Source organism: Miniopterus schreibersii (assembly GCF_964146895.1).
Source record: "Miniopterus schreibersii genome assembly, chromosome: 2".
NCBI lineage: Eukaryota > Metazoa > Chordata > Mammalia > Chiroptera > Miniopteridae > Miniopterus > Miniopterus schreibersii.
The window spans coordinates 74022823-74167001 of NC_138102.1; the positions used below are offsets into that span (position 1 = coordinate 74022823).

The 144179-nt window shown below is 39.4% G+C and overlaps 1 protein-coding gene and 2 pseudogenes across 3 annotated transcripts; 1 reads left to right on the plus strand and 2 right to left on the minus strand.

Annotated features, from left to right (window-relative positions):
- Window positions 1-18611: 18611 nt before the first annotated feature.
- On the plus strand, window positions 18612-96876 carry COG3 (component of oligomeric golgi complex 3). Its single transcript, XM_081127162.1, has 23 exons — window positions 18612-18893; window positions 34625-34771; window positions 36780-36841; window positions 37894-38059; window positions 38945-39019; window positions 40273-40365; window positions 40945-41070; window positions 42361-42441; window positions 44343-44386; window positions 45928-46054; window positions 46652-46743; window positions 48046-48185; window positions 49854-50014; window positions 56645-56750; window positions 58602-58726; window positions 61771-61860; window positions 69346-69466; window positions 71867-71955; window positions 72062-72196; window positions 79308-79383; window positions 89302-89429; window positions 90204-90302; window positions 94779-96876. The coding sequence occupies exons 1-23, from the start codon at window positions 18720-18722 to the stop codon at window positions 94806-94808; spliced, it is 2487 nt and encodes an 828-aa protein (XP_080983288.1). The 5' UTR covers window positions 18612-18719; the 3' UTR covers window positions 94809-96876.
- On the minus strand, window positions 20166-22292 carry LOC308553529 (60 kDa heat shock protein, mitochondrial pseudogene; annotated as a pseudogene). The gene is made up of 2 exons: window positions 22164-22292; window positions 20166-21739 (listed from the first exon to the last, which is right to left on the minus strand). The product of its transcript is annotated as a 60 kDa heat shock protein, mitochondrial pseudogene (transcript).
- A 5650-nt stretch (window positions 96877-102526) lies between the features above and the next one.
- LOC308553221 (small nuclear ribonucleoprotein G pseudogene) lies at window positions 102527-102855 on the minus strand (annotated as a pseudogene). The gene has a single exon. The product of its transcript is annotated as a small nuclear ribonucleoprotein G pseudogene (transcript).
- Window positions 102856-144179: the final 41324 nt, after the last annotated feature.

Sequence of the window (144179 nt, forward strand, 5' to 3'; positions counted from 1 at the left end):
TTCCTGATCTTAGAGGAAAGGCTTTCAATCTTTCACCATTGAGTATGATGTTCATTGCGGGGTTTTTTCCTTCCTTCTGCTGACATGGTGTATTACATCGATTAATTTTCATATGTTGAACCATCCTTGGATTCCAAGAATAAATCATACTTGGTCATAATGTATAATCGTTTTTTTAAAATCCTCACCCAAGAGGTGAGGATATTTTCTTCCATTGAATTTTAGAGAGAGTGGAAGGAAGGAGGGAGGGGAAAAGAGAGAAGGAGAGAGAAACATCAATGTGAGAGAGACACATTGATTGGTTGCCTCCCACATGTGCCCTCCCCACCCCCCCAGGGACAGGGATTGAACCTGCAACCCAGGTATGTACCCTTGACCGGGAATCAAACCCATGACCCTCTGGTGCACAGGCTGATGCTCTAACCACTGAGCAACACCAGCCAGGTCTGTATGATCTTTAATAAGCTGCTGAATTATATTTGCTAGTATTTTATTGAGGAATTTTGCATCAATGTTTATTAGGAATATTGGCCTTCAGTTTTCTTTTTTGAAAAAAATTTATCTTTATTGATTTCAGGGAGAGGAAGGGAGAAGGAGAAAGAGAGTTGAAACATCAGTGATGAGAGAGTCGTCACTGATTGGCTGCCTCCTGCCGGCCCTTGACTGGGAATTGAGCCCACAACCCGGGCATGTGCCCCGACTGGGAATCCAACTGAGATCTCCTGGGTCCTAGGTCGATGCTCAGTGGCTGAGCCATGCCTGGCTGGCCCAGTTTTCTTTTTTATAGTGTCTGTCTCTGGCTTTGGTATCAGGGTAGTGCTGGCTTCATAAAATGAATTAGTAAGTGTTCCCTCTTTTTCAATTTTTTTGAAAAGTTTGAGAAGGATTGGTATTAGTATTTCCATGCATGTTTAGTACAGTTTACCAAAGAAACCATCAGGCCCAGGGCTTTTGTTTGTTAGGAGGTTGTTGATTACTGATTCAGTCTTCTTACTAGTATAATCTATTCAGATTTTCTATTTCTTTGTGATGTAGTCTTTGTAGGTTTTGTGTTTCTAGGAATTTGTCCATTTCATTTAAGTTATCCAATTTGTTGGTGTACAATTGTTCATAGTACTCTTTTATAATCTTTTTTATTTTGTAGAATTTATAGTAATGCCTCTACTTTCATTTATTTATTTTATTGATTTTTGGGAGAAAGAGGAAGAGGGGAGGGAGAGAAAGAGAATCCTTGATTTGTTGTTCCACTTGTTTATGCATTCACGGTTGGTTCTTATGTGTGCCCTGACTGCGACTGAACCCACAACCTTGGCGTCTTGGGATGATGCTCTAACCAAATGAGCTACCCGGCTAGAACCTTTCATTTCTGATCTTAGTAATTTTTTTTTCTTAATTTATTTAAAGGTTTGTGAATTTTGTCGATCTTTTCAAAGAACTTTTTGTTTCATTGATTTTTCTTTATTATTTTTCTATTCTCTATTTCATTTATCTCTGCTCTACTCTTAGTACTGTTTCCTTTATTCAGCTAGCTTTGGGTTTAGTTTGTTCTTATTTTTCTAGTTCCTTAAGTTGTAAAGTTAGGTTGTTGACTTGAGAATTTTCTTATTTTTAAATGTAAGCATTTACGGCTATAAATTTCACCTTTAGTACTGCTTTTACTATCTCATATGTTTTGGTAAGCTGTGTTTTTACTTTCATTTGTCTCTCTGTATTTTTAATTTCCCTGTGAGTTCTCCTTTGATTCATTGGTGGTTTAAAAGTGTGTTGTCTGTCCCTAGCTCGTGTGGCTCGGTTGCGTGTCATCCTGTGCACCAAATGGTCGCTGGTTCCATTCCTAGTCAGGGCACATGCCCAGGTTGCAGGTTCAATCCCCAGTTGGGGTGCATGCGGGAGGCAACCAATTGATGTTTCTCTCTATATTCCTTTCTCTCTAAAATCAATGACAACATATTTTTTAAAAGTGTGTTGTTTAATTTTCACATTTTAACGAATTTTTTAGTTTTCTTTTTGTTACTGCTTAAAAAAAATTTTTTTAAATCCTCTCCTGAGGATATTTTTTCCATTGCTTTTCCGAGAGAGTGGAAGGGGGAGAGAGAGAGAGACACTGATGTGAGAGGGACACATCCATTGGTTACCTCCAGCACGCACCCCCAACCAGGACCAGGGATTAGCCTGCAACTGAGGTATGTGCCCCTTGGCTGGAATCGAACCCAGGACCCTTCAATCTGTGGGCCAATGCTCTAACCACTGAGCAAAACTGGCTAGGGCTTGTTACTGCTTTTTAACTTCATCCCATTGTGGCCCAAGAAGGTACTTTATATGATATCTATCTTTTAAAATCTATTGAGACCTAATTTGTGGCCTAACATATGGTCTCTCCTGGAAAATGTCCCATGTGTGCTTGAGAAGAATGTGTATTTCATTGTTGTTGGGTAGAGTGTTGTGTGTGTGTATATATATATATTTTCTCATTTCCTTTTGTGTATATTCTACAGCAATTTTTTGTAGTTACCATGGATATTACACTTAACATTCTAAAATTCTAACACTCTAATTTGAGCTTATAGCAGTTTAGCTTTACTGATGTACAAAAATTCTGTTGTTTTTCAATTCTGTCTCCAGCCCTTTTGGTCACTGATATCACAAAATTATATCTTTATATATGTGTACCCCAAAACATAAACTAACGATTCCTTTAAATGCATTAGCCTCTCAAATTATGTAGAAAACAAGATTTGGCATTACAAACCAAGGTTATAGTAACACTAGCTTTTACACTAACAATTACTTTTTATTTTCCTTAAATGTATTAGTTTCTTAAATCATGTAGAAAACAAAAATTGCAGTTATAAACCATAGTTACAATATTAGCTTTTTAAACAAAAGGATAACTTATTGATTTTTAGGGAGAGGAAGAGAGAGGGAGAGAGAAACATTGATGTGACAGTATTAACAACAATTGGCTGCTTACTGCAAGCCCCCTACTGGGGACTGAGCCCGAAACCCTGGCATGTGCCCTGATCGGGAATTGAATCAGCAACTTTTCAGTGCACAGGACAATGCACACACTGGCCAGGGCAGTAATATTAGCATTTTATTGCCTGTGTATTTACCTTTATTGAGATCCTTATTTCTCCATATGGCTTTAAGTTACTATTTAGCATCTTCTCATTTCACCTTGCAGGATTCTCTTAAGGATTTCTAGCAGGGCAAATCTAGTGGTCATGAACTCCCTCAGCTTTTGTTTATCTGGGAATGTCTGAATGTCTTCCTTACTTTTGAAGTACAGTTTTGCTGGATATAGGATTCTTGGTTGACAGGGCGTGTTTTTGTTTGGCTATTTTAGCACTTTGAATATACCAGCCACTTGAATTCTGGAATCCAAAGTTTCTGTTGAGAAATCTGCTGATAATCTTATTGAGGATCCTGTGTTTGTGATGATGTGTTTCTTGCTGCTTTCAAGATTTTGTCTTTGTCTTTTAAAAGTTTGATTATGTCTTGGTATGGGTCCCTGAGTTCCTTTTTTTATTTTTAAGTGTGGTTTGTTTTTTTTTAATTGATTTCAGAGAGAGGAAGGGAGAGGGAGAGAGAGAGAGAATCAGCAATGATGAGAGAGAGTCATTGATTGGCTGCCTCCAGCATGCCCCCTGCTGAGGACTGAGATCACAACCTGGGTGTGTGCTCTAGCTGGGAATCAAACCTGGTATCCTGGATTGTAGGTTGATGCTCAACCACTGAGCCATACTGGCTGGGCCCTGAGTTCATTTACTTGAAGTTCATTGAGCTTCTTGGGTGTTTATATTCATGTCTTTCATCAAATTTGGATGTCTATATTTAAGTCTTTCATAAAATTTTTAGGCATTATTTCTTTAAATAACCTTCCCACCCCTTTCCCTTTTCTCCTTCTAGGACTCCCATGATGCATGTGTTGGTCTGCTTGTTGGTATCCCACAGTTCCCTTAGTTTCTGTTCACTTTTCTTCAATCTTCTTTCTTTCTGTTCTTCTACTTGATGTTAGTCATTGTCCTTTCATTAAGTTCTCTGACTTTTTTCTTCTGCCTGCTCAAATATGCCTTTGAATCCCTCTAGTGAAATTTTCATTTAAGTTATTGTACTTTTCAGCTCTAAAATTTTTTTTTGGTTTCTATTTAGGTTTTTTATCTCCATATTGATGATTCTATATTGTTCTCACATCATTTTCTTATCTTTCTCCACGTTCCTTTAGTTCTTTGAACATCTTTAAGATAGTTATTTTAAAGTCTTTGTCTGGTAGGTGTGTCATCAAGTCTTTTTCAGAGATAGCTTCTGTTGATTTAATTTTTTTTTCTTTAAATGGGACATACTTTCCTATTTCTTTGTATGCTTTGTGATTTTTTTTTTTTTTAAATTGACCACTGGGTATTTGAATCTAATAATGTGACAACTTTGTAATCAGATTTTTCCCCTTTCCCAGGGCTTTTATTTTATTTTATTTTGATTGTTACAGGCTGTCTCTGTGCCAAGGATCAGCCTAAGGTGTAAACTTAAGGTCTTCTAAAATTTTTTCTGAGCTTTTTCCTGGGCATGTGTGGTCACTTTTAATTTTCTCCATTATGTGCAGTTGTTTTTGAGTGTTCTAGTCTTTGACACGTGGCTCATGAAAGGGGTAAAAAAGAAAAATAAAGTGTGAGGTAGGAGGTTTTGGTCCTTTAAATTCCCTGGAAGTCACTTTAGCCCTACAGGAAGGGGCCTGCAACAGTGGGGGAGAGTACAGCAACATGGCTGTTAACCTTTTTGTCTATGCCTCTGTAATCAGGCGTAGCAATTAGTGATCATAGTACAGATCCTTGATATTAGGAGGACAGGATTCTTTTCTCCCTCCATCCTGTGCTCCTGTGGCACTTTGTACTTCCTCTTGTTAAGGGATAATTTTCAGAAAAAGATAAAAGCATGACAGTTATGTAGATATAAATTAATAAAACAAAAGGAGTAAACCAAACTGGGAAAGACTATAGAAAATAACCAGGCAGCCCAGACCCATGTTGTTCTGTGGTTAGAGCATCAGCCTGCACACTGAAGGGTCACACTTTTAATTCCTAGTCAAGGGCGCATACCTGGGTTGTAGGTCGATCCCTGGCCTCTGTTGGGATGCGTTGGGAGGCAACCAACTGATGTGTTTCTCTCAATTGATGTTTCTCTCTCTCTTTCTCCCCCTCCTTTCCTTCCTTCCACACTCTCTAAAAATCAATGGAAAAAGTATCCTCGGGTAAGGATTAAGCAAAAAACCAAAAACCACAACAACAAAAACAAATACATACACTGGGTAGATTATAAAAATGACCAGATTTTAAAAAATGATAATATTTTAAATATGCAATCTTTAAAAATAAAAAATGTTGTTGAAATTAAAATACATAATCAAGTAGTTGAAGAGAGACTTAATAAAACTGCATATTAGATCTAAGTAAAAATTTCCAAATACAGCATGAGACAAGAAGATGGAAAATATGAGAGGTTGAGAAACATGGAGGATAGAATGAAAAGATTGTACCTGGGCAGGGTCCCATCAAGGAGCAGAATGTATCTGGGTTGTTGGTTCAAATGAAGAGATTTTAACTGAAGGGAATAATTATAGAGGTGTGGGCAGAGTTAAGGAAACCAATGATGATTTTTGGTACACCTAGAGATGAGCAACAGTGGGAAACCATTACCACCTCTAAGGTTGAAGAAGCAAGGTTAGGAAATCTTGTTACCAGAGCCCAGTGACAGTTGTAGCTCTGGAGAGGGGGCCATTGGGTGGGGGCTGTGATCATAGAGGGACACAGTTATTGCCAGGGACACGGAAGTGAAACAGGGAGAGCATGAGAAAAATATCCTGTTCCCTCTTCCTATCCAATTTATTGCTGGGGTTTTATTGGTTATAACCAACTGGAAACCAGAGGGTAAAGGAACTCGAGTAATGCAGTCTACATGCAAGGAGTCATCATACAAAAGCAGTGAGCAGGGCACAGATGTATTAGATCTGGGCGGCAATTGGGGATTAACGGCCTTGTCCATTATTGTGGATTCAAGGCTTCCAGTCCTGGTAGTACAAATGTACTGTTGAAGTCTGAGCACTTGCAGGATTTTCTTTCTCAGTTTTTTTCCAGTGACACTACTAATTGGGGCTGTCACACTGTATCGGTCCATTTTTAGTTTATGCCTGTATATTGTTCAGAACCATCTATAAATCAGGCCTAAGTTTTTTCTTCCTCCTTCAGCTGGCCATAGAGAAATCCCAATGATGCCATAGTTGTGGTCTGAGGGAAGGAGTGATACAGCAGAGCTACATGCCATGGAAGTCTGAGCTACCTACTCATGCCTTCAAGACTGTTTGTGCAAGATACTGTATATGCTATACCATTTCTACTTGCTGCCAGATGCCCTGACTCCTCTCTGTTCATATTTAATTAAACCATAAGCCCTGTGGGCTTTATCTTCTTAATATCTCTTCCATTCATCCTCCGTTTTCCATCTCCACTGACACTCCTGAGTCCAGGCTTTCTAGATGACTGAAACAGTCTCTACTCTGGGCTGGCCCCCTGTCAATGCATTTGTTTTCCTGTTCATGACCTTTCTACAAGTTCAATGTAGTAATGTCCTTACTGCCCATTCTCGTCAGCATAGTGGCCAGATTCCTTAGCATGACATTCAGGGGTTTTATAGAGTTGTCCCTACTCATCTTTTTGGCCCCCGGTCATGTCATTTTTTCTGTCTTCAACTCCAAATTCCAGCCATATTGAACAATTTTTTACTTCCTAAAAATGTTTTATATTCTCACTTCTAGGTGTTAGCAATTGTTCCCTCTGGCTTGAAAGGGTTTCTCCTTCTCTCTTTGTCTTATTGCCCTTCAGATGCCATTCATTCCAAATATATTTATGGAGCATCTACTGCATGCCAAGCACCATTCTTAAAGGTCCCTTCCTCCAAAAATGGATTAGATACTTTTATTCTGTGCCGCCTGTATTACCTTATGCTTATTTCAGTGATGCTACCTTTTATGTTGTATGACACGTTCCAGCTGTTTTACCAGATCGTTAAGGTCCTTGAAAGCAAGAAATGCTCTTATTTAGTATTGAATACTCAGATCAACACATAACCTGGCAAATAGTAGGTACACACTAAGTATTTAATAAGTGATAAGTTAATAAATGAATGGATAATTGGTTATGTTTCGAGATCCCTAACACTATACAACACACACACACCACATAACAAAAATATATGGGAATAATTAATATATGCACATTATTATAAATAGTATATGTTCATTAAAAATTTATAAAGATACAGAAAATACAAGTAAAATCTGAAGATAATAAATTTATCATAATTCTATACTTAAAATTTTCCAAATGTTTGTTAGTATCCTATGATGAACATAAAGCTTACATAAAGCTTTTTTAAATATTTAAGATTATAAGTTTTTGAAAGAACCCACAGGAGATGAAGTAAAAAAAAAAAAAAAGCAGAACATTTTAAAGCTACTGATAAATCTTTCCAAAGATCTTCTACCCATGTTGCTAGAGTTTATTCTCAACACCAGCATGTGGTAATTTTTTATTGCATTCGTTTTAATTTTATTACTAGCAAAGATACGCAGTTCATAGCTTTTTGAGGTTGGAATACTGGAAGATAATTATGCCTTTCTTCAAAATATGCCTTGATTCTAAATATTGATTCTAAATTCTAATCTGGGGAACCATTTGTCTGATCCAGGGCAGCAATTCTGTTAACATGAAATAAAGCCTTAGTTACTGTTTAAATAAATTGTCAAGATTTAAGGTGATTTATACAGCTTACTGATATGGTAATGAGAAACCAATACAGTGAGTAAGCAAGGAAATACTTTGAAAAGGGAAACAGATCTTCCAACACTTGATGAGACTATAAAGAACCAACATCAAGAACAGTGGTTCTGATGATAGACTAGAGGATCACACTTGAAGAAATGCAGCAATTGCAAATTAACATGCTCTGAAAATTCAAGAGGGAGTTGCAGACATGCTGGTGTGCTAAGAGTATCTTCTCTTACATTATTTCATTTTGTGGCCTCACTGTGTTTTGAGCAACCAAGTAAAATGCAGTATGATCTGTGAGCCCTGGTGTTGTACCCTTCCTCCTCTTCGATGCCATGTTTTAGTGTTTTGGCACTAGAACTATTCCTGCCTAGTAGTGGAAAGGAATGTACCAAACCCTTTTTCCCCCAGAGGTGTTTCTTTGAGCCTGTAATGCTCACCCTTAGGAATCATGTTTGCTGAAATGCCCAATTACAAAAAACTACTATCGGGTTGAAATGTACATCTTCATGTCGCTTACTTGCATAATATTTTAGTGTAGAGAGCAAGTAGTAGTGTCAGGCATCCTGATTCCAACAGGTATGCCCTTTACTAAGGGTTATCCTGGGCAAGTCACAAACCTCACTGGGGTTCAGTTTCTTCATTCATTAAATGGAGATAATAATAATATCCACCATCTTCCTCCTTGGGTTAGAATGAGAAGATGAGAGGAGCTTTGTGGGTATTACATTAGCTATTCTTGCAATTAGCAGGGGTCCTTTGCAGTGTTCAGATTTTAGTCGTTGACTAGGGCTGATCAAGGTGAGTCTGTGAAGTACCCTCTGTAAGGAGGTCTTTGGATCCCTATCTCTGGCTCCTCTGCTTTTGCCCTCCATCCCTGACCTGGGACATGTCTGCCTCTTGTCCCTTTGGTGTTTTTCCATTTCCAGGTGATCTATTTTCAGACAATGGATGAAAAGCCTTAAGAAGCAAAGGCATGGCTCTGGAGTGTGGAGTTTCATATACTTGTAGCAGATACTAGGGAACTCACCACTGTGTATGCCTTTAGGGCAGCAGACAGTAGGATATGGTACAGCATTTTTCAAACTTGAGCCTATGAAAAGAAATTTAAATGTGTGTTTTGTTTTTTAATCCTCACCAGAGGGTATGTTTTTTAAACTGATTTTAGAGAGAGAGGGGCACTGATCGTGTGCCTCCTGGATGTGCCCCTACCAGGGATTGAACCTGAAACCTAGGTATGTGCCCTGACCAGGAATCAAACCCACCACCTTTTGGTGCATGGGACGAAGCTCCAACCAACCAAGCCACCTGGCCAGGGCTAAATGTGTGTGTGATATATATATATCCTGGATCACCAATGTGGCTACTTTATAGCTTAGGCGTGCCATGTGACTTCAGCTTCCACCCTTCTTGTTTGTGTATATAGACTATTGTAATTAAGCTACTAAAAAAGAACAGGGATTGATTTAATATGCAAATGATAAGTACAAACCAATTAAAAGCAAGGTGATATTAAGAATCTCGCCTGAGAGAAGGTTCCCTGGCAATTCAGATGGCAGGGGAATGGAGCATGTTGCTGGTATAACATAAGCAAGTGAACCAAAGTGGCTGTGTGGCCGCAGTCAGGACCATCTTCATTTTACTAGCAGCAATTTAACTTTCCAGCAAGACAATGCCATCCATCTCATTAATGTTAATTTTAATGTTATTGGTTTTACACTTTTATTGGTATGTAACCTGTAAGTCTATTTTGATATAGATATACAAAGTTTATGTCAGGTTTTCTGCTTGTTCATCCTTAAGCAACATAATACAATTATTTACATCAATATTGGGAATCTGCAATTTTTTTAAAGGGCTTTGTACATCACTCAACTTGGAGAAATTCTGGGATGGTGCAGAGAGCATCAACCACAGAAGTCAGGTTACCTAAGTAAGTTCTAGTCATGGCTTTGACATGAGCTGCCTACAGGACTTGGGGTTGGCCATCTCATCTCTGTACACTTCAACTTGTTCATCTGTAGAATGAAAGGGTTTGACGATATGATCTTTAGGTTCTCTTCCAGCTCTAAATTCTATACTTAAAAGGTCAGAGTCCTCATTTGGGAGCATGGCCAGGCACCGGTGCTATTTGTACTATGAAAATAAAGTCTCAGTGTGACTTTAGCAAGAGACTGTCAAGATCACCGCATAGCTGCTTCTAGCTGCCGACTCCCGCCGCAGCTGTTGTTGGCACAGACGCAAAGCACACAAGTGGATGTCTTTGGTGTATGGCAATGATTCTTTATGGGGCATGGGGAAGAGGATGGGGGTGTTCATCAGAATCAGGGCTTCTCAATCCAGTGAACTTCTCTGTCTGGAGCCCCCCCCACCCCACTTGTGAAACAGGGTGAGAGACCCCTGTGGCTGTTGAGACTGGATCAGATCCCTCTAGGGTGTGGCACAAAAACTGTTTGGAAAGCAGTTGAGGAGGCTGTCCTTGAAATGTGCTCAGTGCATTTTTGGAAGATGCCCACAGACAGAGATATAAGCTGCGACCAAGTCCTAGAGGTTTTGGAAGATCAGCCTGGAGAATTCCAAAGGGATTAAAATCTAAACAACTTGAAAGGTTTTCCTCCTCCCTCCCTCCCTCCCTCCCTCCCTCCCTCCCTCCCTCCCTCCCTCCCTCCCTCCCTCCCTCCCTCCCTCCCTCCCTCCCGTCTTCCTCCTTTCCCCACCCCCTTCTCCAATACCTAAACCTTACCGAGCACCTCCCACAGTGATTCTAAGTCACCTCATTTTGTGCCCCCCACATAGCCTACGCACAAGTGCTTTGTTTTATTTAGTACACATTTTCACATCAGGACACTGAGGCACAGAGGTTCAAGTTGCCCATGTTCATGTGTAGAAGAGATCCATGGTACACCCTGCGGCTGTCTGACTCTGGAGCCTCCCTCTGACCATTGTATCCGCACAGCCACAAGGGCAGGCAAAGGCTGGTGAGCACCCTGGATGAATTTTGGGCTCCCTCACAGATATGAATGATTGGGCTCAACCAACAATTGTGAAATATGTAAACCAAAGAGCCCTTAAGCCTGTGCTCTCCAGGGAGAAGCTGGGCGGTGGTTGCCTGGAATGCGCCTTCTGTGGCAGAGACAAGAGTGTCCTGTTATTTATTTAATTTTTTAAAGATTTTTTTATTGATTTTTAGAGAGAGAGTAAGGAGAGGGAGAGAGAGCGAGAGAGAAACGTCAATCTGGTGCCTCCTGCATGCTGCCCACAACCCTGGGCATGTGCCCTGACCAGGAAGCAAACCAGCAACCTTTCGGTGCATAGGACAATGCTCAACCAACTGAGCCACACCAGCCAGGGCAGAGTAGCCGTTATTTATTTCAAAATTTATTTTTATTTTTTGCTAATCCTCACCTGAGGATATTTTTTCCATTGCTTAAAGAAGGGAGGGACGGAGGGAGAGAGAGAGATCGGGAGTGGGAGAAAGGAAAAAAAACCCCACATGGACTGATTGCCTCCCACACGTGCCCGAACTGGGGTGGGGAATGAACCCACAACCCAGGTAGGTATCCAGGTACTTGCCCTTGACTGGAAATCGAAACTGCGACCCTTCGGTGCACCCACCAGCGCTCCAGCCGTGGAGCCACACTGGCCAGGACCAGAGCAGCCCCTTAGACCTGGCCTGGCCCCAGCGCTCCTTACACAGAGTTAGCTGGGGTTGCCCTGGGCCTGAGTCGCAGCTCTGGCCCAGGTAGAGCCTGGGGCTCTGCCTGGCAAAAGGTGCACAACCGCCAAGCATCCAGCGTCTGAGGGTCAGCAACTGCTACCCTGGCGTGGCCGTGAACGCAGTGGCCACCATCTCAGCCCCTGCAGCTACTAACCACAAATGCCCAGAGGTGATGCTTGGGAGAGGGAGAGGAAAGGGGAAAAAGACAAAGGAGGGGAGGAAATAGTTAACAAATATTTTTTCTCCTCCTGCCCCTATTTAGGGTTGCCAGTTGGATCAACAAAATGCTAGCTTCACGTGATAAAATTTGCAGATGAAATTTAAAAAAATATAGGTATCCCCCTAGCTGGTTTTCTCAGCGGTTAGAGCATTGGCCTTCGTACTGAAGGGTCCCGGGTTCGATTAGGGCTAAGGGCACATACTTTGGTTGCAGGCTCCATCCTGCGTGGAAGGCAACCAATCTGTATATCTCTCTCACATCAATGTTTCTCTTTGTCTCTCCCATTCTCTCTGAAAAAAGCAATGGCAAAAATATCCTCGAGTGAGGATTAAAAATAAATAAGTAAATAAATAAATAAAATTGATTTATACGTATAGGTTATTCTGGGTACCCGCATGTTATGTCACGACACAGTAATGAGAGTTATTTAATTTGAAAAAAAGAGATGTGCTTTTGTTTTCTTGTTTTGTTTTTATTCACACAAAATGTTCCCATACCAGGCTGTTAGTTTTAAAACAGAAAGCTGGAAGCCCTGATCCAACCCAGAAGAGTCCTTCAAAGATCACCGATACTTCCCCTTCTTCATCCTGCTGAGGGCAGCAAGGAGAGAACCAGCTTTTGGTGAGTGTTTTGTTGAGGGTGGGTCCCCATTTCAAACCTCATTTATCTTAGACTTACCGCTAGTACATGTTGACGACTTTTACGTGTTTTACATGCATAACCCTCTGGTCCCTTGGCGGTGGGAATGCAAGTTGAATGAGCATGTATGGGGGATTAATATTAGCAGAGGAAGTTGGTGGGATGGGTTTCCTGCACTTGGTCAACCCCCTGAATTCCTAACATGCTTCCAGCCCTCTTCTCTTCTTTTTTCTTCTACAGTTTCCACAGCTGTTGTGATGTCTATGCTGCTGTTTGGTTCTTTTTAAATCCTCACCTGAGGATATTTTTTCCATTGCTTTTGCAGAGGGAGTGGAAGAGAGAGAGAGAAAAACATCAATGTGAGAGAGACACATCAATTGGTTGCCTCCTGCACCCGCTTCAACCGGGGCTGGGGATCAAGCCTGCAACTGAGGTACGTGCCCTTGGCTGGAATTGAACCTGGGACCCTTCAGTCCTCAGGCCGATGCTCTAACCACTGAGCAAGCTGGCTAGGGCTATGCTGATGCTCTTAATGTCAGAACACAATGACAAATCCCAGTCAGGAAACCTTTCCTCCACCCTTTTCTGAAAGGCTCCTCAAATCATTGGAAAACTTATTTTTTTATTTACAGCAAGTAAACTTTTCTGTTACTTTATGACAGATCCACAATAATAGTTGGACACATTTTAAAGAACATTATGGGTTAGAACAATCCCTGAAACACAAATTAGGTGGCGTGAAGAGAGGCCCAGTAGAATGGAAAACATAATCAACTCAGAAAGGAGCAGGAGAAAGCTCACCTGCTGCAGGTGATTGCTTGTGCCTACTGGCCCAGAGCTGCCCTAGGCCTCACCAGGCTGGGGATTGGGGACACAGAAGGGTATTTGTGTGCTTCAGGTAGGTGTTAATAGGGTGCTCAATGGAGTGTTGCTATAAGCAAGTACATTTTCTTTTAGGAAATTAAGATGTCAACTCAGAGCTAGTTAGCAGCAGAGGTAGAACGAGAACTCACTTTGATCCCCAATATTCATTCTTTGCCCTGGCCAGCTTGGCTCAGTGGATAGAGTGTCGCCCTGAGGACTGAAGGGTCCCGGGTTTGATTCTGGCCAAGGGCACGTACCTCGATTGCAGGCTCCAAGCCTGTTGGGATGCTTATAAGAGGCAACTGATCAATGTGTCTCTCTCACATCGTTTCTCTCTCTCTCCCTTCCACTCTCTTTGAAGAGCAATGCAAAAAATATCCTTGGGTGAGGATTTAAAAAAAACACACAAAAACAATATTCATTCTTTAATAATTCTTTTTCAATAAACAATCTTAAAATAATGAAGACCTTGTCCTACTCTGCCAATCCTACTCCTAGGGGATAATTATGAATAACAATTTGCTACTTAAAAAAAAAAAAGTCTTTATTGATTTCAGAGAAAGGAAGGGAGAGGGAGAGAGAGAGAAACATCAATGATGAGAGTCATTGATTGGCTGCCTCCAGCACGCCCCCTGCTGGGGATTGAGCCCGCAACCTGGGCATATGCCCTGATTGGGAATCAAACTGATCTCCTGGATCCTAGGCTGATGCTCAGCTGCTGAGCCACACCTGGCCGGGCTCTATGTGTAATTTTTAAACTAAATATGGGATTATATTCATATCGTTCAGCAACTTGCTTTCTTAATTCAACAATATATGATGAACTTTCTTCCATGCCATTACTTACAGACCTGCCTTATTCTCCCTTTCCCCTGTCAGTGAAAGAAATTCCAAACCTAAAGAAAGGTTTAAAGAGTTTTTCTGAGCCAAGTCTGAGGGCCAGACCCAAAAGCAGAATCAAAGGATTGAGAAAATGTTCTAGGCAATAGCAGTTTTACAGTTCATTTTATACATGAGAATGAAAGGAGAAGACATAAGGAAGGTTACATGAAATCCATTGGTGGTAGGTTGAGGCAGGAGAAAGCAAAGTAAGGAAGTTCATAGGATTGTATAAAAAGTAAAATGGAAAACTATGCACTTTTACATTGGTGGTCACAAAGTAGTTAACATTTAACATGTACAATTTATAGAGGTAAGCCAGTAAGAGATAACAATGAGGAATGTTGGGGTCGGCTGGCCTCGGTACTGCGGTGTTTATTATCTTTGGAGGTATGGAGATCATTCTGACATTTTAAGTATGTTATCCTAGATGCAGAAAAACAGTGGATAGGGCTTGCTTAAGGTAAAGAAGAAATCTATCATATAGGCCTAGGACATGACTTTCCATCATGGCCTGCTAAGTTAGGACTTTTTATGATCTGAACATCCCATGTGGTTTGTTCTAGTTATTGGGCTTGCCAAGTAGCCTCCTTTTCATTCACACTCCCAATTTTATTGAGGTATAGCTGAGTATGTGCATATCATACTACACATATTTAAAATGTACAGTTTGATCAGTTTTGACATATGTGTACACTTGTGAGACCATTACCAAAATCACGATAACATTGTCATCACTTTCAAAAGTTCTTCATACCCCTAGGTATTCCATAAGTAGAAGCAGAATTGATACTTTGTTCATTTTAGTGGTTGCAAAACATTGGACCTGTGGTAAATTAAAAATGCTGCCAATTCTTTGCTACTCCTCCCACTGAGAATTGGAGTAGATGTCCCTCCCCCGGTATCTGGACTGCACATAGTGACTAACTTGGCAGAGAGTGCAGCAGAAGTGACCTTCTGTGACTTCTGAGGCTTAGTTCTAAAGCCTCTGGGAGCAATCTCTTCAAGCCCTGAGCCCCTGAGAGACCATGTGAAGTGACTGCCAGAGAGGCACTGAGACTGCATGAGGATGCAGAGATGTGTAGCCAGTACCCAGCTGTCCAGCCTGTAGGCATTCGTGTCACCCCAGCTATGGTTTCAGACATGATGAACAGAGGCAATTCCTTTCTTCTGTGCCCTGAGGAAATTCCTGACCCACAGAATTATGATATATAACAATAAAATGGTGGATATTTAGGGCACAATTTTGGGGTTAGTTTGTTAGGTAGCAATAGATAACAGGAAAAAACTATTCCCCTATTGAAAAATATTTAGATTGTGTCCATTACAAACTATATTGCACCTGTACTTTTTGCACATTCAAGACTTTCTCTAGGGTAAGTTCTCAGTGATAGAATTGCTGGATAATAGGGCCATCTTTTCTTTTTATTTCTCCATCCTCTGTTGTTGTTTTTTTCCATTCTCTGTTTTGATAAGTGTTGGTATGTTTCCCTCTAGAAAGAGCATATAAAGGTGACCTTTTTCCTTCATTCTCCCAAATATCTTTGATGACTCACTTCATCTTCCTGTGTTTTACTTATGTCTAAATGATAGAGAACAACTCCTACCCTACCATACAGGGCTGCAATTTAGTGATTAAAAGTGAAATCTGAATAACACCTTACAAACAAAATGCCATCTATTGTGATATAGGGTCCTTGATTAGGGATGAGATAACTTTGACCTCATCTTTTTCCTTTTCACAAGATAGTCTATGTCTACTCATTCTCCCTTTCTCTCTCTCTCTCTTTCTCTCTCTCACACGATATGAATATGTATGTGTATCTTATATGTACATATGCACAGACACATACAATATGAGTGTTTACTATTTCAATTTGAATTTATGGGAACAATTACCAAAACTTGAATTAAATAAATATACTGTAAGAATTATAGTAGAAAATTAAAACTGCAATTACATTTGTCATGTTGTCTAGTGCTTCTGAGAATAAGCTGTTCACTAGCTAGAAACAGGAAGAAATTTGACTTGTGATACAGAGTATAAATGTGGGTCTATTATAGGAAATTTGTACTTCTTTGGCCAAGTGGGGGGCAGGGGCACTAGGTGATATTTGCTCATACAGAAAAGAACACTAGAGTCTGAAGCAGAAAATTCAGTATATTGTATACCTTATACTTTCTAGTATATTGTGAGCAACCATTACATTTTTAAATGTATATACTTCTATGCTAGTATTCCGCAAAATTAAAACACCCCATAAAAACTGATGTTAATCTGTTTCACTGCTCTTGTTTCTTCCCCACCCCTACAGAACCAGCTGGTAACTAGGCACAGCTGTCCTTCCTTAGCTCCCTCAATTCTTCAGCTCAAGAATAATCCCGGTATTATTGTGTTGCATATCTACCTTCCTCTTCCCTCATTTGATATCACAGTAGATTATTAAACATTCAGCCTTGGCCAAAATGTTTTCCAGGGGTACTGTGACCTGCACTGAAACCCTTTAGCATCATGAATCACCAGTTGGTAAAAATATTTTAAAGAATTAGACATAATTTTAGAAGGAAGTAGAGTGATCATGGGCTTGGGAAAATCTGCAATAGAAATGTATTTGGGAGAGACAGTGTTTATATTTGGTCCTTGAAGGATGATGTTTGGTGAAGAATTGTCATCACAAAACTCAAGAGGATTATCTTAATTTCCGAGATTTTTGGAACTAGAGATCAGTCTGGTCTGAAGAAGAGAAAGTGTGTTTTAGGTACTTAGACAGATAGATCTACATATCTGTACATATCTACAAGATGATTTTCTTTAGGAAATAGTGGTGGATTGATGTGATGTGTGGTGGGGAACAATACTCTGAAGCTGGGTTGAATAATTAAAATAGCCACCTTACTCTTTAATGCAGAATTCATTGCAATATAAGGAGGAGGAAGAGGAAGAGGAAGAGAAGGAGATTACCTATTAGTAATCACAACCATCTGTAAGTGTTTTGGGAGTGTTTCTTTTGGGCAATAGGATCACATGCTATTATCATTCTTCTTAATTGTATCAGTCATTTTTCCAAAGAGATAAATATTTTCTACAACACTAGAGTTTTAACTTGACTTTGAGATAATTTTCAACCTCAGAAAATTTGCAAAAGTAGTACAGAGTTTCAGGTATGCCCTTCATTTAGCTTACATAACTATGTACAATAATAAAAACTGGGAAATTAACATTGACAAAATACTATTACCTAAATTACAGACCTTACTGGAATATTTTTATTTTATTCTATAGTTTTTTTCTCTATTCCAGGATCCAATCCGGGTTCTGACACTGCATCTAGTTGTCATTTCTCCCTCATCTCTTCCTATATGTAACAGTTTCTCAATCTTTCCTAATCTTTTATGACCTTGACACTTTTGAAGAATACAGGTGAGTTGTTTTGTAGGACATCCCTCAGTTTGAGTTTGCCTGATGTTTTCTCATGTTTAGAATGTGGTTTTGCATTTTTGGCAAGAATACCACAGGATATTGTGTCCTCGATCTATCACATTAGGAGTTTTATGATGATGCTGCTGACTTTGATCTCTTGGTTAAAGTCATGTCTGCCAGGTGTTTCCACCTTAAAGTTAATAGGCCCCTTGCTATTAATACATATCTTGGGGAGATCATTTGTACAATGTAAATTTGTTTCTCCTCAAACTTTCACCTAGTAATTTTAGCATCAGTCATTATATCTTGTCTGCTACAATTATTACTATTTCCCTCATTCTTTCCACATTTATATTTTTTGGAATTCTTCTGTAAGGAGAGTTGTTCCTTCTCCCCAACTTACTAATTCAATCATTTATTTATATTACTATGGACTCAAGAGTATTTATGTTATAAATTATGATCCAATACTATAATATTTTTGTTGCTCAAGTTCACAAGATGACTGTGCCATGAATTATTGGTCAAAATCTTAAATGTTGTACATTTAGGTTTTTCCCGATTATTTGATACTACTATTAATGACGTCTGATGCACACAAATCTTTGAATTTTGTGTTTTCATAAATTAGTTTTCTAACAGTGGAGTTACCGGATGTCGGTAAAGTTTGTATTCGTGGTTGTGATCCAGGTAGCCGAAACTGTCAACAGGTCAGCAAGGCGATCGCGCAGTACACTCTCCACTCAGACTACTCAGCAGTGAGCAGAGGCTGCAGATCCGGGAGCTCACAACAGCCCCTGCCCGCAGTCACTTAACACGATTGTCGTGAACAACACGTAACAATAAAGTTATGGATGTTGAGGAAAAGACTTCCGGTAGGGGCACTTCTATTTCCGTCAGGGTCTATAGCCTCCTCCATCCACGCCTACAACGCAACCGGAAATATTTGTGTCGGTTTAAAGCCACGTCTGTCCGGACCTCAGTCCCGCCCACACTCTGTGGAAGTGTTTCCGGGTTCAGGCTATTCCGGCTCAGTCTGCCCCGCCCCGCCCCGCAGCCGGTGCTTAGCTGGAAGCCCTGTCTCTGCCGGAAGTGGCCCGGGCCAGTCTGTCGGGGTCCCCACCACCCCGCTGCTGCTGAGGGCCGCGGGGGGCGGCGGCGATGGCGGAGGCGGCGCTGCTGCTGCCGCCCGAGGCGGCGGCGGAGCGGGACTCGTGGGAGAGGCTGGCTTTCTGGGATCGGAGACCTGACACTACGGCGCCACTGACCGACAGGCAGACGGACTCCGTGCTGGAACTGAAGGCGGCGGCGGAGAACCTGCCCGTGCCGACCGAGGTGAGGTGACGGGCGGGAACTGGGCTGGGGTGTGCCTCCGGCACGCGGGTGGACCTTGGTCTTGCAGACCTCTGTCCAGGGTTTGTCCGCAGTCCTCCCTGACCACAGTGCGGCTCGGGTAGGAGCGGCCCCTCACAACCCCGGGCTGTCAGGCCTCGCTGTGCCCCGACCGCCCACTCTCCCCGCGCGGGGATGGCTGCTGGGGCGTCCAGTGGCTGGTGTCCACCGGCACCCAGCCCTCCCCTTGCGGCAGGGGTCGGTTGGCCAGGAGCCTTGACCCGGGCATATTGCCCCCGTGTCCCCGATGTCAGCGCGGCATAATCCTGCTGCCCATCGTCTCCCAGAGGAGAGGGCACCAAACCGATCCGAACCGCTTTGCTTCAGGACAACCTCCTATTGGTATTCGTTTACCACCTTAATGAATAGCCCAGCGTCCTTCTTCCACGGGGGCAGACCAAAACTTGATCCTGAGTGACAGTTTTAGTGATCGCACATTGAACGGTGAGCTAGCTCTCCATCAAGTGCAGGTTATGGGAGATCTATTTATTTGACCTGTTGCAAAGCAATGGCAATGAATTTTCTCGGAAAGTTGGGTCAGTATATTATTAGATAAGGCTGGGTTTTGGTTTAGTGTCCTAATTACCATTGGGATATTATGCATATTATGCTTGTGTGATTCAATTCAATTAGTTAGAATAGCAAGAAGTATGTTTTATGAATTGTCAAATGTTTGACAACCTTCTTATAGTAAGGCCAGGTTTAGTAGGATTATTTTATTAGGGATGATAGTTACTTTTGATTTTGGAGGCATTCTTTTTTTTAACTTTAAACAAATTGTTATTACAGTTGTCACATAATTTCTCTACTTTGTACACAATTATTCTTACTCTCCACAGAAAGGCTGCTTAACTTTTCATTGGATGACGGCAAGCACTAAAATCCTGATTTTAACAGAATAGTAGTAAAAATGCCTCTGATTTAAATTGAAAGTTGTACGTTGGTACCTGGCTCTTGCACTTAATTATCAGGAATGTACAGGTACCTTTTTATTCAAAAAGGCAAAATAAATTATGTGTAGGCATGGATAATGACAGCAGCAAATCATTGTATGTTGTCAACTAAAACCAGTAACTGATGATTATAGTGATTTTCTTAAACATTAGCCATCTTTTTCTTCAGTCATTTCCTTCAGGTGACTTCTTAAGTTCTAGGTGAGGAGCAATACCTTGAGCTTCCTCTCACAGTTCTCAATAATAATGGTAAAGCACAGTTCTAGGAATTAGAACGTGCCACCTCCATACCACCTCTCATTCCACCCATCCCACCCATTCCAGGGTCGTCGTCTTCTTTAGGAATTTCTGTGACTACAATTTCTGCTAGGCCGCTCTAGCAGCACCCAGTAGAGCAGTTTTTACAACCTTAGTTTGAACAATGATTCCTTTTTACACCATATTCACAAAATCTTCGGCACAGTGTCATAACCAACTTCTGAGGAACTTTGCATAATTTTTTTCAACTATCAATGATCCCTCAACACCTATATTCTTAGCAGTGATTCATTGCAGGAATTTTGAGTTCTTTCAAAAAAATAATTTCTATGCCAATTTTTAAATCTTTATTACTTGGATTTAATGAGTCCAAGGTTGGAATGAACCTAGGCACGGCACAACCCCCTCCCAGAACAATGTCTTCTTAGCATTGAGGGAATGCATCTGTTACTTTCTTTTTACTCATTTCCACATCACTTCCCAGCAACCTTCAGCACAGCTACTCCATCTGAGAGTTTTGCCAGGCATTCATTTAGTTTTTCCTTTTCATATTCATTAATTGAGATATCTAACTGTTCGATGATTTCTTGAATGTGTTTTTAAATTTGAGCCTTGTCACCTTTTCCTTTCAAGAGCATGGCATCATCTTTGGTCACAGTGACCTCCCCAACTTTTCCTAACGTGGGGCTGAACATTTTCAAGGTTTAGAATTCTTCTTCTTCAAACACTGCACCACCAGTAGCAATAGCCATGTCTTTAAGCTGATTCTTTCTATTGTCATCAAAACCTGGAGCTTTGGCTGCTACAACCAACTTTTTAGCCTATTCAAAATGAGTGTACTTACAGCTTTTCCATCAACATCTTGAGCAATTATGACCAAGGGCTTAGGGTGAGCATTGGCAGTTTCAAGAGAAGGTACAATGGACTGAACACTAGAAATTTTCTTTTCACTCATTAGAACATAGGCACCTTGGAATTCACATTTCTGATCTTTTGATGTATTAATAAAGTATGGAGAAATATAACCTCAATCAGATTTCATGCCTTCAGTAATTTCTAATTCACCATTCAGTGTTTTCCCATCCTTTACTGTGATGGGAAAACACTGAATGATGAATTAGAAATTCCAACCTTTTGCATTGCATCAGAAATGATTTTGCCAATTTCTTTGTCTCCATTTGCAGAAATCATAGCAACCTGAGCAATTTCTCCAGAGACTGTCACAGGTTTAGGCTGCTGCTTAAGTTCAGCAATTATAGCATCAACAGCTAACATCACACCCCTCCTGATTTCCACTGGATTAGTATCTTTGCTAATCTTTTCAGAGCCTTCCTTGGCAGTAGAGTGTGCCAGTATAATAGCAGCAGTGGTCCCATCCCCAGCCTCTTCATTTGTATTATTGGCAACATCTTGAACAAATTTAGTGCCAATATTTTTATATTTATCTTTTAAGTCAATGAACTTTGCAATGGTCACGCTATCTTTTTTTATTTTGGGACTTCCCTAACTCTGTTCAGTAATCACTGTTCTTCCCTTTGGCCCCATAGTAATGGCTACAGCATTGGCTAAAACAGGGGATGTATATGGCCCAAGAAATAGTTTGGTCCGGCCCTGCCAAGGCAACTGCAGGTGGGACTTGAAATTCAATAAACCTAGGAGCTTTTTTCATAGCTAATTAAAAAGAATTATTGTTGAAAGTATTACAGATGTCCCCCTTTTTCCCCATTGATCCCCTCCACCCGCATCCACCCCACCCCCAGGCCTTCCCCATACCATTGTCTGTGTCCATAGGTTATGCATATATGCACATAAGTTCTTTGATTAATCTTTTCCCACCCACTCCCCCACCCCTGCCTTGTCTCTGAGATCCCTCAGTTTGTTCCATGCTTCTGAGTATAGCTAATTTTTAAGTTGATAATTTTGTATGGCCTGTGAATGATGTTATAAATATCCAAATGGCCCTTGGCAGAAAAAAGGTTCCTCACCCCTGGAAAAGGTCTACACCTTGAAGCATTAAGGCTGGAGCATCTGCACCACATTTTATATCTTTGGCATAAGCCTGAATGCTTTGAGGAGCCAGTGCCCTGGACACTGGCCTAATCTGGCAAAGGACTTCATGTAATCGAAGCATTTCTGTGAAGCAGTGGCAGGGCATCTGTAGCAAGTGAGGGTGGAAGCATTCTTTTTATACGATTTGAAATTGTGTCCAAAGGCAGATTAAATCTAGAGACTTAAACTATTATTTCTGCCCTCAAACTTTAGAGGTTAAGAACTCTGATTTGAAAGTTCCTTCACTTTTACTGTTTCATGCTTTGCCATAAAGTAGAGGTGTTGTTTCTTGGATTTCTATGTCCACCTCTGGGATGCTATGCTGGAAGTGGGTTTGAAATGAGGAAGTAGGTGGAAATTTCTTCGGCTTGACAATCAAAGTATTTTATGCTCAGGATAATAGAAATTATTTGCTCTGTAAATTTTCCAGTCTCTATTTGATTTGGCCTGATACTGAAGCAGGATGCTTGGACATCACAGGGGGTGGGGGGTGGGGGGTGGGGGGTGGGGGGTGGGGGGTGGGGGGTGGGGGGTGAGGTGGGGATATTTCACAAGAAATATAAGCCAATTTGTTTTTATTGTCCTGGCCCATAAACTATTATTTCTTATTCTCATTGAGCTCATAGGAAAGGGTTTGGAGTGAAGTAAATGGAATCTTCATTTTTCGCCCCATTCTTTCACATTTATGTAATATAATATCATTATTAGCCTCATGCAATCATTGAACATACAGTGCATCCCAAATGTGTACACACCTTGAATGATTATAAAGTCAGTGTTTATTAACATATAGTTCATTTTCAGAATTAAATGAGTTATCAGCTTTTAAAGTGTTTATACATTTTTTGGGGACACCTTATATATACTCTGGGCTAGGAATTGAGGATAGATAAGTAAGTCAAGATCCCTAGCCTCATGGAGCTGACATAATTGTGATGATCATGAGCATGTAAAAAAGAACAAGGAAGGTAAGTTCAGATGGTGATCCATGATATAAGGTATAAAACAGGATGGTATGACACAAAGGGATGAGGTGTGCCCTTAGGCAAGGAGGGAAGGCCTTTCTAGGAAAGTAAGTCTAAGATGAGAACTTGTGATGGACAGACAACAAGAACTAGCCTTGCAAAGACTAGAGATATAACATTTAAGCGGGAGGAAAAGCAATGCAGTCATGGTTTAGGGGATGAGCTTGACAGGTTCAGGCATTCAGTGAGAGTCTTCTGGTACATGCAGACTTGGTATTAGATTTCTGTGAGAATGAAATAACCTGTTTGTTACCCAACCTGGAATCTTTAACGGGGAAGTTCTCATTGCTGTTCAGCTCTCCATAGCCCTCATTTCCCTTTACTAAAGTGTTTATAAAGTGGTGGGAAGACTTTGGAATTTAATTTTTTTCTCTTTTTTCCCGTTACCACTCTTAACAGTGCTGCTGAAAAAGAATGCCTCAATTTTTATTTTGTCCAAGCAGTGTATCTCTGAAGGATTTTCTGTAGTGTTTCACAATTTTCACGAGATAAATTACATTCGGAACAGCTGGAACTGGGCAAGTTAGTTGAATAGCAAGAGTCCAGCTAACTCTTAGCAAATATCATAAAGCCATTAACTTCTTTAGAAAGTGGATTTCTCTTTTATGAAGGAGAACTAGCCTTATCTTAGAAAGGAGTTATACCTTTTTATTTGGTGTTAGATAAGGGAATTTGTGGTGGAATATTTTCAGTAGAATATTAGATAGACTGGTTTCTTGTAGCCAGGACATTTTTTTAGTAGTGAGGGGCATTTTCTTTCTGCTGGACTTAATAATTCTTGGTAAAATGCTAAAATAATTTGCCCTGAAATTTACTTGTAATTTAGTTACAGTTGTTTTCCTAAAGCCTTTGTAATCTTAGACATGATGTTTAACTTTTTGGAGCCTGTTTTATTCTTTATAATAGTTCTTATCTCATGGGGAGTTGTGAGAATGAAATGAAATGAAATCATGTACGTAAAGTGCACATGGCTGGCTACTGCTAGTATTTTTCATGTGCTTTTCCCCCTCCAAATGTTTAACACCTTGAATAGATTAGAATCTTATGATCCTGAGCTGGTATAAGAGTTACTCAGACCAAAGGTAAGAAAAGAAGAGATTAGTGCCTCTAGGAAGGTTCTAAGACTCAATCTATATCTCTTCAATGATTTCTTGCAAACAGAGAAAGTAACTTTAGGTTTCATTTAGGGAATAAATTGATTAGATTGATTATAAAAGTGGTTTTCTCCAACCCAGAACTGTGCAAGAAGTAAAGTTTAGGAGAGAACGGTGTATTTGCTTGTTTTTTCCTGGACCTGTTCAGCTGGTCAGGCAAGGCTTGATAGTTTATTGTAATTAGTATTTAATATTTTAGTGTCCCATAAACTATACAGTAGCATTTTAGGACTGCCAATAAGGAAGCTAGATCTCTGCTCTTCTCTCTGTGGTTGTAAATGTCTGCTCCATCTGGAAATCAGGACAGTGCAAGTGAGTCAGAGGCATTCAGTCATCTCCACTTCAGGAGTGAATGAGAGGTCAGATAGGAAAGTTTGTGACACCACCACGCACTTCCTGATTTGCCATTCTATGCCAGGTGCTTTGAAAAAAGAAGACAGCTTGGTAAATGTGCCTTGGGAGATTTTCTCATATGTTCTCCCCCGCCTTTTTATTGAATTTCTTGGGGTGACACAGGTTAACAAAATATTCAAGTTTCAGGTGCACAATTCCACAACACATCATCTGTACATTGTATTGTTTGTTCACCACCCCACGACAAGTCTCCTTCCATCACCATTTATCTCATTTATACCCTTCCCGGCACTCCTCTCTCCCCTCAGCAATCAGGATACTGTTGTTTGTGTCCATGAGTTTTCTCTTTTTTTCTTCTTTAAGCCCCCCCCTTCTAGGCACCTCTCTCACAGCTGTCAGCCTGCTCTCTATCTATGAGTCTGTCTGTATTTTGCTTGTCAGTTCATTTTGTTCATTAGATTCCACATATGAGTGAAATCATATGGTACTTGTCTTTGTCTAACTGGCTTATTTCACTTAGCATAATGCTTTCCAGGTAAATCCATGCTGTTACAAAGGGTAAGATTTTCTTTTTTATAGCTGAGTAGTATTTCATTGTGTAAATGTACCACAGCTTTTTTAACCACTCATCTACTGATGGGCACTTGGGCTGCTTCCACATGTTGGCTACTATAAATAACGCTGCAGTGAACATAGGGGTACGTATATTCTTTTGAATTAGTGTTTTGGGGTTTTTCACGTAAATTTGCAGAGGTGGAATTGCTGGGTCATAAAGTTCCATTTTAAGTGTTTTGAGGTAACTCCATACTGCTTTCCACAGTGGCTGCACCAATCTGCATTCCCACCAACAGTGCGTGGGTGTTCCCTTTTCTCCACATCCTCACTAACACTTGTTTGTTGATTTATTGATGATAGCTATTCTGACAGGTGTGAGGTGATATCTCATTGTGGTTTTAATTTGTATTTCCCTGATGACTAGTGACATTGAGCATCTTTTCATATGCCATCTGTATGTCCTCTTTGGAGAAGTGTCTATTCAGGTTCTTTGCCCATTTTTTAAATTGGGTTATTTGTTTTTTTGATGTTGAGTTTTATAAGTTCTTTACAAATTTTGGATATTAACCCCTTATTTGATGTATCATTGGCAAATATGTTCTCCCACTGAGTGGGTTGTCTTTTTATTTTGTTGATGGTTTCCTTTGCTGTGCAAAACCTTTTTAGTTTGATGTAGTCCCATTTGTTTATTTTTTTCTTTTGTTTCCCTTGATATATCAGGAAAAATATTGCTATGAGAAATGTCTGATATTTTACTGTCTATGTTTTTTTCTAGGGTATTTATGGTTTTGAGTCTAACATTTAAGTCTTTATTCCATTTTGAGTTTATTCTTGTATATGGTGTAAGAAGGTGGTCTAGTTTCATTTTTTTGCATGTATCTGTCCAATTTTTCCAATACCATTTATAGAATAGACTATTTTTAGCCCATTGTATGTTTTTGCCTCCTTTGTCAAATATTTGACTATAAAGGTGTGGCTTTATTTCTAGGTTCTCTATTCTGTTCCATTGATCCGTATGTCTGTTTTTATGTCAGTACTATGCTGTTTTGATTACTGTTGCCTTGTAATATAGTGTGATATCAGGTAGCATGATTCTTCCAACTTTGTTCTTTCTCAAGATTGCTGTGGCTAATCAGAGTCTTTTGTAGTTACATATAAAGTTTTGGAATATAGATTACTTTGGGTAGTATGGACATTTTAATGATGTTATTTTTTTCTGTCCATGAACACAATATATACTTCCAGTTATTCTTATCTTCTTCAATTTCTTTCTTCAGTGTCTTATCATTTTCAAGTACAGGTCTTTTACATCCTTGGGTTATATTTATTTCTAGGTATTTTCTTCTTTTTGAAGCAATTGTGAATGAGGTGGTTTTCTTAGTTTCCCTTTCCAGTAGTTCATTATTGGAGTGTAAAAATGCAACTGGTTTCTGGATATTTATTTTGTATCCTGCTACTTTACTGAATTCATTTGTCAGTTCTAGTAGTTTTCTGGTGGATTTTTTAGGGTTCTCTATATACACTGTCATGTCATGTGCAAATAATGACAGTTTTACTTCTTACTTTCCAATGTGGATGCCTTTTATTTCTTCTTCTTGTCTAATTGCTGTGACTAGGACTTCTAGTACTATGTTGACTAAGAGTGGTAAAAGTGAACATCCCTGTCTTGTTCCCGATCTTAAGGGAAACACTTGTAGTTTTTGTCCATTGAGTATGATGTTGGTGGTAGGTTTGTCATATATGGCCTTTATTATGTTGATGTATGTTCCCTCTGTTCCCACTTTGCTGAGAGTTTTTATCATAAATAAGTGCTGATTTTTCACATGCTCTTAAAAAGCAACTTGTTTTATTACTTTAAAAAATTATTCCTTAGAAGTGGTTGCAGTGTGGCTTCTCTCTTGCTTAGTCTGACAGAAAATGTTTTGTGTTAGAACAAGGGAACAGGACAGGAAGCCTTCTTCTGCTTCCAGTATTTAAAAGTCCTTATGATTGAATGGTATTTAGTATTTGTGCATGAAGTAATCAAATACATTGCTCTTTCATACAATTTATTATATTTACTCAGAACATCTAGGTTACATATTATATCTGGACTCTGTATAGTACCTTCCCACGTATCCAAAGTTTTCATGTCATCTTATTTTTAAAGTAAATTAGGGGATAAATATTTCTTGGTTCAGATGACAGACTGAGCACATGTATATGACCCCCCTGGATCCTTTTGACATGACAGTAATAAATGTGTGGCATGCCAAAAACAGATGGTATTAGTGACCCTGCAACTTGGTAAATTTATGGAAGTCAGGAACCATGTGCTATTATTCTAAAAAGTCAATCTAAAGACTTAATTACAGAACAAGCTATAAATATAAATCTTGGCACTCTAAAAAGTTGATAGGTGATAGAATTTAAGAGTAAATATAGAAGAAAATAGAAGTACTCATTTCTTCATTTTACATAGTGGTGAGTGAATAGATAGGTCCTCAAATTTATGAATTCAAACACAATACAGTAAATGCGTTTTAGAGTTATGGTGTAGCCATAAAAAATATTGAATACACTTAAATTGGTTAAAAGCGGGGGGTGGGGAAGGATTTTACTTTTCATTTGAGCTTTTCTAATGATTTGGAATAAAAAATACTGTCTTCATGTGTTTTGAAAAATTTCTATAAAAGAAGATTGATAAAAATTTTAAGTTATCTCTAGTTCATTCTGCTTTTAAAGTTCTTCATTCTACCCTCAAATTCCTTAGAAATATTTCTTTTTTTTAATATATTTTTATTGATTTCAGAAGAGGAAAAGAGAGGGAGAGAGAGATAGAAACATCAATGATGAGAGAGTCATTGATCTGCTCCCTCCTGCATGCCCCCACTGGGGATCGAGCCCGCAACCCCGGGCATGTGCCCTGACCGGGAATCCAATGGCAATCTCCTGGGCCATAGGTCGATGCTCAACCGCTGAGCCACGCTGGCTGGGTGAGGAATATTTCTTAAATTGTAAACATTGGTATTGTCCAAGAGAAGAAGAATTGGAAGGACAGAGAAGAGGAGGAAGAAGGGAGACTTGCTTTTTTCACTTAATTATTTTGTACTCTTGGGCTTTTAAAATAATGGGCCTGTTATAGTTTAATGACAATTAGAGAGTTATGAGTTTAAAGTAAGTAAATTCCACTTTTTCCCTTATACTCTGTTGAAAGACCATGGAAAATGCTACATTATTAAAATTTTTTTTTTAATCCTCACCCGAGGATATTTTTTCCATTGCTTTTCAGAGAGTGGAATGGAGAGAGATACACTAGTGTGAGAAAGACACATCGATTGGTTGCTTCCCACACATGCCCCAACTGGGGCTGGGGATCGAGCCTGCAACCTAGGTATGTGCCCTTGGCCAAAATCAAACCTGGGACCCTTCAGCCCATGGACCGACACTCTAACCACTGAGCAAAACTGACTAGGGCAGACATTGCTACATATTAAATGAAAAAGGCAAGATGTGTATAGTGTTCTGTTATTTGGTTTACAAAAAGGTATACTTCCTTTGTATATGCCTAGGTTATCTTAGGAATGATTAATGAGAAACTAGTAGCATTGATAGCCTCTGAGGAGGGAACTGGATGGTTGGGGAATGGGGTCCATCTGAAAGAGACTTTTCACTGAGTATTCTTTGAATTTTGTGCCATGTGAATTTATTACCTATTTAAATTAATAAGTTTAAAAGGACTGCTCTGTACATTACAAATAATTCTGAAACAAGAGAAACTTTACTTTTTTTTTTTTTTAAACATATCTTTATTGATTTCAAAGAGAGGAAAGGAGGGAGAGAGAGATAGAAACATCAATGATGAGAGAATCATTGATTGGCTGCAGCCCACAACCCGGGCATGTGCCCTGACTGGGAATCGAACCCCGATCTCCTGGATCCTAGGTCGATGGACACTCAACTGCTGAGCCACACCTGGCCGGGCGAGAAACTTTACTTTTTATCTGTAATTTGTTATATGTTATGAGGTAATACGAGAATTAAGTGGTATAAGGCCTCATGAACTGTGATAGGAGAATATGATTATTACATTACTTTTTCATTTTGTAAAACTATGTGGTATCACAGCCAGAGTTTTGAAATTGATTTGCATTACTTTTAAGATACATTTATAATATTTTTTTCTCAAAATAAATTGAATTAAAGATAGGTATGGGTCTAGGTGGTATTGCAGGACTGAATTTTGCAAGGTCCTTTGTATATTTTCAATATTTTAAGTGATTGATCTAGGTTTATAACATATTTCTTTAATCATAGTCTACCTTTAAATATTATACTACTTTATGTATAAGAACCTTACAACAGTATGCTCCCAGTTCTTCCTCTTTTTTGTGCCATTGTTGACATATGTATGCTATAACGCATCGATACATTGCTATTATTTTTGCTCTTAACATTTATCTTTCTGAATGATTAAAAATAAAGAAAAATAGTTATATTTACCTTTATTTTAACCATTTCTGGAGCTCTTCAGTTTTTTTCCTTTTTTCTTTTTTTTGTAGACCCAGGTTTCCATCTGGTATTATATTCCATCTCTGTAAAACTTCCTTTAACATTTCTTCTACTACAGGTCTGCAGAAAATGCATTCTCTCAGATTCGTTTAAACAGGTTTTATTTCTCTTTCCTTTAAAAAAGACATTTCACTAGGTAAAGAATTATGAATTGACAGGTTTTTTTTTTTTATTACTTAAAAGATGTTGCTTTGTTGTCTTCTGATAAGTCTGCTATGATTCTTATTTTTATTCCTCTGAATATAATGTGTCTTTATCCTCTGACTGCCTTCAGGATTTTCTCTTTAATTTTGGTTTTCAGGAGTTTAAATATGATGTGTGTAGATGTATGTGTGTGTGTATATGCATTCTGCTTGGGATTCTCTGAGCTCCTCAGAACTGTAATTTGTTGTCTTTCATTATTTTTGGAAAATTCTCTACTGTTATCTCCTTTAATATTTTTTCTACCCTTTTCTCTTTCTCTTTGTTTTGGGATTCAAATTACACATACATTAGATCACTCGACATCATCCACAGTTCTTAGATGTTGTGTTCAGTTTTTATTATTCTTCTCTGTTTCCTCTTTATGGGTTATTTTTATTGACCTATCTTCTAGTTTACCGATTCCTTAGCTGTGTTGAGTGTTGTACTGTAGGTGCTCCAGCCCAGGGAGTACCACACTGTTCTTTGCTAGTCCGAAAAAACCAAGTGGGGCGCCAGAGGGAAAAGACATAGCCTTTATTACATCTGGGAAGACCTGATGGCAGCCCATTGGGTGAATTTCCACACATGGCCAGGGTCGAGCAAGGGATTATCTAACAGCTAGCAGAGGGGAGGGAGGTAGGAGCTATGCTGGGAACGGCTTGCTTGCCAAGGCCAAACAGAGGGTATTTTAAATATATTTTATACCAGAGCCTTTATAACTAACATATTAGTTACCTATTAGTAACATTAGGTAGGGCTATTTTTAATTTATTATCTGATAGTGCCAGTATCCCGATCATCTCTGATTCTCGCTCTGTTGAGTGCTTTGTCTCTTGACAATGATTTCTTCTCCTTGCCCTTGCTTTTTAATGTAATTTTGAGTAAATACTGGACATTTTGTTCAGGACCGTAGAGAATGAGGAAAATAGTATTAACGCCTGGAAATAAGAACACCTCTTCTCTTAGGTTGTTAGTGTGGGAAGTTGAATCAATCTAGTCAGGAGTTCAGCTAGGTTGAGGTTTTGTTGTTGTTCTGGTTATCTTTAATTTACATTTGGCTTCAAATTTCTCTAGTGTTAACTTTTGCTTAACATTGGGGCTGGGTTTCTGCAGGGTTTTCTTTTTTTCTTTATCTTTATTGTTGAAAGTATTACAGATGTCCCCTTTTTTCCTCATTGACCCTTTCCACCCCACACCCACTACCTGCCCCAGGCCTTCACCACTCGGTGGGGGTTATGCATATATGCATATAAATTCTTGGTTAATGTCTCCCCACCGTCCCACCCCCTCCACCTTCCCTCTGAGATTCGTCAGCCATGCTTCTATGTCACTGAATCTATTTTGTTCATCAGTTTATTATGTTCTTTTTTCTTTTTTTTAAAAAAATATCTTTATTGATTTCAGAGAGAGGAAGGGAGAGAGAGAGATAGAAACATCAATGATGAGAGCCGTCATTGATCGGCTGCTTCCAGCATGCCCCTGACTGGGCATGTGCCCAGTTGAATTGAGTCTCCTGGATCCTAGCTCCGACGCTCAACCGCCGAGCCATGCACAGCTGGGCTATTATGTTCTTTAGAGTCCACCTATAAGTGAGATCAATAAGCCAGGCAGAGAAAGACAAAATATCCCATGATCTGCAGGATTTTCTTAACATTCCTCCTGTAACCGTCAGCTTTTGGTATGCTGTGTGCCTGTGTCTCAGAGGGGGTCTGTGCTTTGCTCTCTCATAGCGGTATGCTGGTACTTTTAGTCTCCATAGTGAGTGTTAAGTGAGAGTTTTCTAGCATCCACATCTAGCCTCAGTGTGATGCATGTGCTTTGCTCCTGAGTCTTGGAGGTGGAGCTTTCTTACTGATTCTGCTCTCCGCTGGTTATAGGAGACTTCTATTGTAATAGGTCTTGGGTTGTTTCTTGCTTTTCCTCCAGGGTTAATGGTGTTTTCTTTTTCCCCAGTGGAAGTGTATCTTCCTCTGTGCCCTAGGGATGATAGGACTTGCTGCTCTTTTTTTCAGTTTCTTAAGACTTTTGTTCCACCGAGGAGAAGGGTCTAAGTGGGGCTTTGTTCCTCATTTTCCCACAGTCATCTCCTTTTCAAGGCCTGGGCCACCTGTTCTCAGTCTTTCTCATGAGCACCTGATGGAGGCCTGTGAAGAAAACCATGTGTGTGGGTGCTAAGTCCCCTTGTGTTTGTGGCTTTCAGGGATTCAATACTTACACCCTAGCCTTTTATAATTTGTTAGAAATTTTAGCTGAATTCTTACTTACTTGTATGGTGCTTGTTATTTCTTTTTCCATGATCTGCCACAGGTGAGCCAGTGCTCACATTCTGTCTCTCTCTGGAGGTACCCATCTCACACAGATTTTAAGCTACTTGGATACTCTGTAATCTCAGCTCGCTGATGGATTAGTTATGATTTTGTAGGTTATTTGTCTTTTTAAAAATTTATTATGGTGCAAGCAACACTCTGTCCAGTTTTCTTGATCTTAGCCTAGCCTCCATCTGTTTTCTGGTATATTTTTCAAATCTGGGCCTAATCAATGTCTCACATTCCCTGTTGCCCCTTAGGTATTTGTGTAAACGGTGCTGACAGAATTTTGTCATGATCTGTTTAGAGATAAATTTTACCAGTAATAAAATGTAATTTTGTAAAGATAGGCTACGGACTTTTCTATGCCCAAGAAGCAGTATAGATTCAGATTTATAAATTTACTTTGTTGCTGCTAATAAATAGGAATAATAATATGATAAATAGCAATAGGTCACATTTATTGTGTTTACTATGTGGCAGCCATTATGCTAAGTACATGTAGCATTGTCTCTGATGTGTTTACCTCCTTCTCTCCAAGGAGACAGCTTGTTGTTGGTAATTGGGATGGTTGCACAGAGTGTGAGCAGATGCGACTTATCTCGGCACAGCTTCCTCTGTCCTCCACAACCCTTGCTGGTGACAGTTTAAACTCAAGATAGAGTCTCACTGGATTTGAGAAATTTAATTCTTACTGCACCACAGTCCTTTTATACTCAAGGATTATATCACCATTCAGGAAGAGTTTACATGAACAAATTATGCCCTTAATCCAGCATACATCTAGCCCCTCTTGGCTCTTGAGTCAGACTCATTTATGGGGAGAAAGCAGATCGAGGAGCTTACCTGACACTTTTTTTTTGTCTGCAGCTTCCCAGCAGCCTTAGAAGCCTGTTTTCCCACACCTGTGTTTACTTTTTTTCACAATGCTCTTATGACATAGATGATGTAGATCCTATTTTATAGTGAAGAAATTGAGGATTAGAAGCAGAAAGTGACTTGCCCGTTGTCACATAGCTTATAAATGAGCAGGAGCAAGGTTCAAATCAGGCTGTACTATAATGTTATTTACTGTACAAGAAGATGTAACCTTACTTGAACCCAGGTACAAAAACCCCTATATTTAAAGAGTTGTATTTTTAAAAAATTCTCAGTCAAGGACATGCTTTTATTGATTTTTTTAGAGAGAGAGGAGTAGAGAGGGAGAGAGAGAGAGAAAAATAGCAATGTGAGAGTGAAACATTGATCAGTTGCCTCCCTCACATGCCCTGACTGGGGATCGAACCCGAAATCTGGGTATGTGTCCACCTTTCTGTGTATGGGACAACGCTCCAACCAACTGAGCTATACCGGCCAGGGCTAAAGGGCTATTTTTAAATTAGTGATGGTGTATTTTGCATCTAGTTTATTTTACCTTTAAAGAGAAAATACTGTCTTCAGATGAAATTTCTATATCTAGAAGTATAGGAAGGCAATTTCCTAAGACCTTGGATCAAGATTTTATATTGCTGGACCTTAAATGTCATGCCCTAAGAGCTGAAAACTGGAATTGAAAGAAAACAATTAGGCCCTTTAACAACTTCCCCAGCATCCACACTCCCTTTCTGTTAGGTCTAAAAATAGCTGTTGGTATGACTACAGGTCAGTTAACACTGGACTGTCTTTAGTAGCAGTGGAGAACTACAGAGTATTATAGATCTGATGGCATCAAAATGAGGCCTTGTAGGTGGGGCTCTTCTGAAACTGTTGGGACACTCTGAAATTCTGTTTAATTATAATTTCAAAATTTGTCAGCAGGCAGGTGAGGGTGAAGTGTGCTAGTGGTGGAAATATTAGAAGGAGTTAATATTTATTGGTACTTAATTCTTGGGTGTGATTTGTTTTCTGTTGGTTGGTGTTAATGAGGTTAGGCTTTTGGGTTAGATAATGGGGAGGACAAGCTACTTTCAAAGGCACACAGGTTTTGCCTTGGGTGCTAGTTGACAGGAGGTTCAAGTAAGAAAATATGTGTGGATTAGCACAGATTCACCACCAGTATTAGAAAGGTGATTCAAAAACCATACTTTACTAATGGAGGGATATCAGTGTCATGTTTACGTTTTGAGACTAGCATTACTATAGAGAGAGCCTAGTTATAAATGTTAGCATTACATGGCATTTATTAACCTCAAATGATTTGATAGGAAACATTCATTTCTCTTTCAAAACAACTGAGGTGTAATACCAGTCTTGAGTTAAGAGAATTTTCAAGTTATTTAAATATCTTTGTGGCTCTTCTTTTTCAAGCTCCCAATTGAAGACTTGTGCAGTTTAACATCCCACTCGCTGCCCATTGCACAGACTTCAATAGTGCCTGAATCTACAGAAGACATTCTCTTGAATGGTTTCATTTCATTAGAAATGGAAGAAGAAAAAATAGAAACTGCACAGCAGGTGAGTCGCAATATTGTTTCTAAGATGTTTGATTATTTATTTTAAATGTCTCGATAAGGGCTAATAAAAAAGGTCCTAATGAAAAGTTTTGAACATTTGAAACTATACAGGGTGGGACAGAAGTAGGTTTAGAGTTGTTCCTATGGAAAATAATACAATAATTAATAAATAATAATACAAGAATTGTTTCTCATACTCACAACTGTAAACCTACTTTTGCCCCACCCTATAGTTAACAAAATCTTAGAACATTTTTGATTTTGTGTTAGTTGTGGCTATTAGGTATTTTCATTGAACCTTTTGCCCAATTATATTTGCAATACAGATAAAAATATGATATTTCAAGTTCAGATGTTGATAGATTATTATACTTACTAAGGTTTTAATATTTTATGCACTTCTGACTTTCCCCAGTGTATGTCTATCTATGTTATGTCCCCCCCCCCCCCAGCATGCTGTTTGTGTGCACATGCATACACAGATACATACACATACCCTACCCTTCTCTGCCCATTGCTAGGTAATTTTTTTTAAAACCTAAATATTCTCTTATAGCTACTTTTAGTAATGTAGCCTCTGTAATCTTCTCTTGGTTTTTGCTTATTCCTGATTATAAACCTAAATGTACAATAGTTTCTTCTGCCACTTCCTTTGCTCCTCTTTCTGTCCTGTGAAGAATCAAAACTGAGGCATTTATGGAGTAAAATATAAAGCAAATGTTCTGAGTTGCATGTATAGTAAGTCAAGGGAAGCAGTGCTGCGAAGTGAGTCAGGCCCTGGATCTGAAAGTCACCTATGTCACTTACCATCCTATGAGCTTAGGAAAATTACTGTATCTTCTTAGGTCTTTCGTTTCCTTATGAGTAAACAATTATATACCTATGTCATAGGATTTTTGTGAGAATTAAATAAAATAATGCATGTAAATACAGTATATGGCAGGCACATAATCAGTGGTCAGTAAACGATAGCCAAGGTACTTGTCAAGCTTAGCATCATGAGAGATAAAGCATACTTTGACTTCAAATCCCACTTGTGGATTATAAAAGATAATCTTGCACCAGGTCTGTGAACTTATTTGGACTATTAAAAATTTTTTTCTGGATTAAGTTTGCACTCGTATATCTTTCTTTAAATTTAGAAAACTCTAACATATTGAGTTATAATTTATATACAGTAAAATGTAATCATTTTAATTGTACAGCTTGATGAGTTTTGAAAAGTGTCTATACCTGTGTAACTACCATTATGATCAAGATATAAAACATTTCCATTGGCCCAACAGTTCCTTCATGCTTGTTTAAGGTCAGCCTCCCCCATCTCTTTTTAATAATAGATATTTTCATAATACAGGTTCATAATTCAAACCTAGGTTTAGCCGATATGAGTCTATGTTCTTAAACCAGTCTGCTGTATTATTTATGAGTTTATATTCTCATAATTCCCACTATATACATTGATCAAAGCCCAATGTTACCTACTCAAATTTGGCAAACTAGCAAATAGGCTTTAGGTTCTCAGGAAGAAATATTTCTTATGTATTATATCTTTAATACTCTTTTTAAGTTAACTCTGAAAATGGCCCATTTCCCCCCCCCCCTTTTTATTGAATTTATTGGGGTAATACTTATTAACAAAATTATACAGGTTTCAGGTGCACAGTTCCATAACACATCAGCTGTACACTGTGTTTACCACCCCAAGTCGTCTGTCCATCACCATTTATCTCCCATATACCCTCCTCCATCTCCCCCCACTCCTCCCTCTCCCTGGCAATCACCACACTGTTGTCCGTGGGCCCATTGTTTTTAATATCCTTTGCTTTTACTAGCATGTAGATATTGACTATGCTGTTAGATTATCTCCTGGTTTAAAACCAGTTATTAATGTCTGAGCCCCAAACAATAAGAATTAGTGTTAGCCTTTTGACTTGGTGTTTAGCGTGTAGCCACTTTTCATTTTGTCTATTTTAGTTTTGTTGACAGTATAATATTCTTTATTTTTCCAGTTTTTCTCATGGTTTGCAAAGCTACAAACTCAGATGGATCAGGATGAAGAAACTAAATATAGGTATGTGACTCTTGCATTTGTTGGCTATCCTAATTTTTAGTCACAGTCATCTGAAGCATCTTCTAATCTGTGTCTCTACACAAAATTAAGGTACAAGGAAAACTCCAACAGCAATATTTCCTTTAAAAATAGCCAGGGAGAGGATTTGGGTCAACCGGTATTAGAAGTTGTGTAATTAAAAAAAAGTTACATTGTAATTAATAAGTTAGGGGGTGCAGATACTGGTTTTTAGATAACTCTAGAAAGGTTTGTGTTCAAGTGGAAATTTTACAGGAACTCTAAGAGGTGTTTGTTGCCTTTCTTCAGAAGGAGAGATCCAAGAGACTTTATGGATGGCCACCTAGCTTCTAGGGTGTAACTATGTTGTTCTCTTTGTGTATAATTGATAGCATGGGAGAAATGGTGGTGTATAGTTTCTGGCTGATTTGGGGACCATGGCTTGAGCATTTGCATTTAATAAGTAACTGTAATTGCTAAGCATTATGTTAGGCTCCTTGATGTATGATTCCATTTAATCTTTATAGTAGCTCTGTGAGGAAAGGTAATATTATTATCATTTTACAAATAAGCAGACTGAGGCCTGAAAATATTAAGTAACTTGCCTAATGTCATGGAGACTTGGGCAGAGCTGGGATTTGGACTTAGGTCTTCTAATTCTGAGTCCAGAATTATTCCCATCACATCACACTATCTTTGAAAGGTGGAAGTGACCTGAAGGATTGACCTACTTGGCACCTTGGGATGGCCCTTGTGTCCCAGACTTTGAAAGTTAAGCTGGTGATTATTGCCTTACATGTGAAAAGCCAGTTTATGGCTTCATGGCTGATTCCCTTTGTTGTTACTTTTAGTTTCAGTAGTTTTCCTTCTTAAGTATTAAAACAGTTTGTAACATAGCTTTTGGTACATTTCTGAAAATAATGAACTGTAGTGAATAGGCCTGACTTTACTCCTGAAATTCAAGCGTTTGGGGAAAAGTAAGACTTTGTTGTTTATTTTCTATGCTTATTGGGGGAAAATATTATTTCCAATCCCCTTTTGGTTCTGTTTTCTAGACAGATGAGGGATTACTTGTCTGGGTTTCAGGAGCAGTGTGATGCTATATTGAATGATGTAAACAATGCTCTTCAGCATCTGGAATCATTGCAGAAACAGTATCTTTTTGTGTCCAATAAGACAGGAACCCTACATGAAGCCTGTGAACAACTCCTAAAAGAACAGGTAATTTGGAGTAGGAGAGAGGGTCAGTGATTATATTTACTATTTAATTTTAAAATAGATGACTACTGTTTAATTCTAGTTTCCTTAGTTTCTCCAGCTGTATATTTTTTTTAATCTTCACCCGAGGATACTTTTCCCATTGATTTCTAGAGAGAGTGGAAGAGAGGGAAGGGTGGGGGGGAAGAGAAATATCAACTTGAGAGAGACAATTGATTGCCTCCCACATGTGCCCCCATCAGGGACGGGGAACCGGCAACTGAGGTATGTGCCCTTGACCAGGAATTGAACCTGCGATCCTTTGGTCTGAGGGCAGACGCTCTAACCACTGAGCACACCGGCCAAGTCTCTCATATTGAACACTACTCTGTATGAGGCCCTGTGCTGAGCATGCAAAATATTACATTGACAGCCTTCTTTCATTTTAAATAAGCTTATGTGAATGGGGCAAGGACAAGCTTTCCTGTATTTTGAGCTGTTAGGGCTCAGTATAATCTCAGAGTGAAGAGGATATAGTAGTTTGCTCCTTTTGCTCTTTATCATGGATGCTTTTGAAACAAGCATAGTGATTGTGGTAATGGTGAGGTTTAAGAAAGGATGAACTGATGTAGGTTGTGCTTAAACTGTGACTTAAAGATAGACTATTTTCATTACTATGATTATATCAGAGTTTTCTCTATGTGTGTTGTTTTTAAAAAGGCAATTATTTATTATTTTGTAAGATGATAGATAATTTACTGTGATAATCATCACTTATTTCAGTCCATGATTATAAAAATCTCTGAGCATTATTCTGAAATTTTATATCAATTCAGTGTAATTTTGAGACTGGAATGTTGATTTTTATGTTGTCACAATAACTGATTTTTCTCTTTTATAAAATGCAAGTCGGAACTTGTTGATCTGGCTGAAAACATTCAACAAAAGCTTTCCTATTTTAATGAATTGGAAACTATTAACACAGTAAGCATTTTTTTTACTTTTTGTAAAGTTAGTGACTTTATATTTCCCTTTCTGAGTATGATATTAAACCTATAAATTGGCTGGAGTGATATTTTAACTTAATAGTTTGCTTGCTGAAAGTATTCCTATTTGTGGCCAATGGACATACCATTACCAGTTCAAATTTTTTCAAATATGATTTAAGTAATAGTTTTGTTTAAATTGTATTATTGTTAATAAATCTCTTTGTTGGTTACCTCTTATAGTATCTTATTTGTAAGCTGTGAAGAAGATTATAAGAAGAAATATTAAATTTTAAATCTTGCTGTGCTTGAACTACAATAATAAAAATTAAAAAAAAAACTAATTTCATATTTAGTGTGAGGAAAAGTATAGTCATCCTAATGCATACTTGTATCCCAAAGTAATAGTCTCAATAAAGACTGCGGTGTAAATGATATTTCTGGTTCATAAATTAATCATAACTATATGCACATCATGTTATTAAAATATTAAATTAATCATAATTATAATTTACTAAAGAAATAGAAGTAAACCTAGTAGCCAGTTAACAATGGAATGCAATGGGAAATAGATCATTGCCAAGCTATTTGTATATTGAGATAAGAAATAATTGGCTGGTTTTACTTATATTTTATACATATTATATTTATATTATATTTTTATGTTAAATATTGTATATTATATTACTTTATATTTTAGTATATAATCTTATATATTAAGTGTTAAATTTCATGCTCATATATTACCTATATTTATGCTTATATTAGTATTATTACTTATATGCTTACTTATATTTTACTTCTATGTGTTATATTTTACTTTCATAGTATGACTGCTAAACAGAGTATGACTGATTACTAGTTAATCCTTTAACCTTGGGAAAATAGCCAGTGTTTGAAAATAGAAAATTTATGTATGTTGTAAAGTACTAGGAAATGGGAAGTTTAGGTACTTGATGAGTTATTTTAATATAACGTTGTACAATGAAATAATAAAATATTTGCCAATTCATCAAGAGCTCCATTAAAGCTCATTAGGAATGAACTGAATTCAATCACTATTCTTTTTTAGTTGTCCTTTATTGTTACACATGGGCTAATTTGAGGATATTTTTGTCACTCAAGATGTAAAGATATTAGTATAACTGTGTTATATATCCTAAAGGGAGATATGCTAATTCTTATACATAATTATCATTTTTTACCAGTATACTTTTTATAAATTAATATTTTTTTTCTTTTCCCTTAAAGAAATTGAATTCTCCTACATTGTCTGTGAATAGTGAAGGATTTATACCTATGCTGGCCAAGTTAGATGATTGTATAACATATATCTCATCCCATGTAAGTCATGTATTTCTGTATATTTTTAAAGAAACCTTAACATCCCTGTTAATTTGCTTCTTAGACTGTAAAATAATTATTTCTTATGAAGGGAAAAATATATCTCTAATGTACTTGAAGAAAAACTGTGGTAAAATCTTAGTCATTGCTGATAGTGAAATAAAAAGTACTTTCAGCTGCTGAGGCAGCCCCTGGAGTAGAATGAGGTCCTGACTGAAACAACTTTGTCCCACCTAAAAGGATGAGTGAATTTTAGGCTATTGAATTCCTGTTGTGCTAGGTATTATTCCTCAAGGATTTTTAGCTGCATTTATTTCCCCCAACTCATATTCTTTTCCATGTGAGCCTGACATATTAGCCTTGAAGTCAAGTATTTATTGAGCCCCTACTTTGTTCCAGGCACAGGGAACTTGGCTGTGACCAAGATAATCACAGTATTTGTCTTCATGGAACTTTCAGTCTGCATAAGACCTTTTGAATTTTATATTTAGCTTTACTAAAGGACATTTTGGTTTTCATTGAAAGTTTGCTTTGTCAATGTTTGTTTCCTCTTTGTTAATCTTTCCTTTTTCTTTACAGCCAAATTTTAAAGATTATCCTGTATATTTACTGAAGTTTAAGCAATGTCTTTCTAAAGCTTTGCACCTCATGAAGACATACACTGTGAACATACTACAGAACCTCACAAATCAGTTATTAAAAAGGGTGAGTTAACTGGTGAGGTTTTTGGTTTGCTTGCTTTGTTTTTTTATTCATTTATCTTCTGTAATGTTAGCCTGAGAGTAGTACTTAGTAAATCCCAAATTTTTTTTACCTTTTGTTAAATAAGAATATGCATTGCAGTTTTATTTATAATAGGAAAAGTGGTTGTATTGTATCTGTCCATCAAAGTCTTATTTTTCAAAGAATGTGTAACTGTGGGAACTATTCGATTCTAATGAAATAATATCAGATTCAAACTGTTCGTCACTTAAAACATTTTCTTATATTTTTATGAAAATACTGGAAGGAGATACACTGAAATAATAAAAGTGGTTCTGTCTGAGTGGTGAGATTACATATGATGGGTAATTTGAAATTTTTTCTTTACATGTGGTGAATAATTAAGTTTTCTATGCAGAGCAAATATATTTTCATTGAGCACCTCCTAAATGCTTTGCATTGCACTAGGAATTATACAGTAGTGAAAAGGAGCTAGCAAGGTCCCTGCCCTCATGGAGCTTATTATATTCAGGATAAATAATCAGTAAAGAAGGAAACAAATCAGTCATTTGCATATTGTAGTAGATGCTAGGTGGGAAATTAGAGTGTTAGGTTAGAAAATAAGAGTGGAACTTGCTAGGATGGTCATTGAGCACATTTCTTTGCTAAGAAAATAAAACCATAAAGATTATACATTTTATTTTTTAAGTTTTTCTAAACAACATTGAATATCTTCTGAGCTTCAGTTCAAAGCCACTGATTTTTGGGTTGCATTTTTACTGTTCACATTGCTCTTGGCTGACATAACAGTCAGACTATATAATTTTTCTATTTTGTAAAACTTTTAATAAGTTTAGGAAACTAATACCTAATAAGTACTACTACCTACTATGTATAGTGCTTTACTATTGAGCCACGTAATAACTTTATGAGTATAGGTTATCACCTTTAAATGGACGCTTGGAATCTCAGAGAGGTTAAGTAATTTGGTCAATGTCTTACTCTCAGTAAATGACTGAGCATGAAGCTGAATTCAGGCCTGTTTACCTCCAAAATTCATGTAACATGGGATAAGTTTTAATGATAAGAGGTGAGAGATGACAGTTCTTCATAATTATTTCTCATTTGTAGCAATATAATAATATTAATCTCTCTTTGAGATTTTTCTCTCTAAGCTTTTGGTTGGTGTGTAGGCCAAGCAGTAGTTATTTGAAATGGTGTGCATCACATTTTCTGAATACTTATTTGTTTGCTAATTATCTTCCTTCCCTATCCTCCCCCATGTTTCTTTAGGATCCTTCATCTGTACCTAATGCAGACAACGCCTTCACACTATTTTATGTGAAATTTCGAACTGCTGCCCCCAAAGTCAGAGTAAGTCTGTTGACATAAATAGAATATTGCTATGAAATTTATTTAGCCAGCCCCTTTGAAGTACTATTATATGTTAGGCCCTTTGCTTATACCAGGAATATGAACATGAGTGAAAGAAAGTTAAGCATTGTCCTTCCACATTACATTACATTATCTCAGAGGCACCTTAAGACCACCGAGCAGGAAACGCCCTCTAAGATTCTTAGGGAATGTTTCTAGATGAAGGAGATAATTGAGCTTAAATGACTCAGATTTATAGTGGACTTGAGGGGATTGATTACTTATAGAAAATACAAATGGTTAATAAATATGAACTCATGTTTAGCTTCAGTGGAGAATACATTCAATTTAAGGTTAGGTGGCATTTTTTTGTCTGTTAGAAACTGGGAGATCAACGTGTAATAGTGCTTTTTTTTTTTTTTAAATATATCTTTATTGATTTCAGAGAGAGGAAAGGAGAGGGAGAGATAGAAACATCAACGATGAGAGAGTCATTGATCGAGCCCACAACTTGGGCATGTGCCCTGACTGGGATTCTAACCCCGATCGCCTGGATCCTAGGTCGACGCTCAACCGCTGAGCCATGCCTGGCTGGGCTGTAATAGTGCTTTTGAGGATTTAGTGAGACAGGCAATACTGCTGATAGGGATGTGAAGCAATTTCTTTCTCAAAAACATTTTAGGAGTATGAATCAGAAGCCTATAAAAATATTTATCTCTTATGACCCAGTGTTGGAGGTTCCCAACTGGGAAGTAGGTAACTGTTATTATACCAGCTTTATATGATAGAAAGTGGAATCTCAGAGAAGTGAACCAGCTCTCCTGGGGTCAAAACAGCTATTGGGAAGCTGGCAATCACACCCTCCAGTTTTTCTCTAGGCCCAGAGGTCTTAACCACTGGGCTATTATTCTTAAGAAACAGCCAAGATGCCCGGCTGGGTGTGGCTCAGTGGTTGATCATTGACCTAGGATCCAGGAGATGGCAGTTCAATTCCCAGTCAGGGCACATGCCCGGGTTGCAGGCTCAATCACCAGTAGGGGCCGTGCAGGAGGCAGCAGATCAATGACTCTCATCATTGATGTTTCTCTCTCTCTCTCTCTCCCTCTCCCTTCCTTTCTCTGAAATCAATAAAGATATATTAAAAAAAAAAAAAAAAAAAGAAACAGCCAAGATGCCCAAGAGTAGAAGAATGGTTGATTTATGGTACATCTACGCAAGGGGATATTATGTAGTTATTTAAACAAATGTTTTAAATAATATTTATAATGATGATTCATTGAGTGTTTCCTAGGTACCCAGGCATTATGCTAAGGCTTTATATTTTCATCTGACATCGAGCATTATTTAATAATAGGAAAATCTTTTGAAATAATGTTAATTTTTCAAAAACAGATTATAAAGATGAATATGTAATATAATTTCCAGTTTTGTGTAAAAATTAAAATATAGCCCTGATTGATGTGGCTCAGTGATTGTAGCATTGGCCTGCATACTGAAGCGTCAAGGGTACATATCTGGGTTGCAAGTTCGATCCTGGGCCCCAGTTGGGGTGAGGGGGGGAGGCAATCAATTGATGTGTCTCTCCCACATCGATGTTTCTCTCTCTCTCTCTCTCTCCCCTCCCTCCCTTCCATGCTCTCTAAAAAACAATGGGAAAAAATATCCTCAGGTGAGGATTAACAACAACAACAGAAAAAAATATATAGTAACTATATAGTGTGTACAAAAAAACTGAAAGAATATTCTAAAATATTAACTGATTATTTTGTGGTATTAAATATTTTTATATTTCAACCTCTTTGTATTTACAGATTTTTCTAATAGCATATGTTATAATCAGAAAGTAGTTAAGAGTCCATAACTAAAATAGATGGATTTTTAATTTTTTTTTTATTCTGCAGACTCTTATTGAACAAATAGAACAGCGATCTGAAAAAACACCTGAGTGAGTACCTAGAATTTCTTTAGTTTCCATATTACCTTCTTGAAGTACATTTCCCCCACCTATTATGTCCGAGATATTTTCTGAGCAATTACCTTGCATGCTATGCAAGCTTCTTCTTATAGTATATGACTTATTTTGGGGAGCAAGGTTATAGACCTGATGTAGTGAGTGTGCAAGTCATCTCTCTCTGTTTGTTTGCTTATTTACTTATTTTTACTGAGGAGTAATGACATGCAACTTACTAGTTTCAGGCATACAACGTAGTGATTCAATATGATCACCACTGTAAGTCTAGTTAATATCCGTTACCATGCTTAGTTACAAAATTATATTTTTCTTGTGATGAGAACTTTTAAGATTTACTCTCAGCAACTTTCAAATATGCAATGTAGGTAATATCATTAACTATAACTGCCATGCTGTACATTTCAGCAAGGCATTTCTTTTTTCCTATAGCAGGATTTTCTTTTCGTTTGGGTAGATGTAAGATGTCTACTCTTGGAAGATAAATCTTTCATTAAAAAATAAAGGTTTAGCCCTGGCTGGTTTGGCTCAGTGCTTAGGGCGTCAGCCTTTGACTGAAGGGTCCCAGGTTCGATTCCCCGTCAAGGGCACGTACCTGGGTTGCAGGCTCCATTCCTGATCCAGGTTGGGGCGCATGCGGGAGGCAACCAGTCGATGTCTCTCTCACGTTGATGTTCCTGTCTCTCTCTTTCTCCCTCCCACTCTGAAAAGCAAGGGAAAAAATATACTTGGGAGAGAATTAAAAAAAAAAAAAAAATAGCCTGGCTGGCATGGCTCATTGGTTGAGTATCAACCTATGATCCAGGAGATTGAGGTTCGATACCTTGTTAGGGCACATGCCTGGGCTGTGAGCTCTGTCCCCAGTGGGGGGCCTGCAGGAGGCAGCCAATCAATGACTCTTTCATCACTGATTTTTTTTATCTCTTCCCTTCCTCTCTCTGAAATCAGTAAAGACATATTTAAAATAAATAAATAAATAAGTAAATAAATAAATAAATAAATAAATAAAGGTTTAAACTCCAAAGTTAGAGAATTTGGCACCGTGGTTTATTATGTGTGTTTTTTTGTGGTGGCTGTTTTTTAATCCTCACCTGAGGGTATTTTTTTCCATTGATTTTCAGAGAGAGTGCAAGGGAGGGAGGGAGGGGAAGAGAACAGGAGAGAGAGAGAAAGGGAAACATCGATGTGAGAGAGACATACCCACTGGCTGCCTCCCGCACGTGTCTGGACTGGGGCTGGTGATCGAGCCTACAACCCAGGCACGTGCCCTTGGCTGGGAATGGAATCTGGGACTCTGCAGTCCGTGGGCTGACACTCTAGCCACTGAGCCAAGCTGGCTAGGGCTAGTGTGTCTTTTTATATGCATACATAAACATTTTTAATATTTAATGTGGGCAAATGAGAGGTGATCATATAGCTTTAGAGATTTGGCAACCTATGCTGGGACTTAAGATCAGATATAATTTACATATCTGAAATCATAAGTTTATACTCTCATCTCATTTGCTTTTCATCAGATACCAACAACTGCTAAACGACATCCACCAGTGTTACCTTGATCAGCGGGAGCTCCTTTTGGGCCCTAGTATTACTCGTACTGTAACAGAGTTAACCAGCCAGAATAACAGAGATCATTGTGCCTTGGTAAGTTTCTGCTTGTTTTGGTTTAATGTTAAACCTTCCTCTGAAATATTTTGATAACCTAGAAGCTGTATTTGGCTAAATAAGTTTTAGTTTCCATATCAACAAACTTAAATAATTTTTCTTTCAGTTATGACAAATCTAGTTTAGTAATTAGCATTTTGGCAAAAGAATCTCCTTTTGATCTATTTTTTGAGGTATGATGATTCACAAACATGTATTGTTCCTTGAAAGATGAAGTTTCAAGGTTTGTGGATTTATCTTAGCTTTTGTTGCAGAAGTACTTCCTTATTTAGTGTGATTTTAATTTATGCTATAGAAAAATAAAGATTCTTTTTTTAACTACCCCCATTCAGCTAGAAAAGGGATTTATTTTCCTTGTCAAAAGTTTAGAAAATAATGCAGACAAAGAAAATAAAAATCACCATGTTCACATTATGCAGTAAACCATTGAAAACCAACCATTTTTTGTGCTTCAGTATGTTGTTTTATGAATGTATATGCATAATCTCTTTCCAAATAAAATATTTGCTTGATTTCATGAATGCTAGAATTGTTGTGTGTCTTTAACTGTAGGTGGTGTATATTTGTTTCTTGCAGATTCGCAGTGGCTGTGCCTTTATGGTCCATGTGTGTCAGGATGAACACCAACTTTACAATGAATTTTTCACAAAACCAACATCAAAATTAGAGTAGGTAGTTTAACTTATTTTTAAGATTTAATTTGCTAATGATTATAATGACTTATTATAGGAGTATTCTTTTTTGTTGTTTTTGTTAAAAATATTACAGATGTCCCTTTTTCTCCCCAATGACCCATTCCATCCCGTCTCCCCCCCCCCCCCCGCCCCCAGCCCCTCTTCCCACCATTGTTTGTGTCCTTGAGTTGTGCATATATGCATATAAATTCTTTGATTACTCTCTCCCCCTCTACCCACCTGCTCTCCTCCATCCTTCTGACATTCATCAGTCTGATCTATGCTTCCATGTCATTGAATCTGTTCTGTTCATAGGAGTATTTTTAAGTTATATGCAGTGTTTTAACTTTTGTGGGTGTGTGAGTATTGTTGAGTGGGTCAATGTTTGTTTATTGTAAATACATGTGTAATTTAAAGGGCAACATGCTTTCGTATTGTTCATAATATAATTATGGAGACAGTATGGTATAATAAGTGAGAATCCTATATAGAGAACTAAGTCTTGGGATCTAGATCCCTTTATCTCCACCAAGTATAATAAGTCCTTCCAGTTGAAAAATTCTGTGATTCTAACTAACAAAAAACAGTTAAGAATACATACTATTTAATATCCTTTAAAATTTTTTTCTCAAAGTGTCTTTCAGATCCACTGTTAACTTTCGTTTTCTTTTTATTGGCAATTTGGGCATTTATAAAGATTCCAAGACTATTACCCTTATAATGGGGAAGAGACAAATGTATCTTACCGTTTTGGTTGGGTTGATCACTTTTGATGAAATAAGGGATATAGAAGAATACTTTTGACAATATGAAGAATATAGACAACATAACTTTTTCTTTTCAAGTATTTTTGTCAAAATGCTTATATGTCAAGAGTACTTTGAGATTTGTTTATCTAAATCTGTAAGTGATCAAGAACTTAGCTTTCCTGGGGAAAATGTTGCCATTTGATTCACAGAAATGTAGAATATAGAAGGATAATTAAGTATACTGAAATACTTTTTATTGTTTTTGAAGGTACATATACAGAGTTATTACTGAAATAAATAAAAGTTGTAATAAATTGACATTTGGCTGGGGGCAGCTAATTTGAATTGATTACTGATTATTTATTGATTCTTGGCTTTTAAAACAACACTTTACAGAATTACTTTCAGCCTTTCACTCTTCATTATAAAGTGTCCCCTATACTGTTTTCTAGTAGATTTTTACTATGTTTATTGGCTGGGAGAAATCAAAGATGCCTTTTAAACTGGAAAGATTGCTACTAAACCATGTTTTATTTTTTTATTTTAGTGAACTTTTGGAGAAACTGTGTGTGTCATTGTATGATGTCTTCAGGCCGTTGATCATTCATGTTATTCACCTAGAGACACTTTCGGAACTTTGTGGGATTCTTAAAAATGAGGTGCTTGAAGATCATGTACAGAACAATGGTAAATGATAAGTAGAAGTGATAATTTCAGAGGTCTTTTAAATTATATCTGTGGCTCAGTGAATTTGAAAAAGATCAGCTTTTATTCCCCCCTATCCCACCACAGATTTAATATTTTTGAAACCTGGGTTGATGCCTCGTCTCTTTTTGAATCAAGATGCACCTTAATCTGTGACTACATGTGTAAATAAAATGGGGAAAGCATTTTATTTTATTTAATTTAAATTTTTAATAATATGTCTTTATTGATTTCGGAGAGAGGAAGGGAGAGGAAGAGAGAGAGAGACAGAAACATCAATGATGAGAGAGTCATTGATCAGCTGCCTCCTACATGCTCCCCACTGAGGATTGAGCCTGCAATCCCTGGCATGTGCCCTGACCGGGAATTGAACGGCAATCTCCTGGATAATAGGTGGATGCTCAACTGCTGAGCCGTGCCCGGCTGGGTCGGGAAAGCATTTTAAAATCTGGGCAAAATTAGTAATAAAATAATTATACTTACTTTTCTTTTTGGCATCTTGAAATTCAGAGAGAACAGATGATTAGTTATTTCTAGTACACTTACCAGAATACATAAAGAATTGACTATATTGTATACTCCTGATTAAAAAACAGGAATTATTTCAGCATACATACATAGTAATAATGTTTTTTGAAATGACAAAGAAAAGCAATTCCCTAAAACAGATTTGCTTTATCCATGTGATACACTCCTCAATATTTGATTTGATTGTCATAGAAAACAATTTTCCTGATGGTACTTAGGTACCTTTAAAAAATACCTTTCAAGTAATTATTTTACTGGCAGAAATGATTTGACTTTCCTTAGGAGATACTATAGGTTTGTTACTCTTCCAAAGTATCTTATTCTACTGCATTTAGTTTATTCAAAAACATACAGTTTCTCATTATTTTTGAACTTTTGTGTTTATTTGAGCCAAGCTGATGACATAAGCTGGGGAGCAAGATCAAATGCTCCAGAGAATAACAGTTTTGCAGTTTCTTTTTTGCATTTGAAATTAAGGAGGGCATTTTCTCACATTTTAATGCTTCTGAATTAAAAATGATTTAAAAGAAATTAATGTGAATTTTTATGTGATTGTATAGTGTCTTCAACTCCCCAGTCATTAGAAAGCTGTTACTGAATTACTGATGTGTCTTAACATTGACGACATCTTAGAAATGAATAAATTCTATATAAAATCATATCTCTTTTTATTTTTTAATCAATTTTCTTTGTGAAAATATTAACAAGTCATTTAATATCTGTGGGACTCAATTTATTTGTAAAATGGGGATGCTAACCCAGTTAATAAGCTGCCTTAGTTATCTCTCAGGATTTGTCTGAAGCTGTCTGAGATAACTTAAAAAGCACAAAGTACTTTAGAAGTCAGATTTTATTATTCATACATATTAATAATAGAAATAATTTCACAGAGCCCCAGGAAGAAGATGTTATTTCCCAATTGTAAATTTGAGGAAATCGAAAGACATTTATTAAATTTTTCTAAGATCACTGAGTCTTACTGAAATAGAATACATATGCACTACAGTCCATGAAGCAAAAATGGTTCATACTGTTACTAGACAATTTAGTAATATATTTTCTTGTTAAAAGAAAGTATTTTTGTAAATCTAAAGGAATGGATGATTTTTTTTTTTTAATCAGCTGAACAACTAGGGGCATTTGCAGCTGGAGTAAAGCAGATGTTGGAGGATGTACAAGAGCGGCTCGTCTATCGAACCCACATCTACATTCAGACTGATATCACTGGCTACAAGCCAGCTCCTGGAGATCTGGCATATCCTGATAAGTTAGTAATGATGGAGGTAGGTTCTCCTTACTGATCTTGTCCCCACCTCCTCATAACTTTTAAGTGATTTATACTAGTTAAAGTAGAATTTTTGTTTTTAATTCTTACTCAAAATGTAAAATCAAGATAAACTTGCCACAAAATCATAGGAAATAAAATGTAAAAAAATTGAATAGGAATAATTTGTTAGGTTGTCTCTCTTTCAAGTTGTATTTAATAAACATTCTATTCGTTTCTCTCCCCCTTCCAGGAAATATGTATTCCCTGGTTGTAAGTCTCATGGGGACCCTTAGAGTTTAGGAGCTGCACGCCTGTTAGGCAAGAAGAAGGAGGGAAGGGAAAGGCATGGGAGTGCTCCCAGGAGGGAGAGTGCATCAGAAATATATTTGATTTTTATATGTTGATCTTGTATTTTGCAACCTTGCCAGACTAGCTTATTAGTTCTAATAGTTTTTTAGTGGATTCCTTAGGAATATATATGTCTCTCTGTTTGTGTGTATATATGGTCATGTTGCCTATAAATACAGTTTTATTTTTTCCTTTCCAATCGTGATCCCTTTCATTTCTTTCTCTTTTCTAATTGCCCTGACTAGAACCTCCAGTACAATGTTGAATAGAAGTGGTGAGAACAGACATTCTTTTAAAAAATATATATATTTATTGATTTCAGAGAGAAGAAGGGAGAGTGAGAGAGATAGATAGAAACATCAGTGATGACAGAGAGCCATTGATTGATTGGCTGCCTCCTGCATGCCCCCAGCTGGGGATCCAGCCCTCAGCCTGGGCATGTGTCCTGACCAGGAATTGAACTGTGACCTAATGGTTCATAGGTTGATGCTCAACCACTGAGCCATGCCGGCTGGGTGAGAACAGACATTCTTATCCTATTCCTGATCTTAGGGGTAAAGCATTAGTTTTTCTCTGTTAATTATAATGTTAGCTGTGGGTTTTTCATATAGGCCCTTTATCAGGTTGAGGAGGTTTCCATCTTTTCCTAGTTTGCTGAGTGTTTTTAATACAAAATGGTGTGGTTTTTGTCAAGTGCTTTTTCTGTGTCTGTTCGGCTGATCTGGTGATTTTTTTTCGGTTGATATGATACATTAATTGATTTTTGGAAGTCAAACCAAGCTTGCATTTCTGGGATACATTTCACTTGTGATATATAATTCTTTTTATTTTATTTGTTTCTGGATTTGGTTTGCTAGAATTTGTTGAAGATTTTTACATTCTTAGTTATGAGATACAGGTCAGTAGTTCTGTTTTCTCTTTATGTTCTTGTCTGCTTTTGATACCAGGGTAATATTGACCTCATAAAATAAGTTCTTTTATTTTTTTGGATGAGTTTGTATAGACTAGTGGTAGTAATTCTTTAAATGTTTAGTGGAATTCAGTGATGAAGCAATCTGGACCTAGACTTTTCTTTGTGGGAAATTTTTAAAAGTATTAGTTCAAACTTTTCACTTGTTATAGGTCTATTCAGATTATCTGTTTCTTGAGTCAGTTTCAGTAGTTTATGTCTTTCTAGGAATTTTTCCATTTCATCTAAGTTATTTAATTTGTTGGCATATAGTTCATCATTGTTGTATTTACATTTTTTTATTTCTGTAAGGTCAGTGTTAATGTTTTGTCTTTTATATCTGATTTCAGTAATTTGAGTCTTCTTTCTTTTCATCTTGGTCATTCTAGACTTCTTTGCTTTCTTTTACAAGATGATCCAGGTACTCGCCTTTTACATTCCTTGCTCTAGTCTAGACCTAGACTAGCCTAGACTTGGAGCTGTTCCTCCAAGAAGCTTTGGTTCCCTTAAGAGGGAGGAGAGTGGTATTTAAGAAACAAAGATCGGAGTGTTGGGTGTTTTCATTGCTAGCAGTGAATGTCATTACTTCCAACTTCTTTTACAGGCCAGAGGTAGAAAAAAATATTTTTAAATATTATGAATTCATATGGAAACCTCCAATTCAAATCTAGTTCCATAAGGTTCTTCCTCATTTTCACCATTCTGTAACAGTATCTCCCTTCTCTCAGAAAAAAACCCTGATTTCCAGTACTTTGCATGTTTATTCATATGCTCAAAGTTATAACATGCACAAAAAAACAGTTTCAGAATTTCACCACTGACATCATAACTAACAACAAACTTACTAAATTCAAGATTTTGGGGAGGGGGGCGGATGCTGGGTGGAGAGGGCCAGTGGGGAATAAAGAGGATATCGGTAATACTTTCAACAATAAAAATACATTAAAAAAAAAAAAAAGATGAATCTACAACATCTTGTTATACCAGAAAACAAAAAGCTACCAGTAGACTATTAGGGTCATCCCAAAAGACTCAGGAGGCACTTCATGGCCAATTATGAACTATTTAAGCATTGATAATGATAATAAGGCAATAAATTGAAGCAATCAAAAATAAAATCAAGATTTTTGTACTTCTCTTTGTCCTTAGAATATATCCTACTAAGATATACAGGATGGGGCAAAAGTAGGTTTACTGTTGTGAATACACAAAACAGTTTATTCTTGTATTAGTATTTATTATTGTGTTATTTTCCATATGAACAACTGCAAACCTACTTGTGCCCCACCCTGTACAATCAGATTACTGTCACTGTTGATCTGAAGATTTTAAATTACAAGCTAATCTCTTTAGACTAGAGATTTTGCCCATGTAAGGTTGCCATTTGCGTGGCATGGGAGGGGAAACTGTAGAGTCAGATAGATCTAGGTTCAAATTCTAGCTCTGTCAGTATCTGTTACTTAGCTGCTATGAGTATGTTTCATTTTTTGTAAAATAGGTATAACCATACTGACCATGGAGGGTTGTGAAAGTAGAGACAATGGCTAGAAAGCACTTAGCTTTGTAGTCGTACAGTAGATAGTGACTGTTATTGTTTAACCTTTGAAATATTTAAAAGCATAACATTTGACTGAAAGTCAATGAGTAAAATATCCAACCCATCAGTTAAAGTTTTTAATTTTTAATGTTTTCCAGCTTTATTGAGATATAATTGACATATAACATTGCATAAGTTTAAGGTGTACAACCTACTTATTTGCTATATGTATGCATTGTGAAATGTTTACCACAATAAGGTTAGTTAACACATCCATCACCTCACACAGTAACAAATATATATATATATTTTAAACATATCTTTATTGATTTTAGAGAGAGGAAGGGAGACGGAGAGAGAGACAGAAACATCAATGATGAGAGAGTCATTGATCGAGCCCGCAACCCGGGCATGTGCCCTGACTGGGAATTGAACCCCGATTGCCTGGATCCTAGGTCTACACTCAACCGCTGAGCCACGCCCGGCCAGGCAACAAATATTTTTTTTGTGTGTGGTGAGAACTCTTAAAATTTATCTTAACAACTTCAAAATATAAAATACAGTATTGCCCTAGCGGGTTTGGTTCAGTGGTGAGAGTGTTGGCCCAAGGACTGAAGGATCCCAAGTTTGATTCTGGCCAAGGGCACATGCCTTGGTTGCAGGCTCAATCCCTTGCCCCAGTTGGGGTGGGTGCAGGAGGCAACAATCGATGTGTCTTTCTCACATCGATGTTTCTCTCTCTCCCTCTCTCTCCCTTCCACTCTCTCTGAAAAGCAATGGAAAAAATATCCTCGGGTGAGGATTAAAAAAAAAAAATACAGCATTGTTAATTATAGTCACATGCTGTACATTAGATCCCCAGAACTTATTTATCTTATTACTGGAAGATTGTACCCTTTAACTACGTTCCCTCATTTTCTCCATCTTCCACCCCCCACCCCGGCAACCACCTATCTATTTTCTCTTTCTATGAGTTTGAGCTATTTATTATTTTAAAAAAATAAGACATTTAGCTTGTTAGTAAAGGTGAGTTTTGATGGTCTGCTTTTCTGTATTAAAATTTAATATGAAGGGGGTTGTCCTTTCAGGTTCCCTTAACCTATAAGAATGTAACTATTTCCTCACTGATTAAAACAAACTACTTGATCTAGTTTGTTTGAAAAATATTTAAAGTAAAATACATTTTAAAAAGCAGTAGAATAAAGGTTATCAGTGGCTTGGTATTTTATTTGAAAGCTTCCAAAGGAAATTTTGGTGCTAGTGAATTTGAAAATATCCCCTGAAATAATTTTGCTGAGTCATCACGTTTTTAACATATTTTAAAAAATAATCTAAGTTTTGCCACGTTTATAAACTATTCTTCTTAATTATCATTGCTTTATAGCAGGATTGGTGATAGACTGAAATCTGTCTGTGAGAAATACATTACAGTTTATGTCTTTCTAAGTGTATCTCATGTTTATCAGTATACCTTTTATCAAGTGGTAGTAGTCTGTGTTAGTAAATTGTTAAATGTTACCCTATTTTTGTTTAGACTGCTTCTCCTGGATATCACATATCCTGATTTTCTTCACTTTTTTAAAAATAAATTTTATTTTTTAGAAGTTTTAGATTTATAGAAAAATTGAGAAGATATTACACAGAGTTCTAGTGTACCCACACCTATTTTCCTCTATTAATTAACATCTTATATTAGTATGGTACATTTGACACAGTTAATGAACCAGTAATAATATATTGGTATTAACTAAAGTACATAGTTTATTCAGATTTTCTTAGTTTTTATCTAATGTCCTTTTCTGCTTCAGTATCCCATTTATAATACCATATTACATTTATTTTTCATATCTTAGGCTCCTCTTGGCTGTGACAGTTTCTCAGATTCCTTGTTTTTGATGATTTTAACAGTTTTGAGGAGAATTTGTGCAGTATTTTATAGGTGCCTCTCTACTGGGATTTGTCTGATGTTTTCCTATGATTAGATTGGTGTTACAGGTTTTTTAGAGGAAAATCATAGAGTTAAAGTACCCTTTTAAACACATCATATCAAGGGTAAATACTGTCAACTTGATTTATTACTATTGATATTGACCTTGATCACCTAGCTGAGGTAGTGTTGTCAGGTTGCATTACCCTTTTCCCTCCTTTTCCATACTGTCCTCTTTGGAAGGAAGCTCTGTGTGCAGGCCTACTTAAGGAGTGGTGAGTTATGCTCTACTTCCTTGAGGGCCAAATATCTATAAAAATTATTTGGAATTTTTCTGCAAGGGAGATTTGTATTCGTTCATTCATTCATTCATTCAATCACTTGATATCAGTATGGACTCATGTATATTCATTTTATATTTTGGATTATACTCCATGCTACTTTATTTTGTTGCTCAAATAGTTCCACTGTTGGTCATTGGGCGCTCTTTTAGTTGGTTCCTATGTTGCTTTGACATGTCCTTTCAGTGAGTGCAGTCCCCCTCCCTCCCTCCCTCCCTCCCTCCCTCCCTCCCTCCCTCCCTCCCTCCCTCCCTCCCTCCTTCCCCTCCCTCACTTCCCTCTCTTTCTTCTTCCCCTTCCTTCCCTCTCTTCTCTTCCTTCCTTCCTTCCTTCCTTCCTTCCTTCCTTCCTTCCTTCCTCCCTCCCTCCCTCCCTCCCTCCCTCCCTCCCTCCCTCCCTCCCTCCCTCCCTCCCTCCCTTCCTTCCTTCCTTCCTTCCTTCCTTCCTTCTAGTACTTTCTTATTTCCTGGTACTACAAGATACCCCAGGCTCATCATTTTTTTTTTTTTTTTTTTTACTGTTTCCTGCTTCAGCCCTAGAATCAGCTATTTCTTCAAGGAGTTCTGTCTCCTTTTATTGGAGAATGATATTAGAAGCCATGAGCTGGGTACTAGGTGCACTTGTTGCTATGGGGTGTTAGTGCTTCTGGGACTTCTCAGATGACAGCAAAGAAATATATGTGTGTATATCAACCCATCCCTGTTGCTCCAAATCTTCACCAGCATTTTAACTTAACCTGTTTCAGTGCCTAGACTGATAGCTGTGGTGATAGGTATGTTTCTCTTAAAGCTAACAGTTTTAAATATGCCAGCCTATTTAGTTTAATGCCCTTATTGTTTTAAGAATGTTTTCCTAAACCTATATTTTTTCCTCCTGACTTCTATTTAAATTTATTATGTCTTGGGTAGTTATATTAATTATTTGTATACTACTTTTTTTTTTTTTTTTGTAATATGTAAAAATCAACCCTATAGGGATCCAGGTGTATGGTAGGTTAGGGTATATAATATTGGGACTATTTGGTTTTTATCCAGCTTTTATTATTCTGCAGGCTCATAGTAGGAATCATCTTTTGGTGTCTGGGGATTGCTAATAATAACTCCAGGGAGCAGATGGATAGTCCATTTGCAGGAGTTGCCTTGATTCTATATGATGAGGACTAGGTCTGTTTCTCAGCCTGATCTAGAGAATTGTGCTCTCTCTCATTCCTTCCTCCCTTCCTTGTTTTCTTTATGAAATTTGAAATTTGAATACTTTTTTTCTAAACTTAAGTGAAAATTATGCCTCTTATATGAATCTTGTATATTTGAGCTCTCAATAGTGGTTCTGCAATTAGTGGTTCAGAAAAGGTTATGTATGTGCTTATAAGAATAGAGACACTCTAATTTAACTTTTTCATTTCCATGTGTTGTTTTGGTGTAGTTCTCTTAATTAGTCCATTGATTAATTAATTAATATTTTTTTTACTTTATAGAAAGAACATATTCATATTGCCAAACAGCTGAAAACTACTCTTTAATGTTCCTTCTGATTTCTCTATATAGCAAATTGCACAGAGTTTAAAAGATGAACAGAAGAAGGTACCTTCAGAAGCTTCGTTTTCAGATGTTCGGTTAGAAGAAGTAGAGTCTAATAATCTAACAAAATCTGGTATGTTATAATGTTTTAACTTCCAACTTCTATTTCCTGAGGACTTGTCATATCCCAGGCATGAAAAACAGCTTGTGTTTTTGTGGAGCCCACTCTTTAGTGTGGGGGGAGATTGACCAGCCACAGACATAATTCAGTGGTGACATATAAAAGGTATGCACAAGGCACTCTTGCACCATGGAAGAGGGGCATCAAAATTATGAAGGGGAAAAGTTTATGAGGGAGATGAAATTTGAGTGCAGGAAGGTGGGTTCAGTGAGAGGTGTCGTCTGAAAGCTGTAGTGTTTATGAGGATGAGGATGAGGATGAGGAAGTCAGGTGAAGTAAGGTTGTTTAAGGTAGAATAGCGTGGAGGATGGCATGCAGGATTGGAAGACTGTGGCTGCTCTGGGAAGTCAAGTTGTTTGATGTAAATGTATTGAGTGCCTGGGACTGGAGTAAAAAATAATGGAAATGTATGGGAAAACTTGGACTGTGGTATGCAAGGAGCAAACTTGTCCAAGAATAACCCTGAGTACTCTTGAGTTACCTAGACAATAATCTAGATGGGAAATGGGGTGTCCTTTCTCCCTGCCCCCCAGCCATAAATGTCACACTAAAACTGCTCTTCACAGGCTGGGAGTGGGGGACACTGAAACTCCATCGACTTTAAAGAGCCCCAGCTGCCCCCAAGTCCCCAGGTTTAGGGCATCATCAAGTATTCTGAGTCAATTCTATAAACAGTTGGTACCCCAAATCCAGATTGCCAAGCAGCCTGGGTATTCCCCATCTGACAGAGCCATTTTATTTTGCTTGCTAGGAAGAGAGATGCACAGCAGGTTGGAACTTTGTCCTCTGAAATAGAATCCATGCCATGTCCTACTGTTTCTCTTGGTGCTAGTATATATCTTGGTTCTAATATGTATCTTAGTCCTAGTATATACCTAGTAAATCTCTTCAAGAGTTATTGGAGAGACTAGAATACATTTCTATTTTATCAACCCTGGCCTTGTATGTTTTCCCTTCTCCCCCCTCCCCCCAAATCTATTCTTTAACTGATACCTGGTTTTACAATAAGGTATTGTTGGTAGAACTGTAGAGACTGGTTAGGAGATTGTTTCTTTTGAAAGAACAGTGGTTTGAACCATGGTGTGACAGGGATGGAGAGAAGTGTATAGATGAAGGATATGGTTGAAGTTTGAATCAACAGAATTTGATGACACACTAGGTGTGGGGCCAAGGAAGATTGAGTAAGGTCCATATGGAATAACAGAGAGCATATCTGTGTTATATGGATCTAGAACCATGTTGTCCAATATGGCAGCCACTTTCCATTGCATATGTGAAATGTGGCTAGTTTGAATGTGCCACAAGTGTGTAAAATATACACCAAATTTAAAAAACTTAGTAGGAAATAAAGAATGGAAAATATCTTATTAGTAATTTCTATATTGATTACATATTACAGTGATGATATTTTGGATATATCAGATGAAATAAAATATATTAAAATTAATTGCAATTGTTTCTTTTTACCTTTTTTATGTAGAATTTTAATGTCACATTTATGGCTCACGTTATATTTCTGTTGGACAGTGCTACTCTAGAACTATAAAGAGGGTGACTGGTTTAGAGGTAAAGATTGAGGAATGGTTGATGCTTTGGGTTATATAAGATCACCCCACATACATATATGTTAAATCTCACCTGTCACTGATTTAGGTTTCTTTGGCATTCTTGACCAAGGTGAGGCTAGAGAAAGCAGATGCCTCCAGCTAATGGTAGCTAATGAGAACAGTTTATAGTTGCTATGTAAATAAGACAAATCTACATGTGTGTGAAATGTGATTTCTTTTCCATTTGGGTTTTTAGGTTCAACAGAATCTCTCAATCCTAGACCACAGACCACAATTTCTCCAGCAGATCTTCATGGAATGTGGTATCCTACAGTTCGACGCACTCTTGTCTGTCTCTCCAAATTGTACAGATGCATAGATGTACGTGTGTAAATTCTTAACCTTTACTGTAAATTGCTTGCTCTTTCATTAGAAATGTTTTTAAATTTAAATTTTAAGATTTTGATAAAATATTTTGTTTGGTATTAGATTATAATCATGGTTTTTAGATATAGAGATAATTTTAAGGTCAATCTAATTTGTGGATTCTTAGCCTGAGCATTCTGTAGATCCTTAGAATCCACTAATGGGCTCTGGGTAGTCTGTGAACACCTTGATGATGTGGGCAAAATTGTATATGTATGCTTGTATTTGTGTCTTTCTGAGGAGAAGGGCTATAGCTTGTGTGTGTTTTTTTTATAGGGGTCTTTGACTGCAAATAAATTTAAAACTATGGATTAATTAATTTGTCTTAGTTTATAGGTGAATAAAAAGAGTTGCAGAAAGGTTAAGTGATATATCCAATGTCACATAGGTATAATATTCATTTAGTATTTAGATTTAGTATTAAATGCAACTACTTTAATTTAGTGTAAGTCAGTGTAAGTCAGCTTCCTTAACAAGCAGTATTAAGATTATATGTTTTTCTAACCATGGACTGATTTTAGTTATTTGCTGAAATTAGCAGTACCCTCTCCTTTCCACTTTTTTTTTTTTTTTTTTTTCAGCACCAACTTATACTTTGCATTGATTTCAGGTAATAGTTATTTTAAGAATTTCAGCTTAAGATTATCAGTCCCTGAAAGATCATATTTGTCTACATTTATTTTCAATTAGTGGTTTGTTGCTGAACCAAAGTAATTTATAAAATTCAGTGTATTTTTATTTTTTTATTTTTATTGATTTTAGAGAGAGGAAGGGGGAAGAGAAAGAGAGGGAGGGAGAGGGAGAGATAAACATTGATGTGAGAGAGAAACAGTGATTGGTTACCTCCCATATGCACCCCAACTGGGGATTGAACCTGCAACCTGGGTATGTGCCCTGCATGGGAATTGAATCCACTACCCCTTGATGGACAGGACAATGCTCCAGCCAACTGAGCCATACTGGCCAGGGCAAAATTCAGTGGTTTGAATTCATTTTTTAAAAATTAATTTGATTGTTATAACCCAAATAGCATATAAAGAGAGAAGCGATTAAATACAAGTCATGTAATTAATTGTCCTGATGCCACTATTTCTTATGAATATGGGTCAGCCCTAGCCAGTTTGGCTCTGGTTAGAGCATCAGCCCAAGGACTGAAGGGTCCTGGGTTTGATTTTGGCCAAGGGCATGTACCTCTGTTGCAGGCTCGGTCTTTGGCCCTGATCAGCGCATGTGCGGGAGGCAACCAATTGATACGTCTCTCTTACATCTCTCTCTCCCCCTCCTCCCCACTGTCTCTGAAAATCAGTGGAAAAAAATATCCTTGGGTGAGGATTAAGAAAAAAAAAAGAAGAGTGTATGGATCAAAGGTGTATGTGTATCCCCTCTCAATATGGAGATGCTCTGACTGAGTCCTAGGGCCTGACAAGGTCGCACAGTTCTTTCATTGGCTCAGTATAGTGCACACTACTTGGTATCTATTTTAAACTGCCCAGTTGTTGGATTTTGTGCTTGGAGATTTTGCAATTCAACCACAAAGTAAGTGGTGCCCAGTTTTGGGGCTTTTAGAGGTGAGGCCAGATCACCTCTATAGAGTACAGAGTTAGATGTCTCAGCCTTTTTGCCCAGCTGATGAGATCTCTTCCAGAGGGAGGTTTGGACACTGGCATTACTTTTCCCCAGGTTCCCTAGTAGGTGTATTGAATGATGGTATTATGCTGAGATTCAGAAACTTCCTATAGTGGAGCCAGGATCCCAAGGGAAATATGCAGGGGGCATATTCCACATAGAACCCATTGTGATCACAGGCCCTAGTGAAGCCTCTTAGGTTCTTAACAGGGATTTAGCCAAACAGTAGGTAGGCACAAGGACATCACTGTGCCTGTATTTATTTTATGCCCTAGGCCTGCCTATTATTTTTTCACCTAGCTTACATTCAAATCTTATCCCTCTCTATCTTACCCATCAAGAGGCTTGGAAAGACAAATCCAGTGAAAACCCCATTAAGGCTAAGCAGGAAAAAGAGAGGGTCTTAGTCTAAGCTGGATTTTCAGTCTTCCTAAAGGAGGGTCAGTCACCTAGGAAAGGGCAGCCCTAATCTCTTCTTACTACAGTAACCTCATGGCAAACAAGAGAGGGAACAAAAAGAAAAACAGCATAAAGTATGAGACCAGGGCTCAGGGCTGTGGTCTAATAATAAATATTTTGCTCATGTTCATCCATATCAGTTCTGTCTTGGGTGGAATGAATGCAGAGAAGGAAGCAAGGGGACTGACAAGAGTCCCTGCCCAGACCAGCACACCACACACACAATTGGGAAGATACAGAAATGACAGAATTATTTAAGAATCATACTTAATATACTATTTGTAACCTAATTTTTTTTACTTATATTTTATAGGATTTCATGACCTCCTTTAGCACTTTTTGATTTCATGCACAGTGTTGTATAATTTAGATTTACTAGTATTTTATTGTCAGCCCCTTCATCAAACTGGAAGTTATTTCCAGTTTTTTTGCTGTTTTAAATAATACTGTGATGAAGAGCCACATGCGTGAATCTTGCAATACACTACCGGTTAATTACTTGGGATAAATTTCTAGAAGTGGATTTACTGAGGGTTGGTTTTATATATTTTAAAAATAGCCTACAACATGAGGTCAGATTGGAGTGAGAGCTCTCTGATGTCAGAACCACATCAACCTTGTCTGCCCACCACTGACTGTACTTCCAGCACCTAGCACAGAGAGTTGGCATCAAATAGGTGTTCAGGAAATACCTTTAAAGGGTCATATGAATGTTTCGAGAGATGCAAATTACAAAACTATGTGTTAGTAGAAAGGTTGCACGGGAATAGGAAATACCAGGAGGAATGTTGCCAGTAATATAAATTAATCCAATGGATGAGGTCAAGCAGCCTGTCCCTGTGTTCAGCGTAGGATTTTTCTTTTTTTGTGTTTGTGAAGTGCTACAGGGTGATGTTTCTCTTTTATTTCACCAGAGGGCAGTGTTCCAAGGATTATCACAGGAAGCCTTGTCTGCCTGCATTCAGTCGTTACTTGGAGCATCAGAGTCTATCAGCAAAAACAAGGTTTGATGAAGTGTTAGGTGAAATCTTTTTACCTATAATAATGTGGAATATAGCGTTTATGTATAGGCACATCGATTTAAAGGCATTTTGGTAGTAGGATTTCTTTGATTAATGACTTAATTTTGAGGCCCTTTGAGAGAAGCTAGTATTTCATTGTAGTGCTAAATAAAGACTATACTGTGTAAGAGAACTCCAAGTTTGCTAAAGTACCAAAAATAATAATTAGGTTATAAATTCTATAGGATAAAAGTTTCTTGTTATATTCTTAGCAACTGAGGAGGTTCTGGACTGCTGTTTCCTTGGAATATCAACAGGGTTTTCAAGGAAACATAGCAAATTATAATCATTTCTACAGTGATGTTTTGTTTTATTTTATTTTACAATGGTGTTTTAAGTAATTGAATGGCCTCACTTGGAGGAAATCAGCCAGTTTGGAAGACAGGCAATTGTGGCCCATGGATTGTATGACTAGAAGTACTGGCCATGACTTTGTGACTTACAGTTTTAATCAGGAAGGGATCTGGGGCTGAAAACTGCTTCCATGTGCTTCTTCCACGGCCCCTGAGATTTTTTTCTGGAAGTACAGCATGGTTGAAAGTGTTGTTCTGCTAACTCTTCACTTAAAATACCTGTTGCCTACAGGGAGGGACCTGTGGGGCTGTTTCCAGCCAAGATTTGTTTGCTGCTTGGAATGTTCAAACCTTATTAACCTTTCTGGACTTCCAGATTTACAAACTTGATTTCTAACTTCAAGGCTTTAGACAAATTAAAAAAACACACAAATCTCACAAAATAATTTGGGATCTGGTTGCTTGAAAAGTTTTACCTTTGTTTGTGACCACTGTGTTCTCCCATTTGTCTAATGGAGAATTGAAATGACATTTTGATATGGGCACTACAAGAGGATAGAAAGTTAAGTTATAGACTGGCAGATTTAAGTTCTAAAAAGTATTTCCTGCTGTGGCCCATGTGGCTCAGTGGTTAGAGCATCAGCCTGCACACCAAAGGGTCACAGGTTCCATTTCTGGTTAAGGGCATGTACCTGGGTTTCAGGTTTGATCCCTTGTCCCAGTCAGGGCGCTTGTGGGAGGCAACCAATTGATATGTCTGTCTCACATTGATGTTTCTCTCTCTCCCTCTCTCTTTCCCCCTCCCTCCCTTCCACTCTTTCTAAAAATCAATGGGAAAAAAATATCCTTGGGTGAGGATTAACAAAAAGAGAAAAAGTATTTCCAAGTCTGAGCTTTTATTTATTTATTTATTTATTTAGTTAGTTAGTTAGTTAGTTAGTTAGTTAATCCTCACCCGAGGATATTTTCCCATTGATTTTAGATAAGAGTGGAAGGAATGGCAGGGGCGGGGGGAGAGGGGGAGTTGAGAAACATTGATGAGAGAGACACATATCGATTGGTTGCTTCCCACATGCACCTCGACTGGGCCAGGGATCAAATCTGCAACCCAGGTACTTGCCCTTGACCCTTTGGTATGCTGGTCGAGGCTCTAACCACTGAACTACACTGGCCAGGGCAATATTTTTTATAATTGGTGAAATACACATAACTCTGTAATGAAAACATACATTTAAAAAATGTAACATGAAAGTTTTTGGGTGACCGTGGATGATTTTTCCTCCCTTTCCCTACACTTATTTAATTTTGCAGATTTTCTATAATGAGCATGTATTTATTAGATCATCAGGAGGGGAAAAAATGCCCTAATTTAAAAAAAAAGTTCATATGCTTATGTCCTCTTATACCACTGTCCTCTTTTTCTAAGGGAGGAGTGAAGAGTCCTATGATTATTTAGTCTTTACCCTCATTGCCTCTTTTATCTAATTCAGTTTCCTGCGTATTATAAGGGGTTTAAGTATGTATGAGGAAACACTCAGTTTGGTAAGCATGAGCAAATTTGTTTTCATGGTGGCTGAGTTTGTATACTTCGGCCTTTGAGCTTTATTTTTTAATAAGAGTTTATTTGAACCAAACTGATGACATATGTCAGGGAGTAAGTTCCCAAATGCTCTGCAGAATAACAGTTTTGCAGTTTCTTTTCGCATTTGCAATTAAGGAAGATATGTAAGGGAAGATTACGTGAAGGTGGGAGAAAGCAAGGTGAGGAGTGGATTACAGGACAGTTAAGATTATTTGCTTTCTTAAGGGTGTTACATCTTAGAAAGAAGGGTCTGAAAAGAGGTATTTTAAAGTATGTTAACCTAGATTCACAGAAACAGTGGGTAGGACTTTCTTAAGGCAAAGATATTCCTTTTAGTAAAGAAGTTGTATTCCTGGGTTGTGACTACCCACCATGACCTGCCTAGTTAGGAATTTATGATCAGATGATCCTGAGGTTACTTTCCATAGACCCCCTAGTTTTGTCCACAGTTCCCCCTTTTGGTTATAAATCAATCCAAAGGATGCATTGATGGTTGGATAGTGTAGTCTCACAGCTCTAGGAACGCTCATTCCTAGAGAGGCTCAGTATTGATGTTTTCTCGTTGACCATTGGGGATGAGGCAATACCATAATCATGGGATCTAAGTTGAGGCTGAATTTTTCCCAGAAAGGGAAGGGTAGTTAAATGGAAGGCAGTCAGGTCTTACGGACTTCGTTGTGAATAAGACACTGTGGATCATTTCTGTTCTGTGAACTTTCATGTTTGAGTTTTGCCTAATTGCCAAGTTCTATTTTTTTGTATTTGTCATCTAGTATAACATTTACATAAGCCATGAAAAGGGTAATAACAATTATCTTATACATGTTCGGTAATCATAAAGTTGAACTATATACAAAAACCCAAAGAACAGGTATAACTCTTATTATGACTAATATCATTAGCAGAGAAGTAAAGACAGTCAAGCAAAATGGATCTTGAGTTCAATATCAATCAGTAGGTATACAGACCTTGTTCATGTCTTGGGATAGGTGTCTACCTCTGATGTCAGCGGCTTCTAATCCTCGAGGAGTCTTTAATGCCCATTGGTGGAGGCGGGTGTCAGAGATGGGTAGATGTCCATTTGTGGTTATGTTCCTGATAAATTCTCTTCCAGCAGGATTGCAGAGTGTCTCATTTGATGTTCTTTCTAAAAAATAATATCTAAAATCTTTGTCTCCTGTGAGCTCATTGTGAAAGGAATTGGTTATCAACTGGACATTTTCTTTAAGTGACTCTCTCAAACCTTGGCAGTAGTTTACTATGTCTCCCTTTCAATAATGTCAGCTCCTAACTTCCTTCATCTCAGTTCAGCTTAAATGCGCTATGATGCATAAAGGAATGTAAAAACCAAAAAATGGGTTTGCCAGGGAGCCAGGCAAAGAACCAAGTAGCCATTGTAGGTTTCCTGTAGCCCCAACTATTTATTTACAATCATCTTTTACCCATATAATATACCCTAGAAGTTTTTCCTCAGTTATTTTACAATGTTTCTCGTGCAATTCAACATAAAAAAAATCCTTCGAGGTGTTCCAGGGGCCCTTCTGGAACACTCCAAAGTTATTTCTACACATATTGAGATTTTTAACCCTTAAAATCTCAATTTCTAATGAATATTAAGAAGTAAGCAATTTGTATTCTTTAGCTTGGCTAATTTATGAGGACATTTTATAACTTCTGGAAACATATTTTATAGAGATCAATGTCAATTATTAACATGGACTTATTTTTGTAAAACCCAGGTAAAATAAAGATATGTCTATTTTACTTAAACCAATAAGCTTAAATTAGCTTTTATTTACTAAGGGTTAATTTTAGATCATGTGAACTTGAAAAGCATTTGAGTTAGTTTCTATATTTCTGAGAATTTTAGAATACCCAGTCCTTACAAGCACTTGCCTTTAAATTAATTTTAACAATAACCATCTGGAGATAGAAAATTACCTCACATTTACAACATACATATACATACATAGATAGACACAAATAGAGAACAGTTGGATCCAAATTTTGTTTTAGAGAAACTTCCAATTTGTATCTGTCCTTGACAAATCAAGATCTAAATGACCTTCCCCCTTTTAAAATAGGACAGCCATTTTTTAAAAATTTAAAAAAAAAAAAATATCTTTATTGATTTCAGAGAGAAGAAAGGAGAGGGAGAGAGAGAGATAGAAACATCAATGATGAGAAAGTCATTGATCGAGCCCGCAACCCGGGCATGTGCCCTGACCAGGAATTGAACCCCGATCGTCCGGATCCTAGGTCGACACTCAACCGCTGAGCCACGCCCGGCTGGGCAGGACAGCCATTTTTAATACCTCAAAGGATTGGGTTGACATCTAAACAACATAGGTTGATCCATTTATGTAAATCCTCTTTTTGAAGCTTTAAGAGACCAATTAAATATGCTTTCTATTCTTTCTGCATAATTTTATAGTTTTTTTTTCTAATTGTAAGCAGATTAATTTACAAGTATCAAAGGATCTTGGCCATCTTGGTATTAATGGGAGGCTGACTGTTGTTGGCCTCAGAGGCATGATTTCCCCTGTTAATTTTCTTTTTCCTCACCGAGGATATGTTTTTATTGATTTTAGAGAGATAGGGAGGGAGGGAGAGAGAGATCCATGGATGTGAGAGAGGAGGACTGATCGGTTGGTTCCTGTATGCATCCAGACTGGGGATCGAACCCACAACCCAGGTATGTGCCCTGACTGGGAATTGAACCCGCCACCTTTTGGTGTAGGAGATGACACTCCAACCAACTGAGCCACTTGGCCAGGGCTCCCCTGTTAATTTTGAGATCTGTAAATTCTGAACAAACTCCTAGGAAAAACTAGCCCGTATGTGCATGAGCCAAATACAGTAAATATCCCTGTAGGACTACTTTGCACCCTAGAGGAAATTTTCCTCAGGCAACCCCACAGCATTTCTTATTCACCTAAGAATACCTGAGCAAGGGCTAGAGAGCTTACCAGATGCTGCCAGAACCACTACTCTTTCCAAGGCACAGGCCTCTCTCTTGATTCATTCTCTCGGAGTGAGCCCACTGCAGGATGCCTTGCCCTTCTCCCAAAGGCTCCCGCTGTCTTCTCTGGGATCAGTTGTGCTACTGCACTAGACGACTCCAGGTACCCTTCTCCATCACTGGTTTTGGGGTCTGAGCAACTATCATCACCCCATTGGCTGTTTGGGTTGGGGAAGCAACTGTCCTTTCTCTTTTGGAGCTAAAGAGAGTTCAGTCTCTCATTTAACCTGGGAAGATCTTGTTCATATTCTCAGTAAGCAATCCAATGAAAAAGCTGAGATTAAAAGCAGTACCCCATTTTTTCCCTTTCCTTGAATTATGTCAAGCCTTACCACCTGAGGGTTTTCTAAGAACAGTTCAAGTAGAGTCAGGGCCTGCTGCTGCTTGAAGCAAGGAGGCCCAGAATTTTGAGAGAAACTCACCCAAGTTCACCCAGTGCAAAGTGGGGAGCTAGTGGGGCACAGTGGGCCCTTGCTTGTACCTAGCACCAGGTCCAGGTCCACAGGGTGCTGCTGAGTGGGCTTCTTTGGAATCCTGCTATGTCAACTAAATGTTGATATAAAAAATGTCTAAACCTGCATAGAATTTTAAAAAGAGTTTATTTGAGCCAAACTGACGGCATATGCCAGAGAACCAGATCTCAAATGCTTCCTTGATTTTTTTTAGACAGTGATCAGTGTGCCCTGGCCAGTGTGGCTCAGTTGGTTGAGCATCGCCCCATGCACTGAGAGGTTGTCGGTTTGATTCCTGGTCAGGGCACATGCCCAGGTTGTGGGTTCGGAGGCAACTGATAGATGCTTCTCTCTCACATTGATGTTTTTTTCTCCCTCTCCCCTCTCCCCTCTCCCCTCTCCCCTCTCCCCTCTCCCCTCTCCCCTCTCCCCTCTCCCCTCTCCCCTCTCCCCTCTCCCCTCTCCCCTCTCCCCTCTCCCCTCTCCCCTCTCCCCTCTCCCCTCTCCCCTCTCCCCTCTCCCCTCTCCCCTCTCCCCTCTCCCCTCTCCCCTCTCCCCTCTCCCCTCTCCCCTCTCCCCTCTCCCCTCTCCCCTCTCCCCTCTCCCCTCTCCCCTCTCCCCTCTCTCCTCCCCTTTCTTCTCTCCCTCTAACCAATAAAAACATATTAAAAAAAAAGTGATCAGTGAAAATGATCACTAAATGTCTTAGAGAGTGTTTTAAGGCAAGAAATTGTTCTTACATATTTAAATTGAACATCTAGTAGTATATCAATAAACTAAAATGGTACTATTTGCTGGATCACAACAGTTTTAGTAAAGTAAATTGAATCTATATTATACTATTTTGTCCATTGGAGTTCCTAGTTTTTTTCTTTTTAATTTAATTTTAATTTTTATTATTTTTTAATCCTCACCCGAGGATATGTTTATTGATTTCAGAGAGAGGAATGGGGACAGAGAGAGAGAGAGGGAAAAAAATGTCAAGGCGAGAGAAATATCAGTTGCTTGCCTTTCTGAACATGCTCCAACTGGGGATCGAACCCGCAACCTTTTTTTGGTGTACAGGATGACACTCCACCCAACTGAGCCACCCAGCCAGGCCTGGAGTTGCTAGTTCTTTTAAAAGCAGAGCAAGTATTCAAAATGTGCAGCATTCCTTCTGTTCCAGAGTGCAAAGTTAGTTTCCATCAGTAATACTTATGTGTTTATTTGGAAGGTGGGGAGAGACCAGAGAGGAGTCACTTTGTTTCATAGCCTCTTTACTCTTTTCCTAATGTAGTATAATTCCATTGGAAATATTTTCAAGGTAGGGTTCTATCTTGAGTAGCAGCAACAAGGAGCAAACAGCCTTGCTCTTGTTTTATACAGACTCTTTTCTGAAATGAGAGATGATTATTCACTGTTGGGGCCAGAGCTTTGAGAACTAAGAGTGATTCACAAGACTCTTGTGGATGGGTCCTGAGAGGGCAAAAGGCACTGCAGGGACTTTTCAGGGGTGTAGGTGGCCAGTGCTCTGTTGGTGGCAGGATAAGTGGTAAGCCCAAATCAATGTACATTTGGAGGCTCCTTTTGTACTTTTGTATAAATATGAGTATTTCTGATATTCTGGATTTTGAAACCACTTTGACCAAATAGTGAAAGCCGAGTTACAGAAGAGAAGCTAAAAAGGCATGAGAGGTCAGAATTGTGCTCATACTTTGCCTGCTCTGTGCTGCTGTTAGACTGCATGTTCTCCTCTGCTTTTGCACCAAGTTAAGATAGGTTTGACTTCTCTTTCTGACTGTGTTGCTTTACAACCTTCTGTCTGATTTTACTTTCTTTGATTTACTAAGTAGAGCAGGTGACAGTGTTAGTAATAATTTGAAGCAAGATTTTTCCAGATAGTTCTAATCTGGATAATATAGGGAGAGTTCATTGCACAAGAAAGGAGTGTTGGTGCCATAATGTTATGTTAAGAGTAAAAAAGTTAGGTCAGGCTCCAAACACTTAGATTAATGTTGATTAATATTGTATATGTTTTATATGTTCATATTTTTATTTAATCTGTGATAATATCCATTTTTCTGTTTTATCGTTTAGACTCAGATTGATGGACAACTTTTTTTAATAAAGCATCTTTTGATTCTTCGTGAACAAATTGCTCCATTTCACACTGAATTCACCATTAAGGAAATTTCCCTGGACCTCAAGAAAACTAGAGGTACTTTATTGTCCTGGCTGGCACATTTCGACCTGTCCAAATGTATCAGCACAGGTTATAGGTTTACTTTATGTTCATCTGCAATTTTTTTGCATGCTGTGCTTGCTAAGCATGTTACTTGTTCATACTAAGCTGAGCTGTCAACATCCTAATTACATCTAACTTGCTGTATTTTCTTTTTGAAGGGAACTATATCTGAGCATTTCAATTTGTAGTATAGCATTACCTCTCTTAGACTCTGCCATGTACTATCATAACCAGTTAAAAAATGAAAAATCAGTATAACAGCTACTTACAGTTTCTGCTAATTGGGATGGTTTTAAACATTGAGATGTCAGTTCATGAAAATTCAGGAAGCCAGCTGGATAAAAGAGGAAGAGTATTTATTCTAGTCTGAAAAAGTTGGGTTCTGTTCCTGGCTCATCATTTCCTGGCTCTTGTGTGATCTTGGATGGATGTTTTAACTTTCGTATGCCAGGTAAAGTGAGCATAATCAACATGTCATGATACCTTTACCAGGTTGTCAAATTAGTTAAGATCATTAAGAATGAAAATGTATGTTAAAGGCTTTGTAAGCTTAAGGTGTTTAAATTAATGTAAGTGGTGTTATTATTAAATCAGTTGATTGTTAAGTAATCATGTAGATAGGGTCTTTGAGTTGGTAATAGACTTAGGATCATCTTGGTAAAGATGCCTCATCTATCCTAATCATTTGTCTCTGAATTAATAAGTGATGATTTCTAGAAGAACAGAGTAGTAATTTTTTAAGATATTGATCTTAAGCAGTGAAGAATATACCACACATATCCCTCATTTTTCTTACTTACTTACAGAATTATCTAAACTATATCCTTTCTTAACCATTTGCAAGAGACTTAAACTCTAATGACTTAAGCCATTCATTTATGTAATGAGGGGAATTGAGAAAAATCATAGTCACTCAAATTATTTTCTGTATTCTGTGGTTCAGTGGAACTCCAAATATAGGATTTCCAAGGATAGTAGATTGTTCCCTAATGACTGTGCCTTTAAATTAGTAGACTTGATTTAACTCACCTGAGAGCCAGCGTGGTCTCCTCATGAGTCATATTAAAACAGTTTGCTCTTTTCTTAATGCTTTCTTCTTTCCACCACAGAGGATGCTCTTTGGCTCTATTGGAATTTGGATAGTAAACTTGTATGTTACTCATATACCTCCTGATTTTCTTTTTTAAACAGAAGCCAGATTTCCTGGCTTTTGTCCTGAGAGAATGCATAGTTTTTTAGAGCTTATTCTCATCATAAGCTTCTCTCTCTCAACCATTCTATATGATTTTCTTTCTTTTCAGTAGGAGATGTGGGAATAGTGCTCTTAACCTTGAAGAATGCCAGGCACTGATAGTCCTTACTTTATTTTAGTGATGGGATAAAGCAGGGCTGATCTACTTCCTTTCATTTTTTAAAATTCATAACTTGTTGCTGCTGGGTTCTAGTATAGATCTATTGAAGTGTAGGAAAATGAAGTACCCTAAAATTTTGGCAAATATTGGTTTAAAGTATGTTTTCCCTAAAGCATATGTAATCCTACCATATACTGATTTGATTCTATTTTTTGCAGACACTCTGTTAGGTATTTTGTAGAAAAGAGAGCAGAAACAAAGAGCTATTTACTAAAGCCTTACTCTGAACACTGAATCTGATAGCGAGGTTCTTTTTCAGTAAGATCAGGGTCAGGGCAGTAAGTACTATTGTGATAATAGCACTGTTGGCAGCATTGCATGCTTTGCTTTCTCCAGTCTGGCAAAACAAAGAAAAGAAATGGTCTTTTCTGACTATCCCTTAATAATACTTGCTATCTTTACTTTTAAGCCTCTAACCTCTCATGACTAATGTTATATCTTATTGCATTTGAACATCAATGAGACCTCGATTAATATTTGACATAAGTTCTAGTTGGTCTGGAGGTTAAGGGGTAAATATGTCCTTTTGGTGTTTTCTTTCTGGCTGACACATTAGTTTATTCACTCTGCTTCAAATGAATAAATTTGTATGCCAGCCAGGATCTTAAAACAAAAGAAGTCGGGTAAGTATATGAATATTAAAAAAAAAAATCTATTTAGCATCATATGAGTAAAGCAGTGGAATTTTAAGATATCAATTACTATTTATCATTTTTCTATAAATGAATAATTAAGTTTAATAGTCATTTTGCATTTCTGACTTCTAGAAAATAATGATAGGTGGGTACTCTGGTCATCTTGGCACTAATATCACTGTCATCATGGAGCTGAATTGGTGAAAATGAAACTGTTCTTACTTTCTGGTAATAGAGAACTAGTGCATGTTAACACACTGAATAGTAACTCAGCTTTTCTGTTGACATTGTACATGTTCACTGGACGAGTAATTTTTTTTTCACAGATGCAGCATTTAAAATCCTGAACCCTATGACTGTTCCAAGATTTTTTAGGCTGAATAGCAACAATGCCTTGATAGAATTCCTGTTGGAGGTGAGAAGGAATCTGTTTCATTGGTGGTGGGAGATAAATGACATTCTTTTACATGTCTGGTAATTTTAAACATGTGAAAACAGTAGGAAACTGTCATCTTTTTTAGGGCACTCCTGAGATAAGAGAACATTACCTTGACTCTAAAAAAGACGTAGACCGTCATCTGAAGTCAGCCTGTGAGCAGTTTATTCAGCAGCAGACCAGGCAGTTTGTAGAGCAGCTGGAGGAGTTCATGACAAAGGTATAGACCTTGGTGCATGTTCGGTAAAGTGATTCTGAATTCTTCCCTAGATTTCCTTTTCAATTAATTACTCTCATGAAAACTCTGGCAGAAAGAGATAGTAAGCCCAAGTCTTAATGTATTTCATCTAGGAAATCACCTTGTTTCTTTTTATGGAAGCTTTTTGTTTTGAACTTTTAGATAAAAACTGCTTATAGAGGTTTTAATTTTTAAGAGAAAGAATGCTAATACTGCAAAGATAGTTATAGCAGACCTCTGGTTACCTGTGTTCTGTTCATCCACATTGTATGTGCACGTGGTCTCGCTTCTCCTGGATTAGGACCTGCGTGGCAGTGGTCACAGTACTGCTTGTCAGAGTTTCCTGTTACTTAAGTGGGTGAATTATTTTCCTCTTTGTTTTACATGCTGTTTCTCCCTTTCCTTTGCATGGATAATTGAAAATTGAAGATTTTATATCTTTGCATTCTTAATCACTAGGTATATGAGTTTATAATCATCTGTCTGTCTGTCTCCTAGCTAAAATTCATTAACTAGCCAATGCCAGCAATGAAGAATTCAGATCATGGCTATTTGACTTTCCTGTTTCAATCTAATCATTAAAAAAAAATTTAAGTTTTGTTACTAAGAACTTTTCTCATAAAGATGTTTAAGTCTTGAAATTAACTTTTGTTTAATTTATTAAGCCTCTGCTGCTTGTCCAGACTTGTATTAGAAGATATCATAAAAAGAATAGAATATCACAGACTTTTCTCTTAAACTTACTTATTTGAGTCTTAACAGGAGACAAGATTATGAAATGACCAGGAGACATTTAAGCAAATTGTTCATTAGTAATGTGTTGCTGGGCCCATCAACATTAACACCTGAAGCCTGTGATAAAAACAATGTGTTAGTTTTAAAAAATAATAAATACCAAAAAAGCAAATATAGAAATGTTAAACCAGACTACTCTTTGTTTATCATTGGAATATGTTAATTGTTTAGTGAATTTTAGTCCACTCGTGTCAAATATTTGGAGAGGGTGTGTATGTTTTCTTCCTACCACTTAATTTTAAGAAGAGACAGTAGAAATGTTTTCTTCCAGGTCTTAACTTTTAAAAAATGGTGCAAGTATTGATACTTTGTAATTTATTGATATGTTATTATAGTTTTTACTGATGGAAAACCAGCTTGTAGATTATAGTTTGTACAGGATGGGGCAAAAGTATGTTTACAGTTGTTTGGATGGAAAATAATACAAAAATAATAAATTAATACAAAAATAACCTGTGTTTTGTGTACTTACAACTGTAAACCTACTTTTGTCCCACTCTGTATTTTTGGGAGAGCATCTATATTAACACTGGTGGGAAATATTATAGATGAATATTTTGCAATAACAGCAGCAGAGCGAAACTTCCTGTTAGTATGAAATCTAGGATTAAAGGGTTTTTCTAGAAAAGTATAGTTTCTTGAAATCAAGAGAATGAAAATTGACTGATGTAGTTCTCCAACCTGACCTTAGTATATGTTTGATAAATCTGGTAGAACTGTATAGTTGTGCATTTTGGACACTATGAACAATTTTTAAAAATTAGAGGCTTGTGTAGAAAGTATGTATTCCAAGTCTGAATTATGTAATGATTCTCCATGGACATTCTACATGTCTATAGTGGGGAACTATATATAGCTAAACTGTTCATGCCTCTCTTTTCATTTTCTAATTTTTTTAAAAAAATACGTTTTTATTGATTTTTAGAGAGAGAGGAAGGGAAAGGGAGAGAGAGAGAAACATTGATGAGAAAGAAACATCATCATCTATTGGCTGCCTCCTGTACGCCCCCTGTTGGGGATTGAGCCAAGGCCCGGGCATGTGCCCTGACTGGGAATTGAACTGGGGGGGGGTTGTTAGTACGTGGGCTAAACCACTGAGTCACACTGGTCGGGCCATGCATCTCTTAAAAAATATATTTTTATTGATTTTTAGAGAGAGAGGAAGGGAGAGGGAGAGAAACATTGATGTGAGAGAGAAACATTGATGTGAGAGTGAAACATCACTTGGTGGCCTCCTGCATACTAGCTATAAGGGATCAAGCCCAAAACCTGGGCATGTGATCTGGGAACCAAACCCTCAACCTTTTGGTGCATGGGACAAGGCCCAACCAACTGAGCCACACTGTCCAGGGTTCATGTATCTCTTTTTATATTCCCCTCACCATGGGATTGGTGAGGGAAAGGCCCTCCTCTAATCATCATTGAGAAGTCAATCTCATCTCCCCTTCTCAGTCTGTGGTGTGCTTGCTTAGATCTTTCACAGGTGCCTCATTTTTTTTTTCAACCCTGGTCCTTCACTGCTCCTAATTGAGTTTACAGTCAACATATTTAGTAGAGGACTGAGCATCCCTATTATGTTATCTTATTCTGAATTCAGGACCCTTCCCCTGTCCTGTTGGCATAGAGTGAGTTAGAGATAAAGGTACACATCACACACACATGCACGCACAAACATATAATGTAAGCACTAGAGTTCACACAGATATATGTGATCATTTAAGACATGGCTTCTTAGAATTTGTGGGCCAAACATTTCGCTTTTTCCTGGTGATTGCTACTATTCTGAATAGTAGAGACAGAATAAAGAATTTAAAAGCTTTAAAATGATTTTTTAAAGGTAAATCTGCAAGTGTAGAATCTTGTGCCTCTTTTATTATAGTTGGCATTTTATAAGGCAACCAGTGCTTGTACCTTGATAAATGACTATAAGAAAACAGCATTCATAGGTACAGAAAGGTAACAGTGTTTTATCTTTCATTTGGACGTATGCTTGTAGATCTCAGTATTTACCATTTGGATGTAAGTCTCATCATCAAAATGTCCTCAGCTTGTTTCTAAATTTGGACTGATTTTATAAATGCATATGGGCTTGTATAATAAAACAAACTGTGAGTGTGTAGAGAATATTCTTAGGTTGTCAGAAGACTTACTTTTGAGCCTAAAGACTCAGGGTTTGATTCTGATCCCCTGTTGTTAATTGACTTTTTTTACTTTATGTAGCTCCTTCTTTGGGCTCTTCTTGAGCTGCTTCATTTTCATTAATCCCCATTATATCCCTGGTACTTGTAGTAAGTACAACAACTTTACTTCACAGATTGAGAACGTAAAGTTTTGCAGAGTGATCCAGCATACTGAGATAAACATTTCTACATCTTAATATGTCTAGTGCAAACATCCTGATTTGGGGGTATAATTCATGAAATTTCTTGAGAAAAGTAAGTTCTAGAAGAACATACATGCTCTAATGCCTTATTTCTTGATCCTTGGAAAAGAATGTTTTCTCTAAGTATTTGAATGGCCCTAGGGAATGTAATACTGTTCTAAATGTTGGGGATAGAGGTTCATATGAAAACCCCCAAATATTGGATCAGATATTTTCTCTCAAACTCAGAAACTTGATACTTTTCTATTGTTATAGAATTTCATCATACTGAGTGTTGCTTAAAAGAAACTATGACTTAGTTTGTAGAAACCAGTTTATGCTAAAAACTCAGATTTGTATTTAGCAATATATATTTTCTTTCAAGCAATTTGCTAAGAAGTTTATTCTTTTTTTTTTTTTAAATATATATTGATTTCAGAGAAAGGAAAGGAGAGGGAGAGAGAGATGGAAACATCAATGATGAGTCATTGATAGAGCCCGCAACCTGGGCATGTGCCCTGACCGGGGATCGAACCCTGATCGCCTGGATCCCAGGTCGACGCTCAACTGCTGAGCCACGCCCGGCCGGGCACAAGTTTATTCTTAATATTCCCTTTGAGGTATTTTTAATTTTCTCAGCAATACTATAAATTAAAAAGTTTTTCTTGATGTGGTGTGTTTAATAGATTTTGACCTATAGATTCAATTTGTTTTTAAGAAGTTATAACCTAATGGGAGATTAAGATAGAAAATATGTAAGCATTAGATGTCTGCAGCAGTGTCATTATGAGACAATGGGCCTGTGTTCATCCTGTAGGGTTTTTAAAAATAGATGGGGCTGCCCTGGCCAGGTGGCTGAATTGGTTAGAGCATCATCCCTTATACCAAAGGTTGATTCCCGGTCACGGCACATACCTAGGTTTTAGGTTCTATCCCTGGGTTGTGTATGGGAGGCAATATGTTGATGTTTCTCTCCCACATTGATGTTTTTCTCTCTCTCTCTCAAATCAATGAACATATCCTTGGGTGAAGATTAAAAAAAAAAAAAAGATGGGGTTAATTGGGGAATACTTTTGAAGAAAATACTACTTGAGGTTTAATGTAAAGATAAGTATATTATCTAGATAGTAAATAGAGATGAATATACAAGTTTGTATTTGTAATATATAAATAATTATACACAGTTGTGATGAAATTGGTTAAGTTCTGGAATAATCAGTGGAATAATAGGCATCCATTACTATTAAAAGATAACTGTTGGGGCCTGGCTGGAGAGTTGTTTGGAGAGTTGTCCCGTACACTAAAAGGTTACAGGTTCTATCCCCAATCGGAGCAAGTCTAGGAGGCAACCGAACGATGTTTCTCTCTCCCTCTCTCTCTCTCCCTCCCTCCTTTTTTCTCTCCCTCCCTCCCTTCCTTTCTAAAATCAATAAACATATCCTCGAGTGAGGATTAAAAAAAAAAAGATAACTGTTGAATACAGAAGAGTGTCTAGAATTTAAATTTAAATGGGGAAAAGTTTTCAGAGCACCATGTTTTCTATTTTGTAAGTGTAGACAGATTAGTATGTTTATATATTTACATTGAAAATTATTTGGGAGCAGTGGTAAAAACTCAGTGACTTGCTTATTACTATTTCAGTCAGGAGGTGCAGAGGGCTGCAGAGCTCAGCTTTCCTGACTCCAAGTGCTGTGCTCTTTCTACACCCACAACTGGTCCAAGCCCTACTTAAAAGTTTGTTTCAAGATGACTGCAAACTGGTACAGCTCCTCTGGAAAACAGTATAGAGATTCCTCAAAAAACTAACAATGGAGATACCACATGATCCAGCAATTCCACTTCTGGATATTTATCTAAAGAAAACGAAAACACTAGTTTGAAAAAATATGTGCACCCCTATGTTCATTGCAACATTATTTATAAGAGCCAAAATATAGGTGCAACCTAGGTTTCCATTGATAGATTAATGGATAAAAAATAAAGAAGATGTGGTATATATTTACAATGGAATATTACACAGCAGTAAAAAAATAATGAAATCTTGCCATTTGCAACAACATAGATGGATCTAGAGTGTATTTTGCTAAGTGAAATAAATCAAACACAAACACTGTATGGTTTCACTTATATGTGGAATCTAAAAACAAAACAAAACAAAAACAGACTTATGAAAACAGAGACCAAAGGAATGGTTACAGAAGGGAGGGGGATGGAAGGATAGGTAAAAAGGGGAAGAGGAATATAGTCAATAATATTGTGATAAGTTTGCAAGGTGACAGATTACTAGTATTAGTGGGTTGATCACATTTTAAGGTATAAAAATCTCAAATCACTATATTATACACCTGAAACTAATATGACCAATATAATATTCATTATGATGAAATTTTAGAATAATAAAATATCAACAGCTTTTTGGGTTTTTTAATCCTCACCCGAGGATATGTTTATTGATTTTAGAGAGAGAGATAAGAGAGAGAGAGAGAAAGAAAGAGAAAGAGAGGTGCCCTGACGGAGTCAAACCCACAACCTTTCTGGTGTGCAGTACGACGCTCCAATCAACTGAGTCACCTGGCCAGGGCAGCGCAAGCCCACTACAGTTTTTGAGTTTGATAGAAAATATCTGAGCCAGATGTTTTCATATGAACTTCTACCCCAACACTAAACATGAAGGTGTTTTCTTTTAGCACTGTCTAATCTATAATCATATGTATGATTGCTTTTAAAAGTCACATCTCACAATGAGAAGTAAAGACATGAAGAACTGAGTAGTTGTAGGAAAGGGGTGATTTTATACTTATGGCAGTGCAAGCAAAGACCTAGAGTGGTTCATAAATATGAACTCGGTAGAAATAGAGAGAAGGCTGGAAAGCTCCGAGTTAACATTATATGCTGTCTGTGCCCATTCTCTGCTTAAATATTTGTGTGTCCTTTATGAGATCTAAAGAGTTGGTGCTCAAATTTTTCTAATGGGACTATCTGGTGAGGTCTAGGTCATGGGCTGCACCTTTGGCACCTAACACTCTATTTTTAAAAAACGTTTTATGCTGCCTAGCTCTTGTGTCTCAGTGGTTGAGCATCAGCCCAGGAACCAGGAGGTCAGGGTTCGATACCCAGTCAGGGCACATGCCCCGGTTTTGGGCTCAATCCCCCAGTAGGGAGCATGCAGAAGGCTTCTGATCAATGTTTCTTTCCGATTGATGTTTCTATCTCTCTCTCCCTCTCCCTTCCTCTCTTTGAAATCAATAAAAGCATATTAAAAGACTATTTTATGCAGTTTCTGCCCTTCCCCCTTCCCAGTTATACCTTAACCCCACCATGATTTGCCATCTTAAGAACAGTCTTATTCAAGAAGCTGACTACTTTTTTTGGTTTTGCTTCTCTGTACTGATACTGAGGAATGAAAAGAGAGATGACTAGAAGATGGGCATCCAAGTCTGTAACCATAGCACTAGTTGGTCAAGGGTGCCTTTTGATGCTATTTGAAAATCTTGTTTTTTAAAATAACATTCTCTCTGCCTATAATATAATAAAGAAAAAGACCCTCTTGGTATAAAAAGGAGATTTTGTTCAGCTGCTGACATTTTTCTAATAACATACGATAATAACTTAATATTAACATAACAGTTCACTCAAAGAGAGGCCTGTTTTATGTTAACATTTCCCTGCTTCCTCATTTTTGGCTCAGAGTTTCAGGTAGAATGCCTCAGGACGTTGGCATGATTTTTTACAAGACAACATATGTCTTGAAATGACAAAATAAGTTTTACTAAAATACTTTATTGTAAAGAACTATGAGATATATATTTTCTATTAGGGCTGTAAATTTGATTATTGTTATGTTTTAATAGGTTCAAATAGTGGCATATATCTTCTGAGAGAAGTACTAGTTTAATTTGTCATCAGTGAAAATGAAACTTTTTTTGTCTCTTCCAGGTTTCAGCATTAAAAACAATGGCCAGTCAGGGAGGACCCAAGTACACTCTCTCACAGCAGCCATGGGCACAACCAGGTATTCACATTTAACTATCTGGGGTTTCTTTTTTTAGGATATTGATTAACTTCCATTTATATAGTCCTTGCTCTGACAGCTTGGAGTTGGTTTCCTACTCTTGGGTTAATACAAGATGTAGTTTGGAGCTGACAGGACTTTTTTATTGGCCAGCACTACTTGCATTTCAACAAATATTTCAAGGAAGGAAGAATTTAAAAAACACATGCACACACAGTTAAAAATAAAATGTGGCGTAGATGGAGACACTGGGGTTGCTGGTTTCTGTACACCCAGTTTTCATTGTGTTATACAGCTTTGATGAAAATACTTTATATGATAGCATGAAATTATGGAGAGAATGCTACTATTTTCAAGTATTATATGAAGGAATGTGGTACATTATTTCATTCCTCGTTTTATACACACTACACCCTCTTTTTAATGTTTTAGAGTGTTTGAAAAAAATGATAAAAATTGTGGTGTCAGTTGGGAGTGGGCAGGCAGTATTATTGTCTCATTGGCAGATATGCTTGAGATGTTCCCATTCTTACTCTTTCTTAAATGTATATTTTTTGTGTGCCAGAAAGTTTTTTTTGTTTTTTTTGTTTACATTTAAAAAAAATTTATCTTTATTGTTGAAAGTATTACAGATATCCCCCTTTTCTCCCCCATTAACCCCCTCCCCCTTTTTCTGCCCCCTCCCCAGGCCTTCACCACACTATTATCTGTGTCCATGGTTTATGCGTGTATGCATTTAAATTCTTTGGTTAATCTCTCTCCACCACCCCCATTCCCTTTGAAACATGGTTCAATGTCTCTGGATCTATTTTGTTTGTTAGTTTATTTTGTTAATTAGATTCCACATATAAGTGAGATCATGTGATACTTGTCTTTCTCTGACTGGCTTATTTCACTTAGCGTAATACTCTTCAGGTCCCTCTATGCTGTCCCAAAGGGTAAGAGATCCTTCTTTTTTACAGCTGCATAGTATTCCACAGTGTAAATGTACCACAGTTTTTTTATCCATTCATCTACTGATGGACACTTGGGCTGTTTCCAGATCTTAGCTACTGTAAATTGAGCTGTTATGAACATAAGGATGCATATATTCTTTCATAATTGGTGTTTCAGACTTTTTAGGATCTATTCCTAGAAGTGGGATCACTGGGTCAAATGGCAGTTTTTTGAGGAAACTCCACACTGTTTTCCATAGTGGTTGATGCTGGTTCCTTCTGCTGTGCCAGAAGCATTTTAGTTTGATGTAGTCCCATTTGTTTATTTTTTTTCCTTTGTTTCTTTTGCCCTAGGAGATGTAGCCGTGAAAATTCTGCTATATGAAATATCTGATACTTTGCTGCCTACATTTTCTTCTAGGATATTTATGGTTTCACAACTTACATTTAAGTCTTTTATCTGCTTTGAGTTTATTCTTGTGTATGGTGTAAGTTAGCAGTGTAGTTTCATTTTTTTTGCATGTACCTGTCCAATTTTCCCAACACCACTTATTGAAGAGACTGTCTTTACTCCATTGTATGCTCTTGCCTCCTTTATCAAATATTAATTGAGTGTAATGGCTTGGGTCTATTTCTGGGTTCCTGTTCTGTTCCATCGATCTATATACCTATTCTTGTGCCAGTACCAAGCTGTTTTGATTACAGATTTGTAGTATAACTTGATATCCAGTATTGTGATCCCACCAATTTTAGTCTTCTTTCTCAAGATAGCTGAGGCATTCGGGGTCTTTTTTGATTCCATATGAATTTTTGGAGTATTTGTCTTTGGGTAGTATGGACATTTTAATAATGTTAATTCTAACAATCCATTAACACGGTATATTCTTCCACTTTTTTACATCTTTTTCTATCTCTTTTTTCAACATCTGGTAGTTTTCTCAGTATAGGTCTTTTACCTTGGTTAAGTTTATTCTTAAATACCTTAAATTTTTTGTTGCAGTGGTAAATTGTTTTTTTAGTTTCTCTTTCTGAGAGATCATTATTGGTGTATAGACATGCCATCGATTTTCGTGTATTAATTTTGTATCCTGCTACATTGCTGAATTCATTTATTTAATCTAGGTAGTTTTTTGGTGGAGTCTTTAGGATTTTCTGTGTACAATATCATGTCATTTGTGAATAATGACAGTTTTACTTCTTCCTTTCCAATTTGAGTGCCTTTTATTTTTTCTTCTTGTCTGACCGCTGTGGCTAAGACTTCCAGTACTATGTTGAATAACAGTGGTGGAAGTGGACATCCCTGGCTTGTTCCTGTTATTAGGGGGAATGCTTTTAATTTTTTGCCCATTTAGTATGATGTTGGCTGTAGTTTGTCATATATGGCCTTTATTATGTTGAGGTATGATCCCTCCATTCCCACTTTGCTGCGAGTTTTTATCAAAAATAGGTGCTGGATTTTGTTGAATGCTTTTTCTGCATCTATTGATACGATCATGTGACTTTGGTCTTCCAGTTTGTTTATGTGATGTACCACATTTATTTATTTGGGAATATTCTGCCAGCCTTGCATTCGTGGAATAAATCACACCTGGTCATGATGTGTGATCTTTTAAATATATTGCTTGATCCGATTTGCTAATATTTTGTTGAGGATTTTAGCATCTATGTTCATCAGGGATATTGGCCTGTAATTCTCTTTCTTTATAGTGTCTTTATCTGGTTTGGGGATTAGGATAAATCTGGCCTCATAAAAGGAGCTTGGAAGTGTTCCTTCCTCTTGGATTTTTTTGGAATGGTTTGAGGAGGATAACTGTAGTACTTCTTTGAATGTTTGGTAAAACTCCCCTGTGAATCTGTCTGGACCATGGCTTCTTTTTGCTGGGAGTTTTTTGATTACTGCCTCAGATTCATCAGTTGTTATTGGTGTGTTCAGGTTTTCTGATTCTTCCTGATTCAGTTTTGGAAGATTGCATTTCTTAGGAATTTGTCCATTTTGTCCAGGTTGTCCAGCTTGTTGGCATATAGTTGTTCATAGTATTTTCTTACAATCCTTTGTATTTCTGTGGTGTCAGTTGTTACTTCACCTGTTTTGTTTCTGATTTTATTTATTTGGGTCCTCTCTTTTTGTTTCTTGATGAGTGTGGCTAAAGGTTCATCAATCTTGTTTATCTTTTCAAAGAACCAGCTCTTGGATTCATTGATCTTTTATATTGTTTTTTAGTCTCTATGTAATTTATTTCCACTCTGATCTTTATTATTTCCTTCCCTCTACTTACGCTGAGCTTTTCTTGTTCTCTTTCTAATTCTTTTAGTTGTAGTGTTACATAATTTATTAGAGCTTTTTTTTGTTTCTTGAAGTAGACATGTAATGCTATGAACTTCCCTGTCAGGACTGCTTTTGCTGTGTCCCATAGATTTTGGGTTGTTGTATGTTCATTTTCGTTTGTTCCCAGGAAGTTTTTGATTTCTCCCTTGATTTCATTGGTAACACATTCATTGTTTAATATGATGCTAATTAGCCTGCATGTGTTTGAATGTTTTTGAGTGTTTTTATTGTAATTGATTTCTAGTTTCATGCCATTGTGATCCAAGAAGATGCTTGATATGATTTCGGTCCTCTTGAACTTGTAGAGACTTATTTTGTGTCCTAATATGTGTTCTATCTTTGAGAGTGTCCCATGTGCGCTTGAGAAGAATGTCTGTTCTGCAGCTTTGCAGTGGAATGTTCTGTAAACGTTAGTTAAATCCACGTGATCTAATTTGTTGTTTAAGGTCTCTCTTTCCTTGTTGATTTTTTGTGTGATTTTTTTCTTAGTGGGGTGTTAAAGTCCCCTTCTATGATTGTATTGCTGTCGATTTCTCCCTTAAAGTCTTCCAAGAACTTTTTTGTATTTATTTAGGTGCTCCTATATTGGGTGCATATATGCTTACCAGGGTTATATCCTCTTGTTATATCAATCCCTTTAGTATTATGTAGTGGCCTTCTTTGTCTCTTGTTATGGCCTTTGCTTTGAAATCTATTTTGTCAGATATAAATATTGCTACTCCCGGTTTTTTTTGGTTTCCGTTTGCATGGGAAAATTTTTTTCTTCCTTTCACTTTCAATCTGTGTGAATCTTTTGTTCTGAGATGGGTCTCTTGTACACAGCATATATATGGGTCATGTTTTCTTATTCATTCAGCTACCCTATGTCTTTTGATTGGAACATTTAAGCCATTTACATTTTAGGTTATTATTGATAGCACTTATTTACTGCTATTTTTTTTTTCTTTATACCTATGTTCCTCTCTCTCTCAATTTCTTCTTCTTCTTAAAGGGCTCCCTTTAACATTTCCTGCAATGCTGGTGTGGTGGTAATGTACTCCTTTACCCTTTTTTTTGTCTGGGTAGCTCTTTATTTTCCCTTCAATTTCAAATGATAGCCCTGTTGCATAGAGGAGTCTTGAGTTCAGGTCCTTGTTTTTCATTACTTTGAATACTTCATGCCAATCCCTTCTGGCCTGAAGTGTTTCTGTTGAGAAATCAGCTGACATTGTAATGGGTACTCTCTTGTAGTAACTTTCTTTCTCTTTCTTGCTGCCTTTAAGATCCTTTCTTTGTCTTTAACTTTTGTCATTTTGATTATAATGTGTGTTGGAGTGGGTTTCTTTGGGTTCATTTTGTTTGGAACTCTCTGTGATTCCTTCTGTGACATTTTCCTTCACCAGGTTAGGGAAGCTTTCTGTCATTATTTCTTTAAACAGGTTCTCTATCCTTGCTTACTCTCTTCTACTTCTGGTATCCTTATGATGTGGATGTTGATACATTTCATGTTGTTCCAAAGTTCCCTTAAACTCTGCTCCTGCTTTTTAATTTTTTGTTGCTCTAATTGAGTGTTGTTTTCTACCTTGTCTTCCAAGTCACTGATTTTATCTTCTGCCTTATTTAATCTACTTTTGATTCCTTCCAGTGTATTTTTGTTGTCAGATACGTTGTTCTTCATTTCCAACTGATTCTTATTTATGGTTTCTGTTTCTTGTTTCATTCTGTTGTAGTTGCACTAAATTTCTTGAAATTCTCACTAAGTACCTTGAGCATCCTTATAACCATTACTTTGAACTCTATATCTGTTTAATTGCTTGCCTTCATTTCATTTAGCTCTCTTTCTGGAGTTTCCTCCTTTTCTTTCATTTGGGGGTGGTTTCTTTGTCTCCCCATTTTTGCTGCCCCTTTGTATTTGTTTCTGTGTATTAGATCAAATTGCTATACCTCCCATCTTCGTGAGGTGGTCTTATGTAGTAAGTGTTTTGTGAGACCCAACAGTGCAGTCTCTTAGATCTCCTGAGCTGGGTGCTCTAGGAATGTCCCTTGTGTGAGTTATTTGGGCTTTCCTGTTGTGATTGGGTCTTGAATGTTGTTGCCCCATTCATGGGAGGAATCTCCTCTCAGGCTGGCTGACTGTGAGGCTCACCCCCAACTTCCCCATGCGACTTGTTGTGCAGGTGCTGACAGAACAAAACAAAACAAAACAAAACAAAACAAAACAAAACAAAACAAAACAGAACAAGAAAAAAGAAACCCAAAACATACACAAGATCTCAGTCTCCAGGTGTTTTCTCTCCTTCCTTGATATAAGTCTTCACCTCAGCTGGACCTCAGTTGATAATTCTGGGTGAATGATTTCCAATTTAGTTGTATTTCCAGTCTGGCCTTTTCCAAGAGCACCACCCTCCCTAAATCTCACCGTGTTCACCAGTTAGGAATCTCTCCAAACCCAGTTGTTTGGGGTTTTTAACCTAGGAGATTTTGCTGTGGCTTTTGTGTGTGTGTGTGTGTGTGTGTGTGTGTTAGCATTAGATGTTGAACATTTAAAATTATGACTAACTTTGTGGGTTGTTTTAGGTACATTTTGTGACATTTTAAGTTGCCATTAAACAAGAATAAATAATTTTGTTAGATGGCATTTTGGGCCATCCACTGGCCTATATTGTGCTAGTGATTCTTTGAAACTAAAAAGGGCAAAATGGTGAAAGAATCAGTGTTTTAATTTGGGATAAGCTGTGTTCAAGTTGGTAGGGAAACTATTTGCCTATAGTAAGGGAGATCCAAAGAATGATTCTGGCTTAGCATCCATAAAAAATTGGCTGCCTACAGGCATATAATTTGGAATTAGTTTATAATATGATTGGTTTTCCATATAAAAGAATGTTACACCTGTCCAGTATTTCTTTTGGGAAAACGAATTGAGACCATTTTAAAATTGTCAATTATTATTGTTTAATGCCTCATGTTATTTTGAAGTTGAACTAGAACTAAGAAGTCGAAAGAGTAGCTCTGGCCCAGCAGGCATGGCACAGTGGTTGAGCATCGACCTAGGATCCAGGAGATCGCAGTTCGTTTCCCCGTCTGGGAACATGCCAGGGTTGCAGGCTTGAGCCCCAGTGGGGGGGGGGGGCGTGCAGGAGGCAGCCAATCAGTGACTCTCTCATCATTGATGTTTCTGTCTCTCTCCTCTCCCTTCCTCTCTCTGAAATCAATAAAGACATATTAAAAAAAAAAAAAAAAAGGAAAGAGTAGCTCTGTATCTCTTAGGAAGATTTGTAAATGTAGAGTTATCAATTATATTGAAAGGAAGACAGGCTTTTATTTAAAAAATTTGCCATGTGAACTTTGTTGATTTCAGTATATTTTGATTTGCTTTATTGCAAGGAAACTTTGTAACATGCTTTAGGCCTTTTATTTACTGTACTAGATTGAGATCTTTGCCACCTCACTGAAGGGCAGAGAGCATACTTGATGTTGCAGTACATTCTATCAGAAGACAGAAAACCAGATTCTCTTACTGACAATACTGGAAATTCTAACTATAGTTAGCCTCGTGGTGGACACTTTTTTTTAAAATCCTCACCCGAGGATATTTTTTTTCCATTGCTTTTCAGAGAGAGTGGAAGGGAAAGAGAGAGACAGAGACAGACGGACAGACAGACACTGATGTGAGAGAGACACATCGATTGGTTGCCTCCTGCATCTGCCCAACCAGGGCCAGGGATAAGCCTGTAACTGAGGTATGTGCCCTTGACTGGAATCGAACCTGAGACCCTTCAGTCTGCAGGCTGATGCTCTAACCACTGAGCCAAACCGGCTAGGGCTGAACACCTATTTTGAGCCCTTAAAGTCAGGAGCAGACTTATTAGCCCATTATTCAGCACAGTTCTAGAAAGAATTCTGATCACCTTTGGATTAATCTGGCCTTGGTCTCAAGGTTTCAGTCACTTACAGAGCTTATTTAGAAATAGGAACTGATTTTATTTTGAACATTTATGTAAATGTAACTCATGGGCATAATCTGTCTTCAAATAGGTAGACACCAACAAATAGGCATGGATGTATTTATATTTAGTACAGCCAAGCCCAGGGCCTTGATGCATAGTGCCCCTTTGGAAAGATCCTTTCACCCAAAGTAGAGGCTGTCATTTCCTCGAGTGGAATTCTAATAGAACCCCCAGTGTTGGTGTGTTGTGCTCTAGGCATCACTAGAGCTGTCATTAGTAAAGATGAAAGGGAACTGACAGAAGCACAGGTTGAAATAAGACTTGCTGCTTTGTTATTTTGTTTTTTCCTAAGTGAGGAGATCTTGGCGAATAAAATGGTGGCGCTGCAGTTTACCCACTTGTATTTTCTGTCTAGCCTCGTAGGGCTGGCTGTGGAGTTGCTTTTTCTTGATCTGTTATGCAAGAAGCCCACACTTAAACGTCAAAGAGAGGTTTTTGGGCTTTTGAGATGGGAGCATCAAAAACAATCGAGGGACTTGTTGTGGGCCTCTGGAAACCCAGTGTTACTGGTTCATGCAGATTTGATTAGGTTCCCGGGTTCATTTCATGGTAAACTCACAAGAGATCTAGTTATAATTTAGGATGCTATTTTGCTAATTCACTCTGGGAAATATGTCTTTTTGGGAATTGGAAGATACAATATTCCCCTTTATCCACAGGGGACACAGTCCAAGACACCCCTACCCACCCCCCAGTGGATGCCTGAAACCAAGGATAGTTCAGAATCCTGTAAATACTATGCTTTTTCCTGTACATACATGTACTTTGTGGCTTCTCTTTGGCGTGTCCAAATTACCAGCATCACTGCAGGTAAAATAAGGGTTACTTGAACACAATCACTGAGATACTGTAGCAGTCAGTCTGATAACTGAGATGGCTCCTAAGTGACTCACAAGCAAATACAGCCTGGATACAGTGGACAAAGGGACGATTCATGTCCTGGCTAGGATGGCAAGAGTTCATCATACTCTCAAAATGGTGTGCAATTTAAAACTTACATATTATTTATTTCTGGAATTTTCCATTTAATATTTTTGGACTGTGGTGGACTGAGGGTAACTGAAACTGTGGAAAGGAAAACCTCGGATAAGGGAGGATTACTTTATTTACCAGGCTCCACACACACCTCTTGGTGATCAAGGGCTCTGAAAACTGTCTTAGTGATCCTTGAAGTGTGTTAGTGATGACAGAACCAGAGCCTGTGGAATTCATTGTCTTAAAGGAGCTTTCATGTGTTTTATGAAAAATAAGCAATTTCTGGATTATTTGTTCTTTCTTCTTGAGAGTGTTAGCTCTTTTCTATCCTGCTCTACCACAACCCTCCTCAATTAAAAAAAGTTTTTTTACATACATAAAATTTGAATTGTGGGAAAATATAAAATGAAAAGTAATTCTGTTCTCTACCTCCAAACTAGTCCTCTCAGAGGTGACCACTAGTAATGGTTTTCCTACCCAAGTTATTTATGTATGTACTAGCATATATGAACTTAAAACATGTACAAATAGGTTATATTGTATTCCTTGCTTTTTAAACTTATTCTGTAGCTTGGAGTCCTTTCTGTACCAGTCTCTCCAGCTCTTCCCATTCTGTTTAATGGATGCATAGAATATATCCCTGTAGCACAATTTCTTTAATAATTTTATCAATGTTATTTAAATTATTTTTACCATTTTTCTTTTCCATACACTGTTTAATAAATGTCCCTGTACACAAATATTTTGGCATTTTTCTAGCAGTGGAAATGTTAAGTGACAGAGTATGCGAATAGTCGATTTCGCCTAATATTCATTCCTTCGAAGAGGTTGAACCAGTTTGTACTCCCATCATCAGTAGATGAGGGTGCCTGTTTCCCCACACCCCTGGCAAATGTCTTTATTCACAATCTTAATTTTTTTGCCAATCTGAAAATATCTTAATATGCATTTTTAAAATTATGAGAGGTTGAACATATTTGAAATGATTAATCAGTCTTTTCCTTTTGTCACTTCCTAGGTAATTTCCCCCTTTAAATACTTTTATACAGATTGCTACTCTTCTTTTCCATTTTAACTTTTTGACTGGGAATCAAATCCATAACCCTTCCATGCGCAGGCTGACTCTCTAACCACTGAGCCACACGGGCTATGTAATTATTTCAGTTACAGTTTTCTGGAATTCTATTCCTTTTCTGATAATACAGTTTAGAATGTAACAAATGAATTTTTAGTTCCCATTAAATATGTGTGGCTATTTTCTGAATGATCCTGTAAGGCAGAGAGCATCTCTTACTGTGAGTCAGTTCTGCAAACGAATAAGCTCATTCATTATGAAGTAATTCTTATTAACATCTTTCTGCAAATGGTTTTTTAGTATATTTATCTAGACACTTAATCTCCAAGTTCCAAAGGCACCAACCGCATCACAGCCCCAGCAATGTCCTGAAGCACATGGGGGTAGTTCTTTTTGCTGCCTTAACCCTAGGGGTTAGAATTTTATATTTAGAAGATACTTAAGGATTATAGGGCTTGTGACTAAACTTAATAAATAAGCAAGAAAAGTGAAAGCTTTCTTTGGGGAGATAAAGAGTTTTTTCTTTCGCTATTTTTCTCTCCCTTTATTTCCCTCTGAATTAAAATGGAAATGTTTATTCTCTTTTTCTTTGTGACACTAATGAGGTTAATTTCTTTCCAGCAAAGGTCAGTGACCTTGTGTCAAGTGTCTACAAGACAATAAAAGCAAAGCTGCCTCTTACCTTAAGAAGTATGTCATTGTACCTATCCAATAAAGATACCGAGTTCATCTTGTTTAAACCCGTTAGGGTGAGTATCATGATAATTTATTTGAATGTCGTTCAGTCTCTTCAGGTGTTCTGGCCTTGTCTACCATTTTCCTCTTAAAAATAGTTCTTCCTGTTGGTGCACTATTCTGGTGAAGTTGACTAATAATCACTGTGGTTCTTGAAAGGCTTACGAAGCTGGCATTTGTCTGATTATACCTTTTTACCTCCACCCTTACTTTGTTTTAAGTACCTTTAGCACTAAGATACTTTCTACCTAAAAGTAGAAATTAGTAAATAAATAAATAAATAGACCCTCACATTGGATGTGTGGCCCAGCACTTGAAAGAGCAGCCTTTCAGGAATTTTGCCTGTGTTACTTGTGAGTAGTGGAAATAAATGGCTTGCAGCAGCCACTAAGGTATTAAATGTCAGAGCAGATTTAGAACTCATAACTTCCAGCTCTTCGTTGAGCTCACATCCTTACCCAAGGCATTGGCTGATTTTTAAAATGCATTTTGTGTCTGGGAACTTGATTATCTTTTGTGTAAGAAATTTCTGGTGAAGACTCTCTAAGGGGACAGGACTTGCTATGGTTTGGTTTTTCCAGGAAGTATTCTGTAAGAAGTCTTAGTCTGGTTGTGCCAGCATGTGAAATATTAAGTGCAAACTATGTCTTTGGTAATCCCTGAAAGATACATTTCCTCCACTCATTTTGGCAGTTATTACAATTTAACATTCTTAGTGCTTCATGTTTTAGATGGCTGTGCATGTTTTTAGTGAGTCATTTAATATGATTGCTTCTTCTCTTTCTAAGAATAATGTTCAGCAAGTCTTCCAGAAGTTCCAAGTTTTGTTAAAGGAAGAGTTCAGTCCTGAAGATATCCATATCATTGCTTGTCCTACTATGGAACAGGTAATCCATAGTCCCAAGATCCTTTGTACTTAGTTACTTTACATGAGTAATGTCTTTGAGTAACTATGTTTTTAGTTTTACTTTTTAAAATTGTACAATATTTTATTCTGCTGAGCAAGAGTTCAAACTTGGTCAGATTTTTGGTGATGGTTTTAGAATTTTCAATTGCTTTTTGATCCTTCCTAACATTGAAAGTTGCTGTGTTTAAGATGAATGAACTGTTTGTGAGAGATTCAAATAGTGGTATTTAGGTTGCTGAATAATTTTTTTGCAATGTGCATGAGAAGAGGCCCACATTTCAAATGGAAAAAAAAGTTATTTTAGAGATAAGATACGAGAAGTGTTTGTTTTCTCTCTTCTTCTTAAATTAAAAAAACTGAATATAGAGCTCAGTTTGTTTACTATCGATTCATTCAGTTCAGTCAGCAAGTTTTTATGGAGAATCTGTTATGTATTAGGAGTAGGCTGGTATATGGATGATATTTTAAGTTTAGTACAGTTTAGGATTTTAGTATAGTAAGAACTAGAGAATTTGGGGGAAAGTGGTAAGGTTGGTGAGAGCCTAATTGGAATGCGTGGAGGCTGGGAGGAGAGAGACTGGAGGCAGAGAGTGTGGATAAATCTTTTGAGGTACTTTTTATTTGGGGAGAGAAAAGATGGCGTGGTAGCTGGAGGAGAAATGGATCATTTTTTATTGAGATATAATGCGTATACCATAAAATTCACCCTTTAAAGTAGACAGTTCATTGGTTTTTAGCATATTCATTAAATTATGCAACCACTACTACTATCTAATTCCAGAACATCCCGTCCCCCCTCCCCCCCGCCCCAAGAAATTCCATACCCATTAGCAGATTCCCCATTCTCTGCTCTTCTCCTAATCTACTTTCTGTCTCTGTGGACTTGCCTATTCTAGCCTTTTATGACTGGCTTTGTTCTCTTAGCATAATGTTTCCAAGGCTTATCCATGTTGTAGCGTGCATCAGAACTCCATTCTTTTTCATGGTTGTATATATTCCTTTGTATGGATATATGGGCCATATTTTAAAAAGATATCTCTGTAGTTCTAGGGTTGTACATTTAATAGACTTTTTTGTAAGACATTTGAAATAATTATATTCTGTGATTATACTATTAACTACAATATAGTTAGGCTTGTTTTCACTATTTAGAAATGTTTTCTCCCATTTTGACTTAATTTTGTTTTTTAATTAGGTAAAATATTTACATAGCTTCCAAGTCAGAATTATAGACAAAGTAAATTTAGAGATGTCTTATTTCCCATTCTAGTCTCCTCCAGCCTGTTCCTTTCCTCCCCCTATAGATAACTATTTTATTATCGAACTATAGGTAATTCTTTATTTGTGATTGTTATTAACCTTCCTTTTTTTATTTTTAAAGATAGGGGGAAATGCATGTTTGTATGTTCATGAGGAAGATCCAAAGAGAGGGACTTACTGGTGGGCTGCAACCTACAGTTTGAAAAACACTAATAGATGCTGGGAAAATGTCCTTGGGTAGAGAAGGGGGGTGGAATCTCAGGAGCAGTTTGAGGGTGGAGCCTTTATTAGGTGCATGGGGGTTCAGATGTGGAAAAGCAGAGAAGGCTGAGTGAGGGGCACACATGCGGGGCAGTAGTGGCAGTGATGGAAGCTCATGGAAGCTGTCATCTGACTGCTTCAGGTCTGTGAGTGAAACAGGAAGGAAGGTCGTCACTGAGAGTGAGGAGGTGCTAAAGTGATGAGGAGGGAGGCTCAGTTGAGTTCATTGGTTACAAATCCATGAGAAACCATTCAACATAGTTGTCTAAGTTTTTTCCCTCCGGTCATAGTCAGTTGCATGAATGTAAATGGGGAGTAGCAGGGGGGGGCTTACTGAGAACACAGAGTTCCTGAGCTCCCACTTGACTCCTGCTGGCGAGGTACATGTTTTAGTGTATGTGTGTATATATCTGTAACTTAAAAGGCTTGCATATGAGCAACTCAGTTGCTTTGCTTTGCGTCTTTCTGTTCCCCTATTCTTTTGAACCACTAAATTATTTTCATGATTTACTAGTGGGTTGCAACCTACAGTTTGAAAAACAGTAGTAGATACCATCATTTTCTCTCTACCTTGATTCTCTTTCAGAACTGTTAACATTTTCTAGATAATAGTAGTAATAGCCGATGTTATTGCCTGCTGCCAAGTACTGTTCTAAGCATTTGACGTGTATCACCTCATTTAATCTTCACGTGACCTTCCTATATTTGCCCTATTTTACTAATGAAGAAGCTGTGGCCTTGAGAGGTTAAATCACTTGGCAAGAGCTGCATGATAGAAACCAGAACCTTGTATTTCCATGCTAGGGATTGTTCCAAGAGGGAACCCTCTGGTTTGCTCTCACTTTCTGTCCCATTTTAAATTTCCCTGGAAATTGAATGTTTATGACCCATTTCCTTTTTTAAAAAATTGAATTTATTGGAGTGACATTGGTTAATAAAATTATATAGATTTCGGGGGTACAATTCTAAACACATCAACTGTATATTGTACTGTGTGTTTACCATCCCAAGTCAAGTCTCCTTCCAGTGACCTATTTTCTTAACATCCATTGTATGGCATTGCAGATGGTCCTTGACTTACGATGATTTTTTGACTTTATGATAGGGTGAAAGTGATATGCACTCAGTAGAAACTACACTTGGAATTTCGAATTCTGACCTTTTCCTGGGCTCGCAAAATGTAGTACAATACTCTCTCATGATGCTGGTCAGGGGCAGCGAGCCACAGCTCCCAGATTACAAGGGTAAACAACCGATATTCTGCTGTATGTCATTGAGTTAGATGAGTTTGCCCAGCTGTAGGCTAATGTAAGCGTTCTGAGCACGTTAAAGGCTAGGCTAATCTGTGATGTTTGGTAGGTTAGGTGTATCAAGTGCATTTTCGACTTAACAATATTTTCAACTTAGAGTGGGTTTATCAAGACGTAACCCCATCATAAGTTGAGGAGCATCTGTACAAATATTTTTTCAACTTAATTTTGTTATAATTTCACATTTACAGAGAAATGCAAGATGGTAATAAGGAACTTTACCCAGTTGTTCAGTTTGCCCCATTTGCTTTATCATGGTTGTTTTCTCCTTTCTTCTCCCTCCCGACTTTTAAGTCATTTAAGAGGAAGTTGGGAGACACTGTGTTCCTTTACTTAGAAATATTTCAGTGTATTTCCTAAGAATGAGGAATTCTCTTACTCTACCCTCGCACAATGATCAAAACAGAAAATGTAACATTGATACTATTATCTAATCCACAGTTTATATTCAGATTTTCTCAGTTGTCCCAGTAGCATCCAGGATCCAGTCCAAGTGTTGCTGTTGTATCAAGCTCATTAGTTCCTTTTAATCTGGAGCAGTTCTGCATCTTTTTCGCCTTTCTTTACCATTACAGGCCAGTTGTTTTGTAGAATGTCCCTCAATTTGAAGTTGTCTTTTTTCTCATGATTAGATCCATGTTTTGTATTTTGGCCAAGAGAAACACAGAGATGATTTTTTGTTCCTTTCAATGGAAGTATAAATTGCTAAAAGAGGTTATGAGGTTATTATTTTTTTAATATATTGATTTTAGAGAGAGGAAGGGAGAGAGAGAGAAGCATTAATGTGAGAGAGAGAGAAAGATTGATGTGAGAGAGAAATATCGATGGGTTGCCTCCCGTTCACTCCCTGACTAGATATCGAACATGCAACCTAGGTATGTGTCCTAACCAGGAATCCAACCTGTGACCTTCCAGTGCGTGGGACAAAGCTTCAACCAACTTGAGCCACATCGGCCAGGGCTGGGTGATTATTTTGGGTTTATTACAGTGTATTTCCTAAGAAGAGGAATTCTCGTTCCAAAATAGCTTGTACTTTATAGAAGGGTTCACTGCCATGTTCATTTAACTGCAAGTCTTGCTAGGGCCTGGCTGACAGTTTGCAGTATGTAGGCTGCCTGCCATTTCCCCTTTGTCACCAGGGTGGATTTCTCTGGTTTTCTGGCTGGCTCTGTGTCACCCCCTCCTTTACAGAGCAGACAGGGCGCTCCTGGGTTCAATAAGAGTAAACTTGTGAGCTGAAATTCACTTGTCTTGCCTGTTCTTACACTTTTGAGAGTCATTTGGTCATTTAAAGAATTTCTCTTACATACAACGCTTCTCAACGCGCACACTGCATAGAAAAAGGTGAGGTTGATTATTTAGATGTATTTCTTCCCCTTTTCAGTGCTGGTATGTAGTTTTTTCTGTCGTCCCTGTTGGATTCTGAATGAGTTGAGGGTCTGGATTAGATAATGGAGTGTAACTCCCCATGGGCCTCCACAAAACGCAGTGCCCAGTGGCAGCTTCAGAAATCAGACCAGCATTGTGTCCACTTTAGACTTTTCCTCTTATTCTGTTTTTGAGGATCTGGACAACTTTTCTTACATCACAGCAGAACTAATGACACCTTTCACTTTGCTTTTCAGCTGAACCTCTTGCTATCAGTTTCTAAATAACCAGGCCAGTCCAGCCGTGCTTGTAAATGGTCTGTCCGGTAGGAGCAGCTGAGGAGTCATGCCGCCTGCGGGACACCTGAGGAACTGTATGTGGGAACGTTCCCGAGAACCACACAGCGTGCTACTTACTTATTGCTGACTACAGAATGAAATACAAGCAGAGTGTTAAAAAAATTGGTGTTTCCCTTTTAAAAACATCAAAATGCCAAAGATTAATCTGTGAGCAGCGGTAACTGCCTCATTTAAATGGTCTCAAGAAATGTTAGTTTTTAAGAGGTAACTATGGTGGGCATGCAGTGAGATGGTTCTTAGCAAAAGATGTGCAATGAGAATAGGTTGCAATAGGTAGTGCAGAGAAGAACTTTATGGAAATACTGCTAATTAGAAAGCTTCTGAGAGTAAGGTTTGTTAAAGCATGAAACACTGCAACACTTTTAACCACTGAGCATTCCACAGTGACTTTTTTTTTTTCTTACTTTCAGAAATGTTATTTCTACATTCAGTATGTTTCTCCTATCACTTTGAAGATTAGTTTGGAGTAGGTTGGATGCTTCTGAGAACACATTCTGCTTTCCTGGGAATTCAGGGTGTTATCTTCCTATGTTTTTTTTAAAAAAAGTTATTATTGAATTTATTGGGGTGACATTGATTAATAAAATCATACAGGTTTTAAGTGTACAACTCTATAACATACCTTCTGCACACTGCATCGTGGGCTCAACCACCCAAAGTCAGGTCTCTTTCTGCCACCATCTATCCCCCCTTTGCCCTTTCCTACCTCCTCCCACCCCCCTTTTCTTGTGTTTTTTTATGTGAGTTAGTTTCAAGAGTCAAGGACCTCATGTAAGGTCCCAGTATCTATACTCCTTGAACTGCTTAAGTACAGACGTTCAAGGGCAGGGAGTTGCAGCCTCCCCATGTGCAGTATCTTTAGTAAGAATCTTCATAATACAACACTCCGTGTTTGTGATTGGGAAGGACCTTTAAGGTGTATTAACTCCAGCACACAAAGGAGAGAAGGAAACCTGATGAATCGCGTACCTTGCATGAAAGCCAGGGTTACCAGCCTTCTGTACACTGCCTTCAGTTTCAGTAGTTCGTTATATTCGGTGGCTGTGCCATGTGCCTGCTACAGCGAGTGCATTTTACTAACAGAGACAAGTTGGGTGAAGATGGCCTGCCCCTTACCACCTACCACACGTATCAGGGACCATCAATTAAATAATGCACTTCTATGAATTTCCCAACAAATACCTATTTTCTGATTGGGTTGGTTTTGCCTCTGATGTCCTAGTGAATGTAGCCTGCTTTTTGGATCGAAAGGAATTTTGAGTATACAAACACTAGCCTGGAGCTGGAACACTGACGAGTGTTCTGGAATGTAGCCAGCAGACCTCATTCTGCGTGACTGCAGCATTTCTCAGACCCTTAACGCAGACGCCTTCAGTGTGTAGATAGGTTACATGTCTGTCATTTTAAACAGGTCACTTGTTTTTTCAACTCAGTTTAAATTGGTGATGGATGTTGTTTGATAGAGCTTAATACTCCATATTTTGGGAAGGTGAAAGGTAAGGAAGGCCCATATTCTTTGACATGAAATGAATGAAATAGGAAGATTGTACTTACTTCCACTTACTCTTTAAAATACATGTTTAATGAAATAAACTGTAAAATACCCAGTTTTGTGTATTATATGTATATTTGATTTTTTAAAACCTTTCCAAAGAAATGAGGACATGATTATTGTACTATACTGTGATTGATGTAATTTGATGTACAAAGCAGAGTGTGTTCTTAAGGATAAAAATATTTGACAGCACTTGTTCTTGTGTGGATATTTTATTTCTGAAACACTCAAACACCTTACAGAGTGCTGAGTAGGTGACGGTGGTCCAATTTGTCTGCTAAATGAATATTTGTTTAAATCTGTACAGTTTCAAGTGTTTACTTATACAAAGAGTGTATATACTTTCAAATAATTTAAAAGGCTTTATGTTATTTGGCTAGAAATTGCTGTTTTTAAGAAATGTGAATTTTTTTAAAAAATAAAGATTTTTGCTTCCTAACATGTCTGTGTGTGGATTCTTTTAAAAAAATTTTTAATTGAAATTTTATTGTGCTAACTTGTGGATTCATATGCAGTTGTAAGAAATAATAGAGAGAGATCCCAATGGTAACATCTTGCAAAACTACGTCACAAGCAGGTTATTGACATTGGTGCACGCTGCCAATCTTATCCCGACTTCCCCAGTTATACTTGCACTGTGTGGATTCTTTTGGCAAGATGATTATTGTGGAAAGACATTTCTGAAGCATCTTAATGCTTTATTAGTTGAAAGATTGTAAATTTTTCTCTGTTTACAAAACTGCCAATTTCCTGAGTACTGTCAGCTCAAATGGTTGTGTTGAAATTTAGTAGTAGTGAAGTAGCAATAAAAACAAATTTGTATTTTCCCTACTTTAACAACTCCATATCTTTAAGTTCTCTTCTGCTACCACCTAATAAGTGAGAAAGAATAGTCAACCTTAGTTTGTCACTGGGGCCATTCCTTAAAGGAACTTTGGGACGTTGGCGAGAAAACCTTACTCAGAAAGAGGAACTAACTTCTTGCTTCCGTTCTGGAGCACTCTTCTCCTGGCGCCGCTTCCACCAGTGTGTCCGTCTGCTCTTTCTCAGTACCCAACCCCTGGAAACTTGAAATTGTGGCATCTATTAAATCACGATCCGATGAATATATATTTTCCTTTTTGGAAATAAAGGGTTTTAAAAACAATTTCTGATTGTAAAAAGTGTTCACTATTAGACATTTCTGTAGTGTTTGAAATTTTAACGTAAACTACGAAAGTCTTTAATAAATGAACCCTGAAAGGCAAACTGCTATGAAATATAGCAGTGGATTTTTCCATGTATATTCTAAAATAATTTTTCTTACAAGATTGAACTTTCTCTCACATTTTTAACCACGTGGGTTTTAATTATCAGTGTATACACATATACATGTAAATGATTTGAAAGTAAGTTGAAGACATTATGACATTTTATCCTAAAATATTTCAGCATCTCCAAACACAGGACATTCTCCTACGTAACTTTAATACCATTATTATACCTAAAAAAAAAATTAGTAATATCTAATAGGTAGGTAGCCCATATCTTAGTTTCTTCACTTGTCCCCCTAAATGTGTCATAGCTTCTTAGTCAGGCTCATACATTTTATTTGGTGATTGTGTCTCTTTAGTACCGTTTAATTTAGACAACTCTTAAGGTTTTGCTTGCTTGTTTTCATGGCACTGACTTTATTTTTAAGTGTAGCCTAGTTATAGAATGATGTGCCTCACTTTCCTTATTAAATTCAGAATACCTAACAACAGAATACATTCTTTTCAAGTACGTGAAACATTTGCGAAGATATACATATACTGCACCATAAACCCAAAACTGATCTACAGCAGTAGTTCTCAAAAAGGGATGACCTTCCCTCTCCCCTCCCATGGGACATTTCCATTGTAATTTTTTGTTTTTTTAAAAATTTATTGTTGAAAGTATTATAGATGTCCCCGTTTATTCCCCCCATTATCTCCACGCCACATCCACCCCACCCCCAGGAGTCTCCATACTATTGTCTGTGTCCATGGGTTATGCATATAAGCATATAAGTTCTTTGGTTCATCTCTCCCCTTCTACTCCTGCACCCTCAGCTTCCCTCTGAAATTCCTCAGTCTGTTCCATGCTTCTATGTCTCTGGATCTATTTTGTTCATCAGTTTATTTTGTTCGTTATAGTCCACATATGAGTGAGATCATGTGATACTTGTCTTTCTCTGACTTATTTCCCTTAGCATAATATTCTCCAGTTCCATCCATACTGTCCCAAAGGATAAGAGATCCTTCTTTTTCACAGCTGCATAGTATTCCATGTGTGTAGATGTACCACAGCACTTCTATCCACTCATCTACTGATGGGCACTTGGGTTGTTTCCAGATCTTAGCTATTGTAAATTGTGCTGCTATGAACATACAGGTGCATATATCCTTTCATAATTGGTGTTTCGAGATTCTTAGAATATATTCCTAGAAGTGGGATCACTGGGTCAAATGGCAGGTCAATTTTTAATCTTTTGAGGAAACTCCATATTGCTTTTCATAGTGGCTGCACCAGTCTGCATTCCCACCAGCAGTGTACTAGGGTGCCCTTTGCTCCATATCCTCTCCAACACTTGTACATTTAAGTCTTTTGTCCATTTTGAGTTTATTCTGTACATGGTGTAAGTTGGTGGTCTAGTTTCATTTTTTTGCATGTACCTGTCCAATTTTCCCAACACCATTTATTGAAGAGACTGTCTTGTATGTTCTTGCCTCCTTTGTCAAATATTAATTGAGCGTAATGGCATGGTTGATTTCTGGGTTCTCTGTTCTGTTCCACTGACCTATATCTGTTCTTGTGCCAGTACCAGGCTGTTTCAATTGCAGTGGCTTTGTAGTATAACTTGATATCTGGTATTGTGATCCCTCCAACTTTGTTCTTCTTTCTCAAGATTCCCGTGGCTATTAGGGATGTTTTTTGGTTCCATATGAATTTATGGAGTATTTGTTCTAAATCTGTCAGGTATGCCATTCGTATTTAATAGGGATTGCATTGAATCTATAGATTGCTTTGGGTAGTATGGATATTTTAATGATGTTAATTCTACCAATCCATGAACACGGTATATTCTTCTACTTGTTTATATCTTCCTCTATCTCATTTTCAATGCCTGTAGTTTTCTCAGATCCTTTACCTCCTTGGTTAATTTTATTTCTAAGTATCTTAATTTTTTTGTTGCAATGGTAAATAGGATTGTTATTTTAGTTTCTCTTTCTGAGAGATCATTATTGGTGTATAGACATGCCATCGATTTCTGGGTGTTAATTTTGTATCCTGCTACATTGCCAAATTCATTTATTAAACTTAGTAGATTTTGGTGGAGTCTTTAGGATTTTCTATGTACAATATCATGTCATTTGCAAATAATGACAGTTTTACTTCCTCCTTTCCAATTTGTATGCCTTTTATGTTTTCTTCTTGCCTGATTGCTGTGGCTAGGACTTCCAGTACTATGTTGAATAACAGTGGTGATATCCCTTTCTTGTTCCTGTTATTAGGGAAAATAGGTTTAATTTTTGCTCATTGAGTATGATGTTGGCTGTAGGTTTGTCATAAATGGCCTCTATTTTATTGAGGTGTGAGCCCTTTATTCCCACTTTGCTGAGAGTGTTTATCAAAAATGGCTCTTGGATTTCGTCAAATGCTTTTTCTGCATCTATTGATATGATCATGTGATTTTTGTTTTTCAGTTTGTTCATGTAATGTGTCATATTTATTGATTTGTGAATATTGTACCAGCCTTGTATTCCTGGAATAAATCCCATTTGGTCATGATGCATGATCTTTTTAATATATTGCTGGATCGGATTTGCAAATATGCTGTTGAGGAATTTAGCATCTATGTTCATCAGGGATATTGGCCTGTAATTCTCTTTCTTTATAGTGTCTTTATCTGGTTTGGGGATTAGGATACTGCTGGTCTCATAAAAAGAGTTTGGAAGTATTCCTTCCTCTTGGATTTTTTGGAATAGTTTGAGGAGGATAGGTGTAGTTCTTTGTATGCTTGGCAAAACATCCCAGACATGCGAAGCTGTCTGGAACAGGGCTTTTGTGTGCTAGGAGTTTTTCTATTACTGCTTCAATTTCATCAGCTGTTATTGGCCCATTCAGGTTCTCTGATTCTGCCTGACTCAACTTTAGAAGATTGTATTTTCCTAGGAATTTGTCCATTTTGTCCAGGTTGTCCAGCTTGTTGGCATATAGTTGTTCATAGTATTTTCTTACAATCCTTTATATTTCTGTGGTGTCAGTTGGTACTTCACCTCTTTTGTTTCTGATTTTGTTTATTTGGCTCCTCTCTCTCTGTTTCTTGATGAGTGTGGTTAAAGGTTCATCAATCTTGTTTATCTTTTCAAAGAACCAGCTCTTGGATTCATTGATCTTTTATATTGTTTTTTAGTCTCTGTGTCATTTATTTCCACTCTGATCTTTATTTCCCTCCTTCTACTCACTCTGGGCTCTTCTTGTTGTTCTCTAAGTCTTTAAGTTTTAGGGTTAGATAGTTTATTAAAAGTTTTTCATTTTTTTTCAGGTAGGCCTGCAGTGCTATGAACTTTCTTCTCAGGACTGCTTTTGCTGTGTCCCATAGATTTTGGGTTGTTTGTTCATATTCACTTGTTCCCAGCTATTTTTAAATTTCTTCCTTGATCTCCTTGTTAACCCGTTCATTGTTTAGTAACATGCTATTTATCCTCCATGTTTTTGAGTGTTTTTATTGTTACTGATTTCTAGTTTAATGCCATTGTGATCCAAGAGGGTGCTTTATATGATTTCAATCTTCTTGAACTTGTAGAGACTTACTTTGTGTCCTAACATGTGGTCTGTCTTTGAGAGTGTCCCTTGTGCATTGAGAAGAATGTATATTCTGCAGTTTTGGGGTGAAATGTTCTGTAAATGTCAATTAAATCCATCTCATCTAGTGTGTCATGTATGGTCACTGTTACTGTGTTGATTTTTTTGTCCTAAAGATCTATCCAGTGATGTCAGTGGAAAGTCCTCTAATATGACTATATTGCTGTCGATCTTTCCCTTAAAGTCCTTCAGAAGTTATTTTATAAATTTAGGTGCTCCTACATTGGGTGCATATATGTTCATCAGGGTTATATCCTCTTGTTTGATCAATCCCTTTAGTATTATGTAGTGACCTTTACCTTTCTTATCTCTCATTATGGCCTTTGTTTTGAAGTCTATTTTGTCAGATATGAGTATTGCTACCCTAGCTCTTTTTTCAGTTTCATTGCATGGAAAATTTTTTTCCATCCCTTCACTCTCAGCCTGTGCGAGTCTTTTGTTCTAAGATGGGTCTCTTGTCAACAGCATATATTTGGGCCTTGCTTTCTTATTCAGCTATCCTATGTCTTTTGATTGGAGCATTTAATCCATTTACATTTAAGGTTATTGATAGGTACTTATCTATTGCTATTTTAGTTCTTTATGCCTATATTTCTCTATTTCTACTACTTATTACAGCAGTCCCTTTAACATTTCTTGCAGTGCTGGTTTAGTGGTGATAAACTCCTTTTGCCTTTTTTGGTCTGGGAAGCCCTTTATTTCACCATCTATTTTGAATAATAGCCTTGCAGGATAGAGTAGTGTTTGCTTTGCGTTACGTTGAATACTTCATGCCATTCCCTTCTGGCCTGTAGAGTTTCTGATGAAAAATCAACTGACAGCCTTATGAGAGCTCCTTTGTAGGTAACAGATTGCTTTTCTCTTGCTACCTTTAAGGTTCTCTCTTTTTCTTGAATTTTTGGCCTTTTAATTATGATGTATCTGGGCATGGGCCTCTTTGGATTCTTCTTGCTTGGGATTCTCTGTGCCTCCTAAACTTGTGTGACTTTTTCCTTCACAAAGTTAGGGAAGCTTTCTGCCATTATTTCTCCAAATAGATTCTCTATCCCTTGCTTACTCTCTTCCCCTTCTGTTATGTTTTGTGATGTCCCACAGCCCCCTTAGACTGTCCTCCTGTTCTTTTTTTGGGGGTTGTTTGTTTTTTGATCAATACAAAAGTTTATTTAACAAAAGTTCAGTGTCAAAATGGACAGGACTGGATTTTTATATTGTGTTAAAACAGGTACTGCATGGAGAGGGGACATGAGGAAGCAGTTCATTTCTGGTGAGTACAGCCATTCTTTATACTCGTTCCAAGGCTTCTAACATGATGATACTATTTTCTCGTATTACCACCATTTCAATATTGTTCTGTTGCCACTGGTTGCCATTTCCACACATTCATCTATCACAAGAATCATAAAGGGATCAAATCCCTGCAATATTCCTTGGACATGCCTGCCACCATTTAATTTCAGTGATAACTTCTTGTCCATAAATTTTTTTAACTCGGGAGGGTGAGCTTTGCTCATGGTGTTTAAGCGAGCTCAAAGATACCTCCAAACGGAATTCATGGACCCCTCCTGTTTTTTTAATTGTTATTTCTTTTTGGATCTTTGATTGATTTTTTTTTTTTCTGCCCTGTCTTCTAATTCACTGATCCATTCCTTAGCCTCCTCTAATGTGCTGTTTATGCCTTCTAATGTATTCTTTATTTCTGCTATGTCATTCTTAATTTCCTTCATAGTTTCCATATCTTTTTTTCATGCTGTTGAGCATCCTTACAGTCAGTATATCTGATAGATTATTTATCTCTTCTTCTGGAGAATTCTCTTGTTCTCTCATTTGGGGCTTTTTTTTTTTTTTGTCTCCCCATTTTGGCTGCCTATTTGGGCTTGTTTCTATGTATTAGATAGATCTGCTAGGACTCCCAGTCTTTTTGGAGGGTCTCTGGTGCAGGCCAATGTCAGACACTGTTTGTGACTAGTCTTGAGTACCCTTTTTGGAGCTATCAACAACCCATGGCTTGTGGTTACCTCTGCTGGGTCTGTATCATTTGGGACAGGACCAAGATGCACACCAAAGTGTGCTTTTCCAAGCCCTGGGTCCAGAAGCAGATCAGGCAAAGACTCAGAGCACCCAGTTAGCTGCCTTTGCCTGCAGGCTGATTAATCTGAGTTTCTTAATGAGCCTCAGGCTGTAGACCACAGCAAGGTGTATAACTCCACAGGGTGGGGTGACTGGTTTTCCAATGGGTGGGGCACTTGCTTCTCCCCCACCAAGACAAAGCCTGGCTGGCAAAAGTCTGCCTGAGAAAGATGTCCTCTCTGGTATGGGGGAATGACTCAGTACAGGAATCCAGATGGCTGTCCTCTGAGCTCTATCCCCAGAGCCAGCATCCCTATATTCTCCTCACACAGCTGTAGTCCACTCTGCCCTCCCTCCTCCAGAACCCAAGGTGAGTGGCTACACATGAAATTTTGTATGTTGGCCCTTTAAGAGGCTGACTGCTTTTCTAGTCGTCTCTTCCTGGCAGACAGAAACCTGGCTGCTTTTCACAGCCAGATATTATGTGGGCACCTTTCTTAGTTCTGGTGCTCTGGGCTGGGGTGCCCAGCTTGGGGTTTAGACCCCAGAATTCTTAGTGGGAACCCCCCTACAGCTGAGATATCCTCCCAGACCTTCAGTTGCTGTGGGAGCCCAGCCAGCCCTTTCGCGCCTTTGCACTTCCTACCAGTTTCTTTGCGGTCTACGTTTTTTGTCCTTGGTTATGAGGGTGCTGTCCAACTAGTCTTCAGTTGATTATTCAGGCTGGTTTTTCTATATTTTAGTTGTAATTCCAGTTTGGTCCTGGGAGAGTATCAATGTAGCTTCCACTCAAACTGCCACCATCTTGGTATCTCAGGTTAATCCATTTGGCATTGTTTGAAGACGTTTTTAGTTTTCATGGCTGATGTACGTGGGGAAATTACTGGCTCCTAGTTGGTAGATGTCAACTACAACTGCTAAATATCTTACAGTGCACAGGACAGCCTCCCACAACAAATACTTTGCCAGTGCAAACCCTGCTGTACATATACTTTAGGGACTCCCAATTCCTAGACTTTATTCCCCTTACCTGGCTTACTTGTCTTCAGACAGCACATGAGATATTTTGCTTATTTGTTTTTTTGTCTGTCTTTCCCAACCCAGATTGTAAACTGCATGGATGGGAGCTGTTTTATTTATTGCTGTGTACCTAGCACCTAGAACAGTGCCTTTAGTAGGTGCTCAGTAAGTATTTGTTGAATGAATGAAAGAATCTACTCTGTTGCCCAAGTCATGTAGCCTTCCCTACCCCACTCCATTGCTACCAAGTCCTGCCTATTTTCTATCTTACATAGCCCTTTATCCCCTCCCCTTCTCTATTTCCAATGCAATTGCCCTCACCAAGGCCCTTGTTTTCAATATCCTTGTTTGGAATATTGAAATATCTTTACTACAAGAGCCCAGTCTTATTAATTCTCTTCCTCCTCTTTCTCCAGAATATAAAACTTTAACTCCTATGGAACATGAGGCTGTCTCAATCAGCCCCTGCCCATCTGTGTCCACTCACTACTCATCCTCTGTGTCTGTCAGAGTCCTTGAGTGCAAGCAACAGAGGACATAATTTCTAATATGAGCAGGAATGGCTTTATTGGAAGGAAATGAGGGCTTGAGGAACAGACTGGTGCTGGAAGAGCAGAGGGGTAAGAAAAGGAAACATCGCAGATGCTTTTTTTTTTTCTCAAAGCAGAAAGAGTTGGTCCAGTCTTCACTGCTGTGGCAGAGTCCTGGACAGTGGACATCATTCAGCTGCTTTCATCTTGGCCAAGTTTTGGTTTATTGCCTATCTGCTCCAAATCCACCCTTTTTGCCTTGCTTTGAGATTCTGGAGCTGGGACCTGAACACATCTCTGCCAGCTGGTGCAATATTAGGCTTTGTTGGGTGCTGGAGGTACACTGCGAGGCATAGGGGGCAGGGATCTCTTTCTGTTGTGTCTGTTTTTCCTTCTATTTGGGCTGTCAGCAGAGTATGGGAGGTCTGGTGGTATACATTCTCTAGTGAGTTTTCCTGGCACCCTGGCAGAAAGCTTTTTGTGAAGCAGCTTCTACAACCTTGTGGCCACATCGTGGGCACTGGCTCCAGATCCCTGGCACCCTGTGAACTTCCCCACCAGCCAGGGGCTGCAGTCACATCTTCTCAGCAAGGCATGAATCTAGCTTTTTCATGTTCTTAGTTCCCTTCTTGGGTACATTCTAGAGAGGTAAGGAGGGAGGGAGAACACTGCTTTTCATTTGTTCTTCTAGTGTTCCCTTTAAGTTCCCTTTTAGTATTAACTTGCTAAATTTTGTTACATTTTCCCTGTTGAAATTACTGATGTGGTTTCTGTGTCCTGACTGGCCCCTGACTGATACAGCCTTCTTTCGTTTCTGTCCTGGCAAGTGGGCACTGCTGCCCACGAATAAATACTCATGGTGTTTTTCCCCATAAAGGAAGGGGGCCTGGGGTTGTGCAGCCAGAAGAAGATGCTCTCCAACATCTCCAAATACCCTAACTTTTGTGTCTGCCCTAAATGCTTTCTGTGTGTGTTTCTGCATAGACCCTTGCCTCTCCTAGGGACTCCCAGCATGTCCCACCCCCACTCCTTATCATTCTTTAGCTCTGGCTCAAAGGCCACGTCTTCAGAGAGGCTTTCTGTGACCCCTGCCCTCTCCCCCAGGTAACTCTTCTCTTTTGCTTCCACTGTGCTCCTTCACAAAGCAATAATTTCACCTTTTGCTGTTGCTTGTGTTTCTGATCTCCACTCTGTGATCCCCCTGAGGGCAGACAACCTGTTCTCTCTTTGGAGTTTCAGCACAGTGTATATTTATTGCATGGCACAATTCATTACTGAATTAATTAGTAATTCTGTAGGCACTGGATGAGACTCCATTTGCCCTGGGGCATTCACTGATGAAGATACCCATCAGGAAACCCTTGTGTGTAGCTGAGCAGGTTAGTATTGATAAACAGCCCAACTTAGTTCATTTCCATTTGTAGGAGAAGCACCTTTTCCTGCCAAGCCACTGAAGATAAAATAGAGAATTTGTCCCCTAAGGAAGTTGAGGGCCTGGGAGGGGCTGGGGTATGAGGCAGACAGGGTGTTAGGGTTGAATTGTATCCCCTAACTTCATATGTTGCGGTTCTAACCCACAGCACCACAGACTGTGACCTTAATTGGAAATAGGGTTGTTGCAGATGTAATTACTAGTGAAGACGAGGCACACTGGAGTAGCGTGGGCCTCTCATCCTTTATGATTGGTGTCCATATAAAAAGGGAAAATTTGACAAAGACACACAGGGAGAACTTCATGTGAAGATCATACTTATGCTGCCACGAGTCAAGAGACTACCAGAAGCTGGGAGGAAGGCCTGGAACAACACATCCTTTCCTTGCACCTTCAGAAGGAAGCCCATGATTGTGGACTTCTGCGTCCAGAGCTGAGACAGTTTCTGTGGTTCCAGCCTTTGATAACACTGGCACAGGGCAGCAGTTACAAGAGCGGCTGGAAATCTCCCATCATAATGTTGGCAACAAAATATTCTAAAATGGGACTGAGCAAACAAAATGCCTCTGTGAGGCTGTTTACAGCCTCTGTACAAATGGAATCCTGTGTTCAGTTTTGTGAGAGGAAGAAGACTAAGGAGAGGGACTGGTTGATAACATTAAGAGCCACATCTATTAAGCACTAGTGTTTTACCGGTGCCTTTTCCTTTAATCTTCATAATTCCTCCTATTTCAGACAAGCAACGGAGTCATAGAGGGGCTCACTACCTTGCCCAATGTCCCACAGCCAGCAAAGAGTGGTTCCAAGACTGCAAACCAGGGCTGTCTGACTTCAGGGTGCTCATGCCTTCAAGTCCATGCCTTCAGTCCCAGCGGAAACATCTGGGCTGGCATGGAGACATGGCTGCAAGCTTGGAAGGACTTGCTTGTTGCCCGGTGCGACTCCAGTGCTTTGTCTCTAGTGCGCAGTGAGGAAAGAGGCTTCTCTGCCTACCGAGTGGAAGGACAGCACTGACAAGGCACACGAACATGTTGGGGGTGGCCTGCAAAGCTACACTTCTACAGTGGCCGTCTGTATCACTTATGGTAGTAACTTTAGTTTTAGCTGATGATACTATTCACCAACAAGGTGCGAGTCAAGTAGTGGATGTGACTGTAACGCCTGCTGGCCCTTGCACCCTACTCCCAGCTCAGCTGCGCAGCTTCATGTCTGGTGATGATGAGACATGGAGGCAGGCAGTGCGAGGTCAGGAGAGCAGGGCACAGAGGTGGGGCTTGGCTGTTACTGTTCATGGCAGGGAATGGCTGACTGCGAGGAGGGGTTTCCTGTGTTGGTTTAGGCTGCAGCTGAGATCACCCTGGGAAGTTTGCTGTGGTCAGGGATTTAAAAGGCACACTGCCCAGCTCCTGAGTCCCCTGTTCTAGAAACTGCCACCCCTCCCCACGCTCAGGCATCAGTGAGGAGCCATGTGTACAAGACATAACCCACCTCCCTTATCACCCTGGATTGCACCTGATCACACCAATCCAAGACCATGGGGTGTTCTGAGAGAGATCAGGAGACCAACTCATGTTAACTAAAGTGCATAGAAAATGTGTCTTCAGAATAAGATGAGAGTCACCGAGATGAGGAAAGTTGCCCTGTCTTTGGAGGCCCTGCACGCTTGTCCTTTCAGACACCCATTGCGTCTCCCATCCAGATTACACAGTTCCCATTTTGCTTTACCTACCCTAGTTGGTGACTATAACTAGTAACCAGAAGAGTCCCAGCTATTGGTAGGGGGTTTAGTGTGGATCCTTTTGGGCTTCAGTTGGCTCCTGGTTTGGAGGACCTGCTGCAGGCTGGTGTTGGTTTGCTGTCTGGGTTTTCCTCTGCCCTGGTGGAGGTGGGGGAGGGGTTGTTTGTGATGAGGTCAGGATTAGTGAGAGCTACTATATTTAGACCCATTTTATAGATGAAGAATCTGAGGCATAAAGCTACTTGCCCAAGGTCACACGATCAACACTTGGCAGAGCTAGACTTTGAGACAATCTATGTCCTGAGTCAACCCAAGTACAGGAAGGTTGCAGAAGAACTTCTGCACTCAAGTGACCAGAAGGAGCAAGCAGGACAGGTGTGGACGTGTATTGCCTACTAGACAGCCTGCCCGAACGCTGTCAGGTTCAGGCCGGTTCTTGAGTCTTTTCTGTCCCCAGCCACAGATTCCATCAGAACCCCAAAGACTTTTCTTGTCAAACCAAGTTGTTGTGACAGGTCCCAAATTACAAAACAAATCTCAAAAGGCAAAAACAAGACTTTGGGGTTTTCCTTGGCACTCCTGACGACATCACCTTCTGGAGACATTCAGTGGGTGCTGGAGAAGCCCTGGACAATGGGGCAACTGGCCTTCTTCGAGAAATAAGATAATTTTCTCATGTTTTCCACCACCAGCAAGATCTCGTTGTTCTCTAGGAAGTTTTTCAAGTCGTAGATGGTCAGGAAATTCAGGATCCTACTCATTTTCCTCAGAAGGACCTGGATCTTCCGAGCCGTTGAACTAAATTCCACCTCCAGGAGTGCTTTGTTCTTCATTTCACTCTGCATCTCTGGGGTGATGAACTGTGGGAATTCATGGAAGGCCTGGTGAGGATATACACTGTCCCAGCACCATGCTCCCCCCACCCCAGGATTAGGTCCCTGTGGCCAGGACCGAGTCTTCCCTGGAAACTCCACTCGTCAGGGCAAATCTCTGCTCCTAGCCCTGCCGGTGGCAACCTTTCTGCTGCTTCCCAGACACATGCACTGGGCCTGTGCCAGTGGCCACACCCCAGCCTAAGGGTGCCAGCTCCTGAGACCTGCCGTCCAAACGCTATGCCCTCCTGGGGGTATCCTCTTCTCCCCATGGATCCCCTACCATGAAGACCCTGCCACAGCTGGGAGACTGTCCAAAGTGTTTGCCGACGAGCCCCACTTCTACCTAGGGCTCCCTGGAGCGTGTCTGGGTTTTGTTGGGATGAAGTCACCTGTACTTCAGTTCTGCCTTGGTTTGTACCTTCAGAAGGCAGATCAAAGGGTCTCCCGGAGGTGGGAGAATACTAAGGGATCGTACCAATGTGTTCTATTTCTATGAAGTATCCAGCTTATGAAATGTTTTCACATAAAGCGTCTTATTGAAGTCTTACAATAATCCTGTCACTATAAATGACAACAGGCTCAGAAAGAGCAAGAGGCCTGCCTGGTGTCCCACAGGCAGTGGAGGGACTGGTGTTCTCAGGGTGCCCTGCTGCCTGGCCTGGGAGCACCCTGCTGTAAGTCACATCTGTGCTGATTCCTTTCATTTTGGGCCCACCCTCCACTGGCACTAGACTCTGACCACATCAGCCACTCACCCACTCTTTTAGGCATTGATTTTCTTTGCTGACCCTCCTCTCTCAGTGAAATCCCACTGTTATTCAAAGACCAGTGGCCCAGGTCCTCATGCCCTCTCTATTCTAGCTGCCACTCCTAGCTTGTCACCACCGTGCAGGCACAAATGGAAAACTTGGGGTAGACTATAAGTATGTGCCATCTCTTTACTGAGGTGGCTGCTCAGGGAGACTCAGGGTAGGTAAGAAGGTTGGGACTTCATTATTTAGCTTGTAAAATAGCAGGCCTTCCCAGGCAAGGACCTAGCGTGACCAGCTGTCTGGATCTGCTTGAACTGTCCCAGTTTTAGCTCTTGAAGTATCATGTCCTGGAAAACCCCTCAGTCCTGGGCAAACTGGGGTGGCTGGTCACCCTAACCTGCCACTTTCCTTCCTCTCCTTTCAAATAATATTCATACAGCTTAATTTTGCCTGAGTCTGCTGTTTGGCTGCTTCCTTCATCAACCTACTTCTCCATCTGGCTCACTTCCCAAGAGACATGTTCATCTGTCACCCTAGGCAGTCGGGCTGTCAGAGGCCTCAAATGCCTCTCTGGTGGGTCTGTAAAGAGCCTTCTGTGGAACAGGGAAGGGGAGCTGGAACAGGAACAGTCTTATGTGGGTCTCAGTGGGCGGCTAAGGAGATAGATGGGACAGGGCGTGTGGATGTAGGGGTTCAGATTCCACCAGTTCCAGGCCTTCTGAGGTCTGCCAATTCCTCTTCTTGACTCCAGTCCTCAGGAAGGGTCTCAACAGCCCACCTTCTTGCCCTCTCACACTGAGAACTCTAGGGTCCAGACTCGCCAGTTGTAGTGGGTTGCATTGTGGCCCCCAAAAGACACGGCCAAGTCCTACCCCCTAGTAACCTGTGAATGTAACCGCGTTTGGAAATAGAGCTTTGCAGATGTATTTAAAGACCTTGGATGAAGACTTGGGGTGGGCCCTAAATCCAATGTCTGGTGTCCTTATGAAAGGAGAGGGAGGTCAATGCCCAGAGACACATGGAGAGAAGGCCATGTGAAGACAGAGGCAGAGACTGATGTGAGGCTGCCACAGGCCAAGGGATACTGGGAACCACGGGGAGCTGGGAGAGACAAGGAAGGATTCTCCCTTAGAGCCTTTTGGGGGAACGTGGCCCTGCTGGCACCTTGATTTTAAACTTCTAGCCTCCAGAACTGTGAGAGAATAAACTTCTGTTGTTTTAAGCCCCCCCAGTTTGTGGTAATTTATCACAGCAGCCTGAGGAAACTAACAGTCCTTTGTGACTTCCTGCTGGGCCTAGGCAGAGCGCCTTGAACTTCCAGGCGGTCATTTGTTTTGAGAAGAACACATTTGGGAGGAGAGAAGAGGACACTAACAGTAAGGCTGGGAACACACATTTCTCTTTTGTTTCTGTCCCTGCCATCTGACAGGATTGTAGTGAGTGTCAGACAAGATAATGCATGTTCATATTGTGGCCTTGTGTTCCTATGGGTTGGAGTCATGCATGGCCGGGGGCCCGTGGCATGGACCTGTCCAAGACAGCTGTGGCCTGCATGCAAGTGGGCAGAGGTAGAGGGAGTTGAGACCTTACCTTGTACTTGGTGCCCAGGTTTAAGCAAATATGCTTTGTTTGGTGGGTGAAGCAGAAGATGATCTTATCTTGGCTCCTGATTTGTATCTTGATGTACTGGTTGATATTTAAGGAGATAGACTGGACAGGGGGTGCGTGGACATGGAGGTCCAGGTTCCACCAATTCCAGGCCTTCTGGTGTTTGCCTTTGGCAAAGTAGTAGCCCAAGTTTTGGCTCAGGCTCAACCTAGATCAAGAAGTCCCATCAGGCAGTCAGGGCACTTGGCCCTGGGGTGAGGGGTGACACGGGCCTGCTCCCTCCCTCTCTTTCTCTCCCTTGTTTCAACCTTTGCCCACAAACAGGTCACAGGCTCCCACAGGTATTGGCAGGTGGGAGAAGTTCCAACCAGAATGGCAAGCCCAAGACAAGGTGTGGCCCTTTAGCCCTCGTGTGTGGGACTGCAGCCTTGTTTTGTGCCCCGGCCTCTCACTCCCACTCTCTCCTTTCAGTCCCAGGGGCTGCGTGCTCTTCACTTCCTCAGGGCTCTTCCATGTTGTTTCTTTTGCCTGGAACAGACTTCCCAACCTGCTTTGCACGGCTGGCTCCTGCTTATCCTTTAGGTCTCAGCTTAAGTGTCACTTACTCAGAGAGACCCTGGCCTGACCAGCCCCCTTGGTTCCCTATATCATTCTCCATCTTCACCCCTTGTTAGTTTCCTCCATATAATTTACTAAAACATACAGTTGATTCTTATTATTTGTGATATGTAGCTAGGTTCTATAAGGTCACCTTGAGCATGTAGTGAATACTGAGCCTGTTGTTCTTAGGAGAAATATATGCATCTCTCTGTCTTGTACAGGTAATCTTAAATCCTAAAAGCAACCCATCCTGGTTGCTTTTAGGCCCCAGAACTGAGGCTTCTGCGCCACAGTGCCCTGCCCTCCTGTCCCCATCCTCTGGGAGACAGTCACCTTGTTCAGCCTCAGCTGGGAATGTGCACATCAGATGACTCAAATGCTTCACAGCTCTGCCCATGTTTGTGTCTCTATGTGAAATACACTTGCACTTCCTCTGTGAGCAATGGTCCAGTGTTCACTAACTCAGTGTTCATGGAGACTATAGAACAGAACCATCCTGAATGAGACTCAACTGTACTTATTTATTGCCTGTTTTTCCTTACTAAAATGTAGATGTAAAATGGGGTCCTTCAGGGCAAGGTCCACATCTGTCTGGTTCCCTGATGAGTTCCTGCTACCCAGCACTGTGCCTGGCACCCACATAAACAGGTGTTGGGTGAGTGAAGGGTGGATGGGCTTCTCCCTCCCCAGCCCCGGTCTTACTCGTCTATGAGCCATCCTTCTTTTGCATTTGAGACCCACCATATCCCTCTGTCCCTGGCTTCTGCTTTTGAATCCCACCAGGCTGTCCCTGGAGTCTGTGCTATTGGGGTAGAACTTCTCTTGAGGATTGAATACAAAGGGAAGAGACTCTGAGACCTGGGTTAACCAGAGGATGTAGGATTTGGGGGAGTCTGGATTACCCAGACCACCTCCCAGGTTCCTCCGGGCTTTCCAGGGGCCTTGTAGGTTGGCTCAGAAGGAGAGGCTGACCAAGGGCAGCCTGTTCACCTGCAACAGGAGAACTTCTCTTAGTCACTCCCAATCTTAGATTCTGTTGCTTCCCATTGCCCGCTGAAAAAAGTGCAACAATCCTAAGCCCTTTACCACTGGGCCCCAGCCTGGCCAACCTCATTTCTCTTTACTTAGACGAGAGGTTGTATGCACATGAGCAATTAAAAATGTGGGCTCTGGGGCCAGAGTCTCCAAGTTCAAAGCTTAGATCTGCCTCTTGCAAGGTGGCAATGTGCAAGGTGGGGCCAGTTACTTAGCCTCCCTGCCTCAATTTCACCTGCAAAATGCAGGTAATAGTACTTCACTCTGAGGGTTGTTATGAGGATTAAATGCCTCTACAAAGCAATAACTCGGCCAACATTAGAATTTCCTTATTATCATTGATAGAGAAAGGGCAGAGAAGGGTTTTCTTTCACTTTGTGGGGGAGCAGATCCTTCTAGCTCTAACCCTTCAATGGCTCCTATCACAGTTCTCTCACCAGGCCTTCGCTGCTCCCTGGGGTTAGAGGTCTGTCCTTGCCTGAGGGTACCCAACTCTGGACTAAGGTTACCTCAGGGCAGTGGGATCTAGAACACCCAGAGATGTCTGAATCTGGAGGTTCCTCCTCAGGGGGTAGAGTGTGTAGACCCACCACCAGGGACCCTGAGTTCAGGCAGGTCTGGGGCCCCTCACTCTAGGGAACCCTGAAGCTTGGAGGGAGGTCTGGTCTGAGATTCCTCAAGTCCAGGGCCTAGAGGTTGGGGACAATGCTGGTGTTTAGTTTCTAAATACTGGCAAACTACAACTATGCCATCTACTTTTCCCAAAGAGACAGAAATAAAAAAAGACTCAAGAAATATGTAGTCCTTAAAACATCTTGTCTCTAAATCCTTTCCAGTGCCCGGATGCACAGAGGAGCTCTCCATCAACATCAGCATTGGGGTGAGGAGGTGATGCTGGGACCTGGGGAGCAGCTGTGGAAATTTCTAGCAATGATTAGGCTCAGTGGGCCCTGGCTGAGCAGCTCTGTGTTCCCAAGTGACTGGAGGGTCTTTTCCACAAAACTGTTCTCTCTGTGACAAGGAGATTGCAGTTCTAACACTGAATTCCCTCAAGGACCTTTCTGCTATGGGATCACATTTTTCTTTGGTGCTTTGCAGCACCAAAGAAAAACTGCCCCTGGGGAGAGAACCAGCTTGAGTAGTCCATTCTGCCCTGTGGAATGACCTTTAGGAGGTGACCGGTGTCTGTAGGGGATACACAGAGACAGTTCTTCTCTCATCCAGGTGTCTGATGCCTGAAGTGCCCGCTGCTTTGCTTTGGTTTAAGCCAAACTAGAGCATGACCCAGATAAGATGCAATTGCCCTTGGGGGAGATAGGACAGAAAGGTTGGGCAACTGCATACAGCTGAGTGTGGAGGGGCTGCTGGAAGGAGGTGAGAGGCGCACCAGGCCCATGTGCAGAAGGGGCTGGGACCTGCTGAGGAGAATCACGGGTGGGAGCTCTTCCCTTTTCCTTCTAGCTTGCTCCTCCAGCACCAAAAAGGACAGACAAGAAAAACGACAGTGACATTATGGGGGGAGGGTGTTCTTGGCTGTGGGAGCAGCTGGGGAACAAGGAGGGAAAGGCAAGGGCTGCCTGGTGGGTGGGCAGAGGGGCCAGGCCAGAGTGGGTAAGAATGGAGGCCCTGCCTGTGGCCTGGTGGGCAGGATGCTGCACAGCCATTTGCAGAGGTTGACGAGGCCCACTCCAAGCCTAACTGAGCACCCTTCAACCCCGGCAGCCTCCCCTTTTCTCCAGGGGATGAAGAGCTCAGCATTAGAAGGGAAAACTGTCAGCGTATCTCCCCCTTCTTGAGAACCCATAAATGGTGAAGTGGTTAGCTGTTTCAGAAAAACTTCAGGACAAGAAGACAGTAGGTCTCAAGGAGAGAGGTGGAAGATGAGAAGTTTGAGGCTCCTGGACCCTAAAATGGCTTCGAGGCTAGTGCCCAAGGCTTGGAAGCAAGGCTATTCTAGGGGAGAGAGATTGAACCACTAGTTGCTGTGGTCTCCCAGCACGAGACATTGGGCCCATTTCCTTGTGAGATTGAGGCTTTCCTGGTGTCCCAGCAAAGGGGTGGGTGTCAGTACAAAGGCCATCCACTCCTGACCCAAAGGGAGGGCCGTAGGTGGCTCCTGTTGATTTTAATGATTTGGAAGTATTTCCTTCAGGGTCCCCTATATTTGTCTTACAGTGTTTTGGGGGGACCATTCCTGGCAGACAGGGGAATGGTGGGCAGTTGCTGCCAGCTCATGGGCTTTGGCTGCTTTCTGAAGCCTTGAAGGCTCAGTGGAGGGCATGCTGGCCTGGGGTCTCACACCCTGCTGACCTGCACAACCACCTGGGAAGCTTTTAAAGAGTGCAGACCTCCAGCCCCACCCCAGACTGACAGAATCAGAATCTGGAGCAGGCGGGGCAGCCCTTACCTAGCTCTGAGCACCATCTTTCCCCCTGAATTTTGATGGGCTGAGAGTCAGGAATAAGATGTGGTTTCTCTTGCAAACCTTATTTGATAATTTAAAAAAAATGCTTAATTTCAGGCTGAGTCAAAATGCAATAAGACTTCTCGCCTGTAATTTTGTGTATGGTTCAGGGCAAATGACTTATCAGCTTCTCTGAGCCTCAGTTTTCTCATCAAGAAAATGAAAGTAGACTTCCCCAAAGTCTTCCCTCGCCCTAAAAATAAATGTCACTAGGGAGACATGCATGTAGCCAGTTGCCATTGGGATAATTAATTGGGTTTCTTGCTCCACTACTTGGTGCTTCTTGTATCCAGTACCTTCTTCCACCTTTCAGACATCATTTTTTATACAAAGGGCCATCCAGGGAGGGTAGACACCTCTGAGAACACAGTAGTCAGCTAGAAATGGTGTTGAAAAAACCCATAGCTGAGAAAATATTCTTAAAAACCAAGGCCTAGAGTATGAAAATCCTTTTTCTTTTTTTGGAATTAAAAAGAAAAAAGTTTGGCTTTGACTATCAGTGAGAAAGAAAGTATAACATTGATCCAAGATAATATGCATTTCTCACTACCTGTCCACTTACAATGCAAGCGGAGCAGGAAATTCTGAAAAGACAAGAGTCCTTACCCCAAAGAGATGGGCAAAAATTTTGAAGTGACTGAATTACCTTGAATTGATAAGATGAAGTTTTCCACCTTTATCAGAAATGGGAACTTAAGAACTAAGTTCAGTTACAATGAAATATTTGGAAGTTATATTTTTGAATATAATACATATGTCTCCAGAGCGCTCACCATACCCTCCTCTCTGAGGCCAGAACAGAGGGGCTCTGGGTTTTTCTAGAATAATTCTCATGAGGTTTGACTTTCAAGAGGTGTAAAGGAGATGAAGCCAATAGAAGTGGTTGCACTGAGTCTGTGACTGCCATTTCAGCCGTGGGGAAAGCATTGGTGGGACAAGGATAGTGCTCCTTCTCTGAGGTCAGGGACCTGTCTTATGTGTGAGTCAAATGAATGAATTCACAGAGAGAGAGAGAGAGAGAGAGAGAGAGAGATATGAATGAGTCAAGCCTTAACCACACTGCTCTTCATGGGGAAAAGTTTGGGACTCGTGACCCAAGCTTACCAGATTTCTCTGTTTTCATCATAGAAGGTGACATGGCCGTTGTTGTTGATAAGGGCCCGGATACACGTTTTTTCACTGCCTTCACTGTCTTCCAGAATGATAAATGTGAATGTGCTCTCTTTCGCACTGAGGATGAGCATAGCCAGGTTTCCTGATGGATAACTGGAAGCTGGTTAAGGCACAAGCAGTCGGTTGGGATCCCCTTGGAAAGCAGAGCTCTACAGAGGGTACAGGCCTTAGTAAAACCATGCCCCAGCCCTGAACCCCAGACTTTTTAGGTGCTATATGTGTCAATACAGGTGTCCTTGTGCTTCAGTGGATACTATATCTGGCCTGATCCATCAGGAAAGAGAATTCGGAAGACATTCTCATTGGGATAGAGAATTAATTTTACATCACCTTCATGCACCTGGGAAGAAAAGACAAGCCTGTGAAAAGTGCACGGAGGCCGACTGTCCCAATTCAGAGCATGGGGTTGTCACTAGAGTGCTTGAAACCTACACACTTACTCTGAATGCCCATCCCACTCATCACCACCCTGCCCACCCATCACTACCACCAAGCTGCTAAGGAATCTGTACAGCAAACCTCTCAGGGCTTCAGATTACTTGTCCATGTGATGGAGACTGAAATGGATCACTCTGTGTGTGTGTGTGTGTGTATGCACATGCACGTGCATTCACATGCGTGCACATGTAGATTTTAAACTATTATTTCAGTCACTCTAGTGGTTATTGGTTGTTTGTTTCCAAGAGCTGCCATAACAAAGAACTACAAACTGGGCAGTTCGAAACTACAGAAATTTATTCTCTCACAGTTGTGGAGGCCAGAAGCCTGAAATCAAGGTGTCAGCAGGATGGGTTCCTTTGGGAGGCCCCAAGGAAGAATTTCTTCCATGCCTCTTTCCTATCTTCTGCTGATGGCTGGAGATCCCTTTTTCCCTTGATTTGTACTGCATCACTCCAATCTGTGCCTCCACCTTCATGTGGCCTTCTCCCCCTGTGCCTCTGTGTCTTCTGGTGGCTGTTTTCTTGTAAGGACACCAGTCATATTGGATTAGGGGCCCACCCTACTCCTATATGACCTCATCTTAAGTAATTACACCCTCAAAGACCAATTTTCCAAATAAAATTACATTCTGAGGCACTGGGAGTTAAGATTTAAACGTATCTTTTTTAGGGGAATATTCAGGGTTTTTATTTTTTCTTGAATCTGAGTGAATTATATTTTTTTCTGGGAAATTGTTCATTTATATAAATTTTCAAATTTATTATTATAAACATTTTTCATATAATGTTTAAAAAATCTCTTCGGCCTCTGTAGTTATGTCCTTGTCTTCATTCTTTATATTATTGATACCTTTTCTCTTTTTTTTTCTGGATCAACTTTTCCCTAACATTTGCCCATTTTACTAGTCTTTTTAGAAAACCAGCTTTTGGTTTGTTTATTCTATTATTTCTTTGGTTTCTATGGTATCAATTTTCTGCTCTTATCATTATATTTATATATTTCTACCTTCTGTGTGTTTTCTATATTATTCTATTTAATTTTTCTAATTCCTTGAATTAAATGTTTTTAAATTAATTCATTAGTTTATTTATTAATTTTAGAGAGAGAGAGAAAGGGAGAGAGATTGATCAATTTGTTGTTCCACTTATGTATGCATTCATTGATTGCTTCTTGTATGTGTCCTGACTGGGTATCGAACCTGAAACCTTGGCATATTGGGACAATGCTCTAATCAACTGAGCTACCCAGCCAGGGCCCCTTGAATTGAATAGTGAACTCATTGGTTATCATCTTTCTTCTTCTCAGTCTTCTTCCTCCTCCTTCGTCTTTAGTATAAGCATTTAAAGCTATAATGTTTCTCTCAAAATACTGTTTTAACTGTTTCTCATGAGTGTAGATATTTACCTCTCATTCCATTCTAAATATTTTCAAATTTCAAATATGATTTCTTCTTTAACACAAAATTTATTTACAAGTGTGTTTTTAAATTTACAACATACCAGTAGCTTTTGGTTATGTTATTATTATCACTAATTGAAATGCATTGGGGTAAGAAACATAGTCTATATATCAACTCTTTAGTGTTTGCTGGGGTTTGTTTTGTGGCTTAGTGTGTGATCAATCATTGTAGCTATTTCATATGTGCTTGAAAAGGAAGTACATCCTTCAATTGTCTCATACTCCTATCCTGCATTAAAACCCAAGCTCCCAGATTATCAGGACACATTGTTCACTTGTCCTCCCCATCTCTTTCCCATCATACACCCCCATCTCACCCACACTTGCTCACACTCTCACTCTTCTGCTTTTTCAGTTTTTCTCTATTTCTGGTATTATTTCCCTTACGTTCTTACACATGCTACTCTGCATTTAAAGGAACACTTTTTACATTTCATCTAAATTTCCCAGATGTTTGGAGCCAGCTTTTTAGGTCATCTAGTATTTCATGTAACTTTAACTAGAAGCCAAACAATTGATTTTCAAACTATTGTTTAAAACAATTGAAAAATCCTTTGTTCAAGAAAGCTTGCTGCAGGATTGCTGATAGCTCCAAACATGTTGCCCAGGGCCAGTCACAGACAGCATGTGACATTAGCCTGCACCAGAGTACCTCTGAAGAGGCTCAGAAACAGTACACCCAGTGGCCAGCTTCAGACAACAATAGATCAGGATCCAATAAGCTTCACAAGTAGCATATCTACAGGGAGATCTTGGCAGGCACCAAACCCTGCTAAGGTGAATTCTGTTTTGTGTGATAAGCACCTGTACAGCAGCTTGCACACTGTGTTGGGGGCGGAGACTCATTGTCAGCCAGCCTGAGTGTCAATCCCATGCATGAATGGACCAATAGCAATTAAGACTCAATGACAACAGGAGGCCCACTTATGGGCACAAGGAACATTCTTAGAGCATCCAGCTCAGATGATCAGGGACACTGTGCCCCTGAGTCCCACAGGTCACTTACTACTTAAGGCCACCATAACAAGACTGGGAGTTGTAGCAGATCTACCTAATACATAGGAAAAAACACAAAGAAGTAGCCATAATGGTGAGACAAAGAAACAGACCCAAAATGAAAGAACAAAAGAATTCTCCAGAAGAAAAGCTAAGTGAAATGGAGGTAAGCAATTTATCAGATATAGAGTGCAGAGTAATGATTATAAGGATGCTCAACAACATGGAAAAGGACAAAGAAGCCATAAAAAAGGGCCAGTCAGAAATGAAGAATACAATATCTGAAATAAAGAATACACTGGAAGGAATAAACACTAGGTTCAATGAAGCAGAAGATCAAATCAGTTATTTGGAAGACAAGCTAGAAAAAACAACCAATCAGAGCAGAAAAAGAATTTGAAAAAATGAGGATAGTTTAAGGAACTTTTAAGAAAAAATAATGCGTAACAACATCCATGTCATAGGGGTACCACAAGGAGAAGAAAGAGAGCAAGGAATCGAGAACCTATTTGAAAAAGTAGTGACTGAAAACTTCTCTAACCTGGTGAAGGAAAAAGACACACAAGTCCACGAAGTGCAGAGAGTTCTAAACAAGATGAATCCAAAGAGGCCCACACCAAGATACATCATAATTAAAATGGAAAACGTTAAAGACAAAGAAAGAATCTTAAAACCTGCAAGAGAGCCTGGCCGGGCGTGGCTCAGCGGTTGAGCGTTGACCTAGGATCCAGGCAAGCAGGGTTCGATTCCCAGTCAGGGCACATGCCTGGGTTGTGGGCTCGACCAATGACTCTCTCATCATTGATGTTTCTATCTCTCTCTCTCCTTCTCCTTTCCTCTCTCTGAAATCAATAAAGATATATTTAAAAAAAAAAAATTAAAAACCTGCAAGAGAAAGGCAGTCAGTTATCTACAAGGGAGCTCCCATAAGACTGTCAGCTGATTTCTCAACAGAAACATTTGAGGCCAGAAGGGATTGACATGAAATATTCAAAGTGATAAAAAGCAAGGACCTACAACCAAGGCTACTTTACCCAACAAGGCTATGATTTAAAATTGAAGGAGAAATAAAGTGCTTTCTAGACAAGAAAAAGCCAAAGGAATTTGTAACCACTGAACTAGTATTACAAGAAATGTTAAAGGGCCTGCTAGAAGAAGAAGAAGAAGAAGAAGAAGAAGAAGAAGAAGAAGAAGAAGAAGGAGGAGGAGGAGGAGGAGGAGGAGGAGGAGGAGGAGGAGGAGGAGGAGGAGGAGGAGGAGGAGGAAGAGGAGGAGGAGGAAGAGGAGGAGGAGGAGGAAGAGAAGTAAAAAAGAAAAACCATAGGAACATATCTAAAAAATAAAATGGCAAAAAATACTTATCTATCAATAATCACTTTAAATGTAAATGGTTTAAATGCTCCAATCAAAAGGCATAAGGTAGCCCTAGCCAGTTTGGTTCAATGGTTAGAGTGTTGGCCCTCAGACTGAAGGGTCTCGGGTTCAATTCCTGTCAAGGCTTGATCCCTGGCCCCACTCGAGTCTTATGTAGGAGGCAGCCAATCAATGTCTCTCTCTTACATCTTTCTCTCTCTCTCTCTCCCCCTCTCCCCCCCTTCCCACTTTCTCTGAAGAGCAATGGGAAAAATATCCTCGGGTGAAGATTTTTTTTAAAAAGGACATAAGGCAGCTGAATGGATAAGCAAACATGACCCACGTATATGCTGTCTTCAAGAGACTCACTTCAGAGTGAAAGATACACACAGACTAAAAGTGAAGGGATGAAAAAAGATATTTCATCCAAATGGAAGGGGAAAAAACTAGGGTAGCAATACTTACATCTGACAAAATAAACTTTAAAATCAAGACTATAGTGAGAGACAAAGAAGGACAATACATAATGAGCAATCCAACAAGAGGATATAATCCTTGTAAACATTTATCTACCCAAAATAGGAGCACCTAAATATGTAAAGCAAATCTTGATGGACATAAAGGGAGAGATTGACAGTAATACAGTGATAGTAGGGGATTTTAACACCCCATTGACATCAATGAATAAATCTTCCAGACAGAAAATCAACAAGGAGATGGTGGCCTTAAGTAACATACTAGATCAAATGGACTTAATTGATATCTTCAGAGCATTTCACCCCAAAGCAGCAGAATATAAATCCTTTTCAAGTGTACATGGAACATTTTCTAGGATAGACCATGTTAGGACACAAAACAAGTCTCAATAAATTTAAGAATATTGAAATCATATCAAGCATCTTCTCTGACCATAACACTACGAAACTTGAAACCAACCACAAGAAGAAAACTGAAAAACACACAAAGACATGAAGCTAAATAACATATTATTAAACAATGAGTGGGTTAACAATGAGATCAAGGTAGAAATCAAAGGATATCTTGGAACAAATGAAAATGAGAACACAACAACCCCAAATCTGTCAGACACAGGGAAAGTAGTGCTAAGAGGGAAATTCATAGCATTACAAGCCTAAACAAGAAAAAGCTCAAATAAACAATTTAACTTTATACATAAAGGAACTTGAAAAAGAACAAAAAACAAAGCTCAGAGTGAGTAGAAGGAAGGAAATAATAAAGATCAGAGTAGAAATAGATGAAATAGAGTCTAAAAAAAATACAAAAGATCAATGAGTCCTACCTGGGTTTGCTCAGTGGTTAGAGTATGAGGGTCTTAGGTATGATTCTGGTCAAGGGCACGTACCATGGTTGCAGGCTTGATCCCAAGACCTGGTTGCAGCACATGCGGGAAGCAACCAATCAATGTGTCTCTCATCGATGTTTCTCTCTCTCACTTTCTCTTTCCCTTCCACTTTCTCTGAAAAGCAATGGAAAAAAATATTCTTGAGTGAGGATTAAAATAAATCAATGATGCCAAGAGTTGGTTCTTTGAAAAGATAAACAAGATTGACAAACCTCTAACCAGACTCATCAAAAAAAGAAGAGAGAAGACCCAAGTAAATAAAATCAGAAATGAAAGAGAAGTAACCAAGAAATGCAAAGAATTATAAAAAATATTATGAACAAACTATATGCCAAAAAATTGGACAATCTAGATGAACTGTATAAATTTCTAGAAACATACAAATTTCCAAAATAAATCAGGGCAAATCAGAGAATTGGAATAGACAGATTACAACTAGTGAAATCGAAACTAATAAAAAAAATTCCCAAAAAAACCAAAGCCCTGGACTAGATGGCTACACAGGTGAATTTTACCAAACATTCAAAGAAGGACTAACACTTATCCTTCTCAAACTATTCCAAAAAATTCAAGAGAAGACAAGATTCCAAAGCTCATTTTATGAGGCCAGCATTATTCTAATTCCAAAACCAGATAAAGACACAACAAAGAGAGAAAATTATAGGCCAATATCCCTGGTGAAAATAGATGCTAAAATCCTCAACAAAATATTGGCAAAATGAATCCAGCAATACATTAAAAAGATTATACACCATGATCAAGTGGGATTTATTCTGGGAATGTAAGGTTGGTACAATATCCGCAAAACATAAATGTGATACACCACATAAGCAAAATGAAGGATAAAAACCACATGATCATATCAATAGATGCAGAAAAAGCATTTGATAGAATCCAGCACCAATTTATGATAAAAACTCTTAGCAAAGTGGAAATAGAGGGAACATACCTCAACATAATAAAGGCCATATATAACAAACACACAGCCAATATCATATACTCAATGGGCAAAAACTACAAGCATTCCCCTCAGATCATGAAAAAGACAGGGATATCCACTTTTACCACTACTAGTCAACATAATATTGGAAGTTCTAGTCACAGCATTCAGACAAGAAGAAAAGAAAGGCATCCAAATTGGAAAGGAAAAAGTAAAACTGTCATTATTTGCAGATGACATGATACTGTATATAGAGAACCTTAAAAAGCCACCAGAAAACTACTAGAACTGACAAATGAATTCAGTAAAGTAGCAGGATACAAAATAAATAACCGGAAATCAGCTGCATTTTTATACACCAGTAATGAACTATCAGAAAGGGAAACTAAAAAAACCAACCCCATTCACAATTGCTTAAAAAAGAATAATATACCTAGAAATAAGTTTAACCAAAGGGTGTAAAAGGCCTGTACTCAGAACAATTATAAGACACTGAAGAAAGAAATTGAAGAAGATACAAATAAGTGGAAGCATATACTATGTTCATGGATAGGAAGAATTAACATAATTAAAATGTCCATATTACCCAAAGCCATCTACAGATTCAATGTAATTCTTATCAATATACCAATGATATATTTTACAGAATTAGAACAAATATTCCAAAAATATATGTGGAACCATGAAAGACCCTGAATAGCAACAGCAACCTTGAGAAAGAAGAATGAAGTTGGAGGAATCACACTACCTGATATCAAACTATACTACAAAGCCATAGTAATCAAAACAGCATAGTACTGGCATAAAAACAGAAATATAGATCAATGGAACAGTATGGAGAGCCCAGAAATAAACCCATGCCTTTACAGTCAATTAATATTTGACAAAGGAGGCAAAAACTTACAATGGCTAAAGAGTATATTCAATAAATGGTGTTGGGAAAATTGGACAGATATGTGCAAAAAAATGAAACTAGATCACTTTCTTACACTGCACACAAGAATAAACTCAAAATATATTAAGGACTTAAATGCTAGGCTTGAAACTATAAAGATCCTAGAAGAAAACATAGACAGTAAAATCTCAGACATTTCTCATAGCAATATTTTTTTCTGATATATCTCCTAGGGCAAGGGAAACAAAAAAAATTTAACAAATGGGACTACATCAAAGTACAAAGCTTTTGTACAGCAAAGGAAATCTTCAACAAAATGAAAAGACAAACCACAAAATGGGAGAACATATTCACCAATACATATGATAAGGGATTAATATACAAAATTTATAAAGACCATATAAAACTCAATAGCAAACAAATGATCCCAATTAAAAAATGGGCAAAGGACCTGAATAGACTCTTCTGCAAAGGGGATGTACAGATGGCTGATAGACACACGAAAAGATACTCGGCATCACTAATTATCAGATAAATGCAAATTAAAACCACAACAAGCCTGGCTGGTGTGGCTCAGTGGTTGAGCATCAACCTATGATCCAGGATATCGCAGTCCCATTCTTGGTCAGGGCACATGTCTGGGTTGTGGGCTCAGTCCTCAGTGAAGGGTATGCAGGAGGCAGCCGATCAATGACTCTCTCATCATTGATGTTTCTCTCTGTCTCCCTCTCCCTTCCTCTCTCTGAAATCAATAATGATATATTTAAAAAAAACACAAAGAAAACAAAACCACAATGAGATATCATCTTACACCCGTCAGATGACTATCATCAATAAATCAACAAACAACAAGTGTTGTTGAGGTTGTGGAGAAAAGAGAACCCTCGTGCAGTGTTGGTGGGAATACAAATTGGTGTGGCCACTGTGGAAAGCAGTATGGAGTTACCTCAAAAATCTTAAAATGGAACTGCCCTGTGACCCAGCAATTCCACTTCTGGGAATTTATTCAAAGAAACCCAAAACACTAATTTGAAAGAATATATGTACCCCTATGTTCATCGCAGTGTTATTTACAATAGCCAAGATTTGCAAGCAGCCCAAGTGCCCATCAGTAGATGAGTGGATAAAACAGCTGTGGTACATTTACACAATGGAATATTACTTGGAAAAAAATTTTAAAAGGACCTGGAGAACATTATGCTAAGAGAAATAAGCCAGTCAGAGAAAGACAAATACCATATGGTTTCACTCATATGTGGCATTTAATGAACAAACTGAACTACCAAGCAGAGTAGAGACAGACTCATAGATGGAGAGCAGGCAGGCAGCTCTGGTGGGGATGGTGTTGGGGGGTGGGTGAAGGGATTGAGCAAAAAAGAGAAAAAAGAGAAAGAACTCATGGACAAGCACAGCAGTGTGGTGATTGTGGGGGTTAAGGGGATGGGTGGAGGTGGAAGAGGGATAAATGGTGATGAAAATAAAATAAAATAATAAAATAAAGGAGAAGAAAAAAGAAAGCTTGCAGTAGAATGCCAACATCTAAGACAATAAAAGAAAGAAATGCAGCTGTTTGAGGAATCTCTGGAAGCTTTCTCTCTATGGCATAGCCTTTTTAAAAAATCCTCACCTGAGGATATTTTTTCCATTGCTTTTTCAGAGAGAGTGGGGGGGGGGGGGACAGAGAGAGAGAGAGAGAGAGAGAGAGAGGGAGAGAGAAACATCGATGTGAGACAGGCACATCAATTGATTGCCTCCCGCATGCGCCCTGACCAGCGCTGGGCATTGAGCTTGCAACCAAGGTATGTGCCCTTGGTCAGAATCGAACCAGGGACCCTTCAGCCCTTGGGCCAACATTCTAATCACTGAGCCAAACCAGCTAGGGCTACAGCACAGCCTTTAAATGCCCAGGAACATGGGTATCTGGGTACAAACCAGTATGGGAGGTTAGAAGATCCTATAACTGACTCTATCCCCACACCCAGCATTGCATTAACCACTTTACTTCCACAACACAGTGACCCTACAAAATGGGCATTATCATTGTACCCATTTAAGGGAGGCTAATGACTTACACAAAGTTACCAGAGAGAGAAGAGCCCCTCCCCTCAACCTTTGGGCTCATCAGTGGAAAGAGGCTGCCTCCGACCATTAAGCTCCCAGCCACCTGATGCATTTAGTCTACAAATTACTGCTCTTCTTTTTGTTAACCCAAATAAGTGCCTTGAAAGAACATCTTTGGTTGGTTTGTTCCTGATGGCCTGTAAAAAGCTTTTAGATATCACTGATGAAAGAGGATATTTGTATTTTAGGTCTTATTTTCAAAAGCCACCTGAAAGTCAGACTTTCTCAAGATGCTTTCTGCTTTCAAATTCACTTGTCATGTAATGACATTTTCCTAATGATGAGGATCCCACGGGCAAAGCAAAATCCTGTCACAGAAGTAAAATCCTTACATTTTCTCTCACTGAGAGATTATCGTCATATGCCACTTAATGACAGGTGTATGTTCTGAGGAATAGCATCTTTTAGTGATTTCATTATTGTGGGAACATCTCAGAGCGCACATACACAGCCATAGATGGCACAGTCTACTATCATAACTGTAAGTGTTGTACTTTTATGTGACTGGCAGCACAGTACGTTTGTTTATATCAACATCACCACAAACATGTTGCATTGTTATGTGGTGCATAACTGTATAATAAATGGCATATCTAAAAGCCTAAATCTCATTACTATTTGCTTGATCACAGGGTATGAGGCTAAGAGATAAAAGATAAGAAAGAAGGGACTACATACCCTGGACCTTCCTTCGGTTCTTCTAGAAAAAAAACGGTGCCTCACAGGCAGGACCCTGCGCTGGAGACAGCTGCTGTCTGTGAGCTTGCTCTGCTGCTCTCCAACCATGAACTCTCCCTGACTGCTGTGGAGCCGCTGGCTCCAGGCTGGCTGGCTGGGGTTCTGCCCAAACACCAGTACACACATCAGCAGTGTTCTGCCTGACTTAGCAGACTACTCCAAATTTATTGCCATTTGTAATAACCAAAAAACAATCAAATGTCCCACTCCTCATGGAAGTTTTGGGCAGTCTGATATGAATGGTGGATTAGGAAGGATCCTTTGCCTAGAGATCTTGGTAAGAACCTTTCTCTTGGCTACAGGGAGAACATTTAAGATTAGTTGGGGGACAGATGCTGCAGGAGTAAAAGCTTTGAGGCAGAACAGGGCAGGGAGTCCACTAGCCTGGTTGGAGCAAGAAACCAAGGAAGGTTTCATTAATGGATTGGAGGTGAGGCCAGGTAGATGAGAAAACTGAAGACCTTCTCTTGGGGCTTCCAACATCCTCACTATTCATTGCCTATTACAACCTAAAGAGTCTCCCGCTCTCCCTTGATTCCTTTACCTGTAGGGGTTCTGACTGGTCCCACTGATTTCCCTTCCACACACAGTCCTAAGAGATGAAGGGAGACTGAACTTCACATTCCTTCTCTGGAGGCCAGGAGTGTCCACACCTTGGCTGACAGTGTCAGTTTCTAGCTCTTACATTTTTGCCACAAGCGATGCTACCTTCATCACTTGAAGATGTCTGATTGCTTCTCCTCTTAGAGCAAACTGTTTTCATTTTCTGCTGGACACACAACAGGAGTACATTTCCCAGTCTTTTTGCATCTAGGTGAGGTCATGTGACTAATTTTGGTTAATGGAATTTAAGCCTGGATCTTGGCTTCACTTCCTGTCCATGCAACTGGACACAAAGAACTACAAGATGGTAGAGACCCATGATAAAAGTTCCCAGATCCCTCAGAGCCACTCTTTAGGAGAGCCACTCAGAGAGCTGTGGGACTCAAATCAGATGTGACATGAGCAAGAAACTCATAGCTGGCTATTAAGCCACTTAGCTTTGGGAATCATATGTGTCAGCAGCAAATGAGCATTGCCTTGACTAACACGGCTCAGTGTCCTGAGACAGTCATGTACATTCTTCTGGGTCTCACTTTCTTCAACTGTAAAGTGAAATTAATAATACCATACATCACACAGGAATTGTTGGGAAAAGCTATATTTACATTATATGTGGAACTGCTTTATAACCTGCATGGTATTACATAAATGTTAGTTTCTGTTAGTCTCCTTGTGTTCTCCAATTTAGTAAATGATAACATAATGTTTACTGAGTTGCTCATGCCAAAATTCTTAGATTCATTCTTTGTCTTCTCTTTCTCTCACACCCCACTTCCAGTTCAATAGGAAGCCCTCTTGATTCTCCCTTCAAAAATATCCCAAATAAGACTGATTTTTTGCCACCCCTACTGCCACCACTTAGTAGAGATACCCATAACCTCTCACCTGAATTGATGCCCTGGCCCCCAGCTGGACTTTCTGTCTTTATTCTTGCTGCTTAACCTTACTCTCCAACAGCAGCCAGAAAGATTCTTCTAGAGCATAAGTCAGATGATGTTTATCCCCTGCTCTAGACTTTCCAATAGTTTCACCTCATTCTCAGGATAAAATCCAGAGTCTTACTATGACCCACATGGCTCTACCTGAGCTGGGCACTTGGGCTCATTCCTTATTCCTCTCTCACTTATTCACAGCTGTCCTTGAGACAGAGACCTTGCCTGCTCTGATTAGCATGCCTTTCTACCAGGTATCCCCATGGCTCACTCCTTCATTTCATGCATGCCTAGGCTCAAAGGCCACTTCAGAGATTGCCGTATAAGTATCAGAGCAACTCCTCTCTCAACTCAACAACTCAAGAGCTCCTTATGCCGCCTCATCCCCCATGACCTACCAATACCTGGCATAGCACTGAACAGTATTTTTGTATATTGGTTGTCTCCTCAACCGAAACATAAGTTTTATGGGCACAGGGGCTTTGTTTTGTTTACTCTTGTATCTCTGGTACCCAGAAGAAGCCCTGGCATAGTAGATTCTCAATAGATATTTATAGAAGGCATAAAGTCTATCACATCTTCTTAATTCCCACTTCCATGCCTCTTTTTTGAGCTTCAGACCTGATTATTAACTAACTCTGAATGACTAATATTTTGAGACTAGTTTTCATTTATAATTCCATAGTACCCATCTTCATAAATATTTCCTTGTGATTGATTTTAAAAATAGGCTTTATTTTTTTAGAGCAGGTCACAACAAAATTGAGCAGAAAGTACAGAGATTCCTGATATCTCCTGTTCCACCACACATGCACAGTTTCCACCACTGTTACTATCCACACTGCAGTGTACATTTATACAGTCAATGAACCTACATTGGTACATCATTATCATGCAAAATCTATAGTTTCCATTAGGGTTCACTCTTGGTGTTGTGCCTTCAAGGGGTTTAGACAAATGTCTAATGACATGTATTTACTTATAGTGTCATACAGAGTATTTTCACTGCCCTAAAAGTCCTCTGTACCACACCTATTCATTCCTGTCTCTTCCCAAGCCCCTGGCAACCACTGATCTTTTTACTGTCTCCATAGTTTTGCCTTTTCCAGAATGTCATACAGTTTACCCTTAAACATGGATTTGAACTGTGCAGGTCTACTTATTTATACATAAGTAGACCCATGCAGTTCAAACTCATGTTGTTCAAAGGTCAACTGTAATTTTGATCTTCAGTTGGGAATCCATGTATGTAGGGGGCCAACTTAAGTTATACTTGATCTTTGACTGCGTGGCACATTGGTGCCCCTAATCTCCACCTTGTTCAAGGATCAAAATACTATATAGTTGAAATTACACAGTATGTAGTCTTTTCAGATTGGTTTCCTTAACTTAGTAATATGAATTTAAGGCTCCTCCATGTCTTTCTATGGCTTGATAGCTCATTTCTTTTTAGCACTGAATAATATTCCATTGTATGGATGTACCACAATTTGTCCATTCACCATGTGATTACAAATTTATTAAAGAAGGGACTTATATATTATAACATATATTTTCTTTATTCTTCTCCGAACCCCATCCAATTGCCAAATATAGGCCCTTCAGGGAGAAGAGTCTCAATGAACCCTAATAAAATCCTAGTCAATCTGTGATAACCCTTATACTCAGATGTGCCTCCATATATTGAACACATTTTTCTTGTTGGTATTCACATTGTGTATTGGTTCTGACAGCTCCCCGAAGGCTTGTGTGTCTCACCTGAGCCATAAAAACCTGCACAAAGTAAAAATACCATGCATTGCCACACTTACCTTAATGTTGCTCTTTACCCACTCTCTATCTATTTCGAATTTCTTCTCATGAGTAACAATACGATCAGGTTTTTTGACTTCTTTTTTCTTGGGCTGCTCAATTTGTGGTGATTGGTCGTGTAAACAATATGAGCAAGTAATCAACTCTGGAGCTCTGTGGCTGAGTAAGTCTTTGGTAGAAAAGAGAAAGAAAACGTAGATCTATTTCTCAAGAGAGTTTGGGGGTTTGGGACATGGGCCATATTCCCCCAAGTAAGGAAGGCTGCCAGGAAGGAACAAGTCTTTGAAGAGAGAAATGTAGAGGTTGAATTTCCAGCTATTTATTTATTTATTTATTTATTTATTTATTTATTTATTTATTTATTCATTTAACAGCTATTTATTAAGGGCTTACAATGTGCCTTCCCAGTGCTAGATGCCAGATACTGTGGTGAAGACCACCCAGCCCAGACTTGGGATGTGAGGGTGACACACCAGCCACATGCCAATAACAAGCGTGGCTGCTAATTCAGTTAATTGAAAAAATAAGTTAAAGTGGGGAGTCATTAAAAAAGAAAATACACCTTAAACATATGATTTAAACTTAAAATGTAAATATATATTAACACACCACTTTAAGGTAGGGCAAGATCTTTGCTTGGTGTGTGGGTTTGAGGGTGGACTCTGTGATCATTTTGGTCAAACCACATTCATCATTTATTATATATAATTTCCAGTTTTGGCAATTTCTAAATAGTTTGAGCATAGAATTATAGAATTTTAAAAACATTTCTATATATTCTCCAATATTTTATGTATGGTGCACATCTAGTTCCAAGCACTTTCTTTTAAAAGTTATTTTTTATTGGGTCTTCTTAAAGCATTCAAAGCACGATTGAAATTCTTAAAGCATTAGTTTTCTTAGCAACAAGTTTCTTTTTATTTTCATTTTTGTCCATTTTTTTAAGCTGATAAAAGGAACTAAACTAGTAAGGACAACTTAAGAACAATCTCTGTTTCAAGTGGCTCTTGGTGGATGTCTGGCAACAGGTGGGAGCAGCAGTGGCCAGAGCAGTGGGGAGGAGCTTCTAGCACCCTATCAGCTGGGAAGCTCTTCACTGGAAGGGATGCCCTGGTTCTGTCTGCAACTAGGTTAGGAGGAGGTTGGTTAAGAGAGCTTAGTTATCCCTTGGGGTTCAACACAGTGTTGGAGGAGGTCATCAAGAGGATGTGATTGCTGGTTGACCTGGGAGCTGGACCTGGGCCATCAGAGGCTCCTCAGCCGCTCTCCTGTCTTTGGAGTGCAATCTCTGCCCACCGTTCCCACAGCTGGAGCTGTTTTCAAGAATGCAGCCTTGAGAAAGCAATGCGTTGTGAGACCATCTGGACTGAATACGTGATTGACCCAGTTAAGGCCTCTACATAAACTTCAAGATTCTCATGCGAGGATGCGGAGATCTGATTATCTTACTGCTGACTAATACAAGCCTTGCTTATTAAACCTGTCCTGTTTGGGGGTACCCCATTGTGTGAGTCTTGGTGGAAGGCAGGACCCTCCCACTATAGAAAATGAAGGTGGCAATTCCTCCTTGTCGCAGCCTCCTAACTCCACTGAGGGCATGAAACCTCGGCTTAGAAGGCCCCCACTTTTTCTTCTCCAGACACATCGAACATGCCAAGAGGATGAGTCTTGGATTTGGCCTGAGAGGTTTTGGACATGAATGTGGCTCATGCTCAAACAATGACTGAGTGATCTTAGGCAAGTCCCTTAGCCTCTCTGAGCTGCTTTACTTTCTTTTTTTTAAACATATCTTTATTGATTTCAGAGAGAGGAAAGGAGGGGAGAGAGAGATAGAAACATCAATGATGAGAGTGTCATTGATCGGCTGCCTAGCCCGCAATCTGGGCATGTGCCCTGACCGGGAATTGAACCCCGATCTCCTGGATCCTAGGTCGATGCTCAACTGCTGAGCCACACCCAGCTGGGCTGAGCTTTACTTTCTTTATGCTACTTCACATGGTTATGAAAATTAACTTGAATCAAATAGCATATGTAAAAGTACCTAGCCCACAGCAATTATTTTGTAAGAGTTAGGTTAAGGGCATAAAGTGGTATTAGGAAACAGGAGCACTTCCTTGGGAGAGAATCTGAGGCTGTGTCCTGGCTCAGTGAGAAAAAGACTATGATTGATTCGTTATGCCTGCCATTGTTATCATTGCCATTTGTATGTTAGCTGGATCTGGTAATCTGAAAGATATTCCATATGGGGGTTTTGAGTTTCTGAATTAAGTAGTCTGAGAGCTTAGGCTCTTGGCCCAAGCTTTCCATGATTAGACTAAAAAAACTGGCAAGCTCCATGATTGGCAAATCTTAATAGCTGGACCTCAAATGCTTTCAGAATTTGGTAAAGGGGCTATTTCTTTCCCAAATCTTATGTTAATAATGACTTCTCAGGGTCCCCCAAATCTGAGTTAGATCTCCTTCTGTATGGTCCCATAGCATCCCTTTCCCACCGCATCACTTAACTATTCTATATATGAATTCCCTGCTTTCTTGTCTATCATCATCACCCCACCAACCTGCCCCCCCCCAAAGTGTAATCCTGTTGAGATCCCAGACTGTGCCTGTCTTGCTCCATATTTTATCCCTGGCAGCTAAGACCTTACTAGACCAATAGGTGCTCAAATGAGGGAATGAGCAGTTCTGCCTACTTTTCAGACATGGCAGAAGGTGAGAGGCAGTGAGACACACAGGAAAGCCAGTGACAGATGGAAAATAGTAGAGAAGTCCTTACTTGCACGTTTCTTCATAATCCAATGGATTACTTCCTTGTAGTTTTCCAAATTTGTCTTCAACCTAAAAGGAATGTGAGTTATCGTTAAAGCTGAGAATAAATTCCTGTTTATATGTCATGCTCCACAGTGTAGACCATGCTAGAACCTGCTGAGTCTTTTTCATAGGTGGAAAGTTGGGCTTATGGTTCTTTCAGACCCAGCTTTTCTTCCAGTCAGAGCTCAGGAATAAAGGGACAGCACATGGTATCGACTCAGTGCTTCCCTCCTGGCCTCTAATTGGCCTTCCACCTGGGTACCTGGGCACCTGGTCTGACCCCCCAAACTTTAAAAAAGAAATTTAACAAGGGTCATCTTGGGGGCTAAGGCAGGGCAGAAAGATCCAAATGCAAGGTGATTCTATGAGTTAAGCATTAGAAATCAAGCTCATGCAGCTTGATTTTTCTATGGCTTGTATGTATCCCAGTGAGGGTTACACTTGGAAACAGTTTGGAAAAACATTGTTCATGCCATTTGCATTTAGTAGGAAGATTTTCAGTAATCCCATTCAGAATGACTCACCATGAAAGCCACATCAAGGTACAGCTTTTCAAAATACTCAAGCCCTTAATGCCTTCTCATGTCAATACACAAAGCAAGCCACCTTGGCATTTCAATGGTTTGGACTGTTGTCCTGCCAAATAAAGGTGGCCTCCAGGGGTAGCTGTATTTCCCGGTTCTCAGATCAGAGCACTTTTGAAAGGGAATGTGCCAGGATTGGGCTTCCCAGCTTAATTAGATCTGGAAGAAGGCCTTTGACATGACAGATTTTAAGTTCTTGGTACAGATTCCTCAAAGAGATCATGATAATTCAACCTCAAGCAACCCTGGGAAGCAAATTACTCCTTGCTGGAAAGTGCTGAACTAGTTCACTTGGCAGAAAGTTCACCAAGGTTTACTATTTTTGCTTTAGAAGCAATAATGGAACTTGAGAATGAGCTCTTCATGACCCATTTGTACCAAATGTTATTTGTCTTATTTGCTAGCACTTTGAATGGAATGGAAGCAGTTACCTAGCTTACCATTACCTGTGAAAGAATGAGGACTGAGGAGTGGGTGGGGTTAGACCCATCCCACAGGCCAAGAGAGGATGCCAAATATATGCAAGAGTTAAAACTCCAGTGAGGGGGTACAGACAGAGGCCCTTTTGGGAAGGTTTCTACCTTTGGTTCTTTGCCCACCTTTGCAAGCTAGTGGAATCCTTACCAGGTAGCTCCTTAATGGCAGAGACTCTGGGGTATATACCCTGTAAAGATCAGCACACAGATCAGCACAGAGTAGGTGCTCAGGAAATGTTTGTTGAGTGCAATAAGGTTAGAATGAGCTTCGATAACAGGCTTAAATAGGAAGGGATGGAGGGTGGAATGTCATATATAAGGTAGAAGAACTCACTGGGATGTTTTCTGGCATTTGTTTTTTGCAGCTGTACAAGGATCTGAAAGCTTGGATATTTGCCTTCCTCTTTCCTAGAGAAACCTCAGAGGACTCTGGCCCCAGGACACTACTGAGCCCAAAGCTAAAGTTGCTGGCAGTCAATCTCTCTTCCCGATTTTTGTAAAAGCCTCAACTCATGAAGGAGATTATTCAGGACACCGCGTCCCCCACAGCCTGTTCCTTGGCACCTCTGCCAGAGTTTGTGATAGACTCATGGGAGGCCGAAAAACACACTTGCTCACCAAGGGCTTTTGACAGCTGGATGAGTGAAAATGCAGCACAGGGTGGATGTACAAATGAGATTCTGAAACATTTTGTGACTGGGGTAATGTCAACTAGAAAGGCTTGGTGCCAGCCACAGTCTTCATCATTCTCCACTCCAAATAGGGGCTTTGGCCATTACTCCTAGATCAGTGAAGCTTATGGCTTTTCCCCTCCAAGAAGCATGAAAAAGCATTAGCTTAGTCTAGGATAAAGGTAGGGAATTTCTTAGGCAGATGCCCAGCATCTTGATTCCCCGACTGTCTCCTCTCTTAAAAGGCCTTGGGCTCTGAGCCTTGCTCCCCAGACTTTTGTCCAAGTTCATGGTTCCTTCAAGACTTTTCTTGCTCTGGATTTCCAACCTCTGTCATTGCCTCTCTTTGATCCTATCCTGGATCTCCCATGCTTGTAGATTTCCTTGCCCCTGTGCCTGGCTCATGCCCGGTTTTTGACTCAGGGGACCTGTCTGGCACCCGCCTTTCTCTTTTCTCTGGTGGCCCAATTTATACTTTCCTTGCTGCTACCTCTGACTTACCTGAACCTACTGACCAATACCTTGATCTCTCCAGTCACTTACAGAATAACCAGTTTCCTTCTGGTTTCACTCTCCAGGTGGCCAGTCAGGGGAATGTCAATATCCTCTTCCAGTTCATTGTGAGCAGCCATTTCTTTGACCATGGTTTTAAATACTGAGTGATAGGAGCTCTTAAAAAGCTACGAAAGGATCACAGAATAAGACATCCAGAAAATGAGAATTAGCGATTTACTAATTAATCACTTTTCTGACTCCTAAAGGTGTCAGGTGAGATTTCAAATTATTATTCAAAAGCCACAAATAGTGGGAGCAGTAGGGAGGCTAGCAAGATTTGTTTTAAAAGATATCATAACCTCTACTCCCCAATTCCCTCAAGATTTTTTTTTTAACAGCAGCATACCAAGAAATCTTTTGAGAGCATAAAATTATGCTCTTTTTTTTTAAAGAAAAAAGTAACTAATTTTTAGAGAGGGAAAGGAAGGGAGAGATAGATTTGTCAAATCTGCAACCTTGGCGTATTGGGATAATGCTCTAACCAACTGGGCTACCTGGCCAGGGCCAAAAATTATGCTCTTTTTCCAAATGTGGAGATGACTATAGAAAGTAAAAATACTCCCATGCTTTAAGAGCTTAACAGGCTTTCTGAGTTTCAGGAATGACCAACCTCCCAGTGGTTGCTTATTTATTCAATGTGAAGAATGACAGTCTTCAGGAAAGCAATGTAGCACATGGCATGTTATTGCAGTGGGTAATTCTGAGTTTAAAGATTCTTCCAAAGTAATTACATTGCAAGCTGCCTTTTTTATTTTGTAAAATTGATCATTCTATCCCAAGTCCATGATGCTGACCAGGACTGACCCCATAGGTGGGTCTTTTTTTTTGATTTTAAAACTTTATTTGCTGTACACTTAAGTGAGCATTAAAAAATACCCAGCTCTGGAACGCAGGAGCTGCAACGTGAGGGCGAGATTATGCATTAATTACACACTTATGGGGGCCCAAGGAAACCGGGGACTGAAAACCTAATTGCAATTCTTTAAGGCAGCACAGGTGGCAGGCGTTTCCTTCTTTAAACCCTTTTTCCAAACAGCCTCCTCGGTGCTTTCCTGAAACAGGGCATAAGAAGAGTTTCTTTTTTTTTGGATCCCTTTTGCTAGAAGATGGAAGTTGGCTTGCTACTGAGGAAATCTATGGTTCTGTCATTTTGCCCTGCACACCTACAAGCTGAGGTTGTCATTATTGTTGTTCAGCATCTGATAATGTATAATATGCCATTAACTTATTGGTTTTTAATAGTAAGTGGAAGGCCAACATATTTAGAGTCACATGTGACCTGGGACAGATATAAGAATGAAAGTTGTGTTTGGCCAGTTTTTCTACGTTGTGGGGAAAGCTGGGATGCCTCAGGTCTAGCTTGTCTGATTCTGAGTCTCTGTCTTGCTCCCTTGCTTATTGCCGGTGTTAAATTAATTAAACAAGGAGGCCATTAGCTTGGGGTATCTCTGAGCTTGTGGTGGCCTGCATAAACAACCCAAATCTAAGCCTCTCAATGCCTCAAGGTTAAAAAATCAAATCCTAAGGACAACCAATCACAAGCAGCCAGCCAGCTTTAAGCTGTCGCCAATCAATAATTTCCTTGTTTTGCTTCTGCCTTTTTTCTATAAAAGTATCTCCCGAGATCCTGTCAGTGGAGCATTCTTAACCACTTCTGGTTTGATGATGACCAATTCTAATTGATATATGCTCAGATAAACTCTCAAAATGTTTAATATACCTCAGTTTACATTTTAACACTGGAATCAGTGTTTCAAGCCAGGTTGAGGTTAAGTGGTATCTTGCTTCTAAATTCCTCACTATTAACAATCCTGCTCTTAGGTGGAACAATTTCCTATTTGCCCAGGCTGGTGATCTCTCACCATCCTCTTTGGATTCTATGTTTTGTTCACCAGAGAATACAGTGCTCAATGTAGTCCACCAGACAACAGACCCATGTGAGGGCCTACTTGAAGTTCTCGTCCCATCTAGGCTGCGTCATCCCACTTGATTCAGCCAGTACATGTGACACCTTGTGAGGTTTGTCTCATTTGATTCCCCAGCCTAGTAGAACTATCCTCATTGTCACAGTAGGTGTATCGGGCACCCCAGGGATGAATTCTCTCATGCCCAGAGACTCCTCCTGGGTGAATCTCTGGTTCTTGTAACCAAAAGAATTTGCATAGCAGAGTTTGTGATGCATGGGTGGTCATAGAAGTAAAACAAGAAAAGCGAACCAAGAACAGCAAAGGAATTAAATTGTTAGAATAACCGAGCCCAGCCGGGCATGGCTCAGCAGTTAAGCATCGACCTAGGATCCAGGGGATCGGGGTTCGATTCCCAGTCAGGGCATATGCCCGGGTTGCGGCTAGATCAGTGACTCTCTCATCGTTGATGTTTCTATCTCTCTCTCTCTCTCCCTTTCCTTTCCTCTCTCTGAAATCAATAAAGATATATTAAAAAAAGAAAAAAGAATAACCGAGGTATCTGTTGATAGCCCCGATCCAAATGGGAAGACTTCAACTCCTTCTCCCTAGTTTGTACCCTAGTGGTTTCTGGTATCCCCCCATAGGGGCCTCAAAAGTCTCTCAGCTGTAGGTAGCCTGTGGTATTCATTCCATTCTTCCTGTCCTGCTCTGGAACCGCTTGTCAGCATCTGCTGCTGACGACATTGCTTGGAGAAGTACTGCTTTGCCAAGGTGTATAGCTGCCTATCATGAGAGTGCCAGTATCTGGGACACGGGTGCTGCCTCAGTGTCCTCCTAAGCTTCTGACCCTTGGGGGCAGAGTGGTGTAGACAGCAGGGGGAACGTATCTCCCAGCTCTCTGCCATACTCTATCACCAAGGCAAAGCCCTTGAGATGACCAGACAAGGTGCTTGTGATTGGAGCTAGCTTGCACAGCTCACCTGTCACAGGGAACCCTCACATCCAGAAGCTCACACAGCTACACGGGAGATGTCTCACCGTCGCCTGTGACCGCAGCTCTGCCCACACAGCAAAACCTCAATGGGCAGGCATGCCGAAGGTTTCTGAATAATTCCAGTTTCTAATTCAAACAATTCCTTTAGATTTCAACTCTTCCTGAAAAGTGTTTCTAAAATACCTGAATTTACTTTCCTGTCTTAGTAAATCCAGTGTAGTGAGTCTAAGGTCAAGCAGTCTTTTTTCTCCCTTGGATATGGTTTTTCAGTATTTGAAAAGCAATTTTTATTAATACACAAGGTGGGGCAAAAGTAGGTTTATAGTTCATATGAAAAATCATACAATAATTAATAAATAATCATACAAGAATACACTCTGTGTTTTGCATACTCACAACAATAAACCTACTTTTGCCCCACCCTGTAATATGTATAGAAGTAAGTGTGGAAAGCAAGGAATTTATGGCTAAATATGAACTGAGACTAGAAAATTTCCCAATTAAAAAAAAAAAATCTTAGTTTTTTTTTCTATTTTTGCCTTTTCTTTTGTAAGTATAGAAAAATATATCTGCTTAATATTGAGTCCCAGGGATACATGATTTCAGTCTTGTGACTGTAGTTAGTACCTACAATCCTGAGAAGTTTCTTACCATAGTGGAGAGGACACATAATAATGCTTCTACCTGAATCAACAGAGGTTTTACAGGAAATTAGAGCCACTATGCTGTACCAGCAGGGAAGGAATTCACGCAGTAAAGACAATACCACATATAGATGTAAGGCTTATTCAATCTATTATGACTTCCCATCTCATCTCTGGTTACTGGGTACAGCTGGGGAAAGGACGCTGTTGACTCTCCGGGTCTCATTCTGTGCCTCTCTGAAGGGTGGTGTTAGCAGGACCACAGATCTGGGGAGGTGGTTCGCTGCTGTTTGTTGTGGTATTTGCTTACAGAGGTGGTCGTCTAAAGTCTATCTTGCTAGGCTGCCCCATGCCTGGCCCTTTGGTTAGAGACAGTAGGCTTTCCTTGGGGGTTTTACTGTCCGTGCTTGTTGGAGTTTCTGGGTTGCTGTCTTTGCTGGCACTCAGTCAGGGACATGTGAAGCAAAAATAAAACTCAGGAAACTAGCTTGCATGTTGTTCCTGAAGTCCCCAGGTCCCTAGCCGGTCAGCCTTTTCTCTGCCTTTCAGAAGCTTCTTATGTTTGTTTTATATGTAATGTCTAGGGTTTTAAGCTGTACTTAGTGGGAAAAGTACATCTAGTCCATCTTTCCAGAACCTAACTTCATTTTTACAAAGGGTTTCTACACAGAATGATTTACCTTGAGATCTAGATGACTTGCATGTTTGGGCTTTCCTGCCTTCAAAAGGAATCTTTTTAAGAAATCCTCATCAGAATATATGTTTTTACTGATTTCAGAGAGTGAGGAAGAGAGAGAGATAGAGAGAAACATCGATCGGTTGCCTCCCGTATGTGCCCCGACCAGAGATCGAACCCAAAACCTAGGTATGTGCCCTGACTGGGAATCAAACCCACTACCTTTTGGTGTATGGGACGATGCTCGAACCAACTGAGCCGTGTGAGCAGGGTTCAAAAGCAGTCTTGAGGGTGTTTGTTCATATTACCAGCAGGGTGCTCTGAAATTTGGGTCTTGGGGTGCTACATTTGGCTTTCTAAGACCTTCTTTGATTGAATGTGTGTCATTTAAATTTATGTCTGTTATAAGAAAAGCTCATTTGGGCTGTGCTAACAACAGAGTGAAGCTATGAATTCCAGGGCTCATGGGGCAGTGCCAGCTGGCCTCGGGCCACCTGCCCCAACACAGAAGCAAAGTGGTCTCAAGCTTTCATCCAACTTACACTGTCTTTGAGTCCCTTGACTTCCACTGTGTCAGTAGGCTCATTTAATATACCATCCCAAAGTTTTCTCTGAGAGACGATCTTCACGGCTTTCGCTTTTGGAAGGCACAGCAAAAGGAAAGACGTTTGGAAAAGGCACCAAAACAAAAACAGAAACAAAAAGGGAAATAGATTTACATTTTCTCTTGCCCTTTTAAATAAAAATGCAAACATCATCAATAAGACTTTAAATAAATTCATCATATTTCCTAAAATTCAACTCGAAGATATTAATAAAATAGGAACAAAAGGGTAAGTTTCAGTGGCTGACTTAAGAAAGTGAGTGTTTGTTCCTAGTGCTGGTGAAGGTTTACTTGACAAAGGGATATTTGAGTGAGTCCTGAATGAAGGGAGCGAGCAGGCGGGTAGCCAGGGAAGAGCATTCCTGCCAGGAGGCTAGCAGTTACAAAGGCCCCGAGGTGAAAATGAGTGGGAGTGTGGGTGACATATTTGACAAACTTCAAGAGGCACAGTGTGCCTGGAGAGGAGTGAGCATGAAGTAGGGCAGCTGGAGGGGAGAAGGGGGAAGGGGCAGGGCCAGCTCACCCAGGACCTTGTAGGCTGAGGGATTTTAGATTTTATTCTGAGAGAGATTTATTCTGAGTGTGATTTTCTCTTGGAAATCCTGAGAAATATTCCTATGCCCTCCCAGTTTTGTCAAAAATTGTCAGTTTCTGGAATTGTGTATGGTTCATAGTTGCAAATTAAAGCATAAGAAGCGAATCCCTGAGCCAGGGAGCTAAAAAAAAATCTATTGGAGATAGTGAATACCTTTGTTCTCAAGGTCAGCCACGGCCTGGTGACTCTCCAGGCCAGGAAAGCGGCTTCAAGCCTCCAGTGTAGAAGGGGTGCAAACTGAATCAAGGAATTGGTCATTACAACTTGGGTCTTGCTTCCCTGCTCCTGGGAAAGTGTGGATCCTGAGGGAGAGCTGGGAGGAAGGGCCCCCAGGAAGATTATGGGGCCTGTTGCCTCAGCTTCAGAGTGACACTGGCCCCTTCAAGCTGGGCCATCCAGATAGGCCTGAGCACCCACCGGCTGGCACAAAGGTGACTCATTTTGTTCTGCTCTTTGGAGGTGGAGAAGGGACGTTCTCTGTGATCCACATGCTATTTTTGTACTTCTTCCCAATTTTGGTTCAGTAATAAATCTGACTCCATGGGGCTCCTGGTGGGTGGAGAATTCCACTCAGCTAGAACTGCCTGTATCCACACTAGGCTCAGGGGCCTTTCTGCCTACAGACCTCCTGCGCCAGCTTTGGTTTATTTCTGGCAGAAACCTGCCCATCTGCGGTGGACCCCAGGCTAGAGAGTCCCCTCAGCAGTTCTTTTCTGTAGTTCCCACAGGCACACACCATCACACTGCAGTACTGACAACTGGCAAAGGCAAGGCCTCTTTCAGCTCCATTCCAAAAACACTGAGTGTCCTCCAACTGTCTGCCATGGACACAGCCAAGAGAAGTTTTAAAAAGCCACTCAGGAAAGATCAACAAGAACCCATGGGAATTCAAGTAAACACTCAGGGAGCTCCTTTTGGTTGTTATCGAAAAGGAGACAAGAGGAGCTGCAGGGACTGAGTGGCAGCACCTCCAGGTAACAGTCTCTGAGTGTTGCTGCCTTAGACTGAGAATAAGAGTCTGGCTCTGGCCCTGAGAGCTTGGCCAATCCCCAGCATTTGTGCTTGCCTTACTTTGACAGGCTTTATTGAATACTACACAGTTAACTCGAGGGGGAAAGTAGGTGTTTATCAAGGGAAGAGGTGGCTTGGCAGCCCTGAATATTGAACAGCAGTGTTCACAAGCATCTGATTCGACATAATAATTAACCTTATTAACATTAATGGCACTGTCTACCTGCCAAGACAAGAACAGTAAGTACACAGTCACACAAGCATATCTGGGCCTGAATGAGAAGGAAAAACTTATTCCTAATTAACTTTCCCTTTGGGGATTTTCATCAACCCGGGCCTTTGTTGGTGTGAGATCATTATCTTCTCCTGAACTTGCTGTAAGGGTCGACTGGTGAGGTAAGGTGGGGAGTGTCAGCCTGTCAGGGAGGCCCAGCATGTCACACAGCCCTTTCTACTCTACTCCCCTCATCTGTGAGATGGGGACAAGAAGCCTCATCTTCAGGGTGGCTCAGAAGAGCAGTGCTAATATAGGGAAGTGCCTGGCATATAGGATTCCCCAAAGTTGAGTGTGTCTTCCCGATGTCTGATTAAGAACAAATCTTAACTCCCCCCCATCCAATCAATCAATGTCTGTCCTCTAATGTTTTTCTTGATTGAACTGCAGTTCCTGAGTCTGGGAGAGCTGTTGGGGCCATGCATGTTTTCCCTGCAGGGCACATCCCCAGTTATAGATGAGATTAGGGTGGGGAATAGCAATGAATGACCAGCCTGGTGCTTGCTCCAAGGAATGAGCAGCCCAGCTCTGCAAGTCAGTGGTCTTTTCAACCTCCTCTACCCTTCATGAAGTGAATTCCTTGTTATCTTAGACAGGTGGGCCAAGGGATGGGTTGGTCTGTTGGTTGCTAAGGGCATAAATCTATAAGCTGTTCTAAAACCTTGCTACTCAATGTGTGGTCTGTGGATCAGCAGCAGTAGCTGCTGCTGGTGTTTGTGAGAAATGCAGGATCTCAGACCTACTGAGTTAGAATCTGCATTTTAACAAGATCCCTGGTTCTTTCTCTACACATTAAAGTCTGAGCAACACAGCTCTTAACACCCTCCCTGACTGGAAATGGAATAAAATAAATTATACTTATCAGTACCCTTCTGGGGGCAGCAGGGTGGGGGCTGGAATGCACAGTCTAGAGTTTGATAGAGTTTGTTTGACAAGCCACTTGTATCAGGATGAAAGCCCTGATCCTCTCCCCAGAGCCCACCATGCTCCAAGACAACAGAACACAGTCCCTAAATTATTGTCTAATAGGATGGCTTGGTTAATTGCAGGGCTTTTGCTTTGTGAAGTGATGTATTCAAGTTGGGATTCTACTACCATAAGGATTCTCCCTTGCTCTTCCCCCTCATAAGATTCAACTAACCCCCCCTTAATAAAAATGTAGTTAGCCTTTAAGGGGACCATGTGTAGGGGCTCCAATTTATCCCCTACCAAGGTGTCATCAGGTGAGCTCTCTTGAGGAGCCCATGCATCCCAGTCAGCTCCTGCTGCCCAGATCTCAGGGAACCCAGTCACCTACTAGACCCTCTTTAAATGTGGGAGTCCCTATACCAGAGCTTGAGTAGAGAGATGGACTTTTTGTCTTATCCCAGGTCATTCTGTGTTGCTCCAGAGACCCTCCCTCTGTTTCTTGACCTATACCCCTTCTTCAAGAAAGGACAGGGAAGCACATCCAGGTTCTGGGGCTGTGTGCCCAGCATATCCCTAGGTCCTCTCTAGGACTTGGTCCAGCCTGGACTTGCTGGGCCCCCACCACCCGGGGCACCATCCCCAGATGCTGTGCGGGGAGCAGAGATCTTTGGATGTTTTGTGGGACTCTCACCATTTTTTTCCTGTTGCAGCACTTCAGGCATAGAACACTCTGAAAAAGAACAGGAAAAATTGCTCTGGCTGGTGTAGTGGTTAGAGCATCAACTTGTGGACTAAGGGGTTGTGGGTTCGATTCCAGGTCAAGGGCATGTACTTGGATTGCAGGTTCTACTCCGGCCCTGGTCAGGGCGTGTCTGGGAGGCAACCAATTGATGTGTCTTTCTCACATCAATGTTTCTCTCTCTCTCTCTCTCTCTCTCCCCCCCCCCACACTCTCTCTGAAAAATCAATGGAAAAATTATCTTTGGGTGAGGATTAATGACAGCAACAAGAAAGAACAAGAAATATTATTAATAGAATGTGATATGGTGAACTAGTCCTGACCTTTGGATACCTGAAGAAATCAATTTAAAATTACCTCACTTCCTAAATGGCTGGGAAGACCAGGGTGGAGATTATGTGTTTGGGGATAAGAAGCTTACATGATCTTTAGCAGTTTGAGGCCTGAAGCTTATGCTCAATAAATATTTATTCCTCTCCCTT

Coding starts and splice junctions, on each gene's coding strand:
- COG3 (XM_081127162.1), top strand. CDS start 18,720: ATGGCGGAGGCGGCGCTGCTGCTGCCGCCCGAGGCGGCGGCGGAGCGG. Junction 50,015..56,644: donor ATAAGTTAGTAATGATGGAG/GTAGGTTCTCCT, acceptor TTCTCTATATAG/CAAATTGCACAGAGTTTAAA. Junction 56,751..58,601: donor TAATAATCTAACAAAATCTG/GTATGTTATAAT, acceptor TTGGGTTTTTAG/GTTCAACAGAATCTCTCAAT.